This window comes from the organism of the source record quoted next, unplaced genomic scaffold (assembly GCF_019419815.1).
Source record: "Pyrus x bretschneideri cultivar Hongxiangsu unplaced genomic scaffold, Pyrus_bretschneideri_v1 Contig13, whole genome shotgun sequence".
Lineage (NCBI taxonomy): Eukaryota > Viridiplantae > Streptophyta > Magnoliopsida > Rosales > Rosaceae > Pyrus > Pyrus x bretschneideri.
This window is the reverse complement of record NW_025999424.1, coordinates 7218275-7327004: the sequence shown is the minus strand read 5'-3', so window position 1 is coordinate 7327004 and position 108730 is coordinate 7218275. Positions and strand designations below refer to the sequence as shown.

The following is a 108730-nucleotide window of genomic DNA, read 5'->3' as shown; positions in this document are numbered from 1 at the left end:
CAAAGAAAACAAATTGTAAATACGAAATTGACGGAAATGAATGGATGGGAAAGCTAGCTAAGGGGTTCATCTCCACACATGTTATACTTGCATACAAACCGATTTCTAATTGCTTTTCAATAAACCATGAATTCTCAACGCCCCGGGTTAATTAGGTCCGCTTAAATTAACCGTCAAGTTTTCCTTAAGTTAATGAATTGGATGATTGCATACGACAATCCAAAGCATTCCTCACAAGTTCCCTACATGAATTGCATAATAGAGATACAAGCAAGAATCATTAAGCATCATGAAAACTATAAGTGTTGACGAGGCATTCGTTACTATGATTGCATGAAACTTATGCCAAGAATATGTTTAACGCGATTGTTTATAAGCAACCTCCACTACTTGTGAATATAAGTTCATAACTATTACGTGAAACTCACTTATATTCTAGCGTCAAATTCATGCATGAAAATTAAGCGTTCATTCTTAATAAACATACATAAATAGGTTATCAATCAAACAGTTAAACAAATTGAATTCATAACTTATGAAACGTAATTAAAAGTAATCAAATCATATTACAAACATAAACATATTTTCGAATCACCCCCTAGCTAAAGGGGGTTTAGTTCCTCATAACTTTGAAATCAAAGAAACACCTAAACATTCCAACAACTCAAAACTTGAATTGTATGAACGTTTAAGCACTCTTTTCTTCCATTTCTCATACGTACAAAACAAAGAGAATTAAAATGAAACTTTGAAATCAAAGAAACACCTAAACATTCCAACAACTCAAAACTTGAATTGTATGAACGTTTAGGCACTCTTCTCTTCCTCGTTGTTGTAGCACAAGGTTTAAGGATAGGTTGGTTGGGGGGATGGAAGTGTTGGGGAATTATGGAAATGGATGAGGATTGGTGGAAATGGAAGATGGTTTTTGGATTCTAAGGGAGAAAGGAATGTGTTTGTGGTGTGTTGTTGTGTTGTGAATGAGATGATTTTTGAATGAATGAATGCAAGGGTATTTATAGGAGGAGTGGAGATGTATATGGCTATTTGTTTAAGGTGTTTGTGGTTGCAATGATGAAGAATTGCATGTGGAAATAAAAGGGAAAATGTGGTGAAATGATGAAGTAGGAAAGTGGAAATGCATGTGACTTGTTTGTGGAATAAAGAATGAATGGTTGAATGATGAAGTGAATGCATGTGGAATTAAAGAGGGAGAATGTGGTGAAATGATGAAGTAGGAAGGTGGAAATGCATGTGAGATGTTGGAAAGGAAATGGGAATATGAGTAGGCCATGGCATGGGAGTTGTTTTGTTGGTGTAAATGTGCCATGGTTGCAATGATGAAGAATAAAGGGTGCATGTGGGGTGGAATTGAATGAATGCAAAGTGAATGAATAATGAAATGAGTTAAAGAGGAAGAATGTGGTGAAATGATGAAGTAGGAAGGTGGAAATGCATGTGACTTGTTTGTGGAATAAAGAATGAATGGTGGAAATGTGAGTGAATGATGTGCATGTGTGTGAATGCATGTGTTGATTTAAAGAATAGGTATGCATGTGAATTAGTTTGGAAAGAGGTGGGTGTGCATGTGAGATGAAATGCATATGTTTGAAATGTGTAGATAATTATGAGTATGATAAGTGATAAATGAATGATATGTGGTGAGTGATAAGTGAATGGAAATGATAAGTGATAAGTGAATGGAAGTGATAAGTGATAAGTGAATGGAAGTGATAAGTGAAAGGTTAGATAAGTGATAAATGAATGATATGTGGTGATAAATGAATGATATGTGGTGAGTGATAAGTGAATGGAAGTGATAAGTGATAAATGGACTAGTTTAAAGGGCTAGGGTTTAAGCACATAGAATGGGCCTAAAATAGGTTGGTTTGCATGACATAATATGTTTCATTGGGCTAGAGGTTTTCCATGGCTCAAAGGATTTGTTTGATTGGGCTAGGCCCTTTGTTTGATGTCCCCAAAGAGCATACAAGGCTTCAATTTCGTCCATCCTCTTTGCTCCATGATTAAGCTATCCAATCCATGCCCAAAAGTGCCCCAAATAGCCTCAAAATGCACTTTCTTGCTCCCTAAGCCCTTAGAACCTGAAAACACACAAAAGAAGCATAAAGGACTAAAATAACTATGAATTACCAACATAGATGCACGAAAACAAGCTAAGTAAGTCGCCTAAATATGCTCCTATCAGATGTTTTGGTTCTTAGAAATCAGTTTTCTCAAGTAAATTCTGACCCTTGTCTTTCCATCAAGTCAAAAGACGAGTCTCATCGCATCGCAACAAAGGAAAATAATCCTCCTCGGATCCTTTTTTCGAGGTATCGGAAATTCTGTAATCGTGACTATTTATCGTACATCATATGATAAAAAATCATTTAAAATTTAAAAATAAATATAAATAGTACCTAACGAAAACTGACCGCATGATATACAATTAACGGTTACGATCACCGGATTCCTGAGATCCCATGAAAAAGAATCCTACGAGAATCCTTTTCCGCAACAAAGAAAGCAACAATAATAGCAGATAGCATGCACATATGTATATATATAGATCAATATCATGCACCTCTTAACTTACAAAAAGTCACATTTATGTGGCACATATTTTCTAGAGCCGAAAGTCCGGTCATGAACTCAATAGCTTCCATAGCAGAGCTGACTAAATGGATAATGATGTCACCATCATCCTGTTTCAGAATCAATGGATGAAGTCCTTCGACTTCGTTGAGATAGACCATTCTTATTTTGTAAAATTCGAGAACTTAACCCAATAAGGAATCAGCAGGTTTCCTTTAACCTTGGAATCCTTATAGTATAAGGATTGGTGTGCGCCGCAAGTAATCATACTCTTAAAATAATACAATATCTAATTCCTGAATATTCTCATGAGTTCAGGTTTAATGTAGATTCTACTATCCTAAATGGTCCTCTCCACAATTGATATAAAAATGCACCTACACTTTTACTTCAACCACACACAAGGAGAGCGCCTAGGGACAAAACAGTTATTGCCTTGGACACATCCATTTCTGTAGTTGCATTGGGTGAGTTTTTTGGAATTTTCATAGGGAGAATCGCGTGTGTGCAAAAATATGGTGGAAGGAATTGATTGATCTTAATTTATTATAATTATCTGTGATTAAGTTGATTGAGTGATCAAGCTTGTAATTGTTTCGATTGCTGCCAAATGTTCTGAGAATTGGAAAAAAAAAATTGATTATTTCTCTTTTAATCTCTTTTTTTTTTATATACATATAAAAATATTTATTTATAAAAAAGTATTCTTTTATTTATAGAAAAAGTTTACTATCGGTAGTTATTTAAAACCTGAAGAGTGTTAGTGGAATGAGTTTACTATCATCCATTTCACGATATTAGCGAACATGTTTTAATTTAAAATGAGATCTACCAACATAAGTGAGTTTCATCTCTATTAGGTAAGTGAAGGGTGAGATTAAATGATCAATCTATCGAGACCAAGTCTACATATGTGATCAAAAGAATGACTTAATTAACCAACAAGCGACTAAGAACGAAATTGTTTATGACAATAGACTGATCTCACATTTGTTCATAGCTAAAATTAATCAAAACCAACTCATCAAAAGGAAGAAAACGCAATGCTAAAACAAAATATAAGAAAAAACAAATATGAAACGAATGCGAAAACCAGAACCCTGCAGAGCACTGCCGTAACCCTAGCAAGCTAGCTAGGTTACCTAGCTATCCCCATTTGGCTCATCAGTGTCCCATTACAATGACATGACTCGATTCATTATCTTCAGCATCATCTGGGTCTGATGCTTCGGCTGCATCTGGCTCAACTTCGCCGGTTCTCGCCGAAAAAGTCACTGCAACCTTGTTCACAATCTTGTATGTGTCATCCACATCATCGTCCCCAATTACATCACTCTCATGCTCCTGGCATTGGTCCCCATTGTTCGGGTCACTGTGGCAGTCGCCATGGTCCTCACTAGCCTCGGCCACCTTGACTAAGAACACACTGACCAAGAGTGTCCCTAGGCAAAGCAAAAGCAGTCCCCTTGATACAGCCATTGTAGTGACGAAAAGGGATTTTTCAAGGTTTTTGCGCGAGGGATTGCTCGTGGAAAATTCAGATTTTAGGGTTTCTGTGGAGTTTGATAGCGTGAAATGTGACTGAAGGAGTTGTGGGGATTTTAAAGTGAGTGTTGTTTACTAAAATAAGAAGTGAGTTTATTTTTTTGTGGCCTTGAGGAGTTTGTAATTAGGAGTTGAGCAAGTCTTATGGCTTTGATGTGGAAGAATGTCCTATATGTCTGCCTTGTTATTTGAATCACTGTTAGCATTGTCTTAGATTTTGTTTTCTTAGGTGTGATTTGGTCCGAATTTGTTATCTTAACAAATCAAACAAGACTCCAGATTAATCGGCTGATGATAATTTGATCCGACCTTATATTGGATGCATGTCAGCTAGAGAACTTTTTAAGTTTTTTTTGTTATGAACTATAAATATACCTAGCTATTTACTTATACAAGTTCAAGCAAACAAAGTACTTTAGCGCTTATTTTTCTTTTTTGACAAACGATATTATCTAGATTAAGGGGAAGAGGGTGTGCTTAGCCTCACAGTGAGCTAGCAATAATGTGGTTTAAATTCGCCTTTGGCAAGAATCGAACCTAAGACCTTACAAGTGAAGAGAAATACCACTAAATCATAGTACTATGTTTACAATATTTTTGGAACGTAGGTCAATCTCATCCATGTCCGATCTGTTTTTATTTGGACACTCAAAAAACCATTGTCAAAAGATAAACCGATCGACTTGGGGTTGCTCCTTAAATTTGCAATTTTGATGTTGCATTATCAGTGTTACTACACCTCCAATCGAGCGAAGAACAAAAACCAAACTCTCCGCCTTCAATTCGAATCAAGCTAAAAGATACATCGGTGAGATATTAAACATTTGTATAGTAATGACATCCCACAGATGACAGCCATGGCTTTGCATGGTGCAGTACTGCAGTAGCTGCTATCTTACTCGGTGTGTTGCGGGGAAACCAGCCTCCTTGATGCCGCTCTGCCAACGGATCTAAATTTCTGGCCGGAGCGCATAGAAGTCTGATAACCTTTTCCGCGGCAACAATCTGTTCTTCTCGGAGGCCATTGGCATGTATCAAGTCCCTGTGATGGATCAAATATACTTGATTTATGTGCGAACTAGAGAAATACCAAAGCTTTGTACTTATATCCAGTATTACAGTAACTAAACCAAAATTTGAAGATATCATGCTTAAATGTAACTTACAACATCAATGAGGCCAGGTTTGTCAGAGTACAAGATTGCAAGAGAGCTTCGGGTATAATAGGGGAATCCATGAGAACATTTGGGAGGGAGACGATAGGTACCTTGGCTTCATAACGAATAATCAACTCAGTTAGGAAATGAGAATAGGCGACTACGCATGGTAGCCGTGCAAGCTGCATCTCTAAAGCAACTGTTCCAGAAGCACATAACGCAACGCTACTTGCCTGCAATTTAATGTTCGTAACAAATTTGAGCTAGAATAGACATATTCAAACATGCTCAGATATGAACGTCCAAAAACTTGGTTTCAGATATGCTCAGATTCAGGCTCTGTTAGATGCCCGTGTTAAGTGCATCACTGGCTATCAAACGAAGATTCAAATTTCACATTCTGCCAACATGCTGAAAGAGTGCACACGTAAATACAATTTATATCATCCAAAGTGCTCTTTTAGGTTTTTTCCCTCACACTGAATGCATCATATTTTTGGTGCAGGATCCTCCTGGAATCAATATAGCAGGCACAGGCCACTTGTTAGTGATTCCAGTTCTTCACATGCTGATTGGGAGTGATATGGATGACTGTTACTAACCCAGGAAATGACACTTGTAATAATGCCACAGCGTTTGTGAAGATGCAAAGCATTCTGGTGATCTCTTGTAATCTGCTTGCAGGAAGCAAGGAAATGACTTTGGCTCCTTTGCAAAATAAAATCCCAGAATATTAAAAGAGGATTTCAATTGGGAAAGAGTAAGAAACGTGCACACGCACAGAAAGGAGCTCCTCAACAATGATATGGGCTCGGAATAAATTATTATAAAAAAGGAGAAGAAAGGGAAAGAAATAGTCAGTTGATGGAGCAGGAAGTTTTCAGAAAAGGTTTTATTGTGGAACCTCGATTCTTAGGCCACTATAACAGAATTACTCTTAGTTACTGCAAAAGAGAATTACTCTTGGGTAATTACCTGCAGGCATTGCATATTTCCTTCGGAAATCTTTGCAGTTTCCTTCCATCTTCCATTCATGGGGTGAAGTTTCCTTCTATACACAAGATTGTGTATTAGTACTTGAAACTTAAAAGAAAAGTCAATTTAAACAGCATCAGATGGTTCTATACTATGTATTATTCTCAACTGTTTAGAAGAAAGAGCGTGAAACTAAATATCTCAGAAATCTTAAGAATGATCTGTAATGACAACTATCAAGTACATAACATTTATTCCAAAATAGAACACAAAATCATACCGAATTCAACTCCCAAACATCCTCCAAACTGGGGTGGCCTACAAAGGTTGCAGCCAGTCCATTTGATCTGCAAACTTCTTCTTCATTAGGAAGTTTACACAAGACATGTTCCGCAAATTGAACCAGGCCTCGGAGTCTTGCTTCACCCCCTTTCCAAGCCCAAAACGACGGTGCTACATAATGGAAGTGTACCAGAGCATTTAATCCTTGCCGATTGTATCTAGCTGCAAAAAGCAATGTCCCAAAAATCCAACACCATATGTATCACTAAAGTCTGATTATAACACTGAGGAGGTGGTCTATATTACCCTGTAACTGTTTTAACAGACGCAAAGAGAAACCCTTGGAATCCACAGTCATAACAACATGAGGTTGAAACGGAAGAGCAGCCTCTATTGTCTCCTGCAGCTTCACCTGGCCCAATACATTGACCAAATAAGATGACAGAATGCAACAACTTTTTTCTCTTGTACTGAAAGATGCTAAGTAACACATAAAGATAGAACACTATCCATCGTCGAATTTGTTCAGTAAAGTCTTACGTAGCTCAAACTCACTCTGATCATATTCAGCTGAAGCAATAACTCCAATAATCCCATCACTGCAATATCCTCCATCGGAAACAGCGACTTTAATCCTTGATTAGTCATCATCAACCTAAACACATTGTGGACACAACACCATCTCTCATTTAACCATTATCATTAAACAACAAAAAATTTTGAAAACCACAGTTTTGTCCAAATTGTTTAAAATGTTATCCGTGTGAAGATTGCATTTCCTTAAGAAAAGGAAAATAACTCAGTTACTTAAATGCACACACAAAGGCTACTAACATAAACCTATGAAAAAGGACATCTGCAAAGAATTACAAATTCCAATAAGGACCGTAGAGAAAGTAATAGTTTACCCTCCAACACCGGAGAAGCGGACAGGAACCGGAAGTAGATTCTTCAGAAAAAAAACCTGCTTCTGATTCGTATTCTTTGGCATTGCAACTCTTCCGAAATGGAAGCTTAGCGCTGCTGGACCAAACAAAATATACGGTTTGGTCAACTCGAACTGCGGCAGCGGTTTCTAATTCCGCCATGGCAGTGCTTCTTGACAACGGGAACTTTGTCATCAGAGATGAACCTGATTCATCCGCTGTTTTATGGCAGAGTTTTGATCACCCCATTGACACTTGGCTTCCAGCTGCCAAGCTTGGATATAATAAGCTTACCAACGAGAAACTAATTCTTACTCCCTGGAGAAACCCACAAAATCCAGCCCCTGGAATATTTTCACTTGAGATAGAACAAGCTGGAAGCAGGGTTTTCTTATTTCGAAATGGTTCCGCCATTAGTGTTTGGGATGGCGAGGTGACAATCATAGCATTCCTTCCTACTGCTTTTATTGTCAAGTGAATTTAAATTCTGTTGAAAATGAGAATGAAAGCTCTTTAACTTATGTTCCCATCGATCCTAATTCATTTATGAGATACAAACTTTTGAATGGTCTACTCGAGTTTTATAACGGCAGTGAGACAATAAACACTTGGGATGGACAATGCACCAAGTGTGGTGCTTTTAGTATCTGTGAGTCTCAGAGTTTGCCTCATTGTCGATGCTTGGAAGGATTTGAACCCAAAATCCCAGAAGATTGGGAATTTGGAGGTTATTCTTATGGTTGTGTGACGAAAACCCCTTTGCAGTGCAGTGATGTAGGAAATCACAAATTTTTGGGAGTACTTGATGTTTCTTATTCCCAATATTCTGAATCGTTAAAGGTTAAAAGCATTGAGGAATGTAGATTAGCATGCTCAAGAGATTGCTCGATCACTGCCTTCGCTTACAATAACGACCGCATGATTTGGAAAGGGATGTATTCGATCTGTATCAACTACCATACTCTGTAACTAGACTAAAGGATGGCATAAAAATTCATATAGGAGTTGCAGATTCTACCGACAAGGTTAAGAGAGAGACTACTTGGATTGCTATTGGAGTACTTGCGGGTTCCCTTCAATCTCAACCATTCTCATCGCATTTCTCAAAAGGAAGCGGTCAAAAGGAACATCGGCAATAGTTCAGGATTCCTTGGTGCTGTTCAAGTATAGAGATTTAAGAAAAGCAACGGACAACTTCTCAAGAAAACTTGGGGAAGGAGGTTTTGGTTCTGTTTTCAAGGGGATATTGCCCAATTCAACTGCCATAGCAGTGAAAGAACTTAAATATCTGGAGCAGGGAGAGAAGCAATTTCGTGCTGAAGTGGGGACAATCGGCACAATCCACCACATTAATCTTGTTCGCCTTTGGGGATTTTGCGCAGAAGCTTCAAAACGACTTCTGCAATCTCTTTTTCATCAAGAGAATGCACTAATGTTAGATTGGAAAGGTAGATATCATATTGCCATAGGGACTGCCAGAGGATTGACTTACCTACATGAGGAGTGCCAAGACTGCATAATACACTGTGATATTAAGCCCGACAACATTTTGCTGGATGCAGAATACAGTCCAAAACTGGCTGACTTTGGTCTTGTGAAACTTGTCGGAAGACACCATAGTCGCATTCTAACAACCATGAGTGGAACTGTAGGTTATCTTGCACCAGAATGGTTTTCAGGTGAAGCCATCACGCCAAAAGCTGATGTCTTAAGCTATGGCATGTTGCTGATTGAGGTTATATCAGGCAGGAGAAACAGAGAAGGGTTAGATGAGGGGTTAGAAAACTACCGTCCTATCAGGGTTGCAAATGTAGTTAATAAAGGAGAAGATGTCGTTACATTGTTGGATTACAGGTTGGAAGGTCGTGCTGACAAAGATGAACTCGCTAGAGCATGCAAAGTCGCTTGTTGCTGCATTCAAGAAGATGAGAAGGACAGGCCAACAATGAGGCAGATTGTTCAAATTCTCGAGGGAGTTTCAGATGTCAGCATACCCCCAATCCCACAGTTCCTCCAGCGCCTAGTAGGAAGTCCATTAGAAGGCATTAATCACCTGAAGACTACTTCCAGTTCAGGTTTGTGGTCATACTCTGATGATCAAAGTGCATTTCAAGCCAAAGTCAACAACTGTGAAATGAATGTTCATGAGGATGCACCTTAAGGGGAACGTAGTCCGTCCATCTACTAGTATGCGTCAAGACCGCATTTCCTTTACAATTTACATTGCAACTCTATACACATCATATGTATCACAAATAAGTTTTCTTCAGTATCTAACTAGAGTTCAGAACTTTATGAGGCTCACAGACTCGTAGAGTCGCTTATTGAAGTGCGCCGCGGCAAGCGCTTTGTATGTACTATTAAAGAAAAGCCTCTTCTTCTAAATAAGATCAGTTGTTTTTGAAATACTTTTTGCCGGCATTCGATATGCAGGACTAGACTAGACTAGCAAAATGACTAGATTTCATGTGCAATCAAGGAAGATTACGGATATTGTCTTCTAACTTGAAGGATTAAGACGGACAATTCATACGAGACCAATGTCCAAAACTTGAAACTATTCATCCAGAAAATGGTTTAACAATCTCGGACAATGAACAAAGTAAAAATAACATTATAAATTAACAAACTCGATAAATCCCAAGAAGTAAAATGTGAGCAAGTGACAGCAGCCATTAGAACTGAAGAAAAATAATTTCTTTTTCTTCAAAACATAATCAGAACACGTAGAATGATAGAATCCAATAACAGCATTCAAAGAAAAATACCCAGTAAAGTGTTCATTAATACATAGAAATTCCAAATATTAAAAGGAGAACTAGAAAAAAGTTGCAGAGGAGGAGCTTACAGTTGAGGAGCAGAAGCAAAGAGCAGTGGAAGAAAAAAGCAAAAGGGTTTCTTCAGACCACACGGGTTCTATTTTTGGGTAAATTTTCCATTGATATCGGGAAACTTTCAATTAGAGTTTAGGGTGTAGAGGAACAGTAAACCTTCTGTGTTGTTTGAGAGTGAAATGGTGAGCAAATTCTGATCGAGACAGAGAAAGCGGAGAGCTGTTGCAACTTGCAGCTGGTTTAAACTCATGTACGGAACTGACATTTTCTTTGGTTCAGAATGGAATTAGATCCTCTCCGGATCCCTTCATTGGGGATTCAGGATCAATGGATAATAATCGTTCATAAAAAATCGTGCGACTACAACTTTTTTCTTTTTATATTTTTCATGCAAAACAAGACTGTTTTATTTTTTAAAATATAAAAAGTATTCAATTGTGGCCGTATGATATTTGATGAACGGTTATTATTCATTGATCTCCAGATCCCCAGTGAGGAGATGTAGAGGATCTAATTCCGTTCAAAATGGCAAAAATAACCTTTTGGGAGAATTTTAAATTGTACGAAGAAAGTTGAAATTCTACCATAAGTCAATTGGCAAAATGAGGAGTCCATTTATTGTGCCGAACTATTTTGGATTAAACTAGCTTAGACTAGATTAAGCTGATCTGATATAGTGAAATGTTTGGTTTAATACCAGAATGAGCAGCATAATTCTAAAAAATACCCAATGTGTCATTTCTAGATTTTTGAAATTATACTTTGCTCCACGGCTCTCACTTAGAAATGAGAGGGAATATCATTGGATCATATTACTAGTAACATTGTTAATTATTAGTACTTCAAGCAAATCATCTTGCATTCCTCCCCTCTTCCTTTCTAAAACTAATTACAGCGGCATGCATGCACAATGATTTTTTAAGAGTGCTAATTATTGTTTCTATGTTAAACTATGATTTATTAGCGATTATGGTAGAGTTAGAATTATATGTGATAGGTGGCCGGAAGGCCTTTGATATTGGTATTGAGAAAAAAATTTCAAACTCATAACATGAGCAATTGAGATAATCTTCACAAAATTAAAAGACACATTATATTTAATAGAGAGAATCAAAATAATTGTCCAATACCATTAAGTGGGAGGTAGAGAGCAGGATAATCAGTAAAAAAAATGGAATTATAGAAAGAAAGTACAAAGAAATCTAGTTTGAATTGTTTGACAATAAAAAAGGACAGCTGCAAATAGGTAATGCTAGGTAGACCAAATTTATAAATCAAATTTGTAAACTAAATGATGTGTCATCAATAGAAATATAAGAGCGTTAATCAACAGTTAAGTAATAATTCAACCATCAACAACCACATCATTTGATTTACAAAATTTAGTTTAAAATTTTGGTCACCCTAGCATTACCCCTACAAATAATAGTTGATTAGGTTGCTTTAGAAATAACATTAAAGTTGATTTAAAACCCCCATCCCTAAACTCACAGTTTCACTGAACTGCAAAGACAAAACAAATAAAATTGTTAGAAAAATATAAGGCATGATGTTATTCAACTTCAACTTCTTTACAAGATCAATTCATCTTCTTTTTCATATCTCACGGTTCTACATTGCATGCTTGATGGCTAAAACGTTCTTACACAATGGTTAGGATGGGCTTGAAACCACTTTGATCTCTTAGTGGCTCCACCCTGCGACTAACCTTTGTTGAATATCAAATTATTTTGTCATTGACAGGATTCGAGGTGTCATCTATCGGTGGCGTGCTGTGCTAGTGGAATCACTAGCGGAGGCAGGGTGAGAGCAATGCATGCTTATGACCCCAACAACATGCCTTTGTTATAACTAAATTTTAGTATCTCACCCAAGGAATTCATACATAGATAATACAACTCGTGTATTTGATACTATTTTTTTGCAAATAATTAAGGACAAAAATGATATATACTAAGATCTAGTTTGGCAACTTGAACTATACTGACTATTTCAGTTTGATAGGATAAATACTCGTTGGATAGTGCTTATTTATTATTGGATTGTATTGACTATTTCAATTAAATAGGATAAAATTTTAAGAGTCTAAATTTTCAGTCTAAGAAGTTAAATAATGTCATGACAAGCCGACGGATAATCTTGACTAGTGAGGATTGTGATCAATGACCTTTGCTTGAAACAAAAGGGTGGGAAATACGTAGGATAAAATGAAAATGTCACCACACTACGTATGATGCATGCACTTGGTTCTAGATCTTTCCTGGCTAAGCTAGAATAATGTCCAAATGAACATCAAAATTATCCACCCACCATTATTTTATTGCCTTTGGACTTGTACCAGGTAAAATAAAACTTATCCACAAAACAGAAATTAGTAAGTACAAGAATGTTCGACAAATTTTCAACAATTTTGCTAATTTTTTAATTAAGACGGCTCCTTTGACGACTGTTTATTTACTTAGCAACGAAGTAAGATAATTTTTTTTTTAAAACAAACGATATTATCTACATTAAGAGGAAGATAGTAGGCTTAGTCTCACAATGAGCTAGTGATAATGTGATTACATTCGTCTTTGACGAAAATCGAACCTAAGACCTTCACTTACAAGTGAAGAAAAATATTACTAAGTTGTAGTACTAAGTGGCATGAAATAAAACAACTTAATTTCACAATAAAAACCCAATGTTTAATTTAAATTTGAGTTTTATTACCGTCAATCATTCGAGGATAAGCAAATAATTTTCATCCCAACTATTATTGGTCCACAATGGAACGCAGAAGCATCAAGAACTAAGATTTAAATAACCAATATCAATTATTTAAAAAATATAATAAAATACTGTAAAAAGGAAAAAGAAAATCTTCTAATCTGTAATTTTACATTTGCCACGTGTGTTCCTAGATTTTAGATTCGTATTCCCCACGGAACAAGTAGTCGAGATATAAAATGTCAAAAACACAGCCAACTCCAAAGTTAAACGAAATCATTTTCTTTCCGCAAGCAAAAAGCTAAGTCGCAGAAGAAGAAAGAAAGAGCAACGCTTCCAACAACCAACATGAATAAGCTCTACAACAAGAAAGGCAAAGTTCACCCGTCACCGTCGCCGCCCTCCGTAGCCGATCCTCTGACCCTTCTTCCGGCAACCATCCTCGCCTTGGCCGTATCCCTCTCCCCTGAAGACCAAGAGGTCTTGGCCTACCTCATCTCCTGCACCAAAAACTCAGGCGGTTGCGCAACGAACCAGCGTGGGCCTACTACTACTAAGTCCAATCGTGCACCGGCCACAGGGCCGTCGCAGGTAATATCCATAACTTGTATCGAGTCACACAACTCCAACGCGGACAACACCGATGGCGGCCACAAGGCACACCAGAAGCACAACAGGGTTGGCGTCGAAGCTGGTGGGCCGCAGTACCACCACCCTCCTACGTTCCAGTGCGACTGCTTCAGGTGCTACATGAGTTTTTGGGCACGGTGGGACGCTTCGCCGAACCGCCAGCTGATCCATGAAATCCTTGAGGCTTATGAGGAGAGGTTGGTGGAGAAGAAGAGGAGCAGAAACTCAAAGGTGAAGAAAGAGAGAAGGAAGGCTAACAAGGGCAGTGGTGATCATTTGGGATCTGGGGAATTAGGGCATGGGGACAAGAAGGAGGTGGAGGAGGTCCCACAAGTGGTGGACGCTGGTGTTGTTGCTGGTGAAGTGATGAGTGGTGGTGAGTCTGGTGATGATGAAGGTTGTGAGGTTGGAGTGGAGAGGGGGACCATGAGGAGGCTGGTGAGTTCCATTGGGGACAAGATTTGGGGTCTTTGGAATTAGGGTTAGGGTTATCCTCAACACAGATAAGTTTCCAGGTACCAATAATTCCTTTTGGTGTTAGATTTAATCCTTAAATTGTTTCCCTTTGTGTATATTACCCATCTTGTTAAAAAAAGCAATTGGGATTAATGGCTTCATCTGCCATTTGGGTTTTTCATTTCATTAGTATCATTTTTTTTTTCCAAGATTGTATTACTAGGTTGGATTAGTTTGGATTTAAGTTCCAATAATCCAATTTAGTGCTGAATTTTGGATTATTTAATGGAGTTCCTCTTGTAAATGATCTATATGATTTTGCTTAAGTTGTGAAACTTTTAGTGTTCAATTCATCTGCAGAAACAATATATTACTTATTTTTTGTTATCGTTTGCTTGATTATTAAGAATTTTAACTCAGATTAGATTCGTTCACACAAATTAATATTTTAATAAATTCGTACACTTCCAAAATTAAGTTTTTTTCGATGTCCACGAGTATCTATAAGCAAACAAAAACAAAAAAAGACTTAGTCTTTGTTTAATAATTTAGTCATCAATTTAACTAAAGTCCAGAGTAAATAGGATGACTGTAGGTAATGGGGTTGAAGTTGAAAGGGTCAAAGGTCAATCGTTCATCAGCGTTGAATAGAAGATGAACCAATGCAGTCAACAGACACAAAAGTATGACCGACTGTTGTACGTTTGAAACTTGAGAGTGCCAAGTTTCCTCTGATGCTTCTTTCTTCTCCTTTTCCTTTTGAGTACGATGGAAAAAAACTTAATAATTATGTGGAAACTAAATAGAAAAGGAGAAGATGAAGAGGAAGAGGAATCTTTCATAGTTAATTGTTACTTGTTAGCAAGGAAAAGGATGATGCTTATAGAAAAAAAAGGAAAAGGATGATGTTTTGTGTCGACTAAACTCTTGTTTTAGGCAAAAGTATAATGGTCAACCTCTTAGGTCGTTGCCTATTTGAAATATTTTAATGAACAATGGGCGGATAGGGTAGAAAAGGCATCTTACGACACCCTATTAAGGGAGAAACTTTCCTATATAGAATGTTGCACATTAGAAGAATCCGACTGCTTGCGAGTAGTTTAATTGGAATGTTTTAGACATCAAAACAAGAGAAATCTCGTGATTGATGGTTGGAAAATATTTTCAGTGTGCCGAGATCACTCAGTACACCGAGTGTCATAACACAAGTGGTTGGAGACTTAAAATTTTGTTTTCAACAACTTGTGTTATGTCACTTGGTATACAAGACTGTGTTTCTAGAATAATAAAAAATTTCTCCTCGAATAGAAGGGTTTTGGAGAAGCATTTTGTTATAAATGCTATTCTCCTTGGAGGATTAGTAGGTTATTGTTGACATCCAACATTTAATTGTACATGCTACTTAATATTACAGTCTAATAGTATTTCTTTTTATTTATAAATGAGAGATTTTAGGTTCAATTCTTGTGAAAGATGAATTTAAACTGCATTATTATTAACTCATTGTGCCCACTCCCGGGATAATTGTACCTAGTTCCCCAACTCATAGATAATATCGTTTGTTGAATAAAAGGGAAAAAGAACAATCGTCATACAGAGTACGTTGAATCGATTAAAGAAAAGTTGGGTTTTGGGCTTCGGCTATATTTGAAACTTGAAATTTGAAACTCAAAGCTCAGCCCATTATTCCATAGTAGGCCCATATAGGAACAAAAATAATTCCCCGCGAGTAATAACAGCCTGCCCCAAAATCCAACACCAACGCTCCCGGCGCACGTTATCGCACTCCGCCTAAAACCTCCGCCAGTCCCATCTCTTCGTTCTTCATCCACTACTCCGATACAAACTACACTCCTCCGACTGAGTCTTCCCACCCGGCAGTCCCAGCCGTCCGATCCGCCGGAAATGGACGTCCTGTTCGACTCAATCAACGTCCGAGAGCTCCTGTCGGCGCAGGACCTCAGCGACCCCACGACCCCTCTGTCTGCGCCGGATCTCCGCCTCCTCATCCAACGCCTCGACTCCCACTCGCTCCAAATCAAGTCTAAAATCCAATCTTACCTCCTCTCTCACCACCAGGAGTTCGCCAACCTTTTCTCCGTCTGCAACGACGCCGTTTCGCGCTCCAACCAAATTTCCGACGACGTCGTCCAGCTTCTGAGTTCAATTTCCGACCGCCCCATCGAGGCGGAGATTGGGCAGATTATGAAGCAGATGAGCGCCACGACGAAAGAGGCGAGGGAGAAGAAGGCGTTGTTGGAGTTGGTGAGGGCAATTCTGGAAATAAGTGAAAGGTTGAAGGGCGCCAGTGAGGGGTTGAGGAATGGACGGCTGAGGTTCGCCGCCCAGGAACTGAGGGAGCTGAAGAATGCTCTTAGGGTTTCGGATGATGCTCGGGTTGATGAGGGAGAGCCTGTGGTGTACAGATTGCTGAGGAAGGAGTGGTCAGAGTGCTTTGAGGAGGTAAAGAAGATTACTTTCTGTTTGGTTGCCGAGAAAAATGAACGGAAATGAAAGAAATTTAAATAGCTAGTTATGAAAAAAATGCTATTGTGGTTGTTTAATTGGTGATTTTTATTTGAGTTTGTGATTGTATTTTTTAGAGGAATTCAGTTTGGGTTTGTAGATTCAAGAAGTGCTTGTGAGGTTCATCAGAAATGCGGTGCGGTTTGAGCGGGAATCGAATAGAATCTGTGTCAAGTATGTACTTAGCATTGATGGAAACGATGGGTTTGAGCTCCGCACCGTTTTGGAAGCTTTGGATGTAAGTTGAAGTTAATATCTTTTGGTCCTCCCCCTTGCCTTTGAAATCAGTACAAGTAGATGCATTGCTCAAAACTACACGAAATTTGCAATTCAAATAATTTTTGCTTAAAATAATGAGAGCAATGGGGTTTGTAATGAATTCAGTTATCTGGTTTTGTTATGGGGATTTCTAGGTAGTCGGCATTTTGGATTATGGTCTTGGTAAAGTTGCCGACTTGATGATCAAGCATGTCATCTCCCCGGCTCTAAATTTTGGAGCTCCTGTATCCTTTGTAGCTGAAGTAAATCAAGACTCACAAGTTCTGACTGAGGCGATACTGAACATTGTACCATCAAATGATCCTAAGGTAGTTTTTACATGTCAATCTTGTCTAAATTTTTTTCAGTCTTATTGTTCAACGGTTTGTCTTATACATGTTTGAGAAAAAAATTGGGTTCACTTTAAATTATCATATATTATTGATTCGCGGGAGTGACTCCTTTAGTTATCAATTCAATAAGGGGTATTCCACAAATTTGTACTCATTGGATTCCAATAAGTGTTGCATTGGCATTTTCCTTTGGATTTTCAGATTGAAAAAATGGATGGTGAGACTATCTACTCAGGGATTATTCAGGTTATCAAGTTTATTTGCAACTACATCTGCCTTCAAGATGAGTCTTGGATTCGATGCTTTGGGAGATTGACATGGCCAAGGATTTCAGAGTTAATTATTTCTAAATTTCTTTCTAAGGTTATTCCTTTTATCTCTTCGCACCCATCCATTCTTTTCTATCTGTTTTTTTTTTTTTTTTTGAATTCTGTTATAAATATATGTTAGCAAACAAGTATAGGATTTTTGGTGAATACTCAAAGTTACTTCTTTATTAGCTGCATTAAAATTGCTACCTGCATCATGCCATTTATCATTTTGTACGTCTATGTAATGGAGACATGTTTTGTTGTTTCAGGTTGTTCCTGAAGATGCTTCAAAACTTGCTGACTTTCTTAAGATCATTAGTTGTACTTCCGAATTTGAGACTGCTTTAAGCGAAATGAAGTTTATTTCAGCATCTGATAACAGAGATAACCAGTTGAGCAAGTTTGCTGAAAATGTCGAGGTTCACTTTGCATCCAGGAAGAAGTCGGAGATCTTGGCAAAAGCCAGAAATCTGCTTCTACAATGTGATTTTTCTGCTCTTCAAGTAAGCTTCTATAACTTGAATGCATTTGTAGCTATTTTGATATTTCCAGCCTTTGAACAATATATTTTTCCCACAGGAGTATCCAAGGAATAACAAGAATGATCTGGATGCTGCCAAATCTCCAGAGCTTGTTAACTTGCTATTCCTGTCAGGGAAGTGTGTGGTGTCCAAAGCAGCGATTGAACTAATGAATCTAGTGCACCAGACACTTACGGTATCTGGGTTAAAACTCATAAATGTTTGATTTTTCCCCTTAATGATGTAGTAAAATAGAAAAACAACCTTAAGTTGAAGAGCAACCTGCTAGCCTCAAGGCACTAATTAGTGCTTGCATTTGAGATTTCATTTTCATGATTAATGCATTTTTCCTCAAGTTTCAGTTTTCTTGCCTCTTGATTCTTCGTATAAATTACCATTTGTTATATTTTAAGGCTACAACTGTGATTGGAATGTGTAGGATGTTTGTGTGTCATCCCCCAGAGTTGCTTTGGAGTTCTATCGGGCTGCTAGGGATGCTCTGCTTCTCTATGAAGTCGTGGTTCCTGTCAAGGTTAGTACAGGAAACCAGTACTATAAACTTTAGCTACTGACCGTTTTTACACCTTTGTTAAGACAATCTAAAAAGTGCAGGTGTGATGTTACGTCTGTCCCATGATGTTGTCTATTGTACTAAATTTTTTGAGAATCCGTACCCCGGCTTCCTTCTCTCTGTCTCTTTCTAAGGTTTATTCATGAAAGATACAAAAGAGGTCTCTGATGATGTTTTTATGCCCTTTTTATATGAACCACAAAAATCATTTTAATATTTTAGTTGCAGTTTTTTTCTCTATGTATTAACTTAACATCATATCTCAGTTTATAACTGCTCTGGCAAATCTCTATCAAGTTTACTTTCTGGCCTATTTTCACCTCACTTAGTTTTTCATCAATATTGGTGATTTTTGCATGCAATATAAGTAATCTTCTCTCTTGACTTGTGAAGCTAGAAAGGCATCTTGATGGAATCAACCAGGTTGCTGTTCTTATGCAAAATGATTGCCTTTATCTATCTCAGGAGATACTGGGGCTTGCTTTTGAGGTAGGCGATGAACAGCCATTATCGGCTCATGTTATCGATTTTGTTGATTCTATTCCCCACCATCACCAAGATCACATGCATGCTTGCACCTATAATCACTCTTATACCGTGTATCACCATCCAATCAAAAAAATGTATGTCCGAATATTGCACCAAATAATGACAGTTCACTATTTATAGGATACCTAACTTAGATCCCAACAGAATGGTGATTTGCTATTCTGTTAATAGTGGAATTCATTAAATCCATACTGCTTCTGAAGTTATAATAAGTAGTGGAATTCATACAGTTGTACGCTTTTGTTCCAGTATCGCTCAGACTTTCCAAGTTCCATCAAAGAACATGCTATGTTTGTTGATATGGCTCCAAGATTCCATCTTATGGCGGAGGAAATACTGCAGAGACAAATTCAACATGTTATTCGTAGTTTGAGAGAGGTATAATTGTGCTGAAATCTTTCAATTCATATAAAAGCTAGAAAGTTATGTAGTTTAGAAAATTGCAATTTCAATAAATTGTCTTTTACCAGGCTCTAGATGGCGCTGATGGATTTCAGAATACCCATGAAAGGCAGCAATTTCAATCTGCAAGTTGGAGTATAGATCAGGTGGCCTGCTGTGAATTTTAATGAGGAACTTTTGTTTCATGAATCATATTATATTTGATATATTTGTTAAGGCCTTTTTAGTACCTTAGTTTTTGTTGCGAGGTATGTCTGTAAGGCTAAACATATCTTGTTCAGGTTGTTTTGATTGTGGACAAAGTACGTTTGATATGGGAGCCGATCCTGTTGCCTTCAACTTACAAGAGAAGCATGTGTATGATTCTTGAATCGGTTTTTTCCAAGGTCACAAAAGACATACTCCTTTTAGATGATATGGCAGCAGAAGAAACATTACAGGTATAATCTTTTGGTCATATATCCGGTTTTTGTACTTCTGATGCTTGGTGTGTGCAGCTAACTAAAACGATGTATTTATGTTCCTAGCTTCAAAGTCTGATTCATTTGATGCTGGAGAGCCTAATTTCTTTGCTGGAGTCCCTGGCTGCTCTCCAAGTAGAGAAGTCCCAAGAGGGCATCACTTGCACCCTTGACGATCACATACCTTCGTTATGTAAAATTCGTAAATTGGCAGGCATGTATTTCCTCTGATGCTGAAAGTTCAGTGTGATTCGGTACAGAACTAGTAGATGTCTTGCAAACAGTGACCTAATTATCATTTTGTGTTTCAAATTCTTCAGAATTATTAGATATGCCCTTAAAATCTGTCACAACGGCTTGGGAAAGTGGAGAATTGCGCAGTTGTGGTTTTACGTCGTCAGAGGTATGATTTCATTTCTGTTAGTACGAGGCATGATTTCACTTGACCCCGTATTCTGTTCAGCTTTATGTGCTGTTCATGTCTCAATGTTTTTACAAGCTCGTCCAATTTTTCAGGTAGAAGATTTCATCAAGGCCATATTTGCAGATTCACCATTGAGAAAAGAATGCTTAGCGAGGATCAAAGGCGAATGGTAAAAAGCGCATCTTATTTTCCCAGAACTTAAACGAAAGAAATTCTGAATTAGGTACAAGGAGGTGTACTTTGTTTTTTTTTTTTTTTTTTTTTTTCAGTCAGAGAAGACGGGAAAACGAGCGTACGTAGACACTGGGGCTTGTATAGGTGATTCGCGTTGCTGTGGATCCGATACGAGGGATTAGGTACCACATGGTTAAAATGTGATGCATCTTGACCCTTTTTTTCTTTCTTTTCTGGATTTGGAATCCAATGGATCACTGTAAGCTGCAAAATTTTGGATTTCAAATTTTCAATGATATGCAAGAATCTAGTTTCTCCCCATATGTTGCCCTTCATAATTTCTTAATGTTGATTAGTGGTAATGTTTTGAGAGAACCATTTCATGCACTCTTACAGAGGAACGGGCCGCATTTTATGCGCACGAGTGGCCAGGCTCTGGTCACGCTGCCCTACTGAATATTTTCTCGTTTTAAAAAGCCACCTGCGCCGGATGAATTGGGTATCCACGGCTTGGACACCAATAAAAAACTAGTGATTTGTCAATCTGGAAACCAACAAGAGTATTTTACCTAAACACTGCATTGCTATGAAATGACGCACAATAATGGTAACAAACAAGAGAACAAAAGAGAGCCTTACTCGTAAGAAAGCTCTTGCGCGTTGTTGAAAACATCGTTTAAACACAGAAACACTGGAATGACCAGCACCCAAAATCAATCTTAGCCTGATATAATTCTCCTGCTGTAGTATGATACTTTAAATTTCTCACAACTCTTCCTTGTTAGTGGTATCCTCTCCCATTAGTTCGTCAAGGGAGAACTCGTCCTCTTCAATGATCTCTCCGTCTTTACCATCCCAGGGTTCGATCTTCACAATGTTCGGAGTTCCCTCCAGAGGCAAGTTTCCCTTTCCTCCACGCCCGGCTTCCTTCACAAATTCTCTGTGAAATAAAATTGAGTTGTTTAAATTTGTTTTATTATCACAAGGATCAAGAGTGGTTCGAGATAAGGTGGAGATAGAAAACTTACGTGATCTGATCAACCTCGAATGCACTCTTAAGTGGTGCATAAGCTCCCTTTTTTGCGTTTAAGGCCACCAATGCTGGATATCCATAACCACCGACACCCACTCGGTTCTCAAGGTCTGGCTGCTTACCGGCTGCTGCCCACACAAAACTGCAACATACACAAACATTCATGGTCAGTAACTATATATTTGCCTCTCAAGCCTGCAAGGTTTCATTGGCAGTGATATGCGCATAATTCCAAAAACTTGCCTGTATGGACTTCTTTTAAACTTCTCCGCAACGGATAATAACTGCTGAATGTACTTGTTCCTCCCTTCTGCCTTGGAATCCAAGATATCAGGTAGGAAAGCCACAAAACAGATGGCAGCTGAACCACATTTCTCTTCCATGACATCCTACAAGAGAAGATTGCAGCAATGCTTTAGTCGCCTAGGTTACTTACAATCTCACACAGCTTAAGTATTGGAGGGAAGTAAATGCTTACAGGGCCACTTAGCTCGGTCACTTCAGGAGGTGCAACGTTTGTTTCCAATTGTTCGAGAGCAAACGATTCAATGGCTGAAGCACTCCTTGCACCCTCATAGGGGAGTGGGCTGTCTTTGTCAGCTCCAAATACCAAAATGGTCGGAAATCCTTGAACGTTGAACTTGCTCATCAGAGACTGGTAATGCCACCAAGTTAGAATCATATAGTACAAGAAATAAAAACACATAGATCCAGTACACAGTCAGGAAGGCAAAGTTACCTTCTCTGCATCACAGTCAACGTGTCCCAACTTCACCTTCCCCTGCAAGTTTTTAGCGGCCTTCTTCCACTCAGGTGCCAATTTTTTGCAGTGCCCACACCTTGAAACAAGGAAATTAGGAACAAGTCAATAATCTTCTACAATCTCATATTCATATAATAGACAAACAGTGAATATTTTAAAATTAGCTTATAAGATAAGTCATAAAGAAAAGCACGTACCAAGGTGCAAAGAACTCCACAATCCAGAGATCTTTACTTTTAAGCACAAGTTCATTAAAATTCTGGGAATTTAATTCTACCGAAGCACTAGGTTCAGATTTTTCGCTTGATCCTCCTGTTGTTTTTCCACTTAAGCGGTCTTTCAACAGCGCCTTTATCTGTACAGGACCACTGGAATGGTCACATTACTGATACATGAATCCATTTTATGCAAGAGCATTATATGACCGAGTGAGAAATGATTAAACCATCTACATATCCCAATGACTAAGTAATAGAGCAAGGTTAGACATAGTGGAGCAGAAACAATATGAGACTATCTTAATCCACGAATGTTACCAAACTCTATTTTAACCAATATACAAGAAAAGAAACAAACTAACAAAACAAATAGAATTTGAAGAAGAGATTACGACGAACCTGTTGGAGTGCAAATTCTGCAATGGGTTTCACATCCCTTGCTCCCTGATAGTCAACTGGAGGCTTTCCAGGGACAAACACCTTTATTGTTGGAAATCCTCTAATCCCATATTCCTATAGAGCAATCAAACACACCAACAACCCCGCACAAAATTAACATATTAGTAAACAACCTGAAATACCCATATTCCTTGTCCAAATATGGCAAAACTATGATACAGCGGGGAATTTTTTCCATGCAGTTTTATAAAACAATAATATGGTTGACCAAATATTTTCAGGCAGAGGGATGTTACTCTACAATTGCTACTTCAAACTTGGAAGTCAAAATTAGTAATTGCAAGAGTAACTATGGGAAACCTGAGCGAGGGACTTGTGTGCATCAGCATCAAGAGCTGCCACGGCGGCCACACCCTTTAAGACAGTAGCCGCTTTCTCCCATATCGGTGTAAGAGCCTGACAATGTCCACACCACGGTGCAAAGAATTCAACCAGAACAACTCTGTTTGAGTCCAGAACCTGCCACCATTCCACAGGATTCAGTTCAAGAAAATACCAGGCAAATTGTCTTAGTAGAAATCATAATTAACCCAATAAGAATCAGAACTCACTGATCACTTTTCTACGTTGGGAAACGAAAAACAAGTACATTAAACTCAGCAAATTTATCAAACAATTTCCACAAAGTGCAAAATTAACTTACTTTTTCCGAAACAAATATCCCCAAGAAGCAATAAACCAGATCCAAAAACTAATGATCTCCGTAAGCTGTAAAACTCTAAAAGCAATACAAGAAAGCACTTTGCTTTCAACAGCAAAACAATCGCTTCTTAATTGAAAAAACCAATCAACGCCCAAGTGCTTTTCAATCCAAACGGTGACAAATTCCAACAAATTAATGCAAAAAACTGAAGAATCTGAAAAGGGTAGGCGCAATTACTGGTAAAGTTTCAACATATACCTTGGACTTGAAGTTGGAAGGAGTTAGCTGAAGAACTGGTGATGATGGTCCGTATAGTGCATCGCAGACACTGACGACAAAGAAAAACAAGAAGATGATAGGGACTGCTCGAAATTGATTCTCTCTCATTCTCTCTCTCTCTCTCTCTCTTACACACTCTCTCTCTTTCTCTGAGATTTGTTGTGCTAATCAGTGAAGAAATCTCTCGAGGCACAGAGACGAAACCCCTAGTGAATTTTCTTCTGGGTTTTGGGCTGAGCGAGCTACGTGTGAGGGCCAATCAGAGATTTACACGTCAGCCGGCCATGGTTTTTCATGAAATTTTATTGGTGTATTTTGCTCTTTACTATTTGTTCATAAGAGATTGGACCAATAAAGGAATAAAATTGGATTATCAGATTTTAATACCCATAAAAATTAATTAAATGCTATGAGTTTATGCCCTATGACTATGAAGAAAAATGTTCCTCTTCAAATGGCATTTGTTTATGGTTAGCATAGTAATTGTGACACAGGATTAGAATTTGGGTAAGTCACATAGTGGATTAATCATAATTGATATGGAACGGATTTTTTATTTGACTTACTCAAATCTTACTAAATCGAAGTGTTGACTTAAGCTTGGTTTGGTACTGAGGTGATTTTGAAAAAAACTGGTATAAAAAAAAGCTGGAAGCTGTTTTTTGTGTTTGGTAAACATCCAGCTTCAGCTTTTTTTCATAGTTTTGGGTGAAAAAAAGCCAAAAACAAGAAGTTGCAAAACCCAGCTTTGAAAAACTGGCTTTTTTTCACATCTGTTTTACATAAAAGTTTATCAAACATATAATACTGCTTTTTTTTTTTCAAAAGCACTTTTACATAAAAAGTTTACCAAACAATCTGCTGCTTTATTTCACAGCTGCTTATTCTCACAGCACAGCAGAAGCAGCTTTTTTTCAAAGTACAGCAATACCAAACCAGCCCTTAGACATTTACTATTTACCATTTAAATTCAATATTTTACTAAGTTTTGCACCCACAAGCGAAATGAAGAGATTAAAAAATAGAGTGACACAAGCAATAATTTTTTGGCCTTCCTTTCTCATTTAACTTCTCTTTTTTATTTGTTTTTCAACCCTGATTTTGTATTAAGACTTTTCAGAATTGGTTACAAAACTTATATGTTTTTACTATTTAATATAATTACCATTTGACAGTCAGATATAATTCATGCTAATATATGTATTTAATTCAATCATCATATGACCGTTGAGATGGTAGTGACATTAAATACATGTAAGTATTGTAAATATGACTCCTTGACGTGCATAAAGTATTACAGATCCAAAATTTTCATGCCATATAAGAAGCCAACAAATCATTACTCTCTAACAAAGTGAACGTAACATATCCTCCTCAAAGCTAAAGCTGCAACAAAACGACAAGGCATGTGAGCCTATAAGCCTATAACAGAAAGAAAACGCACGTAACTCACAAATGCCACGCTCATCTTGTACAAGCTTGCACGAAATCTGTGTGATGCCACCACACTTTGATCAACTCATTTCAACTCCTCCAATTCTACATATAAGCTTCTTCAAGAGGATTTGAGATTAACGAAAGATTAAGAGGTCGAGGATGGAGAAGCTTGTCAATTTACTTACCAAGCTGAAGAAAATGGTGAGGTCCTCCTCAGTTAATGGGAACCTTGATCGCCAGGTTAGCATTGGAGGTTCACCACCGCCCTGTGCTGTTCACTGCGAGGAGCTCTTCTTGCCTTCGAAAAGGGTGAAGGGTTGTAGAACAAGAAACAATGATGGTGATCCGTTCACAGCAACTCATCCTGCAGCCTGGAATCATTTTTCTCTTAGATCAAACATCTATATTTGATGAGAGAGAGAGAGGTGTCAACCGTTGATGCTAATATAGAAGGTGAAACCCTACTTGCATTTTTCATCACACTGCATGCTCCATCCGTATATGCAAATAGCCAGTGATTCACTTTTGTAATTTCATTTTTATTCGAGCAAGATTGTAATTTAATATAAACTACAGAGATGTGGGGATTCACATTTGGCTGCAGAAAAATGCTACAATATTGCCCTAGCCAACTAGGCTAGCTACGCCTAAGTTTGCGTTTGTTTTTTGTTTTGCAATTAACTTGTGTTTGTCCAAGGCTTACACATAGTAGCATTTGAAAGCAAGTTCAACCTAACCACTACAATGCTATAGCTTCTGAGTCAAGCAGAAAAATTTCCAAAAGTAGAAACAGCTGCGTACTAGGCTTGAAATATAGGAAAGCTCATATATGTAGATGCATAACTTATATACAATCAATACCTTCCTTAAATTACCTACGGAATTCAAATCCGAAACCCTATTTACGATTTCTTTATAAATAACTTATGAATTTTGATAATTGTAAGACAAAAGAAATGTCTACAACATATTTGCAAGGTCTTTACTCTTGATTAATGAAGCCTGATGAAGGCTTCTAAAGGATTATACACAAGTTGATTGGCATTCACACTCATGATAAAATCCAAATGAGCATAATCCTCTCTGTACTGTACCACAAGCTTGTCCTTATCATGATCTTCGAGGTCGTCAAGCAAAACTCCCACGTCATTCACGTCGGAAATTGAATCTCTCCCTCCATAGCTGAGGAAAAGAGGAATGTCCTTTGGAATGTTTGCCATGTTGTACACAGGAGGAGTAGGCTTCTTGTAGTGTTCCATGTTCATGTATGCGTGACTGTAATCGTACATTTCTATGGTTCCTTTCCTGATCACTTTTCAAAATCCATAAATAAGAAGCAAAGAATTGAAACTTCATATATAAGCATTTCATCTAAAAGTTTCAATTCAAATTTAAGTTCAGTCTTTTTCGTGTGCAGGAAATGACGCATTGAGAAAATATCATTTTCTACTCAAATTTTTTTTCATCATCTTTGATCCCATTTATTGACATGGTTGGTTTTGTTTTAGCTAGGTTATACAATCATAAACTAGAGCTTAGACCTTAACTTCTAGTTTCGGATTGGCTTAATTGCTTAGATTTTAGGTTTATGTCAAGCATTAGCTAGGCTACTTAAAATCTAGAATCAAAGCTCTAAATAGCCATTTTATACCCTAATAATCAACATCGTCAATTAATGGGATTGAAAATAGTAGAAGTAGGTTTTCTCCATACATCCAGTGTCCTGCACGGAGAAGTTCCGATGTTTTATTGCTAAAGTTTGGATTGTGCTTTAGATTGTTACCACATGATTGAACCTGGAAATCAAAGAGACTTACTCTGAGCAAAATGTATAAGGTTCTTTGTTGAAGTGGGCTGGGGAAGGTTCTTAAAGAAAGCATCCATACTTGAATGACTGAGGCAACAATTTGGGCCTGCAGATTGCAAATAAACAGTTCAATCTCTGCTGAGCAAATCAAAATTTCAAGTTTAAAAGTGTGAATGCATGAGCAAGCTTTGTATTACTACCTCCTATAGCTGCCATTAAGTCGGAGCAGTCAATTCCCTGTGATCTGCAGATCGATTGCTCTAGTTTTATTATCTGCCTGTAGGATTTTTGATACGAACAAAAAAGTTGTCAGCGATGTAATTTCCCAATGAGTGACCGATAATCAGATGGATTAATATTTCAACCTATGTAAAAAAGCATTCTTGTCAACTTTAAAAACATACTTAAAAACTCCAATTTTCTTTAACAAAATATCTAAACTCTTGTAAAAATTTGAATTAGGTTTATGGTATTGTCTGAATGTGCCTATGTTACGGAAACAAAAATTGTGTAAAATGCCATCTCACTCGTTTGGAACTTCCGGGAATCCCAACAATTTCACTTCCTGTAAATAAAAAAGGAGAAAATTTTTGTCATAAATTATATATTTATGACAATGGATTTTTAAGGATCCATATATGATAACAAAAAGGTTCATTAAGTTGTGTTACTTCTGCTAAAAATGTTTCGGCAGCAGTTCTTAAAATCAGTGAGGGTATTTGACCCAGATAAGCAACCGGGCTAAGTAAAGCAGCTGATCTTAGCAAGTTAAACAACTTTTTCTCCGAGAAGGCGGCGAGGACAACCAAAGTTCCCTACATAATTCAAAAGCTTCAAGTCTCAGTCAGTTCCCTTTAAATTTACAACAATTAAATTTCTAAAGCATGAAAATTCCCGGGAGTAAAGACAAAAAAACGTTATTTAAATGTTTACCATGGAATGTCCGACGTAGTGTAATTTCTGTCCTGTTTGATCACGGACGTACTGGACTGAAGTAGGAAGATCATAAACAACCATTTCATCCCATGACCATTCCCAGTAAGCCTATATTCATTTTTTTTTTTTTTTCACAAACAATAGCGTTAGCGGATAAAACATTAGGGTTTAGCGTTAGTAAGCCTAAATTCATGGCTGGATATTATTAGTACAAGATTAGGATGCAAAGATGGCATGATGTGGATCAACATTTCCAAAAGCAAAGCAAACCGGATCATTAGGACTAAGTGATGTGTGTCCGCGACTAGATCTTGTCCCACGAGCATTGGAAAGCCAGACATCAAAACCATGATCAGCCAAGATAAATGGCAAAGATTCTTCCGGCGGATTGAGTAGCCATGATGAAGCATCCTGTTGCCACAAAAATGTTTGTTAATTTATTTTTATGTCAGGCACAATATTTGTACATATATTTCAAAAATATGGCGATTAGTTGCAAACCAGTAACAATCCATGTTGTAACAGAATAGGCAGCTTGTCGGCTGTCTTATTCCCGAATCGTCCATTTGGAATCCTCTGCAGGCCAAGGACTGTAGCCATCTTCTGTTGTTACCTGAAACTCATCAAAAGCTGATCTATGACTAAAGATAACAGAATTTATCTATGATGTCGCATATTGGTGATGTGATCCGAAAATATCGAATCAAGGAAGGCACATTCTGATAACTTACTTGATGTTCTTGGCAAGTATAGCCTTGTGTCTCCACTAATGATTTGCACAGGCCAACATTCGAATTTTCGATTGAGTAGAGCTTATTTTTTGTCGCTGCTGCTGCAGCTGTAACACAAATTAGAGCCATAAATATTAGAGTGTATGAAGGGTTAGCCATTTTTGAGCGCATTGGTTTCTGGGTGCAACGATTTCAAATTTTCAGTGCTTTTGCTTTTTTATGGTAGGCAAATCTATGTGCACAATAATTATTGTATCCCATTGGCTTTAAGCCAATCACTGAATGATATTTAACAAAATATTTATGGCAGGATTTAGCTCAATCAATTGCATAGCCAAATTTTGCCATTTAGTTGGTGGTGGATTAGCAACCGATTGTGTGTCTTAATGATTTAGATTTATAATGAAGCAACTTTATTGTAAAGACTTCTTAAGTTTAGCTTTGTCGGTTAAACGATAATGTGACACATTAACTAATCAACAAGACCCTTACCCTTGTCAGACTCAAATTCTTCACTTAAATATCTCAGGTTGCCACTTAATATTACGGTCTAATAATATTTATCTCCGCTTATAATTGAAAGGTCTTAGGTTCAACTTCCGTAGATAGCGAATTCGTAATCAAATTATTGTGGTTGACTCATTATATGGCCAAGCCCAATTCCCCACCCCTTTAGTGGTAAACATATCGTTGTATTCCAAATGTAGTAATTTGCAAGTGATGAATTGTCTTTGTGGATATGATTTTTCTTTTTCAACTCAATGCGTCTCAGGTTCAAACCTTCCTCCTCTCCTTATTGTAGTTTAAAATAATAATATCGCTTGTAATAAAAAAATGTCGTAACTTTTCATGGTATGGTTACTTATTTGAAACGAGAACTGGATCAATTACTTGCCTAATAACTTTGATTCCTTTCATTCAAAAATTCAATTCTTAACTTTCATAATTACAATTTTTGATGTTGGACCCACAATCCTTTTTTATTGCATATGTGTTAATAAAGGCAAGAAAAGTCATGAATGAGAATAATTTCAATACACGTTCAAGTAAGTAAACATGTCATTAATTAGTTTCTCATCTCCAAATTAAGATTTAAGGGTTGCAACATTCTTGTTCTAATGGCCAGTAAAGCCTTTTTTGTCTCCACCATTCCTTTGCGAAGACCAACATCCATTTTTGGTGATCGAGTGCAGCTTTAATTCTAGTTGCTCGTAGAAGTAGAGTGGTTGAATTTAAGCCAATTCACTATGTGCCTCAATTTCAAAATTTCAAAGATTGCATTTTTTAGAGGAGTAGACAAATCCACGGACACCAATAATTGTCAAATGGGCCTTCAATTTAGGCCGATATACTGATGAATGATTAAACCAAATTTCCTGCGTCGATCCCCACCGACATCTTCCTCGACCTCAACGCTCCCTCCGCCGCGCACTGGGCCTCGCACTCCGGCCGTCTCGTCAAGTTCCTCCACACCGGAAAAATGTCCTCCTCGAGCCGGAGATGTGAGATGATGGGTCAAATGGTTCACCGTTGCGAGAATCTCGCCGGATAAGTTGAATCCACGCACCCGGATACCAAACCCGAATTTCGGAGCTGCCGATGTAGAACGTATAGGTGGCGAGATTGCCTTCCGAGGACGAGGCGTCAGCGTAGGAGAGCATGGCATGGCAGAGCTTGTTGGAGTCGCAAGAAGCAGGTATGGTGAGGTCTCGGGTCCGGTTCGTGCCGGTGGATGAGGAGCATGGAACGGGGGAGTAGGATGTGGACCGGATCGAATCAAATGTGTTGTTATAGTTTCGGATTTTGTTGCAGTGAAGCCAGGAGAGCTCGCTTCATGTGTCGATAACCGTCAAAACGTTCTGCGGCGGAGTTCCGACTACGACGGTGACTGTGCGGGTGACATTGTGGTGGAAAGGAAGCTTGTTCGGGGACTATGGGAGCGACCCACATGGAATTTGTTGGGTTTTGAAGGGTAGAATGAGTGGTGGAGCTTGGATTCAGTGAAGCAAATGAGGAGAGTGGCAGATTGGAACTTTAGAGATAGGTTTTGGATGGAGTTGCAGATGTGCAGGGTTCAATGGTGGAATTAATATGGTTGATGCGGGTAGAACTGGAATAGTATAAGGGAGGTAGAATGTGGAAGAAGTTGTTTTGGGTGGAAGGAGTGGGAGTGGGGTATCTATGGCCACGGCAGCCATGGCTGCCATTACTTCTCTGCAAGTGAGAGCAGAGAGTGAGAGGGAGACAAAGTGAGAGGAGAGAGAGAGTGAGTGTGAGTAAGAAAGAGAGTTTTTTTTTTTAAAGAAAAACTAAATAAAATAGTTTGAAAACTTTGATTTTTAACGACAATAACAAAATAAAGGATAGAGTAAATAGTATCATGTTTGATTTCTAATGTAAAAATGAGATTTTTTTATTAAAGTGAACAGTATCGCCAACTTTTAATTAAAATTTTTTGTTTTTTAATTAATTTTAAGTGTTAAATAAAAGTTAATAATTTATTATTAATTAATTAATTTAATATTCAGTTGGAAAAACGGGTGGACCTTACTCCTGCCACATCATTATTTAACAGTTATTTGACAGAAAACTTAACGGAGGTCTGACATTGCAATAAATTCACAAGTTGAGATATGACATTGCAATGTTTAAAACATGAGGTATAAGATTGTGGTTTGGCTCATAGTTAAGGTAATTTTGTGTAATTTACCCTTAAAAAAATGGAAAATTAATGAAAAGAACTTGAAAACTTTGAGTTTTAACGATAAGGATAAAATAAAAAGTAAAGTGAATAGTATCAGAATTAACATCTTAATATAAAAATATGATTTTCAGTATCGGAAACTTTTCGTTAAAGTTCCTACAAGAAAAATGTATCCGGCACAGATGTAGGCCAGGAGAAACCTAAAGCCGAAAAATACACGCATTTATGGCTTAATGAATTCGTTTTATCCATTATCAATAGCTAGGATATTTGCTGATTAATGAATGGATGGCAAATATATAGGATTTGCTGATTTCATCTTCATGAGCATAAACTTATGGTAACGAACCAGATTCTCTCCGGATTCAAATGAACTAAGTCCAAGAATCAAATGATTCGAACTATTGAAATTTGATCAAATGACTAGAATTATTATAACTTTTAGAGATCCTCTGTTTGTAGCCGTTAGATCAAATTCTAATGATCCAAATCATGTAACGAGTGGGCTCAGTTCCTTTGGGTCTAGAGGAGATCCGATTCCTCTGGCAACAAAAAATTGGTGTTTATAATGAATGTAAAATGGATTGTGGATGTGACAAAAGGACTTATTTGTACTCTACTCCTGATAAAAATCAGGTTAACTTACACCACAAGAACTCTCACATGTAGGAGATGCGTACTACAATAGCTTCTAAAGTTTGAATTTGTACCCAGCTCATATAGATTTAGTATTATTCCTGCTGCAGGTTCCGGATAGTATAGTAAACAATTAACTTCAGTGGGGAATCTGGATTCTAAGTTTCTAACTCCTCATGAATCCAAATCCTCCATAAAGTTAAGGATTAGTAAACATAACATTAATGGAGCTTGAAGAAGGCCAGTATGGGATTATACACAAGTTGATTGCATTCACACTCATAATAAAATCCAGATGAGCATAATCCTCTCTGTACTCTACCACAAGCTTGTCCTTGTCATGATCTTTGAGGTTGTCAAGCAGAAGCCCCCCGTCATTAACATCAGAAATCGCATCTCTCCCCCCGTAGCTGAGGAAAAGAGGAACATCTTTCGGAATGTTCGCCATGTTGTACACAGGAGGAGTAGGCTGCTTGTAGTGTTCCATGTTTGCGTCTTCTAGACCATAATCGTACATTTCAAGGGTTCCCATCCTGACCACTATCCAAAATCCATGAACAGATATGATCGACCAAACATTAAAATTGTAATTAATTTGTTAATTAGATAGGACTTCTGGGAACTTAAATTCAAATATTACTACTTATATAACTCGCCATTACTGATAAAGCTAGTAATGAATGGGACTCACTCTGAGACAGATGTATCATGTTCTTTGTCGCCGTGGACTGGGGAAAATTCTTAAACAAAGTAGCTTTGCCTGCAGAACTGAGGCAGCAATTTGGGCCTATATACGGGTTGCAAAAAAATAATTCATGTTAAAAGTGTGAATGAGGAACCCTAACATTGTTACTACCTGAGATTGTGAATCCCACGCGTCGTGAAATTAAAGCCTTTTATAAGTGTGAATGTTTTTTTGGCCTCACAACCTGTAATAGTTGCCAATAAGTCGGAGCAGTCGACGCCTGGTGTTTTGCAGATAAACTTCACAAGTTGTTGTGTCTCGCTGTTGAGATTTTGAGAACAAGAGACTGTTATAGATGTCATTTTTAACAAATGTGTCATTTGTTAAACAAAATATCTAATAATTTTATGCTATTGTCTGCATGCATGGGTCTTCAATACTACTGAAGCAAAACTGCTTAAGTTGTTATCTCACCCGTTTGGAAATTCAGGCAAACCCAACAATTTCAGTTTCTGTAAAATAAAACAAGACAACTTTTTAGTCAGTTAATTCTATTTTTGCAGGTGTGAATTCTAAAATTCATATTTTTAAAACAAGAGTAGTCGCTGAGTTGTGTTACTTCTGCTAAAAATATGTTCATAAGAATCCTTAGAAACAGCGATGACATCTGACCCAGGTAAGCGACCGGGCCAAGCAAAGCAGCTGATCTTAGCAAGTTTAACAGATTTTCTTGAGAGAAGGCAGCAAGGGCAGTCAAAGTTCCCTAGTAAATTTATACAGTTAAAATATGTTAGTCACAACTATAAGTGGACAAAGAGGTGTATCTGTAGGGTCGAAGTGACTATTATCCAACTTGAAATATGACCAGATTAGGTGAATATTTACCAAGGAGTGACCAACATAATGTAATTTCTGTCCTGTTTGATTGTTCACGTACTCGAATAAAGCTGGAAGATCATAAGCAGCCAATTCATCCCATGACCAGTCCCAGTAAGCCTACACATTATAGAAGATAACAGATAAGTTTCAGTAAAGATTATGATCTGTAGATGATATGATGTGATCAATGATGAGGCAATACGAACAGGATCATTAGGAGTAAGTAACGTATGTCCGCGACTAGAATTTGTCCCGCGAGTGTTGGCAAGCCATACATCGAAACCATTGTCTGCCAAGATAAATGCCAAAGCTTGATCTGGCGGATTGAGTAGCCATGCTGACGCATCCTGCAGTTTCCACAGACAATTGTTATTTAATCAGTTCATCTATGTCTTGCACATGTGTATATATGTCTACACGCATGATAAAAATATGTAGCTTAATTAGGTAAGAACCATTAAAAGCCCATGTTGTAACAAAACAGGCAGCTGCTTGTTTGGCGTCTTGTTAGCAGGCCGTCCCTTCGGAATTCTGTGCAAGCCGAGGATGTAGCCGTCTCTGGTTGTTACCTGGAACTCATCAAAATTTCCAAAACAAAACACAAAAACGTTGATTTCTGTTGTGTCAACGTAATCTTAAAAAGATAGAAATAAGGCACGCACTTTCTTATGCTTACTTTATGTTCTTGGCAAGTATAGCCTTGTGTCTCCACCATTGATTTGCAAATGCCACCATCAGTGTCGTCAATCACTTGCAGCTTAGTTCTTGTTGCTGCAACTACTGAAACCCAAAGTAAAGCCACAACAAGTATAGTGGTTGAAGGATTTTCCATTTGAAGCTAAGGGGTCTCCGAGTGCAATAATTTTTACACCTTTTGTTATTTATAGTAGACAAATGCATATACAAACAAACAATCAATCGTAACGAGCAGTATCTTTAACACCGTTACACGGTGTTATCAATCTACTCATATTATAGCATGTATATATATAACATATCAATCATGTTGTTCACCCGTATTATTATAATATTTGGAATGATAACATATATAATGAATCAGCTAGAAAATGCCAAACAAAAAATGATCTATGTCAAGTCAAAAAATGACCATCATTTCAGTAGACACAAAATTTCTGGCAACTAAAAATAGTATGGTTTCAGTGTTGACATATTTACCAGTTTTCAAAAACGTGAGAATTGGTCTGGACTCTGCGACATATTTAGTCAGTACCAGTTATTATGTATCGGCTTACATTATACCAAATTTTCCAGGGAAAACGACCTCCAATATTTGCAATTGGCAAGAAACGGATAAGAAAGCGTCTGATATTATACGGGGCTTAAATTGACAAAATGTGGGATCGTGCAAGTTAGGTAACCAAACATGGAGACCTTTAAGGGAATAGAATAAAAAATAGGATTAGTTGTGGGGTTCACCGCACATCGAATTCAGCAATCCAGATTGTAAATTTTTAAAGTTGCATCTCTTAGATCATCCTTACAAAATATTAGACAAATCGGAAACATTTAAAACATCTAATTGAGTTTAAAGAAATTGACGAACACTTTGTTGAGAAACAATGAAATTTCATTGTGACAATTACATAGGTAAATGGTTTCGGATTGAATTGAATTTTTGCAAGGATGATCTATGATTGAGACTTACAAAATAAACATTCTAATCAGTTAAGGTTCAATATAGAGTCGGCTCCACAACTAATCCCCATTTAAAAAAATAGAAATCCCCTCCCTTAAAGGTCCTAATCAAACATAATGGAATTGTATATGTAATGATATTGGATGAAAGGTCGCATAGTTTAGAAGAAAAAAATTAAGTCAAGGAGGCTATAATTGCATCGTAAATGCACAAAAGTGGAAAAGTCCGGTTGTAAACACGAAATTCCTGCGACAAATAAAACAAGAACACGCATACAAAGTAATTGTTTGTATTAAATGAGAAATTAGGGTTACAATCTTTGATACAAAATTTGATTCTCTTATTCAATCTCCGGGGATGCAATATATTTGTGTAGAGTGGTTGATCCAACAGTCATAGTGACTTGATCTCGAATCCACGAACGCCGCTTGTGGCGATGGAGGAACTGACATGTGTAGTGGTGCTTATAGTTCTTCACGAGTGTGGCGAAAAATGCAGAGATCAGCTTTCTAAGTGTGTGGAGTGTTTGAGCGTCCATGGGAATGTGTGGATGTCTGAGTATGAGTATGTTTGAAGACATCATATTAATAGGCTTCTTCATGATTCCTTGCATTTTTTTTAAAGGAATGAGATATCTTTTATTTAGAAAACTCAAAGAGAGTGCATATCATGGTCAAGGTCACTCCGAATAACATCAGGCGGCCCCTCAAACCATACTACAAAGTCATTATGGATTAAGCTCAACTTGGCTAGGCGATGCATCACTATGAATTAATTTATTTTCGAGCTATGATTTTGTGGAATTTATCTCCATGATTTGTCTTGATTGAATCTTAATATGGATTTAATTTGGTATTAATTTAAACCAAATCAGTGAACTTGGTATTAATTTGGACCGAGTTCATTTGTGCCAATTTCATTTGGCTGACTAAGACCCTATTTATGTGGTGGGTTCAATTACCAACCATTTCGTTTTAATCAAATCCAGTTCCAATTCCATTTACTTGCTGAGTAGTCTCCTTTTAACTTGAGCCAATTACAAATCAATTTATTTGCTGACCAATCACCTTTGATTTGGTTGCTGACTGGGCGACTAAATGAATTGGCTGATCAAATCTAATTCTATTGGCTAATCAAATCAATTCCATTTGCTAATTTGCTGACTTACCAAATCCAATACCAAGTTAAGGGCTTGCCGTTTAATCACCCTTAATTTGATAATTTGGTTGATGAAAGAATCAATCTTTAATGTGAACCAAATGCCACTTCACTTGGCCGACCACTTTGATTATTGCTCAAAAAGGGGTCAAATGCATTATTTAATTGGCATGATTTATGTTTGACTTAAATCTAATAATTTATCTGATTTAAATCAAAGTTAATGTAAAGATAATTCCTTAATTGTTTTGACCATCCCCTTAATCTAGTAATTCTTCTGCGTTATGCCAGATGTCAACATGTGTTACTCATGACTCATCCAACTTTAATGAGTCACATGCCATGTGTGAGGTATGTGAGACCCATAATGTATGCCACAAAAGCCCTGACAAGTCAAAACTTCTGTTTGTTGGTGAGCATTTATTTCACCAAAATAAATATCTAGTTAGTACAATGAGAGCAAAGGAAACCAAAAAAAAAAAAAAAGGCCTCCTAAAATTTAACATATGCAAGAAAAAAGAATTACATAAGTGTTAAAGTCTCGATACAGCTTGAAGAAATCCATTAGGGGAGCATGGACAACTTGGTTGGCATTCTCAGCCATAAGAAAATCCATATGACTACATGAGCATACTCGCCGTATATTGTGCCACAAGCTTGTCCTTTATCATGATCTCTGAGGTTGTCCAACAAATACTTCACATCAAACACGTTCGAAAGGGGTTCTCTCCCGCCATAGCTGAGGAAAAGAGGAACGTCTTTCGGAATGTTTTCCATGTTGTACACAGGAGTAGGCTGATTGTAGCGCTGAATGCTTATTGCTGGACATAATCGTACATTGCTATGTTTCCTTATGTGACCATTTTCCACCATCAACAAGAAACAAAAATTTGAAAGTTTGTTAGTATTAAATTTAATCAGAGGGGATATACAGGATAAAGTTTCAAAACGAATACTAGTTTTTTCTTTTCCTAGTGTAATTTAGGAGAACGACTTCCACGCAACAGGGATGCATCATGGCAGTGTGTAATTGACTTGAGAAACAATGATGGTGATATCCCCATTGTAGGTAAGTTTCTCTCGTGCTTTAGACACTTAATTAGCATTTACAGCTCGCTATTACTGAACCCTGAATTGAAAGAGACTTACTCTAAACCCAGTGTAGGTAAGTTTCTTTGGGGCGTATGTTGAAGAAACAAATTTATGCTTGAAGGACCGAGGCAGCAATTTGGGCCTATAAAAAACTTTCAAGTTAAAAGGGTAAATGACGAATCTTAACACTGTGAGGAGGACTTCCACGCAACGGGCATCTCCGATGTAGGTAGGTTTCTCTATAACATTGTCACTACCTGTTGAAGCTGTGAGGTAGTTGGAGCAGCCACTGCCTGGTCTTGCGCGCATATACTGCAGAATTTGCTGCACCTGCCTGTTGGGATTTTGATAAGATCAGAGAAATCTTGTTATCAAATCACAAATGAGTGATCGAGAATCAAATGGATTAAAATTTCAACCTACAAATTTCGTTTTAATTTGAATAAACCATTACTTGAAGTACAAGAAACACCACATATTCATTTAAACAATGAAAAAAATTACAAGACATACTTAAAAACTTGTCATACTTTTTTGTACTAGATTGAATTTAACTCCGCATTTTCCTTTACAAACTATTTGAGTTGCAATCTCACCTGTAAGGAAATTCAGCAGAAGCAAAGAAACCCGGTCTGTGATAAAGATACTAGATAAAATTTTAGTCAGTTTGCTATGTTCATCACATTGAATTTAGGAATCCATATATGAAAAACCAAAAGGTTCATTTAGTTGTGTAAACGAAAAAGCAGAGTTAAATTCAATCTGGTACAAAACGAATCAACAGCAGTTCGTACGTGTTAAATGTCCCACATCGGTGGGTTTAAAGAAACCTAATCGGTTTAAATAGGATTATCCTACTTTAACTAATATTGAGGTCTTTTATAATAAAACCATGCACCTGACGGATTGAGTTGGGGACTCTGTCGTTAGAGTGGGGCAGGTCCGACAATCTAAAAATCTAACACTACTTGCCCAATCCGTCAGGTGTGGGGTTTTACCAGAAAATGCCTCGGTATTAGTTAGAGTGGGGTAATCATATAAACCCTTTTAATATAGAGGCAACCGCTGAGTTCCATTGAAAACAAGTGGGCCCAACAGGATCGGTGGGACTTTAACACTCCCCCTCACATGTAACCCCATTTAGTGGTTCACACATAAAGATCCACATCCATATCGGTAATATAGAGCCAACCGCTGAGTTCCATTGAAAACAAGTGAGCCCAACAGGAGCCGACCTCTGAGTTTCAATTACCAATGTGGATCTCCATGTGTGAACCACTAAATGAGATGGCGGAGTGTTAAATGTCCCACATCGGTGGGTTCAAAGAAACTCAATGGGTTTAAATAGGATTATCCTACTCTAACTAATACCGAGGCCTTTTGTGGTATCCTACTCTAACTAATACCGAGGCCTTTTGTGGTAAAATCTCACACTTAATAGATTGAGTAGGTGGTAAAGTTGGAAACAGTATCGATGTCCTTAAAATAAGGCGGGCCCGGCAATCCAAAAATCCAACAGTACGAAGGGCAAGCGCATCTGACCAAGATAAGCAATTGGGGCAAGCAATGCAGCTGATCTTAGTATGTTTACCAGCTTTCCTTGGGAGAAGGCAGCTAGGGGAAGTCAATGTTCCCTATAATTCAATACTTCCAAGTCTCAGTCATCGATTTTCTATGTGTCGAAAAAAATTCTAAAACTGTAACTATGAACAAAGTTCAAATAATTTACCGAGGAGTGCCCAACATAATGTAATTTCTGTCCTGTTTGATTGTTATATATCTGAACAAAGCGGGAAGATCATAAGCAGCCAATTGATCCCATGACCAGTCCCAGAAAGCCTACATATCATTAGAAGTAATACATGTCATTAGAATAATTAAGCTTATGATCTGCAGATGGCATGATGTGATCAACATTTTAAAAGGCATGCCAATCGAACCGGATAATTTGGATTGACTGTTGTGTGTCCACGGCTGGAAACTTTGCCGCGACTGTTGGCAAGCCATACATCGAAACCATTGTCTGCCAAGATAAACGCCAAAGCTTTTTCCGGCGAATTGAGTAATGCCGACGGCAAAGCCGCAGTCAATCGGCAATGCCACAAGAAGCAGAATGGGCGAAATATATTGTTTATAATTATGTTGTTTTTAAATGGGTGAAATATTGTCACTTAATATTACGATTTAGTGGTATTCCTCTTCACTTATAAGAGAGAGGTCTTATGTTCGATTCTCACCAAAAGCGAATTTGAATCACATTAATGCTAGCACATTGTGAGAGACTAAGCCCACTCAATTCCCCGACAGTGTAAATAATATCGTTTGTTCAAAGAAAAGATGAAATATTTTAATTTCTAATTAGCTATTGTTTTCTACAACAACAAAAAGCCTTATCCCACTCAGTGATGTATGAATCCTAGCACGTCAATGCGCTTGGTTTTGTGTCAAGTCTTAGCTATTGTTTTCTGATGTGAAAATCACAATGTAATTCCTACGACTAATACATAAAAAGATTGCTAGTGTATACAAGCAAAGTCTTAGCTAATGTTTCGGATTCGACACTCCCCAATCCCTAAATTAGTGTAATAGTTTCGAACTTTCCCCCACTCATTAATAATAATTATTATAAAAATAAATAATAAAAAAAAAAGAGAAAACCAAATAATAAAGTGAAAGGGCGGATTTCATGCTGAAATCATGGCGAAGTCCACGTCTTCACCTATGATATTGCAGCTGGATTGCAGCCATTGTTCTTCACAGATGATGTCGTGGCTAGATTACTGCCAATAGTAAAGGGGTGGATTGATGCAAAGTAGGACTTTTTCAAGTCCCCGTTTACTTGCAATGAACGAATATTTAAATTATTCTCGGTTTTTAACTTCTTTTGCTTTTACGGAGTCAAAAACTGTGAGTCCTATGTAACAAGCCATAGTCTAGAATGGTTGAAACCCCATGAATTAGATTGGTTAGGAGTAGTTAATCTTTTATATTCATTACCTTTCTCCTATATTCCTGACTTTTCCGATTCACCATTTTCATATTAACATGCAACCGTATAAAGAAACTAGAGATCGATATATTATATATAGATAATAAGGTACTGGATTTTGATCTAGACACACCATGGTAAAACCGTAAAAGTACACATGAAACATATAAAAATGGTAGTAATTGTATGAATTTTGTTGGTAAGAGAAAAATCCAGTATACAGTATGGGTAAATACAACTCTGCCCTTAGGGTTGGGCAAAACCAAGGAGAAATATGATCTGAAGGTAGAGAAAAGAAAACAAGAGAATTGGCATTACTTGTTTCACAAGTAAATATTCTCATTGAAGTCTAAAGAAAGCCATGAGAGGATCATACACATCTTGCTTAGCAGTTTCACCCATTACAAAATCTGCATGAGCGTAATCGTCTCTATACTGAAGCACAAGCTTATCTCCGTCATGATTTTCGAGGCTATTCATCAGCTGCTTCACATCTTTGACGTCGGACAGGGCATCTGCTCCTCCGTAACTGAGGAAGAGAGGAAGGTCATCTGGAATGTTTGTCATGTTGTACAATGGAGGAGTAGGCTGCCCATAGTGCTGCATATTCCCGTCCTTGTAGTCAAACATTGCAATTGTTCCGTCTCTTATCACTGTTCAGAAAATCGCAGGATGTTATATTGAGTGCATCTATTTCGAGCAAATTTGGATCACTAATCACTAAGCAGATGTTACAGTTTAATTTTAGCATCGCGGAGGAGATTGTAACGTTCAAAGTACTGGTGGTTTGTGAATGAAGAATTTAGAACACTTACTCTGGGATATATGGACCAAGTTTTTAGTTGAAGTTGACTGAGGCTCATGATCTAGAAAAACATCTACTATGGAAGAATTTAAGCAGCAATTTTTCCCTTCATTTTACAAAAATTTCCCAAGTCAGTACATATAGAAATGATTGAAGTGGTAGTAGAATCTTAGGAGCATGTGTACTACCGGTGAACGCTGTCAATAAATGGGTGCAGTCAACGCCCGGTTCCTGGCAGACAGCCTTCAGAAATTTGACTGCAGCCTTCCTGTTCATTGTGGAAACACAAACAATGGTATAGGTTCATTGAATTAACAGGTACATGACACGAGAGAATGCAAGTTCTGATCTTATAATTGGGATTTTTCAGTGAATACTGGATTGCGAATCATAAGAACAAGAATCGTTACCCTTTTGGATCAAATTGTCTAAAATCTGCATCGTATAGTGCCTGTTAAAAGAAAAAAATAGGTTGTCAAAGAGTTATTCTGTTAAGAAACTAAAACAGCTAGAAAAAGGAAGTGTTCTTTACCTCAGCAACATAATTTTCAGCAGCTGTTCTTGCAAGGGGTGAGGGCATCTGACCAAGATGAGCAATCGGGCTAAGTAGGGCGGCTGATCTCAAGTTCTTCAGTTGCATGTCTTTCGAAAATGCAGCAAAAGCAACCAATGTTCCCTGCAAAATAAACCCATCGTTTAATTGCTATGTTTATATTTTTAACACTCTGCCAAAAGTTTTTTATATCTTTTAAAATGTTTGCAGAACAGAAGAAAGCTGCAGAGTTTGCGAAATTCACCAGCGAATGTCCAACATAGTGAATTTTCTGTCCAGTTTGATCGCGCACATACTGGAAAGTAGCCGGGAGATCATAAGCAACGAGTTCATCCCATGACCATTCCCAATAAGCCTGAAAAGGAGCAAAATGGTTCGTGAACATGTTTTATTGAGTATTTTCATGTTGTTGGATGTAATCAAACATGAAATTCAGGAGAACAGAGTAGTTACCCGATCATCAGGACTGAGTGATGTGTGTCCAAGGCTGTACTTGGTTCCACGGGTGTTCCCAATCCACACCTCATACCCATTGTCAGCTAAGAGGAATGCCAAAGATTGGCCTGGAGGTAACAGCAGCCATGTTATCCCATCCTGCGCAACAAACCACATAAACAAACTGTTACATTTTCCAAATTTACTGATCCTACTGAAAACTACCGCACAGAATTACTGACCATCAGAAGACCGTGTTGCAGAAGTACCGGTACCCCATTCCCCGACGCCTTCCCTGACTTCCCTGCTGGAATTCTCTGCATACTGAGAATGTATCCATCTTGTGTTGTCACCTACACGACCAAAAAATGCAACCAAGTTACATCAGTCAGTGTTTGCCGTGACTTGAAATTCTTGACAAACTGAGGAGCGAAAAACGGGGGCATGTCACCGTGTGTTCTTCACAAGCGTAGCCTTGTGTTGCCACCATTGTTGCACAGATTCCGTCATCACCGGGAGATGGAGCCAATGCAGAAGCAGCATCCTGCACATTGTTAGCTGAGAACAACTTTGTTCTGGTTCCAACTACTGACTCACAGACAAGAATAACTACAACAATACAGCTTAAAATCTTATCAGCCAACATCTTCCTAGGTTTAATAATCGTTTCCTGGTACAAATCACCTTTTGAGGTTCTGACATTTTTATAGTACAGAAAAAACCAGATAAAAACAAAACTGGGGTGTTCACATGAGCTAATACAAATTGCTTAATGGATTAAACTAAGGTTCAACAAAGGCATCTAATGCTGATGGGCACTAGTTTTCACTAATTAAATATAATTAAGAACGTTAGTAACCTTAGATTTCGTCGCTGCCACGATTCCATAATTTAACAATAATTTCATTGATAAATCCAAATTTAATCCAAGTATGTAAAACCAAAACACCGTCAGCCCAGGACTTATATTTTGTCACTGTTTCTTTTGTCCAATTAGTAAAAGATGAAGACGTACCGCCAACGGAGGCACAGAAAGTACTACATTCATGGATATAAACTACCAAACCCAACAAGAGCTCAAACACTTTCTTCCGGTTTCGCCAACGAGGTAAAACCTCACGCTTTATTTCCGGGAGAAGAACTTAGGTGCACTAGTTGTATACACCGGTTCTTTTTGTCTCTCCAATGAGGTGACACAAAATAACAAGTGTATACAACCGGGATAGACAAGTTTTTTTCCAATTCGAGGCATCCATTCTCTGCATAAACCACGGATACATATATTATACTCGTTAACATACAATGGTTTTCTTAAGCAAAGTGTTTCTTTCCTCATCTCTCACAATTCTAAGATAGTTTTCCATGTGCAATAACTAGGACAAAAATCACACCCTTGACTCTGTAATATCGATTGCTTGTTGAACCCTATAAATGTCAATTGATTGACAATAGGATTCCAAATTCGAGAGTCCAAGAGTTATATAAAACGTTTCATTGACATATGAGTCACAATACGAAGGACAATGATGAATCCAATTCCTTCTTACGATTATGATAATTTCATTTTTCCCGTCCAAATAAATACCAGTACAAAAAACCTTGGTATAAAATTATATCAACAATCTGTTTTCCTTCGGGATTTCTCAGCAAACAAAAACCTGTCACGAAGCTTGCTTGCTAAAAAGAGAGATGGGATTCTCCAAACCGTGTGGGGTACGAGTGCCCTTTATCTTTTTTCCGATGTTTTGACATGATTATCTTGTGTTCTTGGTCTGGTTAGCGGTCTTCTGAGAAATTGGAATTGCCACGCTTTAGGTTCTATCCGCCTAAGCAGTGGCCACCTTTTCGGTTTAATTTGCCCTAGCAATTTCATCTGCTCCCTTCTGAACTTCCTATTTGCATACCACCTTCCACCTCGCCAACCCAAAGCGTAGCTGCAGTTTGGTTAAAATGGTGCAAGTGTATAATGCATGAACAGTTTGATATTTGTAGTTTCATAACAAGAAAAGCAGGAATTATGTTTCGGACATGGTTATTAAAAATTTAAGGTACAAACCCGATAACTAAAGTGGTTCCCGCAGTGGCTATGCATGAAGGAAGACCTATAGTTCCAGAATCCATGATGCTTCTAATTTCCGACTGCTCTAGATTATGATTGTTTTTCATCTGCCACCGAAACAGAAACAGATCTCCAAATGTAACAAACATAAACAGATAATTAAAAAGGGGGAGCCTTAATATAACCAGCAATAGCATTAACCAAAATTTAATTAGAAAAATTAAGAGTGAGCTTGCGAACACATGATGCCTTATCCCACTGTCAAAATTAGTAACATAAACGGGATGAAAACAAGAATACAAGACATGGAAATAGAAAATATTGTCGTTTTCTTTTTCTTTCAATGAGACTTTGTACTTACAGCTTTTTCAATTGATTCGAGCCTTTGATCAACTCTTGATTCATGTACATGGCGTAAAGTATATCCTGCGCCCACAACAGATGAGCATTAGTTTATTAGATAAGAAAATGTTTTCAAACATATTATTGAGAGGGGGCAACAGTAATAAAGTTGAAACAAAACTTTTGCACCTTAATGCATTGGTGAACCAAATTTTTTAGATTATAACGAATCTTTAGTTATAAGTAAACAATTTAGTCAAAGAACATAAACCACAAATGATTATATCAGAACTTCATAAGTTTAGCACCTCACAAAATCTAGAACTAGAACATCTATGACTTGAGAACGATTGTGTATTTGAAATTTACATCCTACACTATGTTCAAAATAAATTGTCCGTGTTTACCCCAGCTTCTAATTCGGGTACAAATTCATATCCACGTTTGCTAAACATATGAAATATGTTTGACTGACCTAAAACTCAGGTTGAAGATCCAACTGAAGTCACACCCCTTAAGCTTACAAAACTAATTTGCCCTTTCCTATGAAGGTTAGTTGAAGGGAACTTTATATGTGCCCTACAATTTGCACATTGTACCTAACAACTTATGGGAATACGATGGGAATGCCGTGAGTTTGTAGGGTAAAGTACAGTGAGAAAATTGCAGGTTACATGTATGTGCTAATCATGGATTTCAAACAAACTACACGGCACCCACCGTCTGTGAATATTTCAACCCGCAATTAAAGTGGAGCGCCAAATGCCACTCCAATTGCCATAGAGTTAGCTAAACTTGTATCATCACACTAAATTTGTTGCAAAATACTAATCATTCACCCTTTATGAATTTGAAGACTAATTGATGATCATAAACAAACACAGATGCAGAAAAGCAAGGCAAATTTGAGAAATTAAGGAGCTTCCAAACAAGAACTCACCAAACCATGCTGTGGCGACTGATGCAATAGAAGTTCCAACTGTAAATACAACCTTATGGCTTTCAAATATATCCTAAAACATTCACCAAGAAAACAAGAAAACAAAAAAACCCATCAGAATTAAACACAACCCATGAAAAATCAATCGACACCCACAACTTCAAACTCCCAGAAACCCCCAAAAATGTGTGAGAAAAATCGGAAAGCAAGCACCTTTGTGGAAAAAAAAGTGTCCTGAACGGCAGCCCATGATCTGAAAGCTTTCTTCCTCAACTGGGTTATGGCTTGCGACCACGAAAGTACGGTCCCTGAGCTTCTAAGGCGCTGCATGGCGCTTGCCAGGGATGCGCACCGCGAAGTTTCTGGGGAAAATGGAGGCAAAAGCTTGAAAAGCTTCTTCTTCTTCTTTTGTTGTATTTTTTGCGGCATTTTATTGGTCAGATCAAATGGGATTCCGTAGAGTCTATACCTGGAAAAAAAGCAAAACCAGTGGGACAACTTGGGCTCCAAAGTTTAGAGAAATTTTACCAGATTCAGTCTGGGCTGGGCTATTGACCCTTGTCAAGCCCACTTTGCCTGTTCAAACAAACTAAGGGCAACTTGTATCCAATTCATATCTCGTCTGAAACAGACTTGTATGTCAAATAGTTAAAGAGTGTTCACTTTTGCATTTGATGTCTTAAGTTCGATTATCCCTCACAATTACCTGCTTGTATGTAAGAAAAAGAGTAGTATGATTGGGTTTTGCTATCGTATGTTTAGGTCAAGGGATTAGTTTAACCCTTATTTGGTCGAAAACATGACTAGGAGCCCAAACAAAACTAAGCAACGATAAGTTCACACCTAGACATTCCTAGTTGGTCCACACGAAAAAGACTGTCTGAACAAGAAGGAGAACCATTAACGTAAGAATCGCCTACATCTAAAGCATGTAGATGATGCTTTACCGCAATGGTGAAATGCAATCATACTTATACACTCTGGTACGGGTTCAATCCTCATCGATCTCCCTCCCCACAACTAACAATTTAAACCACTAATACTGTTGTTTGTCAAAAAAGAAAAGCAAGACAATAATTTGCCTGACTATTAACAACAAATACTTTTCTCCATACATGATGTATCTCGGTCCCCAACATTTTGGAAAAAAAAAAAAAAACTCTCAACAAGCCAAAACAAGAGAGTCCAAATGATTTTTTAATAGTAGCTTGTACCATAGGAATTAACTTTTATCCAAACCTTATAAGCCTAAAAATCCCTCATAGAAACTTCAACTTAATTTGGTACAAATAGTATCCTATCGTCAAACATTCAACTTAATTTGGTACTTAAAAATAACTAAAGATTGAATAAAATTTAATTTCTGTTAGAAATAGAGGGTAAGACTAGTGGCGAAACCAGAAATTTTTGGGATGAGGGGCCAAATTTAAAAGTGTAATAGGTTTCACAAAAATGTAGACAATCAAATCATTTTAAATAGTAGACAATATTTAATGTTGTTCACAATTTGTCAATACAAACAAGTTATAATTATTGTCGGCAAGATTTCATGTCATGAAACGTCGCATAATAGACTCATTTTCAATAAAAACAAAAACATCCCTCTCAATACAAACAATCAAGCTATCACACAATTGTTGTACATCTCTCGCAATGTAAACATCTCTCTCAGTAATATCAAAAACACTCACATAATAGGAACACTAATGATATTTTCCTCACAAAACTTTTGTATATTTGAAACAAGCCCTCAAAGTCATCATTTCTCAAGAATTAAAAGAAAATAAGATGAAATAATTTTAAATACCGGAAATAATAACAAGTATTGAAAATGAACAATTACAAACGTCAACCTTTGTTTTTGAATTGTCTAAACAAATGAGAGAGAGGGAAGAGAATTAAAATGGTGGTCTAGTAGTGCGGTTCAGAAAGAAAACCTCATCAATAAAATTAAAAAATTAAAAAGAAACTAAAGGGGCCCACCGAACTGCTCCGTTTCATTAAAAGGAACACTGAGTTTTATAAAAGGTAAACGATGCCGTCTAAACAAAACCAAGTCATCTTCTTCCCTTGAAACCAAAACCCAGCAGCGAAATGCACCCAGATCAACAAGTTTAGAAGATCGGAGGGGCGAAATTCTCACTCTTAGTGGCGATTTCCAATGACCGGATGGGCGCCCGCCCCTCCTTGCTCCTCTGAGGAAGAGGCAACAGAGAGAGAGAAGAAAGATTGGGAGGGCAAATTTGTGTGTCATTTTCTTCTTATTAGAGTGCCTATTTATAGGCTTAAGATTTATATAGAAAAAATTATAACTAATTACATATTACATACTGACCAAGAGTGAAGAGGCACATAATAAATATTATTTACAACATTTCCCTTGAATATTCACCGATCAATGATAATCCATTTGGTTATGGGCGCAACGTGATGTAGGCTTCCAATTGATTGAATATGAACTTCATATTCATAAGTGGGTGCTATAAACCTCCCACTAGAACTGAGAATCACTAAACTGAATGGAATTGCATATATGGTCGTTAAATTCAATCAAACAAGATGATGAGCTTGGTTTGAAATTCATCTCCCGGAATCATACGCAGCACCAACCTCATCATTGGAATAAAAATAGTACCATTTTCAAACCAAATGGAATTGTAGTCCAATTCAATCCAACATCCTAATCCATTCCACAAATTAAATATTTACCTTTTTGTATTTCTTCTTTGTATAAAAAAAAATTAAAAATATAAAAGAAGGAAGAAAATGATGTCCTAATTCGTTGCATTCCTATACTTTTGTAACAAGTAGGTTAAAATAGGAATTTTTTCTTTTGTGCCAATGAATAAATAAGGGAACTGTTATTAATACTTTAAAAATCTCATTATATATTTTCTACCGATGTAAATTTTTTTTCTAATTATTAAAAATTTAAAATACGAAATGAAAATTTTAAAATACTAATAATACTTTTCATAAATAAACTCTATAGTCATACACAGAACGAAACCAACGAATGAGGAAGGAGTCACAGTCTCACATAATTAATAGAAAATTAAAAAATTAAAATATCTAATGACACTTTCAGTCTGTTTTATTACGGAAACCGAAATAAATTATTTATATAACGGTATGAATAAGTCATAAAAAGACGAGTTTTGATTTGAATAAAAATGGCTCAGTGCGCGGTGCTCGCCACTCCTTTTGACTTGCGCCGTACAAAGCTTTCATATATGGAAGTTTCATGTGCATGGCTTGCCATCAGGAAAATTTGTATGGGGCTTGGTTTGCCACTAGACTTCACTGAATGGTACTACAATCCACTTAAAACTTGCCACGTAGTAAGTCTTAAATATATTCTTTTATCATTCTTTTATATTTAAAATTTTTATAATTATTTTTTTAACTAATTAATATATATTATATATATATATATATATATATTAATGTTATGTTTCCTTTTTTATTTCTTTCCCCCTATTTTTTTTCTTCACAAATCCCCCTCCCCATGTGACAAGTCTTAAATATATTCTTTTATCATTCTTTTATATTTAAAATTTTTATAATTATTTTTTTAACTAATGAATATATTATATATATTAATGTTATGTTTCCTTTTTTATTTCTTTCCCCTTATTTTTTTTCTTCCCAAATCCCCCCCCCAACACTTTGTTTTGCCGTAGGTCATAGGACTCCCTCCGCTTTCTTTCTTTCCCAATTTCATTTCTTTCTTTCTTTAAATAAAATAAAATAAAATAAAGTTATGCACCCACTCCAAGTTTATCATGGAAAGCAACCAAGTATCTGTAAGCTTCAGCATCTGAATGCACCACCATTCTGATTTTCAGATCTTCTTCAAACTCCATTGCCTCAGCAGCAACCTATCAATTGAAAAAAAAAATCAAAGATTAGACTAATATATTAATTAAAGACTCATAATAAAGAAGGTAGCAAACATAGAAGATACCCTAATTCATATTATAAATATAAAAAATCCAAAAAACCTCACCCGAACCCAAAAACCCCCAATTAAAAGAAAAGAAAATAACCCTACTACATCTATATATGTGGGTTATTCATGTCACATGATCAAAGCAACTATTGTATAAAGAAAGAAAAAAAACTTACAAATTCTTAGTTGCTTTCCATGATAAAATTGGAGTGGGTGTAGAACTTTTTTTTTTTTTTAAAAAAAAAAGAAAGAAAGAAACGAAACTGGGAAAGAAAGAAAGGGGTGAGAGTACTGAAACCTAAGATCTACGGCAAAACAAAGTTGCCCGGGGGGGGGGGGTGTGGGGTGGATTTGGGAAGAAAAAATATAGGGGAAAGAAATAAAAAAAGGAAACATAACATTAATATATATAATATATTAATTAGTTAAAAAAATAATTATAAAAATTTTAAATATAAAAAATGATATTTTATATAAAAGAATGATAAAAGAATATATTTAAGACTTGCCATGTGGCGAGTTTTGAGTGGATTGTAGTGCCACTTAACGAAATCCAGTGGCAAGCCAAGCCCCACACAAGTTTTTCTCCTTGCCATCACAGTTTACATTTTCTTTTTATCAAATCATATATTTTGGTAAATTAGATTTTAAATTAGTTATGAAGGAGTTTAAAATTTACGTCGTGCAGACATTCAATTTCTTTTCATAACTGTGGTAAAAGGTTATTTGCCATTGCAATTTACGTTGATCCCTTCAATTGGTCGAGCTCGAGTTTTTCTTTGGGAGTAGATTTTTATCTCTCCAAATCTTCTCCCCTCTAGCTCGCTTCTCTTTTACTTTCTTCTGTTTTTTTTTTATGCAGAAGTCAATATCAAATATTAACTTGAGTTAATTGTGAACATTTCAATAGAAAGGGATTGAAAAAGAGAAAAATTTGGAGATGAAAAAATCCTACTCCCTTTTTTTGCAACAAAAAAGAATTTTTTAATTTTTATTTTTAAGTTGGGTAATGTTAGAGAGACCATCTATTTAAATTCTTTTTTGTAAACCATATGACTTGGTTGTTGATGATTATATTATTATTTGCTTGTTAATTAACGTGTTTATTTCCTATTTTTTGTAAACCATATGACCTGAGCGATGTGGAATGTTACAATCCACCCCCCTCTACTTTCTGTAAACCATATGACCTGGGTGATGTGGAATATTACAATCCACCCCCTTAGGGACCCAACGTCCTCGTCGGCACACTTACGGCCAAAGATTGGCTCTGATACCAAATTGTCACATCCCGCCCCGAGCCCCCACCACATTCCAGACTTGACTTCACCGTAGCACGATATTGTCCACTTTGGGCCCCGACCACGCTTTCACGATTTTTTTCTGGGAACTCACACGAGAACTTCCCAATAAGTCACCCATCCTGAGATTGCTCTCGCGCGAACTCACTTAACTTCGGAGTTCCTATGGAACCCGAAGCCAATGAGCTCCCAAAAGGCCTAGTGCTAGGTAGAGATGAGAATATACATATAAAACTTACATGATCCATTCCCCTGGACGATGTGGGATGTTACAGATTGCATGCGTCCGTTAATTTCTTATTTTGGCGGCTGTTAGTTAGTGAAGACATAATTGTACTTCCTTGTAGGATCATATGGATACTTTTTTTAATAGAGCACCTTGGCTCGTTTTAGGAAGACAAGGACAAGATAAGAGTAAAGCAGTGAAATTGTCCTTACTATTCACTCTAAAAAGTAATTTCTTTTTGCAACTCCACCGTTTGGGAAGAAGAAGGACAAGGGCAATTACTGTTGACAATTTAAAAAAAAAAAAAATTTGCAACTTGTAATTGTGTACTTAGTAAGTTTGTTCTTTGAAGAAGACGGTTGAGCTTTTTAAGTTTCTTAAGTGTGTCTAATTTTAATTGTGTTGTTAAACAATATGCTAGAACGTTGGATTTCCAACGGTCATTTCATCTAGACCGTGGAATTTTCAACGTTAAAAAAAGGGATCAATGGAGATGCTCTTGATAGAGCACTTTGGCTCGTTTTAGGAAGACAAGGACAAGAGTAAAGCAATGAAATTGTCCTTATTATTCACTCTAAAAAGTAATTTCTTTTTGCAACTCCACCGTTTGGGAAGATGAAGGATAAGGGCAATTACTGTTGACAATTTTTTTTTTTTTAAATGTTTTGCACCTTATAACTGTGTACTTAGTAAGTTTGTTCTTTGAAGAAGACGGTTGAACTTTTTAAGTTTCTTAAGTGTGCCTAATTTTAATTGTGTTGTTAAAAAATATGCTAGCAGACCGTTGGATTTCCAAAGATCATTTCATCTAGACCGTGGAATTTTCAACGTTAAAAAAAGGGATCAATGGAGATGCTCTTAATAGAGCACTTTGGCTCGTTTTAGGAAGACAAGGACAAGACAAGAGTAAAGCAGTGAAATTGTCCTTACTATTTACTCTAAAAAAGTAATTTCATTTTGCAACTCCACCGTTTGGGAAGAGGAAGGATAAGGGCAATTACTGTTGACAAATTTTTTTTTTTTTAAATGTTTTGCACCTTGTAATTGTGTACTTAGTAAGTTTGTTCTTTGAAGAAGACGGTTGAACTTTTTAAGTTTCTTAAATGTGTCTAATTTTAATTGTGCTGTTAAAAAAAATGCTAGCAGACCGTTGGATTTCCGACGGCCATTTCATCTAGACCGTGGAATTTTCAACGCTAAAAAAAGGGATCAATGGAGATGCTCTTGCATGGGCACAGATATTGATTCAACGTGTTTATCCTTCTGCACTCTTCTTGGAGGGAGAAGTTAGTGTGAAAATTGCTTCTTTTATCATTTTACATCTAGAGTTTTACATGCAGTTCGATATTTTGTGTACTTGAAGTTTATCTTAATTTTTGTTTTAAAAATGATACGATATTCATTGATACATAAAAAAATGTACAAGAGGATAGCAATCTAAAGATTCTAAACTTATTTTGTAATTTGAAAAAGGAAGAAATATAGAAAATGATGATAAAGAATGTTCAATTTAGAACAAAATCATGAAGTCTTCTCACTAGAAATAATTATATTCCCAACAAAAAGCCAGAAATTTTCAATTGGACAAGTCTTTTTACAAAAGAGGAGATCATTAACGCAAAAGACATGACAAGACCAGTTGCCACGTCTCTCCAACAACTAACACCCACCAAAGATCAACAAGCGGAATCAAACTACTCTCCCACACCAAAAACGAATCCAAAGATGAATAAGCAACTGAAGTTCATCTCATGTCTAACTAAAGCGATGTTCCGAACTAAAGAACGGGTAAGTCTTCAATAGTCCGAATTATTGAGGAATCCGACATTACATTCATTAAATTAAAAAGAAAGAAAAACAATATTTCATTAATTCGATCCTGATTGTTTAATTCTCGCATTACTATTTAGTCTGGGTTATTAACGAAAAATTGCTAATGAATTATCAAGAGATTTCTGTTTTACTTTGTGGAGATTTTCTACTATACTCTAGAGTTTTCAAACATTACGTTAGATCTTGATCAAAGATACAATGATCAACAGATAATAACTCCAAAGTTTAGAATACTTTAGAACACCATGAAAGAAACATACATGTTCTCATATGTCAAAGCGGGAATACTTCAAATTAATCATATCATGTCACGTATTATACCTTTTTTTCCACATTATATCCTTTTTTCCACAACCGTAATATTGCAACTTTAACAGAATCAGACGTTGATTATTACAACTTACCCAGAACCGGACGCGGAATACAAATTATCACGTATTTTAACTTCACTGTATAATAATATGCAGTATTTTAACTTTACTGCATAATAATATGCAATTAATTTGAAATATTGTTACAACAACGTTCCACGGATGTAAAGTGGAAGTAGAAAATACAGAAATCATTTAAAATTTAAAATTCAAATATATATAATTTCTAACGAAAATTGATCGGATGATCGGACAATATATGATGAACGAACAAAATTACAGAATCTTTAGAAAAAAAAAATCCGACGAGATCCTTTCCCCATGGAGACCTCCACACAAATAAACAATCTCTTTTTCTTTCACTTGTGGAGGTGATTGAAAAGAAAGAAGGGCATGTGGGTGAAGCCCCAGCTTTCGCTAGGTCGCTTAGGGAAGGGTGCACTCTGCGCAGGCAGGCAGGCAGGGAGGCAGGGCCTTGGGGTTTGGGGGATAATATTTTTGCCCATTTGATAATTCATATACTCAACCAGTAGTGCACAACAAGAATCTTGCATCACATGTGCAATCAATGCTTCTTATCATAAACCCTATCCATCATCAACCTGCATTTGATCTCCCTTCCCCCTCCCCACCAAACAATCTCCACCATCCATCCACCCACCGCCTCTCCAAATTTCCCTCCTCTTTTTCATCCCCCATCTCCATCTACAAACTTCACAAACCTAAATCCACTTTGTTCTAATCTTTAGATGCATTATTTACAAGAACAAGCAAGAATTATGCCTACCCCTTTGTAACAAGGCTATAAAGTACTCTAATCTTTCTCTAGTACACGAAAAAAACAAAGGATCGATCGGTGCCAACTAAACTGATTCCCGTCTATTAATTCTACTTAATTTCGGAAAAAGATTATTAAAATCGAAGCCTAACTGACCTAATTCACATCTGATAATTCTACTTAATTTAGGGGAAAGAAGATGGAAAATCGAAGCCGGACTGACCTAACGCACGTCTGCAAAGCGATTATAATATCTGACGTATACCATGGAATGCAATGCAAAATGAATACTAGCCCATATGAGTGAATCAGAAAATAGAAGAACGAAACAAAATGAAAAGCGTTCCTTTTTATCTAAATTCAGATAATGTTTTGTACAGAAAAAGGAAAAAGAAAACAAAGATGGGTATAGAGGAATCTGATCAGAAGGGCAAAAACCCAGATCAGATCTAGTGCTTGCTGGGTAAACAAAGATCTAACATTAGCAGCTTCAACCATACAGAGAGAATATTCCAACACCCATCAAGTTGAGAAACCCAGATGCTATTCTACACCATAATATTCGAACATGGCAGAAAACTTAAATTAAAAAAAAAAAATAACTCAAACTCTTCTTCTCAACCACCAAGCATCAATTTTTTTTCCTTTTTTTTTTTGAAATTTTCCCGAGAAAATAAGGCAGAAAAAAGCAAAAGGGAAAGGAAGAGGGGACCATTATTTGAGATCCATATTGTAATTAGAGGCACAAAGCGGTGGCTTGAAGATCGTGATCGTCGTCGCCGGATTTGAATAAATCGAGGCCGTCCGTCGGCGGCGGCAGGTTGAGATCGAACGGCAGGGGCGAGATTCTCCGGAACGACGACATCAGGACGCAATCATCGCCGTCGTCAACGACAGATGACGAGGAGTCGCAGTCGCTGTGGCAGTCCTCGGGGGAAACCGGGAGCACCGGTCTCCGCTGCGGCTGGGGGTCGGATGTGGGCCTCGGCCGGGGGCGGGGCCCGCTGAAGGACTCGACGGTGCTGCTGAGACTGCTGGAGGTGGGCCGGCTGGCCTGGACGACATCGCAAACCGTGTCGTCGGGGTAGAGAGAAGGATGGGACGGAGGAGGTAGGTGGTTGTGGTGGTTGTCGTATTCGGCAGGGAGAGGGAAATTAGTCTTGGCCTTGGGCCCCCGGAGGGAACGAGCGGCGGCGTCATATGCCCGGGCCGCGTCCTCGGCCGAGTCGAAGGTGCCGAGCCAGACCCGAGTCTTCTTCCACGGGTCTCTGATCTCGGCGGCGAATCGGCCCCACGGTCGCTTCCGCACGCCCCGGAATCTAATTTCCTGTACCGCCGCGGCCACCGCCGTCTTGGGCTTGCATAATTGGACTCCTGCTGCTGCTGCCGCCGCAGCAGTGGCTCTGCCTCCTCGCCGCATCGGAAATTTGGAATTTGGAAATTGAAAATACAACAGGAAGGATGGTAGGTAGAGAGGAATAGAGGATTGAAGATTGGGAACTCTGTTTTCTCTCTCTTCTTCTGCTACCACCTCCCTGAGGGGCTGAGGACGACGGAGATTTTGATCGTTCAGAGGTGTTGTTCGGTGGTCTTCCTCTCCATTTTTTTGTTTTGGGCTCTCCTCCGATCACTTTCTAACAATCTCTCTCTTCTCTCTTTCTCTCTCTTTCTCTCTTGTTGGTGTTGTTGCTGGTTTTCTTTCTTCTCTTCTTCTTTCGCTGTTTGTTATCATTTCTTCGCCTTTTTTATTCTTTCGGAACGCGGAAAAAGAAAATGGTTGTTTTCGGAATGACCAAAACGCCATTCCCTCCCTCCCTCCACTTACAATACGTGGATTTTATTCTTTTTTTGGCTCTTTCCCTCTTTTATTTATTTATTTTTTAACTAATTGCTTTTCATTTTTTTCTTTTTCACTCCTATAAGGTAGTAGAAAAATTAGACTACATTGATACAATGAGAAGATTTTAGATAGAATTGTTATACTTTTTCTTTATTCCAATAGTTTAAGTAAACTATTTGTTCCTATTTTTAGATTTAATCTTCGGTTATAATGTCCGTAATGTCAAAATTAAAACGAAAATAGTAAATTTTTGACGTACAAAATAATTCAACTAATTCAATACGACCACGTGGTTTGGCTCTTGTTTTATTTGCATAACACGTGCATAGTTCAGTGTTATCATTTTGTTATTTCATTAATTTATAATAAAAATGAATCGGTGGAATATAAATAAAAGAGATTTGATTTTTCTGTTATAATGTACGTTGTGTCAAAATTAAATTGAAAATAGTAAGTTTTTGACGTACGTAATGATTCAACTAATTCAACATGACCACGTGGTTTAGCTCCTATTCTATTTGCATAACACGTGAATAGTTATGCGTTATCATTTTGTCATTTCATCAATTTATAGGAGTAAAATAAAAATGAATTAGTGTCACATAAATAAAAGACTTATTAATTGATTTGCCCCATGAAACTGTCATTTAGTCTCACTCTACCTCTTGAAATTGGTTTCGTTTTACTTTGCCCCATTTTGCATCATTTAGTCTCAATTTACTCCATTATCGTTCATTCCGTCAAATAGTTGTTAAATGAAAAGATAGTATGGACATTTTATTTTTGGTACAACTCTTTGCCTCCAACTTGCATGCTGAAAAAATTCTGATTCCATTTTCGATAGCTCTAATTCAAACCCCCTTATGTCTCTCTTGCGGATTGGTGTGGAGCTGTAGTTACAGTCGTTGGCAAAAGCAAATAATGGTTTGTGTTTCAAAAGTAAATAATGGGTTGTGTTTCAAAATCTAATTCAAAGCCATTCATTAATCCAACAGCTACAACTACAACTCCGTATCAATCCTTAAGAAAGAGAGACAAGATTTGAATTATAGTTATTAAAAAATGAATTTGGAGTTGTTTTAGCAGGCAAATTGGAGGCAAAAAATTGCGTCGAAAATAAATGTCCATACTATCCTTTAATTTAGCGTTTATTTGATAGAATGGACAAAAATTGGGTGAACTGAGACTAAGTAAGACAAAAATGACAGTTTCATAGGGCAAAGTGAGACAAAACCAGTTTTCAGAAGGTAAAGCGAGACTAAATAGCAATTTTAGGGGCAAATCAATTAATAAGCCTAAATAAAATATGTGAAAATTTTTAAAATCCTACCATAAAATAAGGGCTAAAAAAAACTTATTTATTGATATGCCGCAAAAATTTTGGAGAACTATTATGAGCGCTCTAAAAATTTCATTCTACACTCCTCACAAGTGTATTTATCTTTCTAATTATATAAAGTTTTGAGTGCAAAATGAGATTTTGGAATGCCAATAACAATTCTCAAATGTTATTAATATAATGTAATACAATGGTAGTCATATCTTTCGAAATGTATTACAAAATTTCATTAAAGATGAAATAAATTTGTAATACTGTGGAAAAATTTAAATATATGAAATGGATATTCACAATTATGAATATGTGAAAAGAATTGAGAATTTATATTAATTCATTTGAGTTTAGTTTTTAAATTAAACTAGTTAAGAAGTTGGAAGTTTGGGAATTAATTATTTAAAATCAGTAGACTGTTCAAGGTCACAATTTATATGTTTGAATAGAGCTCGACTTGACGAACGCGTAGGCACAAACTGTTCGTGAAACGGAGTTATGATGAAGAAATTATTAACGTTTAAAGTCAGGGATATGTTGGTAATTTTATTTATATTTAGAAGGCTCCAGAAATCTGGAGCCATGAGTTGTGCCACATGTGTGGCTGTGATTGAAGAGAAAAATAAATGATGGATGGTTGTGATTAAAAGAAAATAATAGAAATGAGGAAAAGGAGGAAGGAATTGGAGGAGGGTGACCAATGAGGAGAGACGGGATGAGAAAGGAGAGAAAAGAGAACAGAGGATCAGGACCCAGGTCTTGGTGACCCAACCCGATCGGTGTCCATACCTATTTCCGACTGGGTTTTCACCCTTTTTTCCGGTGAATTACATCAAACAACCACTTAGGAACCCCTCCACGACCTTCCCTCTTCCTATTACATCCCAAAAATATAGGGATTTGGACTTTAAATTGGGAGTAACCGCACAGTGGAGTGAGGCTGGTATGGGTTTGAATCGACTAAATTTGAAGCAAACTACATGCATCTCTACCACCATTAGACTTCACTTGAGGTCTAGAACAAAGCACAAACAATGGTATGGGCGACGGAGCACCGGAGGTGAGGTTTTGAGGCCACCCATTTATGGGGTTTTCCGGCAGGTTCGAGGCAAATTAAAGCCTTTCCAGGCCAAATTGGACTTGGCCGCAGTATAAATTTGCTCTACTCTTAATATCTTCATTTCTGTAACTTATGAGAATTTTTAGAAATAATGGAATTTTCTAGCGAGTCGAGGCGGCCAACTGCCACTCACCACGGCGGGTGCGACGGCGCACAGCCAGGGGGCGACATTGTGTTTTTATGCAGATTTCGTTATTCTAATTATGCTTTTGAGATCTCACTGTTGTGGGTTGAATGTTAATACGATTGTGGTATATGTTGGATTACATGAATATATTTGGGTTTGATTTGAATTTTGGAATTGTGAACTACGAATGGCTTAATCCCTGTTTGGGATATGTAGGGAATCTAACGAGATATTAGATGCAACCATAAAATAAGTGAGATTAAATGATCGAGAATTAATATTTAGATGGAATTTTGACCTAAGAGAAGAAAATGGTTCTAAATTGGGAGTGAAATTGTAGGTTTTGGTAAATGATATGTTTTGATATTTAAGAAAATATGGATAGCTTGAAAGAATTTTAATTATTGACTTATGGAATGTGATTATGGAAAATAAATTAACTATGATCTTCATTTGGGCCTATTACAAAAGTAATCCTCTAAAATAAATATTTCGAGGCGGGGGCGTGACAAAATTAATATCTTATTAGAGCATCTATAATCACGCTCTTTATTTTATAACAAATTTTAGTTTGTTGCTAACCCATTATGAAGTTTAACCCACTTTCTCATCCCCTTAGTGTAGATAATATTGTTTTTTCAAAAAACAAATCGTACTTCAACCATACTCCATAATTTGGAGAATCATAATGACTATGTGTCAATAATTAGCCAATAAAAAATATTTATTTATTTTAAATAACAAAACAATGACCATCCAAGCTCATTTCTCGCTTCCTATACTAAGGAGCTCCTCAATGAATGCCTATCTAAGAAGGTGGATATGGAGCATGATTTGAGTTGATTTTTTTTTTAAATCCTCCATAAATTCTCTTATAAACCCATTTAATGAGCTCATTGGAGATGCTCTTAATCTTTTCAGTTTTCATCCATATTTGTTTTCGCTAGACACTTTATTCAAATGAATAAGTATCATAAGGATTACATTGGAAAAAAAAATTTTAGTACTCCAAAGTACTTGATACTCCGAGTATTTTAACGTTGGATCTTAATTTTTGTATTTTTAAATAAAGATCTAACAATTAAAACACTAACTACTTCAGAGCGGTTAAGAAAGTCTCACACATTGGATAACGGGAACGATCGGGTCACAACTAAACATAAAAACCATGAGGAAAAACATAATTTTAATTAAAGATTCACTGTCGAAGACAAGTTGATAGTTTAAATTAATTATATGAACATGGAGGTTTATTTTTGTGGTAGGTTTTTCAAATGCGACAATGAATAGGTGAGAAGTTTTAAGTTTTTATTTTGTAGGTGGGTATTAAAAATCCGCCAACAGGATCTTCTCCAGATCCTTTTGGTAAGGATTCTAGAGATCCGTAAATTGTGTATGTGCATTGTACATCGTGTAGTCAGTTTTTATCAAGTACTGTTTGTATTTAATTTTAAATAAAAATATTCAAAATAATTCATGACCGCATAATGTACAATGAACAAATATAATTCACGGATTCCTGAAATCCTTACAAAGAGGATCCAGCGAGGATCCGAATTCGAAAATCTACACTAATCATTACTAGATTCACTAAATTGTAAAAAATTAGTAACCTCTCCAAAGAAAGTATGACAATCACATACATAGACCAACAATTGTTAAAAAATAGTAATATGGCTTATATAAAAAAAAATGCAGTCTATTTTTGTTTCTAGACTCCCACTACCCTTTATTTGTGTTGGTGCACGGAAGTTGGAAAAGTTCTAATTGAAGTTTTGTTATTTGATTCTCTTCGATGTAGTCTATACGACAGTTGAAAATTAAAAGTTGTGTATAAACGATAAAAAAAGTGTAAATAGCACGACTCAAAGCATAATTATGCAATCAAAAGCTTTTTTTTTTTTTTTTTTTTTTTTTTGGGATAACTTCCTATTTTTTTACATTCATAAAATTTATGAGAGCCATGATGACTGTATTTCAATTCCATCACACGGCATCAAGTTTTTGACAATTTCATATGACACTGTGTAAATAGATTTGAGATATGTATGTTCTTTCCCGTGACACTTAATAATCTTGTAAGGAGCAGAAGGAGAGAGGTAAATATTTCAAGGTTTAAAACTTTAGGGGTGTGATATCCACACATCCCATTTTACTTCTCACACACCTTTTTAATTTTCAGCCTTCGGATAAGATAAACTGAAAAAAAATCAACAGATATAAATTATCAAGGGGTGTGTGAAAAGTAAAATGAAGTGTGTAAATAGCACACCCCAAACTTTAAAGCTATTGGCGCGTCACCCCTTTACTTCTTCATGGATAACATATTGGATTTGTTTGAAAATACTTTTAAAATGACTAAAAATGTTTTTGGTAAAAATATTTTTGGGTTTTAAGAAGCACTTGAAGTGCTATTTGTTTTTCCAGAATTCACTTGCATCGTTACTTAGAATTGGTTTCATAGACATTTTTACCAAAAACACTTTTCAATTTTAAAAACACTTCCAGACAAGTAGGCATTATATTATAACAAATTTTTCATATAATTTACCCCTCATGGCTTATTACCCTGATTCCTGAATCCTCATGGCATATTCGGTTATTCCCCCAATTAACCTACTACTCATGCAGACAATATAGAAGTAGGTTTGCACTTGAAGATTTTATTTTTTCTTTTGTTAACTCTCAATCACAGCATAATATTTGATTAAATTTAACATTTTTTTATAATTTTTTTATTATTTATAACTTTAGCTTTCGTTTGAATATTAAAATAATTATTGTTCATTAAATTATTAAATATTTATTTGTCCGTCGCAAGGGGAGCGCAAAATATGCCATAATATTTAATTTTTCCCCGAAAGAAAAATAAAAATTTAAAGTGAGGAGGGCATTTTTGTCATTAAGTGTCAATACTGAGTTACATGGATTTAGTTACATAGACCACCGACCAAGCCCCAACACCGTAATGGGCTCTGGGGTCCCACTGTGAACGTTTGCTTAGTTAAACCATTTTGAGAGCACCGGCTCTGACACCTATCGTTTAATTTGGTTCAGGATTCCTCTTCTCATCTTAAAAAGCTGAGTCTGCTGAGTAGGCAATTATAACCGTTAAAATTTGATTCAACAGTCAGGAGGTCCTTTAATGTTATAATAATTGTAACCGTTGGATCAAATTTCAACTGTGACGATTGCTTGCTCAGCAGACTTAGTTTTTAAGGGTCAGGAGAGGATCCTGATCCGTTTAATTTAAACAGCCCACATCTTTTCTCTCATTGTTAGAATTTATTTTTTTCTTTTCTTATAGCTAATTATAAAGGTAATTTAGTCATAAATTGCTGAAAATTTTACTATTAATTATATAGAATCAAGGACCTAAAATCCTTTAACTTATTGAAAATATCATATTTGTTAAGCTTCAATTAAATTTTTGTTAAATAGAGTTTACTTTGTATCCAAAATCAATGGAAGCTTATATAAGCATGACCTCCACCAACTAACGATCACCAATCATCCCCATCAAACTATCACCCCCAACACAACCACCAACTCCACCCTACAACTCAAGGTCACTCCAACACATGAGCAAAACAAATATGCTATAGCAACTTGAGAGTGGTCAAGAAAGGTATCCACTTCACATCATCATCCACATGGAACTTTACCATAGGTTTCAAGTACTGGAAATAGAACCACATTCAATCTTGTAGGTGGTGGCCTCTATTCGATCGGGTTGTTCTTTCTCCCTTATTATCAAGATTATGATGGTGATAAATCAATATCAGCCTAAGTTCTTTCTCCCCTCGTCTGAGTCTTGCTCCCTAATCACCTTATCAAATTTAACTCACCCTAGGACTTAATAGTTTCCAAACACCAAGTAGGCAACCAAAGCTTTAAATACTAGTATAAAGGTTGGGATGAAGTTCCAATGGTTGTAGGTTGAGCTTGGAAGGAGGTTTGATATTTCCCGAGCTTCATTTTTGTTTTCCATTTTATTTGTAAATTTTTCTATTTTTTATTTTTCATCTTCATGTGTTTTTATTTTTATTTTTATTATCATTATTTGTATCCAAGTATACTTAAAAGTGGGATTCATTATTGCCACATGACATAATAGAAAAATTAATTGGGACCCAACTGATGTGATGTTTTCAATAGGTTGGGTATTTGTTTGGAATGTTTCAAAAGGTCGAGACCAATTTGGAATGACACTAAAATGTTATGGTTTTTGGTACTTAATCCAATTATATATCAATGGCATGTTTTTGTTTTAGACATAACTAATATATATTAAGCCAATGATGAAAGCGATATAGACTTTAGGCCATTATAAAAATTTAGAGCTTGATTGTTCTATACTTTTCTCTCACTCGTGCCTTTCGTTTACATGAAATAGTGCTCAACACGAGGGTAGGTTCTCAAAAAGAATTCATCTTAGGCCATCCCCAACCGAAATGTCCAGAGGGTCAAAAATAGCCCGAAAACTGTCTCCAACCGAGGGCTAGGCCAGATGGCTTGTGAAATCTAAGAGGGTCCTATGGAATCTGAAAGGGCCAAAGGGCTAGCCAAAAAAAAAACATTAATCCTGTTGGTTATAACTGACATGAATACATTTATATTATTTAATATAAATGTATTCCTGTCGATTTTAACCGACAGGAATACTTAAGTTAAAATTCAAATGCAATGACTAGCTGACGTCAGCTAGCCGTTGCATTTGAATTTTTTATTATTTTTATACAATTTTATTATTATTTTGTATTTACAAAATTTTCCTGTAACTTCTATTTTTCATATTTTTTTTTAAATTCTATTTTTTTTTTCCTATACATTTATTTTACAAAATTTGTTTCATATTTTTTTTAATTCCATTTTTTCCTATAACTTCTATTTCACAAAATTTGTTTCATTTTTTTTTAATTCCATTTTTTCCTATAACTTCTATTTCACAAAATTTGTTTCATTTTATTTTAAACTCTACAAAATTTGTTTCATGCTGACGTCACTTAGCCATTGGATTTGAATTTAAGATGTAGTTTTTAAATAATAAATTATGTTTGGCCCTATGGCCCTTTGACCCTCGGTTGGAGACGGAGACAAATATGGCCCTGTACTGTTCATTAAAATATTAATATCTTGGAAAGCCATAGGGTTAAAACGAGCATTCTAGCCAGCCTTAGGATGGCCTTAGTGATTCTCTATTTAAGCTCAAGGGTCAGTTGAGTTTGGTTAGATGCCTCTATAAATGTGAAAAAGTTTACTTATGTTTTTTTTTTACCCTTTAAGCATCAAAATGGTTATTGGATAAGGGTGGGGTTGGCTAGAATCCCAATACATGGGAAACATATAGAACACCCTAGGTTGCAATTGTGGAGCTAAAAATAATTCCAAATTATTGGAGGCGACACATGGACTTTTAACCAATAAAAACAAGCTTGCCCTCATTAAATGAGCAAGGCATATTTATATTCCCACACGCAACTTAGCATTCCTAAAAGTGCAGTCAGCAGATTATGACTAATCAAGACTCATCTGCTCGTGGCGTGGAAAAGTCGAAGACATTAAAGATAAGATTAATTACTAAATTTTATCTTTAATACATACCTAATTGAATACCAACCGTATCAAGTAAGGAATTCCTTTCCCATCATTATTTTAATTAATATGTTGGAAATAGCATCTCCTTATGCATCATATGGTTGACATAATTTGGCCAATACGAGGTCGCCATGTGTAAAGCAAAACGCTACACTATGGCTGACCAATACCTCCTTATCACTTCCATATTTTGGTAAGCTTTTCACTATACAGAAAACCCTAAACACTCACTCTATTCAGAGTTACTGACTAAGGCATCGGAGATCCATTGGCCAAACCCTCCCCCCCCCCAACCCTAAACAACCTTGTGGGCACGCGAGGCTTTGGTTTTTGATCAAATGTGTTGATTGTTTTGTAAGTACAATTTCATCAAGACTGAATACGACAAAAATTTGCTACCACATCAATGTCCCAGAGGTGTTACAAATATCACATACAGATGATAGAGCATTTAGTTTTTTGTCACTATTTTGCGAGAATTTGAATTTCGATTTGAGAATTCAGTAGAAGCCCACCGAATAGAGTAGTCCAGTTTGGCAGACAGCCAACAAACTGAGCAGCATAGTACAATAGAAGCCTCCTGAGTAGAGCAGCCTAGTTCGGCCAGGCAATACCAAGCAAAGCAGCCCAATTCAACTAGGCTATATCCAATAAAACAATATAGTTACTCCTTTCTTTAATCCTACAGGGTATGTTCCATCTCTTTTGAATATCCAAGAGGCAAGTATTTTAAATACTAACACAACTAATCCTGATATTGATGTAAGTACTTATAAATTGCCAGCAAGACATAATCATGGTGTGCCACCTCACAGGTTCTCTCTGGATGGAAATGTCAAGTATCCAATTGCTAATTACGTATCATGTGAGCATTGTTCACTAGAACGTATGGAAATGGTAAATTATATGGAATCAATTAAAATTCCAACTTAAGTAGAAGAAGTTGTACAAGATCTTAAGTAGATACAAGCTATGAATGAAGAGATGTCAGCCTTGCTAAAAATAAAACATGGAAGATAGTGTAGTTACAAAAAGAAAATGAGCATGTTGGTTGTCGTTAAGTGTTTACAATCAAGTACAAGATTGATGGATCAATTGATACGTACAAAGTAAGGTTAGTGGCTAAAAGCGCACGCTCAAATGTATGGTATAGATTACCAAGAAACCTCTTCTCTGGTAGCAAAGATGAATATTGTATGTTTTTAATTTCCTTAGCTACAAATATGGATTGGCTTCTTAAACAGTTTGATGTGAAGAATGCGGTCCTTTATCGAAACTTGGAAGAGGAAATGTATATTGTCTTTCCATCGGGTCATGGTGCGAGTGGTAATACAGAAGTTTGCAAGTTGCGTAAGTCTCTTTATGGACCTAAGCAATCGCCTCGTGGTTGGTTTGACAAGTTTACTCAAGAAATGAAGAAATACAGGTATCACAAGAGTTATTCAGATCACACTTTGTTTATAAAGTGTAGGCTTGGCAAATTGACTGCTCTAAGTATTTATGTGGATGATATGATTATTACAGGGAATGATTCATAAGAAATCCAGAAGTTATAGATAAATGTTGCACTTGTGGATACTCCTATATTAGTAAAGCATCACTTGGGTATTTACCGGCATTTACCCTATCAAGTTCCCGTTGATAGGGGTAGATATCAAAAACTTTTATGCATATTAATTTATTTATCTCATACTCGGCCTGATATTGCATATACTGTAAGTTTTGTGAGTCAATTTAAGTAAAAATCACATGGCTGCAACAATGCGAGTTTTGACATATCTAAAGTTTGCACCCGGTAAGTAAATATTTTATGGACAACATAGGCATCTAAGGTGTAGGGGTTTACAAATGCAGATTGGACTAACAATGTTATTGACAGATGTTCTACATCTGAGTATTTTATATTTGTTGGAGGTAATTTGGTTTCGTGACATAGTAAGAACCAGAAACTGGTGTCTGGGATTCTGTTGAAGCTACGTATAAAGATATGGAACAAGGAATATGTGAACTCTTTTGGTTAAGTAAACTTTTAGATGTCTTGGTTTTGAACCAAAGAAGGCTATGAAGTTATATTGTGACAATAAAGCTGCAGTGGAAATAATAGATAATCTGGTACAACATGATTGAACAAAGCATATGGAGGTTCATCAACACTTTGTCAAGGAAAATCTTGAAAGAAAGATTGTGTCTATACCGTTTGTGAATTCGGAGTAGCAGCTGGCTAATGTTCTTACTCATGGAGTATCTAATAAAGTTTTTCAGGACTCAAGCATCAAGTTTGGCAAGTATGATATATATGCACCAACTTAAGGATGAATGTTGATTTGTGTCTTAAATTGTAAATATTTTAGGAGTCATTTTTAGATAGGATTAGGATTTGTAATCTCTTGTATTTAGTTTATGTATCCTTGTAATTATATTCCTTAAAGAATAAGGCTTTTGTGCCTATATATCGTAAGCTTTGGAGAATGAATAAAGTAACGAAGTATTCAACGTATTTCTTTTCTGTTTTACTACTTAATTTTAAAATTAAGCAATTTTTTATGACAAAAAACAATACTAAACTAAGCCTAAGTCATACTATTCATCATAGAAATTAAAAAAATTAAAAAAAATCTTAAGTCATACCATTCATCATAGAAGTTAAAAAAAATTAAAAATAATCTTAGTTTAGCAATTTTAATCATGATCTAATTGTATATAGATATTAGGTTATGTGATTGTCCAGTGTCACTGCCAACCCTAATTGGAAATAACAATGTCCCAGTTAAAAATACATGCATAGCTTTGTGTGTCAACAAGGTCTTCTCCGGATCATTTTGGTGAAGATTTTGAGGATTTGTAAATTATGTCTGTTTATTGTACATAATGGGTTTATTTTTTATCAGGTAATGTTTGTATTTAATCTTAAATAAAAATATATAAAATAATTTCTAACCATACGATGTACAATAAACGAATATGATTTTACAGATTTCTAAAATCCTCACAAAGAGGATTTGGCGAGAATTTGGATTCCTTTGGGTGGACGTTCAAGTTTATGCTTTATTAATTGGGAATTATTGTTGGCACTCCAAAAATCTTATTTTGTACTCCGTGTATAATAAGATTTTAGGAATGCTTATAATATTTTCCTACTAATTTACTATTTTATGTTTTAACCCTTGATATAATCACTGCCGCAATCAGACAAATCATATGCGTCTGCTACAATCACACTAATCAAGACGCGAAAATAAGAACCGGGACCACCCGTTTCCCGGTTAAAACGAGTGCCACACAAAATACAAAACCGTGACGGCCTTCTCTGAGCCACAGCTCACGCCAACCGACAGCTGTAGATGCCCTCCTCCCTTACTCCGTTGTCTCAAATCTGCAGTTAATCCCGTAGCTACACCTGTCTCTATTTGTACCTAATTGCCAAATTGGTCCACAAATTAATGGCCAAACTTTTGACTTTAACCCTGTTTTGCTCGAGGCCTAATGGACAATGTTCTCATAACTGGATATCGACACGTGTCTGTATGTTAAGAATTTTCTTATGTTTTATTTTACAATATTCATAATAATATGTTGAACGTCAAAAAAATATTTCGAAAGTTGCTACAAGCTCCATTACATCATTGTCATCATCTCTATGTACTTTATTATTATTTTTTTTTAACAAACAATATTATTTATACTAAGAAAGAAGGGGTGATCTTAGTTTCACAATAAGTCAGTAATAATTTGGTTCAAATTCGTCTTTGGTAAGAATTAAACCTAAGACCTCTCACTTACTAGTGAAGAGGAATATCTTTAGACTGCAATATTAAGTGGCCATCTCTACACACTTAAAACCTCACTTTTGAATTCTGAAATTAAAAAGTGCCCTAAATTAATTTGAATTTAGCTTGGAATATTCATAATAAATTCATTTTACGTTAGAAAATATTTCAAAAGTTGTTATGAACTTGTTGTGACTTTGGTGTTGTCCCAACATCTCTAGAACCTCATTTTTAGTTTGTGAAAATAAAATTAGTTGTTTAAACTTGAATCACTTACTTACAAATAAGTATTTTCATAACTTAATGAAACCCGCTCGCTGTATAATGCTTCTACTATTAATTCCAAATTTACTTTATGAGAACCTATTTACGGGATTTATGTTATAGGCAACGTCGCAACGAGTTTATAGCATTTTTCAAAATATTTGTCTAATGTAAAATGAATTTATTATAAAATATGACGATAATAACATGTGGCAGACTGTTTTATAGATAGCTGTCGGTGGGGCTCGATGAAAACCTCTCGTTTTCTGCCACATGTATGTTCTTATAGTTTATAGAATTGTTTTTAATGTTTGGGATATTTTTTTTTTGTGAGATTTAAGTGAGAGTTAATCTAAACTCTTTACATTGAAAATTAGATGAAGCTCACACGATTTGTGTGTGTGTAAATATAAAAATTTTGAAAAGAAAAAAAATACATGGAAAAATTTCGTCCCAGAGTGGTACCTAAAGTTATAATTTTGGGACACTTTCATACATCTGTTAAATTTTCTGTTAAAATCTCTGTTAACTGATGACGTGACACCTACATAGACAATGATTGGACGCCAAGTGGATATTAAAAAAATTAGAAATTAAAAAAAAATTATTTAAAAAAACTAATAAAAATTAAAAATAAAAAAACTAAAAAAATTAAAAATTAAAAATCTAGGCCTATTCCTAACCATTCCCCGTTCCCACCGAGCCATCCCTCCTTCTCTCTTCTTTCCTCTGCGTCCACTTACCTCCTGCCTCATCCTCGCCTTCTCATGCTTCGTTAAGGTCGCGTCGTTCTCGATCTCCCGGATCGTCGACACCAGACCGCTGTCCACGTAGGTGTTCACGGCGGGGATATACGCAGGAGCGTTGTTGGAGATCGATGTGCAATCGGGGCATTCCCACTGGAGAGTGGCGGCCAGGGACTCGAGCTTGGCCAAGAGGCAGGCATCATGTTAGGGGGTCACGCAAGTCTTGCAAGTAAGTTTCTCGAGGTCGGGCGGAGTCACCTTGCAGAACATGCAGACGCCGTCTCCGGTGCAGGGAAGCTAGCTAACCCTTCCTCATTTCTCTTTCCGTGGTTGCTGCCCATCCAACCCATCACTTATCCGCTTCTCAAAACTATCTCCCTAGTGAATTTGCCTTCGCCATCGTCATCACTCCATGCCTCGCTTTCAGCCTCGCTTGCTCCATCACCGGGAGTTTGTTCCACTCTGGCTTCCATGCACATGGTACTCGTGACCCACCAAAAACCCTGGGTTTCATCTCTGCAAAATATAAACCTTTTTCTTTACAAAAAATTGGGGAAAAACAAATCTTTTTCCATCTGTTTATTTTTCCTAATTTTGGGCATCGAAATCGAAAAAATAAATTGAATTTGTATAAAATTGAAGAAATCATATTGGGGTTTGGGTTTAGCGGGAGCATAATCGGGCAAATGTGCGGTTACCTCCGATGAGGGCTTGTAGTTTTAAGAGGGAGTTGTAGATCTTGGAGTTGTGAAGGGAGGAAAAGCCATGGCTGAGTTTGGGGTGGGCGCAGAGGAGATGAGAGAGGATAGAAGAGAGAAGGATGGGAGAGAGGGCTAGGTGGGTGGGTAGGATAGGCCCAGATTTTGTTTCTTTTTTTTTTTAATTTTTTGACTTTTAATTTTTAAATTTTTTTAAATATCCACGTGATGCCCAGTCATTGTCTATGTAGGTGCCACGTCATCAGTTAACAGAAATTCTAATGGAAAACTTACGGATGTATGAAAGTGTCCCAAAATTATAATTTTAGGTACCACTCTAGGACGGAAAAAACTTCATGTATCAAATGTTGAAAACCAAGAAATTTCAAAATAGTAAACTGATATTAACCATTTTAAAAAAAATTAAAGATAATAAAATAACATGTGGATGATGTTAAAAAAAAAAAAAAAAGAGCAAATTTTTGTATGTGTACAAATTCTAGATTCTAAGTATCCAAAAGATAGTGGTACAAGATCTGTTGTTTTGGGAACATATCATCCAATTTGTTCAAATCCACAGAAAAAGGAATTGGAGAATTAAAGATTTGCGGATAGATGTACTGATAATGGCTGGGATCGAAGTTTCTGTATTGAGCATGCTAAACGAATTAGTTGGTGTGTAGGTAAAAATGAACCACAACTTAGTAGCTCAGTCACTAGAACTATATCTCACTCCCACTTTTGCGCATGAGTTGAATTTGAAATCTCCTCACACGAATACTAAAAGCCGTTAAACAAATTAGTTATGTGTAAGAAAAATAATGAGTTATAACTTAGAGCTAGAACACAACCGATTTCCATTCTATGAATCAAACTTCAGCATCTTTCAACTAAGTAAAAACTAAATGTCTCTAAACAAACGTATTATGCGTTTAGTAAAATAAGAGTTATGCCTTGGGTAAAAATCTTGCGTGTACATAAGATTGCAAACTTGCAAGCTTTAATACATCAATTGCCAGAATTGAAACCACATATACTAAAGTGGAACATTAAAACAATATAGGAACATGGATTACCTAATTTTGCCCAAATTGAGAATTATACTTAAATACATAGAACATGTAGAATAGGCGTACAATTATTATTATTTTTTTCTAAACAAACGATATTATCTATATTAAGGAAATGAGGGAGTAGGCCTTAGTCTTACAATGAGTTAGCATAATGTGGTTTAAATTTTTCTTCAACGAGAATCTAACTTAAAATCTCTCACTTATTTATAAAAAAAAATATCATAAGATCATAATACTAAGTCGCAGTAGACCTGCCAAACTTGACGTCTTTCTCCTTTATATTTCCAATTGGTGCATGAATAGGTTCTCTATCGTGTCAAATTTATGAATAGGTTCCCTATCGTGTCAGATTGTTAAAGGGCCACGGTACAAGGATGAAAATACATCTTAACTAGTACATTTCTAGTTACGAATTAAGTCGCTTTTATGTGTCACTAGACGTAACTCCTATCCGTAATAACTTTCCACCCACGAAACAATAATTCGGAGAACGACTTTTTGCTGCTCAGGTTCTAATGTCACATGGACAAATGTAGAACTGGATGTGTCTACGATTACATGAGTAAACCATCGTCCAACGAATCAGACTATGCAATTACAGTTTATTTGGTAAATAGCTATTATAATCATTTTTTTAAGTCTCTTTGTTTTGGTGTGTTGAGATTTGCTTTTAAAATCTTGGCAATACAAACTTTAGAGAAAAAAAAATTTGTGACGGACAGTTTAGTAGCCTATAGTCTTAATTTAAATTTAAGTAATTTTTATTTGGATACTCCTCATTTTTGTTCAATTAGTTGTATTTATGAAGATCAACTTGAGATATCCAGTTCTAAAGTTATTGTTGAATAAATTTGTTTGAATTCTTGCTTTTTAGCCTTGTTTTTCAAAAAAAAAAAAAAAAAAAAAAATCGTCCAACTAATTAATAAAATCTTTTTTGTCAAATAAAAGAGAATGAAAAGGCAAATTAGTCTTCTATAACAAAAAAAAAAAAAAATGATGAGCAATAATGTAATTTCACAAGTCCAAATTTTACTGTTTTTTATTGAAGCCTCACCTACATGTGATGTTAAAATACCTCTAATATTAAAAAAAAAAAAAAACCAAAAACAAAAACATCCCACTCCCCACACGTTCTCTCTCTCTCTCTCCCTCTCTCCTTCTCATTTTCTAAAAAAATATGTTAATACACACAAAATGTGTAGGCAAATGCTAGTATAATATTAACAAAATTCAGCTTTTCTCATTTTCTAAATAAATAGTATCATGGGCCATTGTGTTTTTATTGTCACATACCAAAATTAAGATATATACCATTACTTTCTACTTAAAAAAAATAGCCTTAATACTAACTCTTGAAGCTTGAAAGTATTCATTGACTCATTTTTACTTATATGCAAAATTAGCATGTGTGATAAACTTTCTAATAATGGGTGTAATTCTCACTTTACCAGCTTTATATCTAGGGTAAAGATTGTGTGACATCTTCATACTTTCGTTAATTTTTATGTTAAAATTTCTATTAAACTTTGACATGACATTCACGTAAATAATAAATTGGCGCTGCGTGGCACCCACCGATATGGGCCCATGTGGGCCATAAAAAAATTTAAAAATTTTCTGCAAAATAAAATTAAAAAAAATTGGCCGTCTTCCTCGCACAGGAGGCAGCCCTGCGCACCATGGGAGATCTGAAGGTGTGCCCAAGTGATGACCTCAACAACGTTCGTAGTAGGCCATAGATAGAAGCAGCGGGCACGGGTTGCAGAATTCTTGGGTGGTCAGGCAGCAGCAGCAAGCACGGGCTGGGGTTTTAGGATTTGCAGGTGGCGAGGTTTGGCTTAGAAGCGGTAATCGCAAATTTGGTGGGGGCAGGGTGCTGGTTGATTTGGTGGCTGTGTCATTGTCCATTGGCACCACGTCAATGGTGGATCTAAAAATTATTATTAGGAGTTAGTAAAAATAGCGCGCATCGTGCAAATTTTTAATTAGTAAAAATAGCGCGCGCATGGTGCAAATTTTTTTTAACAAAAAAAACATATTGCTATTCCATTTAGTTTTGGTGGGGGCAGGGTGCTGGTTGATTTGGTGGCTGTGTCATTGTCCATTGGCACCACGTCAATGGTGGATCTAAGAAATATTATTAGGGGTCAGTAAAAATAACGCGCGCATCGTGAATTTTTTTAATAGAAATAGCATATTGCTATTCCATTTAGTTTTGATAGGTTCGAAGTCATTTGCAAAGACATATTGCAAATCTATTAATGCCTCATTTGGGTGGGTAATTAACATGTTCCAAAGTTGCTCCCATATGAATTCTTAACAAAGGAACACACTTATCTTGAACACACTAACAAATTGATTGATATCATTGCATCCCATTAATATGTTTGTCCGAGAATGATGATGTTTTGTTCATTCTCTGATATTACCATTTCGTTTACTTTGCATTTTTGGATAGTCTTTTACTTGGTTCTTTTTTCTTTTCTTCATACAATTGTAATCACAACAAACAAATAAACTAGAGGCAAATATACGAAGGGCAACTCCAACCTTCAAAGAAGCAGTACCCAAGTCATCTATGGAGATTCACTGGAGTTCGGAGAGTTAGCTGACCCCCTTTGCTCCCTAAGTCGGTCCACTCCTGCATGACGTCACGCTTTAATAGATGTTTTGATGGAAATACTAACAGAACTATGAAAATGTCACACAATCCTCACTTCAAATATGAAGTTGGGACAAAAAAAATTAATATATGAAAGTTTGAACTCACGATACTTAATGTTAATGAAGAAAAAAAATACTAAATACTGACTACCTGTAGTCAAGTATAATCACAAAATCAAGCACACAAACCCATCACGCGGGCAATGCTTCTAAATAAGCTTTGGGTGCGTAGAAACGAACCGTGTCGTTGCTTGGTTTTTGGGTTCGAATTCGATAGCGCTTCTGCTTGGATTGGGGTTGCCACCAGCGCACGTTAGCACCGGGGACGGGCAGCTTTTTTGGGGTTTAGTTTTGCGGGAAAACTGCACAAATTATAAAAGAAAGATTTGGTTGCCGGGAACATTGCTTTGACTGCAAGCGGGAGAGAGAGGGTATAATGGTAATTATGCGAAGGTGGTTTGGTTAAATCATGATCGGACGGTTGAAAAGATGTGAGATAATGTAACTGGTGAGAAGAATAAATGCGCCATGGCAAATGTGGGGACCCATGTATTGGATCACAGATTTTGGATGGGAAAAATTTGGGGCAGTTCATACCAAAAAGAGAAGAAAATTGATGACGGTTTGTCACGTGACTCAAGACCGATTGCATGTGACTGTTTATCATCATAAAGGCTAAGATAATACAAGAAAAGAAAATATCGTAAACGATATAGAGAAAGGTTTCCAGACGCTCCTTTACTTTTTTTTTCTTTATACATATCTATTTATATATGTCATTGCGCGGAAGTTGGCATTCAGTAATAAGAAAGGGATCTTAAGTTCAGGGATCCGGACCATTACAATTTGATCTAACGGCTACAAATAAGGATTACTTTAAAAGTTATAATAATTTTAGCTATTTAATTAAATTTCAATGACCCAGATTCCTGGAATTGGTGAATTAGGAGGAAGAGATTCGGAGGAGATCCCTTTCCTCAGTATTACGCTGAAGTAATATTGGGACGGGGCATCTCTCTCCCTTTTTTTTGGGAGGGGGGAAAATGATTTTTACTTATAAGGGAGATGTTTTAATGTGATATTTCGTCTCGAAATTTTATTATTTTGAATTTTGAGGTGTATTTGAGTTTTATTTATTTATTTACTTTTGGAAAAACAATTAAGGGGCATTTTGGTTATTTTAAATTTTACTTTGGTATTTGGACGTGTTTTTATAGATGGATAAATCTTGGTCCCACGAGCCTGTGGGTGACGCCTAATTCTGACTTAGAATGAAGAAAATAGAGCATTTTAAGTTGAAAGGCATTTGAAAGCAAGAGCTTCGAGATTAGAAACCAACACATTCATGGTTGAAATCGAAAATTAAGAAATAGAAACAAATGAGGGCTTTTGGACCTTTGGTGTTCGTTTAAGATTTGTGTTGGTCCTGTCCAATTCGGATCTTGATAGAGAGATGATAGGAGGGTTGCTAAGAGTCGAGAGCTAAGATGCGAATTGTAACAATTTTGTTCCTTGTAACAAAAATTAAAATAAAAAGACATGTGGACCCGTAAGAAACTGTCGATTTGAAATAGACTGGGTTAGGTCTGGTTCTATTTCTAATATAACAAGATTGGCCCACTCCACACCGTTTGCATTTACATTTATTTCTAGAAATAATGTTACACTAAGGTTCTCATGCTCTATGTGTTGGAGTATGAGTATGAAACGTAATTGAAGATTAACTATAATATTGAATGAATTATTGACTGGCAAAGTCTTGATAATATACTCGATTGAATCCTATTCTTTGTAGGATTATAAGTGATTTCAGTGTTCCATTGTGAAAAGGATTTAGATTCTTCACTGATTGATTTTGTACACGTATAATATGATAATGTTTTGTTTTAGAGTTCAACGCTAATTCTAATAGGAGAATGAGTTGGATTAATACTGTATATAACCTCAATCACTGCTCTTGCAAAGATCATTCCTCATCTTATGTTGAATACCTATTATTCAAAAAGCTTTCTAGTTTTGCTAAAGAGGAGAAGATTGCTTGGTTGTGAAGCTGCTACGGTTTCTTCTAGTTCGAGTTCTGCAGGTACGTTCTTGACAATTTTTGTTCAAGTTTATAGCTTTGTTATTTAGTTTGATTCTTGGAGTGTTGGTGGTTCAGTTGGCATATCAATGATCTGTGATATAGTTCTTACATGTGGTATCAGAGCACTGGTTGATGAATTGTCATTGACTTCGAGACTTTGAACAAGAATCTGGACAAGATGCTATGAACTTAAAATTTTTCAAACCTAGAAACGATAATCTAGTTTAGAAAAACGACACCGTTTAAAAAAAAAAAAATCGTTATGTTTGCATCTTTTCCCTTTCTTGTTTCTGGGATTACGATGATTCAAGAAATCTTGTGCTTTTGGTTCCTCTCATTGATTTGATTTGGGTTTACTTCAAACTCATGCTAATCGCATTCTTCAATTATTTTACAGGTATGTTTATAAGTTTAAACTTAAATTTAGTTTAAAAATCTGAGTTGAAGAACACCATGTATTTGCATAATAATACTTGCATGTTGCCAATTCGAATCAAAATTATCAAAATGAATAAACTAAATTATCTATTTTAATGTTTCCACTGTTGTATTATAATGAGTTTATTGAATTTTGATTCTTGACACATGTGGTGTGATATATGAAAATTATCCTTCTGAATATGATTCCTGAATGCAATCTTCTATTAGATGTTTACTCTATATATGGTTATCTTTGTCAAAGTCTGAGACCATATGTATGACAATATTGACTCACTATGAGGATTGCATAGTGAAATAGATAGAAATCATGAATCCCAAAAGATTCAAAGTGATGATTTCATTGTTATCTTCTACAGTTTCACTAAAAACAATGAATTTGGCTGCTGTGCCTATACTCATTGGTGCGAGCAATTACAAAAAATGGAGAAGGAAAATAGAATTGCTTTTGACACTGAATGAGTATGATATAACACTTGATACACCACAATCGGCACCTCTCTACTGATAAGAGTTCAAAGGTTGAAAAGGTTGAGTTCGAAAGATGGACAAGAGCTAACAAAGTGGCATTATCTATTTTGGAAAGTGGGATGACTGATACTGTTTGTGGAGGTATCAAAAGGTGTGATATGGTAAAAGACTATTTCAAAGCCATTGAGAGCAAATTCAAGGAATCACAAAAGGCTGAAATTGCTCAGTATATGACTCTTCTCACAACTTACAAGTTTGAAGGGGGTGGTTCAGTTAGAGATCACATTATGAAGATGACTGATGTGGCTGAAAAGCTTAATTTATTAGACATGAATATTTGTGAAAAACAACTGGTGTTCATAATTCTGCAAGCACTTCCTTTGAAGTTCAGTCAACTAAAGGTCTCCTACAACACTCAAGATAAGTCATGGACAGTGGATGAGCTTATATCTCAATGTGTTCAAGAGGAAAATCGATAGAATCAAGACAAAGGAAAGGAAGCTGAAATTGTCAATTTTGTGCAAACTTCTAAGAAGAAGGATTTCAATGCGAATTCTGGTAAATCTTCTCAATTCAAACACCCTGATAAATCTTTTGTGCCTGCTAAGAATCCCCATTCCTCTAAGTCTAACAATTTTAAGGTTAAAACTAAAAACATAGAAAATGTTAGGTGTCATCACTGCAAGACTAAAGGTCATTATAGAAAAGATTGTGAAATATTCAAATAATGGCTGAGGGCTAAAGGTAGAACTAATGTATATGTCTGTGAGGAATCAAATCGGGTTGAAATTCCTGCAAATTCCTAGTGGTTTGATACTAGTGCATCTGTGCATATAACAAATTCACTGGATGGTTTTGAAAATAAAAAACAAGCAAATGAATATAACGTTTTTGTTGGTGAAGGAACCAAAGTTGCAGTTGAGTCTATAGGAAAAGTAAATCTCAAACTATCTTCTGGTTTTGTGTTAGAATTGTCCAATGTTTTATATATGCCTGCAATGAGAAGAAGTCTAATGTCTGCATCTAAGTTAGTAACTAAAGGTGTCATTTTCATAGGTGATAAGGAATGCATAAAATTTTTATTTGCATGATCATTTGTAGAAAATGCAGTGCACATTATTGGACAATGAGTTAAGTATTTTGAACACGACTGCCAAAATAATGCATAATTTTGACAATTCTTATATGTTGTGGCATAAAAGATTAAGATACATTTCGAAAGATATGATCATGCAATTGTCAAAGTTAAATTTTAAACCTGTTATAGATTTTAATAATGCATCTGAATGCATTGATTGCATGAAGGGTAAAACCACCAATGTTAGGAAAATGGATGCCAACAGAAGTAAAAATTTGCTTGAGATTATACACACAGATGTTTGTGGACATTTTCCTATCAAAACCATCTGTGGAAATTCATATTTTGTGAGTTTTATAGATGACTTCTCCAGACATAGTTACATATTTCTAATAAAAGAAAAGTCAGCACTTCTTAAGTGTTTTAAAGTTTTCAAAAGTGAAGTAGAAAAACAACTAAACCTTGTGATTAAGATTGTTAGATCAGATAGGGGAGGGGAATATTTTGGTAGGCACACAGAGGCAGGACAACATAATGGTCATTTTGCACAGGTTGTTAAGCAGCAAGGTATTGTGGCCTAGTATACTACTCCAGGCACACCCCAACAGAATGGGGTGGTTGAGAGAAGCAATCGAACCTTGATGGGAATGGTCAGAAGTCTCATTTCAAGGTCAAAGTTACCTGGTTTTTTGTGGGGAGAAGCATTGAAGACATCTAATTATGTGTTGAACCGAGTGCCTACAAAGTCAGTGCCAAAAACACATTTTGAGCTATGGACTGGCAGAATACCAAGTTTTCATCATTTCCATGTGTGGGGTTGCAAAGCAGAAGCTAGGTTTTACAATCCAAATGAGAGGAAGCTCGATTCTAGAACTAGTTCATGCTACTTTGTGAATATTCAGAGAAATCTAAGGGTTTTAAGTTTTCTTGTCCTCAAGCACATACAAGAATTCAAGAGACTCATAATGCAGTTTTCTTAGAAGATCAAGATATATCAAACTTGGTTCATGACACTTTTGAGTCTAAAGAATCAGAACAACTCGATGGCTCAATTCTAATGGACTACAATCATATCTTAATGCTGCCAAGAACTCATACAGAGGTAGATGATTTTGATGAAGAGATGACTTATGAAATAGGTGCAGAAATAGAAAATGAACATGAGGATGCTTCTTGTGCACGAGATATATCCCTAAATGCTCAAAGTTCTCATATAGAGAGAGATACATGCCAAGTCGATGATCAATTAAATATGAGGAAGTCAAGTAGAGTCAAGAAACCAACCATTTCAGCTGATTATGTCTATCTCCAAGATGTCGAATTCGACGTAGGTGACATAGATGATCCAGTTACCTACCAACAAGCAATTCAATGTCCTCAAGTTGCATTATGGAAGAAAGCAATGGAAGAAGAGTTGGATTCTATGTCCAAGAATAAGGTCTGGACACTTGTGAACTCTATTTCAAATGCTAAACCAATCGGTTGCAAGTGGGTTTACAAAACAAAAAGGAATGCTGCAGGGAGAATATAGAGATATAAGGCTCGGTTAGTAGCCAAAGGCTTCACTCAGAGAGAAGGGATTGATTACAATGACACATTTTCACCTGTTTCTTCCAAAGATTCTATAAGGATCATCATGGCTTTAACATCTCATTTTGATCTGGAGCTATACCGGATAGATGTTAAAACTGCCTTTTTGAATGGTGATCTAGAGGAAGACATATACATGGTGCAACCTCCCGGATTTGTTGAAAGGGGGAAAGAGAATATGGTTTGCAAACTGAATAAGTCGATTTATGGACTTTAACAGGCATCTAGGCAGTGGTTTCTCAAGTTTGATCAGGTAGTTACTGCTCATGGTTTTGTTGAGAACAAGATGGATGATTGCATCTATTTAAAACACAAATGATCGAAGTTTATTTTTTTGGTTTTGTATGTTGATGATATTCTGCTTGCAAGTTCTGACATACAATTGCTTAAAGAGAACAAGACTGTTTTGAGTACTAATTTTGAAATGAAGGATTTAGGGGAAGCACATTATGTTCTGGGGATTGAAATAACAAGAGATAGAAAGAAAAAGCTTATGGGGCTGTCTCAAAATGGCTACATTGAAAGGGTATTGAATGGATTCAATATGGAGAAATGCAATAAGGCGGATGTTCCAGTTAATAAAGTTGACAAGTTTTCTAGAGATTAGTGTCCAATGAATGAGAACGAAGTCGAGTTAATGAAGATGAAGCCTTATGCTTCATTAGTTGGAAACATTATGTATGCCAACATTTGCACAAGGCCTGACTTAGCATTCATTGTTGGAATGTTAGGTAGGTTTCAATCAAATCCAGGAGAATCTCATTGGGTGTCTGCAAAGAAAGTATTGAGGTATATGCAGAGAAAAAAAGCTTATCAGTTAGTTTATGGAAGAGATGATACTTTGGAGTTGATTGGGTTTACAGATTCAGATCTTGCTGGGGATGTAGATGTGAGGAAATCAACTGGGGGTTACATCTTTATGGTAAATGGTGGTGCTATCTCCTTGAAAAGTGCTAAACAAACAATAGTGTCTACTTCTACAATGGAGGCTAAATTCGTTACGTGTTTTGAAGGAATGAAACAGGCAGTATGGTTGAGAAATTTTGTTGCTGAGATGAGAATTGTTGACTCAGTTAAAAGGTCTTTAAAGACGTTTTGTGACAATAATGTTGCTGTGTTTTTCTCTAAGAACAATAAGAGAACTTCAACTTCAAGACTAATGGATGTGAAGCTTCTTAAAGTCAGAGAAATGGTGAAGAAAGGAGAGATCGAAATTCTATATTTGTCTACTGAAAAGATGATTGCTGATCCTCTTACTAAAGCCTTGCCAAACAATGTGTTTAAGGCATATGTTGCTAGAATGGGAGTGTTAGAATCTTTTGATAAGTGGGAGTAAGCAGTGATCAGGTTTGGGATTATTTTGAGGCTGTAGTGTTTATATGTTGTTGCAATTGAAGATTTCTCTGAGTTTAGTTAGTTGTGACAACCTGATATCTTTATTTAGCTAGTTTTCCAGCTTGACTTTTATTTTGGTTTTCATCAGTATTCAATTTTTCCGTTTTAGTGATTGGTTGTTTCAGAAAGCTAGTATTGAAATAAGAATAGTTTGCGTTTGCTAGTACATCAATTTGTGATTTTACTGAGGTATACTTTGAAACTATTTAGAGTACTGTTATGTTTTTGAATGGTTGTTGTTTTGGTTGTTTGCTAAGATTTTAACTGTGATTGGGTTAAAATTGGCATAAATCAGTGGGAGTAATGAGTATTGGAATTACTGTGATTGTTGATTCGTATAGTTACAAAATGCAAATTTGGATATGTTGTGATTCTTGGATGAAATTTGAGATTGTGCAGATAAAGTTCGAGAGTTCCATATTTTGAATTGCATTGGTGAGTTTGAATACGAAATTGAGAGCCTTATTATTAGACTTAGTGATCACTTCCATAATTCATTTAGTTAATCATTGTATTTTCATACTCAAGTGGGAGAATGTTGGAGTATGAGTATGAAACGTAATTGAAGATTAACTATAATATTGAATGAATTATTGACTGGAAAAGTCTTAATAATATGCTCGATTGAATCCTATTCTTTGTAGGATTATAAGTGCTTTCAATGTTCCATTGTGAAAAGGATTTAGATCTGCACTGATTGATTTTGTACACTTATAATATGATAAGGTTTTGTTTTAGAGTTCAACGCTAATTCTAATAGGAGAATGAGTTGGATTAAATATAATCTCAATCATTGCTCTTGCGAAGATCGCTGCTCATCTCATGTTGAATGCCTATTATTCAAAGAGCTTTCTAGTTTTGCTAAAGATGAGAAGATTGCTTGGTTGTGAAGCTGCTATGGCTTCTTCCAGTTCAAGTTCTGCAGGTATGTTCTTGACAATTTTTGTTCAAGTTTATAGCTATGTTATTTAGTTTGATTCTTGAAGTGTTGGTGATTCAGTTGGCATATCAATGATATGTGATATAGTTCTTACACTATGAACATTCACAATAGTCCGCATAGAGTGTATATATGCTCCTCAAAACGATAATACTAAATCAAACGTGCTTGACTTAAAAATAGAGATATTTATAAATACAGTAAAACCTACAATAGTTTGTGATTTTCACATATATCCTAAAATATGAAGTTTTGCAACACATTACATAAACTACTCATCTCGATTGATAGCTAAAATATTAGACAAGAGAAGCCGACGAACAATCACCACATATCAAGCTCTTTCTGTTTCTTTCTATCTCTCTACACACATATACATCTACGTATGTATTAAATATATAGACGCACACCCGGTATGCAACACATGCATGAGTTGCTAAAACCTAACCTAGGATTTTAATTGAAATAAAAGAACAAATGTCCTATTTATAGCTAATGACTAAGCTCTTAAGCTGTCAAAAGCATGTCCAATGCAATAGACAAGTCCACTTAAAACACCACCTCATGCTAATTGCATGTAGCAAAAGTATGTCTAAGCTTAATTGCTAGGTATTATACATGCTGCCTATATATCAGAGCAGATTGTTCATTGTGAAGCTCAATGACTATACGTACTTTACGTCATTTAATTTGTATTGTTCACGTGATAGACTTAGAAAATTGGCCACACATGAAGAGATGTCTTGAGATTATGAATCCCACATCGGTAAAAGAAGGGAACTTGTACGTGCTTATAAATAATTGGTCACTCCCTATATTATCAATTGGTTTTATAGTGGAACTCCAATTTTTTTCATACGATGAAAGTTTTGAATTAAAAAAAAAAGGGTCCGACTGCGATCCTTTAATAGTACCATCTAATTGAACATTAAATTGTAATGTAATAACATCTAACTATAATATACTACCTAAACAGTATAATCTAACGTCCATGCCGTAAAAGGCAACCTTGGTATAGTAATACCAATGTCATTTGGTGTAATTAAATATAATGTTAAGATAATTATGTAACCATGTTGGGTAAATTTAAACGATTATGGTGTAACCTTACCTTAGACGTTGTATGTTGACATTATGTTGTAGTTCGATTATGATCTTGTATAAGTTCATAATGATTCCTAGTAATAACATATGTCTATACTGTAATAGTACACCACTAGTATAATGATAAACCTTAATATTGTAATTCAACCACGTTGAAGTACAAAAACATGTCTTGACAATGTAATAGGACATCCACAATAGTAATAATCACATCATTATTTGTTGTTGATTTTAATGTTATCATAATTATGTAACCTTAAAGTATAATTTGAACTATCATGGTGTATCTTAAATGATACCGACACCTTACGTTTTAATAAGATACCATAGAATCTCCCTTTCAAAATATAAATAGAAAACTTCAATTATAGAAAATATTTTATACTATTAGTAAAAATCATTTTTTTTATAGGATGCCAGATTCAAGAACCGAAAAATTGATACAAGACGCCAAAAGTACGAGTAAATACTATTAACTACTTAAACTACGAAATCTTGATATATAACCATATATTATTTGTTGCCAACAAAAAGCATACTAGAAAATCAACTATGTGATTATTATGTTCAACATGTTGCAGTCTTATTAGATTAGGAATGTGATTGTGTAAATTTTAGTGTATGTAGGGATATCTTGGAATATTCCTTAGGGTTAAATATTATCCTATTAGGATTGTATCCTATTAGGGTAAGGATTTAACCTTTCCTACTACTATAAATAAAGGCATAATGGTAGGATTTAACATTCTCCACTACTATAAATATACGTATAATGGGGTGAGATAGTACACACCTCACAATTACACATCTCTCTCTTTCTCTCTACTATTGTCGCACCCCCTCTCTCTGGCCTCTAAATAGTTTAGTAAATTAGGCATACAACACGTTATCAAGCACGCTCTTAATGTTGCGCTAAAGAGAGTTTATTCTTCAATCAGAAGAGTATTACGTTTTAATCATTCTCTCTATGATTAATTTATTTTATTGAATTGATCTACATGCTATTGATTCAATTTAATTTTTGTTTTTTGTTGAATGTGATACAACGCATTGGAGATGTAATTCCAGCTTTCTGAGAATGATCTTCTACAAATTCAAAGACTAAATTGTTTTCTGCCAATCAAGTTCTTTTAAAATAAATTAAGATTTTTGAAATGACTATGAAACATGAAAATATTCCCCATGATACATAAACCCCTTGCATTTACATTTTTCTTCATATATATATATATATATATGTATGTGTTCATATATTTGTCAATATATATACGTTCATGCATTACGCAATTATAAAATCGCTATGTGTAATTTGTGAGTCAAAGAATCTAAATAAAATATAAGCATAATTTATTTGGGTAAAGTACAAAAAACTACTTCAACTATTGAGGTCACGATAGTTTCATACCTCATATTTTAAAATTGACAATGTCATACTGCATCTTACGAATTTGTGACAATGCCATACCTCTGTCAAATTTTCTGTTAGTTTTTCTGTTAAGTGCTGACGTGGTAAGAGGCAAGGGCCACTCACTAATAGAAAAATTAACAGAAAAACTGACGGAGGTCTGACATTGTCACAAATTCGTAAGATGAAGTATGATATTGTCAATTTTAAAAGATGAGGTATAAAAGTGTTGCGACACCAATAGTTGAGGTAGTTTGTTGTACTTTACTCAATTTATTTTTTATTTTTTTTGGTTCTGAAAACCTATAAAAAAAATTAAAAAAAAAAAAGAAAGAAAAAAGAAAGGGAAAATCGCGCTCGCGCCTAAACCGCCCGAAGTTGAGCCGCGCCCTTTTTCAGGCGTGAGCCGTCCAACCCAAAGAGCCAGTATTTCTTGGCCCAGAACCCAGAAATGACGTCGCTCGACGTCGTCTTTAACCATGGATTCCAGCTTCGCCGCCCCTCCTATTTCATCGCTTAAAATCGAATGAACGAGGGGCCAGACTGCCATGTCCACCAGCGCACAGAATGGTTCCCGGCGTCTGGGTCTTAAAAAGTCCAGAAGAAATCCGACCCAGATTTGGAGATCCACCATGATTTTCACATTGAAAATCTCATCTCCGTCATGAACTTACAGTTCCCATTCGAACCTAGGCTCACCTCAGCCCGTTTTCCCGCCTGAGAACACTGCCATTCATGGCGACGCCGTCGAGCAACTCCGGCAATCCCTTACCTAGCTTCGCTGGGCCTTCTCTCAGGACACCCCAGCCCGTTTTCCGGGCTTTCTGTTCACTCAGCCCAAAGCCCAACTGGGCTTATATTTCTTTGTTTTCTCTTCGACCCACTTACCTACAGCTGGGTTGCTAGCCATCATGCTGTTGGGCTGTTCCTCTCGGCCCATGATTTCGTAGCAAGCATGCAGCTTGCTTTGCAGGTTATTGGGCTGCCCAATGCAGCTAACCCGATCCCAATTTGGGCCTACTTTTTGCATGTAGCCTGCAGCCCACATTAAATCACATATGGGACTAGACAAATTTTTATTTATTTTTATTTTGCTTCTACGATCGACCCTGAATGATCTTGATCTATTGAATTAATTAAAGTGATCAGCAATCCACTAATCTAACAAGACATCCAAAATTATTGGCCTGAAGTCCACTTTTTGGACATTAACGAATCAATATTTTATTTATTTTTTTTGAGCCGCTGACTCCTTTTCGTATTCCCGAAGCACTCACACTTGAGTTCCTGAAGCAACTCAAATCCACTACACTTAAATCAGTATATTGTATTATGTGTTATTGCAAGAACCTCTCATTTATGAACTAAACGTTCATAAACTAATTTGAACCTGTAGTTTCGAATTTAGTGCATTTGAAACCCGAAGTTTTTATAAAACAATACATCCATGAAAACCCAACATTTTTCATGTAAACCATGTCTTAGAATCCGAATGTTCTAACTTTGATGTTTATGGAGATCTTATTTCCATAGCACCAATCACAATCTTGTTCCCTCTAATCAGTGGATTGTCAAATTATAACAAGTTCAATTTCACTGATTTGGACGTTTCTTGACAGAAACCACTATATGTGGTTACAAGAAGTGAATCTCAATTTGAATATCAAGAAGCTGAGAAACCATTGAAGCGGACAATGGCATGGAATAGTTGAATAAAACTCCGCCATGGTCTTCATTCGAAGACTTTATGCCCGAAGCATTTAAAATAGAAGTACCTCTCGAACGAGGATTCCATGGCTCTTTAGCTTGCTCCTACGGACCGTCTAATCATGTAAGATATTGCCTGAAGCACACCATGATTACGTCCATGAACGAGTACGATTCTGAAATTTATAAATCCGATCAAATTTTGACTAGAGAATACTTTCTCGTTTTTCCTTATTTCTAACTCGTTCTTGAAGCAACAACGTAGAAAGCGGAAGTTTATCAAATTCTTGGATTTGATTACTACCACACTTGTGAGAGAAATGTACCCCAACAATTCAGTTAGGAGGTACCGAACGGTATACACTTAGTTTCGGCTGAAGTCTACCAAATGGTGGTGCCCTGCTTCCGTAGAGATGCACTGAAGGGCATGCTATACTTCGGCAGAGGTGCACCGAAAGGTATTCATCTGCTTCAGCAGAGGTCTACCGAACAGACCCCTCCAACTTCGGTTGGAGCCTACCAAACATAAGTCTGGGTTTGTTTCTCTCACGATCCAATTTCGAGTTTGTTTTTACAACCTATGGTAGAATCAGGGCCTGCCAAGTTGTGGCACCTAAAACCTAAAACTTCAAGAATAAGGGATAGTATTCCCAAATCTTAACCTTGCAGAATCTACTTCCGTCTTGATGGAATAGATAATTTGTTATGCACCTGTTTGTGCCTCTACCAATGTCGTTGAGGAGTACCATTCTCATAGTCAATATGTGAGACTAATTTTGCTCCACCAAACATTTTTGGAAGAGCAGAATTTTGACATGGATGGCCTTGTTGGCCGAATCCCCTTAGTAAACCATTTACTTTGTGAACATTTTTTTTTTTTTATGTTCTTGGATTCACATTTGGTGTTTATTTTAGTTGTGGATAATCATATTGATATTATCCTCGAATATGAGTTAATTGAATCATGTTTCTTAAAACATGTGACTGAATTCAATTAAGCACGTGATTACGTACAAATGTGGGATAGTTAGTTATTTGGATGAATGCAATACTACGCACACTAACTTTTTACCTAAATCATATATCTAGCAACGACTTTAGGTCTATCTAACCTGATTAAGAGCATTGGCACACTTCTCGTTGTATAAATGGTACTAAATCACCATTTCAGAGACCTTATATTCTCTTTGTTATGGAAGAATGTCGTTGAGCATTAAGGATATTCAAAATGACAATGATCATGAATGAACCTACTAATGGAAAATAGAGTGAAATATCTTTGCACCACCTCGAAAAATGAGCATGAAGCTTCATTTTAGGCCAATGGGCTACCTTCTGATTGGGATATGCCACATGTGGCCGGCCTAGAGCTGGTGATTCGAGCAGTTTACTTGCCTTGACACAACCATTTGGGACACTTAGGTTGAACAATGATGCTATGATGGATCTCCTTACCCAAAGTAAGGATCTTGTGCCTGTAAGCACACTTTACCAAACCTGCTCGTTTGGGAACTTGATTTTCTACATCATCCTTAGCAAAGATATGAAATAACCCTCTTTTCACAGTGGATTCAAGGGAATATATCTGGACTAATCCAACCAAAATGAGGACCATATAAATACTTATGGTTTTGGTTGATGAACCGACAAAATGGTTACATGTTTGTCCACACACATTGCTGCTAAACCTCTTGGCCGATTTTAAAGGGTTTACCACCCTAATTATCCCATAAAGTCTGGAAGATTGGATAATGCCGAAAAGTTTATATCAAAGATGCTTCGATAACTATTGTATGTCTTTTGAGTTTGTAATTGAACATCAAATTCCCATGTTCATCCCAAAACAGCTCACACAGTGATCATAAAGTGCAATTTAGTTAATCGCTCGAACCTTGGTGAACTTACCAAGCTTTCGATTTCTGCCTATGGCTATGCAATCTTGTACGCAGCTATGTTGGTCTGCCTTAAGGCCTATTGCCACCCAACCATTTTTGACGTTACAGTTGGTTACTGGGTACAAACCTAACGCTTCGTATTTACGCGTTTTTGGTGTGTATTCCATGTGCTAAGTTACGCCGCCGCAATGTACCAATATGGGTCTTCACAGAAGGTTGTGAGTCTTTGTTGATTACGATTCTTCTTCACACTAACTTTCTTAGAGCCTTTGCAATCAATCTCTTTATCGCTCATTTGCAGATTGTCACTTCAATGAGCTAGTCTTCCAGGCGTTATGGGGAGATAAGAACGTCAACGTTCCTGTAGAACGATGCAAATTTGCGTGGACGTTGCCCATTATGTCTCATCCCGATCCCTGTACCAGATGAGTGTGATAATCAAGTGCAATGTATTCTAGCTTTCAGAATGTTGCTCCAGACGCATTCTTTTGATCTAGCTAAAGTGACGAGATCATATACCAGCTGCAAACATGCCTGCAAGGATAGACATTCTTAAAGGACGTCGAGTCAACATCCTCAAAGGGTGTGCCACCCTTGTTGGAAAGTTTGGCCACTCCTGATGGACGGTCCGGTACACCGGTAGATAGCCAATCAATCTATCTCAGCCTAAAGCACGACAGATCACTCGGTTCATAGGATTCACTTCCCTAGAAGAGGAAGTTCATGACATAAAATGAATCTATACTCAATCGTTGTCTCAATCATTTCCATCTTATGAGATTAATCCGGATTACTCCCGAGTCTTGAAGTGCTTGGTCAAGTATACTAGTTTGGATGAGATAATGGAATTGGAATGAGATTATCATTGATGATGTTTTCACTTATATGGTAGCTACCAACGTAAATGAAAAGCCATGATATCGAACAGTGTTCTATTGATTAGTGACAACGTAGAATTGATTGGACAACCGAAATTACAATCCAGGTTAAAATTCCTTTACCAAAGTGTGTTTTGGATCCATAGTTTCTACACTGCCAGAATTAACCATGTCGTGTTACTAGTGGGAAAGGAATTGAATAAGATGAATGAAATAGTGCGATATGATGCACGTGGTGCAAGGTTTTTCTCAAACGCCTCATGATTGATTGTAGCATTATGAAATGTGGTTAGTGTTTCTCCATGGGGATATTGATACAGAGATTTACATGTAAGTTCTCGAAGAATTACATGGACTGGTTCAAATAGTTCCAAACCACGGAACACTATCTCAACTTGTTTGAGGCGTTCACTTATGGATTAAAGCAATCCGGTGAATGTGGTATACCCGTCTAAATGATTATTTGATCAGTTAGAGATATGAAGTATGCCTTGTGTGTTAAACTATGAAGTCTTATTCGAATTGCTAGAGTTACAGTTTATGTCAAATGACATGCATCTCACTAAGACTCTAGAAGAGCTTCAGAAAACTGTCTCACACTTAAAGATGAAATTTGAGATGATGGATCTTGAGAAAACTCATCTTGACTTGAAGTTTAAGCGTTGTTTTGATGATACTTTGGTCTACTAGTCAAACTACACCCTAAAGGTGTTACCTTTGAGTATACCTATGATCTTTCATACACTATATGCAAATAAGACCTTGAAGAGGTTATGGAATCCGAAATTCCATATCTAAGTTCAACTTTGCACTTTGTTGTACTTAGCTTATTGCGTTAGAATAGGACGTCTCCTTCGTTGTTGATCTATTGGTAAAGATGCAGTACTGCGCTTACATGTAACCACTGAATTGGTATTAAAGACATTTTTCCGATACCCTGAAAGGTACTGCGGATTTTGGCTAATCCCAAAGCATCTCAAGAGGATTCGACCCCCTGATCCTCAGAATGATATTTGCCTTGTTGTTATATTGATGCTGGTGACTTATCAAAATTGCATAAGGCAAATCCCCGAATGGTTATGTCTTTATCGTTAGGGATATCACAATATCTTGGAGGTCCACAATATGACCTTAGTTGCAAAATCTTCAAACTATCCCAAGACTCACTTTACTTCACTACGCCACACATGAGACATGGTTGAGAGCCCTTGTTAAGCATAGTCGAAGTACTTGCTGTTTTCATCTATTGTTGAGTCCCGACGACGAGCCATGAAGACTATTTTGCATGTATCAACCTGACCAAGACATGATACATTCACGAAGTCAACGTCAAGACATATTGCGTCTACATCACATTAGCAAAGCATTAGGAGATTGAAGTCATGCAAGCCGATCCCAGACAACCTTGCCGACTTGTACACGACATCACTACCAAAGTCAACCTTCCAGAAGCTTGTCCAAGGAATTGGTATGCCTAACTATTCATATGCAATGCTTATAGTTCTCATTTGGAAGTTTCGTCAAACTCAGGGGAGTATCCAGAACTATACTCACTTGATCTTAATGTACTCTTTTTCCCTACGATTAAGAGCATTTTTCCCACTAGGTTTTTGCTACCTAACTAGGTTTTTCGAGGCACCCATCATGGACTGGTTATACCCTTGTGAAATCTTCCACTTACGTCTAGAAGACGTTTAGTTTTGACTTAACGCAACTTCTTATTTTTCTCCTTAGTGTATGAGTTTTTCTCCCTTGTGGGTTTTACCATAGCAGGTTTTGTGAGTTTTACTTTTTATGCATTCTTCCGTTAATTTGAGACTCACATTCGTTCATTGTGTTGATGACTTCATCAACTGAACTTACTTCATCGTTGAAGACCTGATGCACCATTTATTTGAGTATTTACACACTCAAGGGAAAGTGTTGCAGTCCTATTAGTTTAGGAATGTGATTGTGTAAATCCTACTGTAGCTAGGGATATCTTGGAATATTTCCTAGGGTTAGATATTATCCTATTAGAGTTGTAATCCTATTAGGGTAAGTATTTAACATTCCCTACTATAAATAAAGGCACAATGGGGTGAGATAACATACATCTCTCTCTTTCTCTCTACTATTGCCGCATCCCTCTCTCTAATCTCCATAATAGTTCAGTAAATTAGGCCTACAACATAACAAACTTAATGACAAATGGTAAAATGCCCATTAATTTTTTATTAACACTATTATAAACACAACGGGTATATTTCAAAATACCCGTTACTCGGACTATACCTTTACGCATACATTTTTTGGATGAAATAGAAATGAATCCAATTGTGCTAATTTTAACACAATCTTAATAGATGGCACAAAAATAATTATTAAGATGTCATTTATTTAAAAAATAAGAGGAAATCTGTTGCATAGCATTTTATTTTATTTTGTTGAGAAAATACATGCAGAGGGGGATGTAACATGAGGAATTCCTAGGAGTTCACCCATCCTAATACTACTTTTCGTCTAAATTCACTTAACTTCGGAGTTTTGATGAAATCCGATGTATGAGAGAAAGTACGATCCATATGTTGCACAACTTGAATTTGCCATTAGGCCTGAAATTAGAGGAAGATAAAAAAGGGAGGGGAATAAAAGGAAAGGTAACCAAGGCCCAGTCATTAGAAATTTGGCACAAGAGACCCACCCAAGAGGCCCAGTTATGCATTTCTATCATACATACATGTCACACTCCAACTAAGGCACATCTTAAAAGGAAAATACATACATTTCTCGTTGCAGACAATTATAGTTTAACATGTGTAAAATAAAAAAAATCTTTCCTTTTGTGAATGTTAACGAGTCAGACTATATTTTGCAAGCAAGAAGCATGTACTTCTTCCATGTAAGGAGTCGATCAATATTCTATCCGACAAGAAGTTTGCAATATGAGTCACAAAACCGACACCTGAGGCCAGTTCGACACATTCTTCACATCCAAATAAAACACCATCCAGTCAGCCAAAGTATCATCCAAATTTAAGAAAACCAAAACTCAGTTTAAAAGATGGAGATGTGAGAAACAAAAAACGGAAATCTTACAATTTTTCACCTGCATTTTATTCACCACCAAAAAAACAGAAGCTAATCCATGCCCACACCCAGTTTTTTGCTCATCAAATCTCCAAAGAACCCTAAATGCCACTCCGCAGATTCACAGGTGAAAAAGGTGGGCAGGAGAGACTGTATTCGAAATATTCCCTTTTAACATACTAACAAACAAAAACAAGCAAATTTCACAGCCCACAACAAAAATATCCAGCGTTGGCTTAACCAGACTGTTCTTGTACAGGTTCTGGGGAGGATGGAGAAGCTGGCAGAGAACCCACTTGTTCCGGGGAATCTTCTGAAATCTTTGTATTGGAGTTTTGGTAGTTGTTGCTCACTGGTTTTTTGACCCCATCAGGAGATTTTGATGGTATGGAGGGGATGTCTCTAGTCCATGAGCCACTGGCCAGCCTCTTGGATAACTTAGGAGAGATGAATCAAGCACTGGCATCGCCTGCATACCGAAATTATAGCTAGCAGATTGTTCCATGTAGGGATGATCAAATCTGCAAGTCGGTCCATACTTGCAGATTCCATACATTATGAAGTATGAGCAATGCAGGTTGCCCCTGCACATACCCACACATTAACACGAGGCTCGTTAATGAACAAAGGAATAATGGTAAAAGAAACGTTGAAGCATTCTCTGAATTGTTTATAAGAACTGAACGCACTGACCAATGTAGATATCACAGTGAACTAGAAACAGAACTTACAGGTCTCGAAGGAAGCCCAAGTGGGCTTGCAGCAGATTCTGCGATCCTTTCTTTGGGGTGATGGTATTTGCAATCTATTCCATATTTGCACGTCCCAGTATTCATAAAGTACCGGCATTCAGGCTGATCAGGCCTCTGTGGGAGACTTGGACTTGACAAATGAACCTGCCCATTGGAAGCTGACTCTCCCTGAGTTCTAGAGTTGTATGTGAGGTTGGATCCAAGAATACCAGTGGAAGACACAGGGCTCATGTTTCCCTATTAAACAGATAAAAGCATGTTTATTCAAAGAAGCATTTAATGCACCAAAACCTCTTTAGTCCACGGTAAATTAACGGAAATCAACAAACAGGCCTTTCTGAGCATCCATATAAGGACGAATCTTAAAGACTTTGTGCAACATAAAGAACAAATTCTAAGGATAAAGGACAAATAATTGTAAAACATGACAATGTTAGCCTACAAGTTAATGAGAAGCAAAAATTCTTCATTGATCAGGATAGAAGAAACAGAAAGAAGCAGGGTGCAGCATCAATGACAGTGCACCATGGTAACCCACTGTTTTTGACAGATGACTAGTCAACGAACTTGTAAGACAACATAAACTCTTCGTACTAATCAACGCACCAGTGTCAACTGAACTAGATTATCTTTGCAGTGTACACCCAGAGAAGAAAAAGGCCATATCCAAGTTTAATACAACTTAATATACCAGACAAAACATTTCCTAGCAAATGCATGGCAGTTACTGTGAACATAATAAATGTGATGTCAATCTTTTGTTATATTAAAGAGATAATACACTAACCACATAGGTGTTCCATCCATGGGCAGGCACAATGCCTTGGGGCGGAAGAACAACAGGCATGTAAGACTGAGGAGTCTGTAAACGCGGGCCTGATACATACGGCGCTCTTGGAAATGACCATGCAGAAACTCCACCTACATAAGGTACACCTGAAGAAGGCACAACTGCTGAGCTTGCAGATCCAAAAGCAGGTAAGACAGTGCCCACTGACTGAGGCTGAGGATGATGAAACTTGCATGCAGGTCCAAATTTGCACGATCCAGTTCGCATGTAATAAGGACATGATTTTTCTTCCTGAAAAAATTCAACGTAAATTTGTTAAACGAAAAGAACTCTTATTCTCAAAGTCTAGCAGCAATTTAGATAGCAATTAGAACTTTAGTAACAACATAAAGGAAAGAACCTGATGCATGGGGAGTCCTAAAACGTTCAATAAGACTGGTCCAGCTCCACGCCTGTCCCTTGGGTGATGGAATTTACATGTTGATCCATATTTGCAAGTTCCTGTCTTCAAAAAATACTGCAACACATGTTTGCCAACAAAGGGAAGTCTATCAGGTTTCACATTAAGAGATGACAAGAAATTCCTTTATTTGCTCTTTTATATTTGCTATTATCATTTATACTGATATCAATCCAAGTATGAAAGTTCTTTTATCCAATGGAAACCAACATCTCACAGATATATTAAGGAACTAAAGGGAAAAAAAGGTTGTATCTTTTAATCCCATGTTAATTGAAACAAGGAATTATTCCTACTAATGGTGAAGAAATTTAACAAAAATATAGAGAAAATAATGATTGACTACTCATAACCAATTACAATTTTGGATGAGGTCTTAGAAGAAGCTTATGCTGGAAAGAAAGCATGTGCAAGAACCAATCAGGAAACAAATCCGAGGACTTCCTGGATGGATTGACGACTGATTTACTCGGTCCCTTTTCCACTGACTTCTTCCTTCATTCAGAGAAGTCACCAGGAATGGAACCAGATGAAAGTTGTAGGAAACTACTGACTATAATGGAAAATATTCAGAACAAGCTTGCTACAGATTCTCACACCAACATTTTCCATAAAAGTCTGCACTTAGATAAATTACATTTTTTTGAGAGGAATAGCTTGGTTACATTATATCTTATGCAACTGACCACTCCAATGTTCTGCTTGTTTCACAAGCCCACACGACAAGGATCAGCAGTTGATTTGCTAGTTCTCATCATATGACTGTTTAAATCGCCAATTACATAATTTGTATACCTCATAAACATATATAAACTCAACTCAAAAAAGCCTATCCATGAACAAAAAGAATACCCCATTTTCTATCTTATCCATAGTCGTAGAACTTCTAATCTTCTACGACATAGCAAACACCGACAAAGGAAGCAGACGAAGAAGGAAAGGATGGAGAAGAGTGAGTAAGAAAGAAGCTCCTTATTTAACTCAACCTGAACTAAATGAAAATCTTACCCCACAGTCAGGTTGTCCAACTCTTTCAGGGAGTTCTCCATTGTACTGATTACCCTGCAGATATATTAATGTACTAGAAGGATTAGTTCACTAATACCCTTCGAACTGAAATCTGTATGGTTAGCCAGAAAAGACAAAGAAAGAAGCTGTGTAGAAGCAACCGATGAATCTCCTCACAACACTTCATCAAAATGCAATCACTTTATAAAAGCTATGCACATCAATTAGAAGCAATTACCTGAGAAGCATATTTAGGGTGATTAAAACGACAATTACTTCCATAACCACACAAACCAGTCCTCAAATAATATATGCAGTCAGGTTCACCAGGTCGATCAGGGTACGAGTTTGCCTGAGCCACACCGCCCCGGTCTTGATTATCATTTATTGTCAACCGCCAAAATGCATCTGCAATGCATACAAGAAATAAATGTGAAAATTACATATGGAAATCAAATCAGAATTGCATAATCTATATCAGAACTCCTCAAAAGCATTAACCCAAAATAGAAAAAAGATTACAACTCTAAAACAAGATACTTATAAAGAAATAAAACTCAGGATTGATGTATCGATGCGCAACATGAACACTAAAAAAGGAAACTCTGAAGACAAAATGTTCCAAACAAATCGACAAGTTTAGTATAAAGCATAGTTCTTCAAAAATTCAATACGAATTCGACTAGCACCGACATCACAGTTCTTACCACCTAAACACCCCCATGTCACAAAAATAAAAGGTAAAGTTTTTACAAAGCTGAAGATAAAAACACTCTTAATTTTCACAAACACAAATTCCCAGATAAGCCACAAATATGCATTGCAACCTACCATTAAAGCACTCCAAAACCATGATTACAACAATACATCACCAAAAACACACGATCAAAACAATTCAATACAATCCCAAACTAAATCCACACATAGCACATTGCACCTTCATGATCACAAAATCTCACAAACACAATATTCCAATACAAAACCATCCTCAGATCAGTTAAACTCTGAACTGGGTACATCAAAAACCGGTCATACCTTCCACGTTGCCATCGGATTGATTCGGAACAGCATTCTTCAGAGCCTGCCGAGCGTCCGGCATCGGTGGTACCACAGAGTTCGCGTGCACCCGCCCTTTGTGTTGCTTTCCTCTGCTTTTCTCAGCTTCACCAACCAAACTCATAAAAAAGCTTCAAACTTTCTGAGGAAATCGCAGCAACCCACCTCCCAAATCTCACAAATTTGCAGAAAAACAAAACCCAAATCAGAATTAAAAGGCTGTGAGGAGGCCTGTGAATGTGACGATGATGATCATAGACTGTGAAAAAAACTTGAGGAGAGAGATAAAAAAAACAAAAAGCTTTTTTGGAGCATAACAAAAAGGGACTGAGAATCAGAGAGATATAATAATCTCTGCAAAATCTAAATAAAATTTTGGCTGTAGCAATGTGTGGATTGGAATTTGATTTAATTAATTTAATTTTTGTGCTCTCTTTTTTTTTTCTTTTTTTTTTCCCGATTATACCAAAAAAGCCAAGGTACTGTTGGGAATCTATAAATAGCACTCCTATGTGAAAAGACGTTTCTGCCCTCCACGTGTCAGGCTTAGATATTGTGTTTATTAAGAGTAATTACGTGGTTAATGACTTTGATTACTGCACAAGCATGTTGCCAGAAATAAAGCACAATGGCCCAAAGGCCCAGGCCATTGTTTATTGCATAGTTTGCTCAGTCGACAAGGATATTATTGTCTTTTAGTATTAAAGTAATGTACCCTTGATGAGTATGCATCAAGGTGTGAAAACAATGGGTTGAATGAGATGAAATTGAATAAATCAAGATGGTTGATTTAGAGGGCTTTGATTTGATATTGATTGTTGGATTTGAAACACAACGGGATAAATGTGGAATGTCATTTGCAATGGCAGATGAGATTTGATTTTATTAGTTTCACGTTTTCTTTTGCCAAATTCAATGAACGGTACAAAATTAGTGTAATCAATCGACGTGTACGATTTCAAGGTAAAACTGGTGAAATATGGCGACAGTTTGACACGAGTTAGTGACTCAAATTTGTGATGTCAAAGAGGTAGTGACGCTTGACTATGTTTTATTCACTCAACGTGTTAACTTTTCATTCGACTGTCTGTAATCTGTAACGGCCACATACACTACATGAAATGGGGAAAAGACGTGTTTATTATATTTTTATTTTCTTTTATTGGATTCGAATAAATGTGAAATATTTGTATCACCAAATGACGTATGTGATTTCCAGAGAAGTAACTGTTGGACTAGATGATCTGGAGTTCTAAAAAGTTTGTATGACTCATAGATCTAAATTGCGATTAAATTTGTGACGTCAATCACATGAATTCTCCTTTAGACCATCGACTGTAACTGGAAGCATCTTTTGAAATAGGAGAACAACGTGTTTATTTCTTTGTTCAATTTAAAGAAATGTGATTTGGCATAATCAATTGAAGTTTACAATCTAGAATTCTATAGAAGTTTGTGTGACTCATAGATCTAGATTTGAGATCAAATTCGTGACATCAAACATCGCCTAAACAACCATCAATTAAAAAAATACATTTATTAAAATTTAATTTTCTTGTTGAATTCGAGGAAATTAGAAGAAATGACATCAACAAATGATGCGTGTGATATCAATAAAGATTATGTCAGTGACATGCAGTAACAATTGGACTAGATGATCTAATATTCTAGAGAAGTTTGTGTGATTCATTAATCTAGATTTGATCAAATTTGAAACGTCATGCATCCCTTGTACTCTCCTTTTGACCATCGACTGCAACATGAACCATTGCCTGAATCGGGAAAAACAACACATTTGTTAATATATGATTTCCTTTTGTGGCATTAGAAGAAATGTGAAAATTTGACATTATGAAAGGGTCCGTGTGATTTCAACGAATACCAAACTAGTAAACATAGCGGTAGTTAGATGTGATGATATAAAACGTAGGAAAATATGTGATTCTCATATTTGGATTTAGAAATCGAATTCGTGATATTAAAAGAGACTAATGACGCACCGTTATGTTTTATTTGCTCAACGTGTTAACACTTCTTTTGTCATCTGCAACAGCAAAAATTACCTGAAATGAAATCAGGTCACGCTTTTGTTAATTGCTAAACCATATTTGGTTTGCATGTTTATGATTCATTAATGACTCCACGACAAACCGAACATGAAATTTGGATACACAACAGTTTCATGCTTTCATCTCATAAAGAAGAAGCCATGCTTCACCTCATATGGACAAGATCTATACATTTCTCAGAAATCCTGGACTTTCAAATGAATAAAGAAAGGAGGATGTTTCAATTCGTAAATGTGTGCACGAATATTCTCAATATTTTTCTAAAATGGTAGAACAGAACCAGATCAAAACAATTATAAAATCATTTTTATTTGAAGGAAAGAAGATGAACAGAAGAGGATAATCGTCAAAAGGTTAATGTGACCACGAAAGTAGAAACTGGGAAATTTTCATAATCGAGAGAAAGCCTTGGCTCTTCAGTCACGACTCAGCGAGTCATGACTTCGTTACGACTCGGTTGTGTACGTGACGATTGGCAGAGGTGAAAATAAAAAGTTTATGAACCTTGGTCTAGTCGCGCTCCTATTGGCAAGTGCAAGGAAGGCCTTGATTTCTCAGTTGCATCTCCTTGCAGCTGATCCGTGATGACTGTTGACCCAAACGTCTACTTGATTTCCTGCAGGAAGTTGTGAAAATTCAACTTTTGACCACCTGTTGGGGAATGAGATTTTACGATTCTTTCTCTTTCTTCATCCACAAATTATGATTAATGTGGAAAAAATGAGTTTAAGGAGATGGAATTGAATAATCATAATGGTTCATTTAAAGGGAAATTAATAAAATACTACGATTTAGTGATATTACTCTTGTTGTGAGATTTGGAATCACAATGAGATAGATGTGGAATTTTCTTTTGATGGTAGTTCAAATTTGTTGTTTATGAATTTTGCATTTCTTTCGTCAAACTCGGTGAAATGTGAAAAGGTGACTTCATCAAAGAAGACGTATGACTTTGACAAAGCGCTAAGTAGTGAAACGTGGTGACTGTTGGACACGTATGATTTGCGTTGTTAAGAGAATTTGTGTGATTCGTAAATTTGGACATGACATTCGAGTTTGTGGCGTTGACATGATTATGTTTTATTTTTTTTGCGAGTTTACTTTTCATTTGCTTGCGGTATGTAATGGCCAAAAGGATTGCTTAAAATTGAAAAAGACATGCTTATTTAATTTGTTTATTTTTTTGTTAAAATGAAATAAATGTGAACAACTTACGTCATTTAGCGACATGTATGTTAATGAAGAACATTTCAACAAAACCAGTTGAACCAGATGATCAAATGGAATGGAGAAGTTCCTATGACTTATTCATGAAGTCAAGAATTGGTTGAACTATCGTCTCGGTCACCGACTGCAACTATCGCCTGAAATGGATTGATTTGGTTCCTAACATTCATCATGCACATCAATGCAGTTCTTCTATTAGAATTCCGTTAATAATTCTGTTAGTGTGCTGGTGTGACATACATAAATTACCCACATATTCAATAATGTAATGCCAAGTGGATTATCCATAAAAATAATTAATCCTTCTAAATTAAAAAAAAATATTTAAAAACAAAAGAAAAATACGGAAACTAAAAACCAAATCCACAATGGTTACCCCCTTCCGTCTCCCGTCGCCCCATTTTCTCGCCAACCCGCCACCGGCCACCCCACTCCCCTCTTGATCTGGACCCAAAACCATGAAAATATATGAAGACTGCAGTTTCGAAACCATGGAAAGATAGAAAGATAGGAGCACCATGGACATTGAAGTGTTGATAAGCTATGTTCTAAAAATTCTCGTCTACTGTCGTATAGGCTTCGCTTAGGCATTAGGTGGCCAGCCACTACCTTGATTAATTCCTAGACGTTTGAAAATTAAGAAAAGATGTCTAAACCTCCTAAGACGTCCGCCTAGCTTGCCTAGGCACCTTTCTAGCCCGCCAAGACCCGCATAGGCACCCGCCTAGGTCGTGACTCTCACTTAGATAGAAAATAGATAACCTTTGTTTGCATTTTATTTTTGTACAGTAAATTGTAAGAGACTTGTTGAAAGCTTGAATGAACACAATACAATATGTTCTAATACTTTAATCAATATATCATTTTATTTTGCAATTTATGTATATTAATACAATTATGCATTTTTAAGCATAAATAGACACTTATTTATAAGATGTAAATAAATTTAATTAAATCCATCTAGTCTGCCTAGGCACCAGCTTAGACATCTATTCTCTTTTTTACTAAAAAAAAATCTTGGAGATTATGTAATGCTTACTCTCAAACTATTTGTTTACACGGTAGTGATATTCTTTGTTTTTCTCTTTATTTTCGGATTCCTGTCTAATGATCCAGGACGTAATCCTAGACGTGAAGAATAAAAGATAAGGTTTTTGTTTTCCTTGCTTGATTTTTAAATGTTATTAGTAGGATTTTATCTAACCCATTGCCCTATTGACGTCTAATATCTTTTAGCACCTTGCTGATAAGTTTCTTCCATTGACGGATTTACTTCTTCATTAGTGGTCCAATTATCAATTTTAGACTAAACAACCAAATTGCTCAACAAGCACATCGGTAAAACCCTCCATTGCTTCTCCTTTTCAAAATTAATGAAATGAATCTCCCACAATAGTAAATTCCATTTGATTGCATTAGTTTTGAAATGGCCAGGATTAATATATATCTTTTATCCGCATGCTCAACAAGAGATTTGTTGTGGGTGTTACCCATATTTTCAAAATAAAATCGATAACTTTTATTTTACGTTTTATTTTTGGTGATTGATTGAGGTATTACTCTTGTTGTGAGATTTGAAATCCAATGGTATTACTCTTGTTGTCAGATTTGGAATCACAATAGGATAGATGTGAAATTTCCTTTTGACGGTAGTACAGATCTGTTGTTTATAAATTTTGCATTTTATTTTCATCAAATGAGACGTGTGATTTTGACAATGAGCAAAATAGTAAAACGTAGTGATAGTTAGACACTATGAATTGAGATGCTAAGATAATTTGTGTGATTCGTAAATTTGGATATGACACTCAAATTTGTGGCGTCAAGGGACAATGACACATCTGTTTTATTTTTTCTGCGTGTTTACTTTCCATTGGATAGCTGTATGAAACAGCCAGAAGCATTTCTTAAAATTAGAAAGCACATGTTTATTTATTTTATATTTTTTTTGTTGAAATGAAAGAAACATGAACATTTACATCATGACCTCTCGATGATCTGATGGTCTAGAGAAGTTTATGTGTCTCATTCATGACCTCTCGATCGTCGATTGTAATTAAGAAAATCAAAAAATATTTATTATTATATTTTTGTTAGAATAGAAAAAGATGTGAACAATCGACATCATAAAAGAACATGTTTAAGCTCCCTTACATTTACCATCATATATGAAAATTAAAAAATTACATGAATTTAACATTACGAATTTAACATTACAATCCATTGTAATTCAATACTTAAAATAATTAGATTTAATTACAGTGATATTTGATTCCCAACCCCTCTACCTATTTTTACTTTTTGAGTTACCAAGTTAGCAAACCGTCACTTTTGAGGCTCAACATCTTCGGAATCAAATTCCCACAATTGAAAATCGAGAATGTAACTACAGGACACCGCGACCACATGTCAAATTCGATGACATGTGAAAAAGTGAATTTGTCAAAAGAAGATTGTGATTTTGACAAAGAGCACAGTAGTGAAATGTGATGACCGTTAGACACATATGATTTGAAATGTTATGAGAATTTGTGTGACTCGTAAATTTGGATCTGCCACTTGAATTTGTGGATGTCAAGGGGTTGTGACACAACTATGTTTTATTTTGTGTTTACTTTCCATTCGACCGCTGCATGTAACGGCCAAAAACATTGCTTAAAACTGGGAAACGACATGTTTATCTAATTTGCATTTGTTTTTGTTGAAATGAAAGAAACATGAACAATTTACAGCATTCAGCGAATTGAATGGGATGAATGCATTATGGGACCAAGGTGGCTCCAGGACCACCTGGAGGTCGGGAAACAAGTATGTGAAGGTCTTTTGGGACTCTCTAAATGTTTGGTACAAGTCCCTTTGTATCCACCAAGTGTTTGATGTATTGTCTGCTAGGCATATCTTGTGTTGACAACACTCGACAAATGCTCTCAATATATAGCACTCATCAAATTGCTTCAGCAAATGTCAATATCTATTGATATATGTGCAATGTAGTACATCTGACGATGACAAACACACCAAGTGTTCAATGAAATGCCTCTGTGAATAAATTGAAATTTATTTGCACGCTTCGCTCTATGTTTTTATCTCAAAAACTTGAACCTCTGGGACCCCCTCCAATTTCAAATCCTGAATCCGCCGCTGCCGATGTGTGTGTGTGTGTTTATTTTTTTTTTTTTTTTTTTTGAGTACATCGATATTTTTGCATTAAGGAGAGGAGGAGTTCAGTTAAGCCATACAATTGACAGTCTATTTTGATATCGAATCAGTCATCTACGAGATTCGAACCTAAGTCGTCTCACTTTCAAGTTTTTATTACTCATTCATAACGTGAAGAATCACTTGAACTGTCCTCTCGGTTACTGACTACAATTATCATATGAAATAAAAAACATGACACATTATTTATTATTTTATTTTGTTAGATTAGAAAAAAATGTGAACAATCGACATCCTAAAACAATACGTTTGAGTTCCCTTGCATTTACCATCACACATAAAAAATTTAAAAAAAATTAATATTACACGTTTGCGTTCTCTAGGAGGTACTTCTCCCCCAACACCCTCTACCTATTTTTCACTTTTACGAGTTACCAAGTTGGCTAACTGTCACTTTTAAGGCTTAACATCTTCACAGCTTCAAATTCCCAAAATTGAAACCGAGAATGTAACTACAGGACGCCGCGTGTCATGTGTTTGTGGAAAAAGACCCATCGATGCGTACAAATTAGTCCTCTGGGTGGGTCTCTTCGATGTGGAAAGAAACGTAAAGTATGCCAAGGAAAGGCAGCAGCAGCATATGGAAGAGGACCACGAAGTTGGCAGTTGGTCAAGGCAGTTAAAGCCAACCTAATTATTCAAAGCCAACAGTAGTAGCAGAAAGAACATACAAATACACTATAATATAGTATTGGTAACGTTTCGTGTTAATTATACAATATTATGTAGAAAAATATGTAATCATGTGATCGTATCATCGACATGAGATATTATATCAACAGTTGGATAACTTTAGAGGGAATTTAAACATCGCCTCCATGGGGTTAAAAAGTTATTTGCCTTCTCATTGGTCGGTTTTTGTATTTAATTATTAAAATCCTAAAACTAGATTATTATTATGTCCGACCTTTTGGACCAAATGTCTAAGAAAACTAGGAAAGGGTTCTATATTGAAAGGAATCCGGATCTTCGTCGGATTCTTTTTATTAAGATCCGTGAATTATATCCGTTCATTGTATATCATACGGTCAAAAATTAATTCGTTAAATATTTTTATTTAAAATTATTTATAAACAATACTTAATAAAAACTGATCTCATGATGTACGATAAACATACACGATTTACAAATTTTTAAGAGTCTCATCAAAAGTATCAGGAGAGGATCCTGTTGATATTCAAAGGTTGACAAGGGGATATATTAAAGGTTGCTCAAATCTTGCTTTGGCAAAAGTCAATCATAACTTTAACTTACATTTACCAAAGAATTTGTCAGAGTTAGAAGCTAAGATGTGATTTTTTTTACACATTGTTCCCTGTTTAAACAAAGGTAACAAAATATCATTTGAAAGAAGCCAAAAATGTGGAATCATACCAACCATAAATGTGAACCTCTTGAAGCTAAAAGCCAACCATATACCTGATTATGTTGACCCAATGTCATATACCTAAGATTAGAATTAAATTAGACCCCCAATAAAAAAAAAAATTGAACCAAACGAAAACTGGCGAAAAAGAACAATATTGGGTTGTTGTGACTAGACCTGTCAATAGATGAGATTTTGACTCAAATATATCTGATCTGAGTTCTATGTAGTTAATTAAGATATGGATTATCATTAAAAAAAAAAAGATATTGATTGCGAGACTTCCAATCCAATTATTCAAATTTGATCCGAATTTAGTAATCTTTTTAAGATGGATTTGAATATCAATCAAGGCTGATTCGGTGTGAATAAATATAACATATTGATTTTTATATTATTTATACTTTTTTGTAATGTAGTTTAAGGTTTTTATGCAATTAAAGTAACTTATCCTATTTTAATATCATAAAACTTTTAATTAAAAGTTATAAAAATATAATAAAGGAAATAATATTTTAATCTTTTCTTGGTCTTAAATTAAATTTGATATGGATCCAATCCAATGCTAATCGTACATAAATCGACAAGTCGAATCCGAATAAGTATCAAATCCGTTAATCCAATTATAAATGGATTCGATATGGACCGAGGTTGATCCCGGTTAATCCAATTATAAATGGATTCGGATATGGACCGAGGTTGATCCTATTTGAATCCGACACGTTTACAAATCTGGTCATGACCATTCAGGACCTCATTTCATTACAGAATGACATAGCCTGCAACGCAAGTCCTCTTGTTTTTAAACTGAAATTCCATTGAATTTCCATCTATTTCGAAAGTGCAAAAATCTATTGAAGTTTAGGACGTGTTTGCAATATTACTAGTCCGTGTCATTAGGTAAGAAAATGAGGTCTAGACTAGTAGTATCAAAAGTAAACGATTCTCAAGGATAGTTGTTTCCATAGAGATGATGAATATGTAGAAAAACTACTAAGTCGACAACTCGATATGGTAATTCCAAAAGCACTTTCAGGTGAGAGATCCGGAATTCAAAGCATATGCAGGTCCTTGTCAAACCCAGAACAAGGGAGACAATTACTTGTTGAGACCAACCAACACACCTCAATTAACACCCTCCGGCAACATATAAATCCCCAAAAAATGGTCCAAAAACCAGACTAAGTGGTTGCTGATCTCTGTGTGTGTATATACATTTCTCCGTCCCACCTAAATGTATTACCCCTGCATCCAACCGAGTAACTAGAGTAAAAAAACTAATCAGATCAGCAGTATACCTAAAAAAGGTAGCAGCAGCATCGCAGAGACTCAGTAGAATAACACTTGAGCCCTTGACATTTTCATGCAAGTTGCCACGTAGGGAGCTCTGGAACCGGGGCGCTCTCTGATGAAGTGACACTGCCCTTCCCGGATAAGGTTTCCGACAGATCCTCAAACGTCATGAACTGCCCCACTAGTGCTGCAGCAAGGTGCAGTTGTACTCCTTTGGTATCTGAAATAAGCAAATATACATTAATATATAAAGTGACTGATTACCTTCGGAGTCTCAAGAACACGGCCCTTGACCTGACTCAGTTCTTTTTGCGACGTCATGCATCACTTTCGACCACCGACTACTACAAAACCATCGCCTGAATTGGAAAATACAACATATTTGGAAAATTCAACGAATAGCAAACTGATGAACATAGCGGCAATTAGATGAAATAATATAAAACTGTAGGAAAATATGTGTCATAGATTTGGATCTAGGACTCATATTCGTGAAGTAAAAAGAGACTAGTGACACGCTTTTATGTTTTATTCGCTCAGTGTGCTAACTTTTTTTTCATCATTTGTAATAGCAAATGTCACCTGAAATGAAATAGAATCGCGTCACTCTTTTGTCAATTTGCTACACTAAATTTGGTTTGTATATATATGGTTCATCAATGACTCCTCCATCACAAACCGAACATGAAATCTGGATGAACAAAAGTTCCATGCTTTCATCTCATAAAAAGAAGCCATGCTTCACCTCATATGGACAAAATCTATACATTTCTCAAAAATCCCGGATTATCAAATGAATACAAAAAGGACGATGTCTCCAATTTGTATACGTGTGCACGAAAGTTCTCAATATTTTTCGAACCAGTTCAAAACAAATACAAAATCTTCTTTATTTGAAGAAAAGAAGATGAACATAAGGGTATAATCGTCCAATGGTTAATGTGACCACAAAACGATAGCAATCACTGTAAATTGACATAATTAGTGTAAAAGGGATCTCGTATCAAGGTCACGATCGTCCAATGAGGTTAATTGGGCCCAAGAAATCCCTTTGTACAATTCGAAATTTTTTTAATTATGACGGAACACAGATGATATATCACGTATTTTTATATAAGTAGTGAAAGTTTTAATTTTTAAGTAATTAACCTTTTAATCACATAACTCACAATTTATAAAAGACACGTGATGTACCACCTCATGTAATCATTACACTGAAAAATTTCTCTTACAATTCACACGACATTGCCAGGTGTGAGCCCCCCATAAAGTTGTCGGCAATGAAATTCGACCAAGTAGGGCACTAGCATTGGCAGTAGGAAGTGAAAAATTTTCAGAACCGAGAGGAGAACCTTGGCCCTTCAGTCGCGGCTCAGCTGCGGCTCGGTTGTGTACATGGTGATTGGCTGAGGTGAAAAAGTGACTGCATCAAAGGAGACGTGTAATTTTGACAAAGAGCAAAGTAGTGAAATGTGGTGACAGTTAAACACGTACGATTTGAAATGCTAATAGAACTTGTGTGGCTTGTAAGTTTGGACAGACACTCGAATTCGTGGCGTTAAGAGGCAGTAACACGATTATGTTTATTTTTTTTATGCTGTTTACTTTCTATTCGACTGCACAGAACGATAAAAAGCATTGCTTACAATTGGAAAACGACATGTTTATTTAATTTGGATTTTTTTTTTGGTTGTTGAAATGAAAGAAACATGAATAGTTTACGCCATTAAGTGACGCATGTGTTGATGAAGAACATTTTAGTGAAACCAGATGGACTTATTTATGACCTCCTGATCACCGATTATAGCTGTGGTTTGATTGGATAAGTTCCCTTACATTTACCATCACATATGAAAATCAAGAAAATTACATGAGCTTAACATTACAATCCATTGTAATTCGATATCTAAAAACAATAATTAGATCTGATAGAGTGATATTTGATTACCATACACCTATTTTTCACCTTTATGAGTTACCTAGGGTAGCTAACTTGGTAACGTTTTTTTTTTTTTTCCGTCCATAAAATAAAGTTACAAGTTAGCTATCTGTCACTTTTGAGACTTAACATCTTCACAATTTCAAATTCCAAGCGAAAGAGATTCTCTCCAGATCTAGACATTTAGAGTTCAAGGATCAAATGATCTAAACTTTTAAAATTTGATTCAACATCTCAAAGCAGAAAAGTTGTAAAAACTTTTAAAAGCTAGAATAGTTTTTAACTGTAGGATCAAATTTTAAAAGCCTAGATTATTTGATCTCAGAACTCCGAATGCATATGATCTGGAGATGAGCTCTTCCTCCAAAACTGAAACATTCTTGTAAGTAGAGGACACCACGTGTCATGTGTTTGTGGAAAAATATCCATCAAGGCGTACAAATTAGTCCTCTGGGTAGGCCTCTTGGATGTGGAAAGAAATGTAAAGTATGTCTAGAGCAGCAGCATAATAAGGAAGAGACCATGAAGTTGGTCAAGGTGGTTAAAGCCAACTTAAACTATTCTCCAGCAGTAATAGCATAACAACAACTTATATAATACGAATACAATGTAATATATTGTCTTTGATGTTTCGGGTTAATTATACAATGTTATGTAGAGAAAAACGTACACATATGATCCCATCAGTTACATGAGTTATCACATTAACAGTGTATTCAAACCATGTAAGTCCTCCAGTAAACAACATTTTTTTTTTTTTTTTTGGGAAACAGTCCTCCAGTAAACAATTTTAGAATGAAGTTAAACATATAGCCTTCATAGAATTAAAAAGCTAATTCGCCTTCATATTTGTCGGTTTTTGTATCGATTATTAAAATCCCAAAATTAGGTTATTATTATCTCCGACCTTTTAGACAAATTTAGACCAAATGTCTAAGAAAACTAGGAAAGGAATCAATATTGAAAGTGGACAAGGCGACAAATTAAAGGCTGCTCAAATCTTGCTGTGCAAAAGTCAATCATGATTAAGACCATTTCCAATATTTAAGGATAAAGTTTAAAATTTTGAGTCAAATTTTTTTGGCTTAAATGTTAAAATGGTCTATGTGCTTTAGTCATTAGGTTAATTTAGTCCACGTCTTTTCAATTTGGCCAATTTGATCCTTGTGCTTATCTTCTATTAGCCAATTAAGGATATTTCCATCTATTTTTCTTTTAATATTATAAATTATTATAAGTTTATTTATAAAATTATAATAGTTTTGATTTAAAATATTTAAAATGAAATAAAATTAAAAATTAAAAGAAAATTTATTTTCCTCCAAATCTTCAACCTCCTCCCTAATTATCCCATCTCTTTTCTATGTCATAACTGTGGATGCAAATTTCTTCCTTCTTGTTCTTGGACGAAAATGCATCTGCAAAAATAATTAACATCTTAGGTCAAGGCTAAGAGTCTCACGCGCCCACGATGAATTTGGGGGCGGAGGGGGGGGCTTTGACCCAAGAACCTCTGATGCCAAAGTTAGAATTTTGAGGGAAAAGTGTTCGGAGAATTTAGAGGATTTTGTAAAAGGATTCAACTTAGGTTTTTGGAGAAAATGAGGTGATATTTATAGGGGTGTGGCCGACCCCTTTGGGAGAGATGAGAACCGACCACTTTAGTGGTTTTTTAGGTGTTAATCACCATCAATTAGCTAATTAATGAATTAATTGAGTAATAAATCAATTAATTAGCTAATCAATATAATTTGGGAGTTACCTTGTGGGGAAGATTTAATGAGGGTTGATGAACTAGGTTTTGAATAAATACCTATTTTGATCACTTTTGACTTTGATTGAGTGATGATTGTTCGCTACTCATGCGTAGGGGTTCCGATATGCATCGAGGGTAATCTTGTCTTTTT

General features: G+C 36.2%; 9 protein-coding genes, 1 long non-coding RNA gene and 3 pseudogenes across 13 annotated transcripts; 3 read left to right on the top strand and 10 right to left on the bottom strand.

The window, feature by feature from the left end:
• Positions 1 to 4811: 4811 nt before the first annotated feature.
• On the bottom strand, positions 4812 to 8514 carry LOC103955009 (probable lipid-A-disaccharide synthase, mitochondrial). The gene is given in 10 exon segments (XM_048579212.1): positions 4812 to 5185; positions 5310 to 5533; positions 5779 to 5807; positions 5810 to 5856; positions 5858 to 6008; positions 6276 to 6351; positions 6556 to 6779; positions 6864 to 6969; positions 7113 to 7212; positions 7466 to 8514. Coding segments are annotated over 10 exon segments (1266 nt in total). The 5' UTR covers positions 7549 to 8514; the 3' UTR covers positions 4812 to 4959.
• Positions 8514 to 9503, top strand: LOC125474758 (G-type lectin S-receptor-like serine/threonine-protein kinase At2g19130; the record flags this gene model as incomplete). Its single annotated transcript, XM_048578732.1, has 1 exon — positions 8514 to 9503. A coding segment is annotated over one exon (990 nt), but the record flags the coding sequence as incomplete, so codon positions are not given.
• A 3780-nt stretch (positions 9504 to 13283) lies between these two features.
• Positions 13284 to 14461, top strand: LOC125474724. The gene has a single exon (XM_048578701.1). The coding sequence runs from the start codon at positions 13375 to 13377 to the stop codon at positions 14134 to 14136; it is 762 nt and encodes a 253-aa protein (XP_048434658.1). The 5' UTR covers positions 13284 to 13374; the 3' UTR covers positions 14137 to 14461.
• Positions 14462 to 15849: 1388 nt separating this feature from the next.
• LOC103955001 (centromere/kinetochore protein zw10 homolog) lies at positions 15850 to 20983 on the top strand. Of its 4 annotated transcripts, none has more exons than XM_048579207.1 (15): positions 15850 to 16575; positions 16739 to 16876; positions 17052 to 17225; positions 17451 to 17612; positions 17830 to 18063; positions 18140 to 18277; positions 18521 to 18613; positions 19050 to 19141; positions 19432 to 19579; positions 19672 to 19749; positions 19885 to 20043; positions 20131 to 20278; positions 20385 to 20467; positions 20581 to 20657; positions 20758 to 20983. In XM_048579207.1, the coding sequence occupies exons 1-15, from the start codon at positions 16018 to 16020 to the stop codon at positions 20786 to 20788; spliced, it is 2313 nt and encodes a 770-aa protein (XP_048435164.1). In that variant the 5' UTR covers positions 15850 to 16017; the 3' UTR covers positions 20789 to 20983. The 4 variants fall into 4 exon arrangements, with proteins under 4 accessions (XP_048435164.1, XP_048435166.1, XP_048435167.1 ...); XM_048579208.1 differs by having other exon boundaries at positions 15851 to 16575; positions 19046 to 19141; positions 19451 to 19579; XM_048579209.1 differs by lacking the exon at positions 18140 to 18277.
• A 242-nt stretch (positions 20984 to 21225) lies between these two features.
• Positions 21226 to 24200, bottom strand: LOC125474952 (protein disulfide isomerase-like 2-3). The gene is made up of 9 exons (XM_048579211.1): positions 24037 to 24200; positions 23436 to 23594; positions 23076 to 23189; positions 22656 to 22813; positions 22435 to 22534; positions 22174 to 22350; positions 21939 to 22084; positions 21691 to 21837; positions 21226 to 21602 (listed from the first exon to the last, which is right to left on the bottom strand). Exons 1-9 carry the CDS (start codon positions 24163 to 24165, stop codon positions 21428 to 21430), a joined length of 1305 nt encoding a protein of 434 aa, XP_048435168.1. The 5' UTR covers positions 24166 to 24200; the 3' UTR covers positions 21226 to 21427.
• A 2273-nt stretch (positions 24201 to 26473) lies between these two features.
• On the bottom strand, positions 26474 to 29302 carry LOC125474723 (annotated as a pseudogene).
• A 2961-nt stretch (positions 29303 to 32263) lies between these two features.
• Positions 32264 to 34709, bottom strand: LOC125474722 (annotated as a pseudogene).
• Positions 34710 to 39259: 4550 nt separating this feature from the next.
• On the bottom strand, positions 39260 to 39872 carry LOC125474757 (annotated as a pseudogene).
• Positions 39873 to 40925: 1053 nt separating this feature from the next.
• LOC125474951 (triacylglycerol lipase 2-like) lies at positions 40926 to 43207 on the bottom strand. The gene is made up of 9 exons (XM_048579206.1): positions 43013 to 43207; positions 42804 to 42914; positions 42580 to 42720; positions 42371 to 42481; positions 42106 to 42249; positions 41984 to 42024; positions 41762 to 41841; positions 41584 to 41679; positions 40926 to 41421 (listed from the first exon to the last, which is right to left on the bottom strand). The coding sequence occupies exons 1-9, from the start codon at positions 43205 to 43207 to the stop codon at positions 41108 to 41110; spliced, it is 1233 nt and encodes a 410-aa protein (XP_048435163.1). The 3' UTR covers positions 40926 to 41107.
• An 856-nt stretch (positions 43208 to 44063) lies between these two features.
• LOC125474950 lies at positions 44064 to 46311 on the bottom strand. Its single transcript, XM_048579205.1, has 5 exons — positions 46116 to 46311; positions 45903 to 45975; positions 44982 to 45046; positions 44618 to 44727; positions 44064 to 44495 (listed from the first exon to the last, which is right to left on the bottom strand). Exons 1-5 carry the CDS (start codon positions 46230 to 46232, stop codon positions 44288 to 44290), a joined length of 573 nt encoding a protein of 190 aa, XP_048435162.1. The 5' UTR covers positions 46233 to 46311; the 3' UTR covers positions 44064 to 44287.
• Positions 46312 to 54694: 8383 nt separating this feature from the next.
• On the bottom strand, positions 54695 to 56091 carry LOC125474949 (ethylene-responsive transcription factor 3-like). Its single transcript, XM_048579204.1, has one exon. The coding sequence runs from the start codon at positions 55781 to 55783 to the stop codon at positions 55100 to 55102; it is 684 nt and encodes a 227-aa protein (XP_048435161.1). The 5' UTR covers positions 55784 to 56091; the 3' UTR covers positions 54695 to 55099.
• A 12955-nt stretch (positions 56092 to 69046) lies between these two features.
• LOC125474721 lies at positions 69047 to 70270 on the bottom strand. The gene is made up of 2 exons (XR_007256147.1): positions 69854 to 70270; positions 69047 to 69671 (listed from the first exon to the last, which is right to left on the bottom strand). It is a non-coding gene; the product is annotated as an uncharacterized LOC125474721 (long non-coding RNA).
• A 21298-nt stretch (positions 70271 to 91568) lies between these two features.
• Positions 91569 to 96167, bottom strand: LOC125474948 (zinc finger CCCH domain-containing protein 3-like). Its single transcript, XM_048579203.1, is given in 9 exon segments — positions 91569 to 92038; positions 92041 to 92215; positions 92217 to 92228; positions 92376 to 92633; positions 93184 to 93477; positions 93587 to 93703; positions 94655 to 94708; positions 94893 to 95062; positions 95690 to 96167. Coding segments are annotated over 9 exon segments (1383 nt in total). The 5' UTR covers positions 95835 to 96167; the 3' UTR covers positions 91569 to 91880.
• Positions 96168 to 108730: the final 12563 nt, after the last annotated feature.

What these genes read in the sequence shown, in the direction of transcription:
- LOC125474724 (XM_048578701.1), top strand. Translation starts at nt 13,375, where the DNA reads ATGAATAAGCTCTACAACAAGAAAGGCAAAGTTCACCCGTCACCGTCG.
- LOC103955001 (XM_048579207.1), top strand. Translation starts at nt 16,018, where the DNA reads ATGGACGTCCTGTTCGACTCAATCAACGTCCGAGAGCTCCTGTCGGCG. An exon ending in TACCATCAAATGATCCTAAG is followed by an intron (nt 17,226 to 17,450) that starts GTAGTTTTTACA and finishes TTGGATTTTCAG; the next exon opens with ATTGAAAAAATGGATGGTGA. An exon ending in TTATTCGTAGTTTGAGAGAG is followed by an intron (nt 19,580 to 19,671) that starts GTATAATTGTGC and finishes GTCTTTTACCAG; the next exon opens with GCTCTAGATGGCGCTGATGG.
- LOC125474952 (XM_048579211.1), bottom strand. Translation starts at nt 24,165, where the DNA reads ATGAGAGAGAATCAATTTCGAGCAGTCCCTATCATCTTCTTGTTTTTC. An exon ending in GTGGAGTTCTTTGCACCTTG is followed by an intron (nt 22,535 to 22,655) that starts GTACGTGCTTTT and finishes CCTTGTTTCAAG; the next exon opens with GTGTGGGCACTGCAAAAAAT. An exon ending in TTCGAGGTTGATCAGATCAC is followed by an intron (nt 21,603 to 21,690) that starts GTAAGTTTTCTA and finishes TTTATTTCACAG; the next exon opens with AGAATTTGTGAAGGAAGCCG.
- LOC125474951 (XM_048579206.1), bottom strand. Translation starts at nt 43,207, where the DNA reads ATGTTGGCTGATAAGATTTTAAGCTGTATTGTTGTAGTTATTCTTGTC. An exon ending in CACTCAGTCCTGATGATCGG is followed by an intron (nt 42,482 to 42,579) that starts GTAACTACTCTG and finishes GCTCCTTTTCAG; the next exon opens with GCTTATTGGGAATGGTCATG. An exon ending in AGACAATTTGATCCAAAAGG is followed by an intron (nt 41,842 to 41,983) that starts GTAACGATTCTT and finishes CACAATGAACAG; the next exon opens with GAAGGCTGCAGTCAAATTTC.
- LOC125474950 (XM_048579205.1), bottom strand. Translation starts at nt 46,232, where the DNA reads ATGCAGCGCCTTAGAAGCTCAGGGACCGTACTTTCGTGGTCGCAAGCC. An exon ending in ACACTTTTTTTTCCACAAAG is followed by an intron (nt 45,976 to 46,115) that starts GTGCTTGCTTTC and finishes TGAATGTTTTAG; the next exon opens with GATATATTTGAAAGCCATAA. An exon ending in TCGAATCAATTGAAAAAGCT is followed by an intron (nt 44,728 to 44,981) that starts GTAAGTACAAAG and finishes TTTCGGTGGCAG; the next exon opens with ATGAAAAACAATCATAATCT.
- LOC125474949 (XM_048579204.1), bottom strand. Translation starts at nt 55,783, where the DNA reads ATGCGGCGAGGAGGCAGAGCCACTGCTGCGGCGGCAGCAGCAGCAGGA.